The sequence below is a fragment of the Pelophylax lessonae genome (genome assembly GCF_965119305.1).
Source record: "Pelophylax lessonae genome assembly, chromosome: 10".
NCBI classification, from domain to species: Eukaryota; Metazoa; Chordata; class Amphibia; order Anura; family Ranidae; genus Pelophylax; species Pelophylax lessonae.
The window spans coordinates 213,627,576-213,753,695 of NC_138777.1; the positions used below are offsets into that span (position 1 = coordinate 213,627,576).

At 44.2% G+C, this 126,120-nt stretch overlaps 1 protein-coding gene across 1 annotated transcript; it reads left to right on the top strand.

The window, feature by feature from the left end:
• Window positions 1-23,158: 23,158 nt before the first annotated feature.
• GARRE1 (granule associated Rac and RHOG effector 1) lies at window positions 23,159-109,538 on the top strand. The gene is made up of 13 exons (XM_082270905.1): window positions 23,159-23,736; window positions 53,337-53,537; window positions 76,589-76,729; window positions 78,898-78,993; window positions 81,125-81,286; window positions 82,940-83,098; window positions 86,314-86,411; window positions 86,881-87,006; window positions 87,358-88,418; window positions 91,769-91,934; window positions 104,118-104,255; window positions 104,563-104,641; window positions 108,513-109,538. The coding sequence occupies exons 1-13, from the start codon at window positions 23,251-23,253 to the stop codon at window positions 108,810-108,812; spliced, it is 3,213 nt and encodes a 1,070-aa protein (XP_082127031.1). The 5' UTR covers window positions 23,159-23,250; the 3' UTR covers window positions 108,813-109,538.
• Window positions 109,539-126,120: the final 16,582 nt, after the last annotated feature.

Genomic DNA, 126,120 nt, shown 5'->3' on the forward strand with positions numbered 1-126,120 from the left:
TCAGGACAGGTGGGTTCACGAACTGATTCGTTCAGGGTACAAGATCGAATTCCGATCTCGCCCCGCAGACAGGTTCTTTCTGTCCAATCTCCAGCTGTCTCTCCGATCGTCTGAGATCTCATGGGGGCAGTGCTCGATCTGCTTGCCCAAGGAGTCATTGTGCCTGTTTTACTCCAACCTGTTCACAGTGCCCAGAAAAGAGGGCAAGGTACGTCCGATTCTGGACTTGAAATCTCAGAACCGCTGTGTGCGGGTTCAGAAGTTCAGGATGGAATCCATCCGGTTGGTGGTAGCATCGTTGAGACCCGGGGACTTCCTGGCTTCAATAGACTTGAAGAATGCGTATCTACACATCCCTATTTTCGAGGGTCATCAGAGATATCTCCACTTTGCGGTGGCTGGGGAGCACTATCAGTTCGTGGCCTTGCCTTTCGGCATCGCTTCGGCTCCCAGGGTCATCACCAAGTTGTTGGCTCCGGTTCTAGCTTTACTGCGTTTGCGGGGCATTGCGGTCCTCGGTTACCTAGACGACCTATTGTTAAGGTCGAACTCATGTGTTGGACCTTAACAAGGTCGGCGACTGTCAGAGGACGTAAGAGAAAATAGAATTTTTGTAAGAACTTACCGTAAAATTATTTTCTCTGAGTCCTCTGACAGTCGCCGCCCCCACCCCTCTGGTTTTTTGATCTGGGGGTTGTTGCCTTTCCGCTACTGCTTGCTACAAACTGAAGTAATATCAGATTGGGTTCTGGTAATGGCTGAGGGATGGCCTCCTAGTGGCGTGCTGAGGTACAAAAGTTTTTTTGTATTAACCTGATGATCAATTATCTGCCTAGCCTGCTCCTGCAGAGTGAACCATTACCCATTAGTGAAGGCTAATACCATCGGGCTGCGACTGTCGGACTCAGAGAAAATAATTTTACGGTAAGTTCTTACAAAAATTATATTTTTTTTTTCCCCCACACACAGCTTTCTTTTGGTGGTATTTGATCACTGTAAGGTTTTTTTCTTTTTTGCTAAACAAATAAAAAAAAAAAAACGAAAAAAAAAAAAAAGTTTTGTATGTTTTTTTTCCTGCACTGATGGGGAGGCACTGACAGATGGCAGTGATGGGCAGCACTGATGAGGAGGGCACTGACCGGCTCCCTGAGCCCTGATTGGCATCCCTGGTGGCCATGGGTGGGCGTCCCTGGTGGCCGTGGGTGGGCGTCTCTAGTGGCATCCCCCAAGGGTCTGCACTGGTAATCAATGCTCTTATTGCCAGCACAGACCCCCCCCCCAGTCAGGAGAGCCGCCAATCTGCTCTCCTCTACTTGCGCCTGTTAGGCGCGAACAGAGGAAAGCTTATCAAAGGCACCTCCTATTTACTATGTGACCAGCTGTGATTGGACACAGCTGGTCACATGGTCAAGAGCCTACGTCATAGGCTCTTTACTGGGATTGGGGGGGGGTGGGGCTTGTATTTCTTTCACATGAATGACGCGGCCGTATGGGCAGAGCCCCCCACAGTCGTGTGGATTAAAAAAAAACTGACCGCTAGTACAGGGAACTTCTCTCTGTACTGCTGTCACAGGGAGTGCGGGGATCGGGCAGCGGCTGCAGCATTGGGAACATGTTGCGTGTTCCACCCTAAAAACGGGTTAGACATTAACCTGTTAAATGTGAACTTATACTTTATTGTCAGCAAACAGTGCGCTTCCATGGTTCATAACTGGGGTTTGTAAAAATAAGCAAACTGCTTTACCTCTCTGGTCGCTTAATAGCCATTTCTGTTAACATTTTGCGCATTTATTGTGCACCTCCAGATCTACAAAAATATTTAAATCTGTCTACAGAAGATCATGGCTGCAAACAGCAATTTTTTTGAAGGCTATGGTATGCCAAGGGGATTAGTAAAAAGCTGTTTTTGTTCTTTTTTTTTTTACAGTTTTTTTTGTTCCATTGTTTTGTTTTTTTTTTTTTGGGCATCCATTCAGGTTTGTCCAGTGCTCAGACATTTCCTGTTGGCTCTGATACGTCGCAGCCATGAAAAGTATCTGCTGGACGTCAAAAAAATGTATTCTTAAAAAAAAAAAACCTTTTGTATCCTTTTCTTACTTTTTTTATGTTCAGATGTAGAGACGAGGGGAAAGAAAACTCCAACCAGTGCAGATTGTCATGGCGGTGGTACGCACACAGTTGCCTGTTAACAGATGTCACGCTATCTTTCTCCTTCCTTGCTACAGTTGTGCGCTCTAAAAATAATAGGCAGACTGATGGTTCAGCTATGTGACCCTTAACACGCAGCACCTTTATAGTCCCCCTGACAGTTGTGAAATGCAGTTTTTGAGCGTGTACAAGGACCTGTGTCTGCACAGAGCAGCTCTTGTGTTTTGACAAGCACACTTTCCAAATACTTTTCAGGGGATCTGTAGTTTTATCAGCAGACAGATGAGAGTCCGGCATAAAACCGCTTTGCTTGCCAAAGGGCCTCCGAGTATGGGAGAGAAATGAGTCTTCTGCAAAAAATAGCATTTTATTAGCTGGCTGTCTTTGTCCCGTTACTGAATGAGGATAAAAATAAGTAATCTGTGTGTCATAGCTATATAGATTGGCTGTATGGATAGAGACATTAGAATGTGTTTTGTTTTTAAAAAGCAAGCTTTGCTTTAAGGGCCGGTTCACACTCTTGCGAGTGCGGCGATCGCATGTAATATCGGAGCGCACTGCTCCTTCATTACATGCGATCGGATGTGCGGTGCGAATTCAGCCATACACTTTGTATGGCTGAAATTCGCACTGCACCCGCACAAAAGACGTACAGGACCCTTTTTTCCAGCCGCATCAGGATCGGATCGCACAGTGGTTCACACTTGTGCGATCCGATCTTGTGCGAACTGTAAAGATCGCACTGCGATATGCGATCAAACTGGGGGTGTCGTTAACATTTCATTGACACCCCCTGCGTATCGCATATGGCAGTGTGAACTGCCAGATGTGCGGGTGCAATGCGGGAGCAGGCTGCGAATTCGCAGCCTTCCCGCATCGCACAAGTATGAACTGGGACTAAAAACGCACCTTTTTTTTATTATTATTATTATACAGAATTTATATAGCGCCAACAGTTTGCACAGTGATTTACAATCAGGAGGAAGACAATACAGTTACAGTACAATTCAATACAGGAGGAATCAGAGGGCCCCATTCGTTAGAGCTTACAGTCTAGAATCCCTCCAAATCAATGCTAGTCCTGGCCCAGCCCCCATAGGCACTGGAATACTCAGTGAATGCAGATATTCCCACATTCCCTCACTTCTACAACCACCAGAACATGCATCCTCCCAATACCACCACCACCATATTCCCAAGGCTCCGCTGTCCCGAAGTGTTACAGTGGGTGCTGCAGTAAAGCAGAGGGAGCTCCGGAAATATGGTGGAGGTGGAAGGTTCCATTGGTTTTAGAGCTGAGGGAATGTGGGGCTGTCTGTATTCATTTGCTGATCCTCCAATGCATGAACCTGAAAGTTACGTGTATTATATCACTCCCAGGGCCTGTCATTTTTCCCTGCTGCTATGGCTGGACAATTTGCTAATAGAGCATGACTTGTGCTCTATTAGCCTTAATGGAGGGTTGGGGAGACAATAGGGGATCACTGATGTCTAATTTTAATTACAGTGTGCGATCATCTGTGTGATGGCAATAAAGTTGAATAAAAGGAAAAGTTAAGGCCCCTTTCACACTTATGCAACGCGATTTTGCCGCAATTTTGAAAGCTATGGCTCAAAACGCAATCAAATCGTGGCAAAGTAGTGCAGGAACTACTTTGAAGTCGGTGCGACTTCAAAACGCACTGATATGAATGGGGCTCATTGAAAATATTTTAAAACGACTTGTCATGCAATTTTGCGGTCCAAAATTGTGGGACAAGTCACACTAGTGTGAAAGGGGCCTTAAAAATATTTAAGTAACAAAGAAAAAAATATTTTATTTTACTTGATGCAATCTCCTTTTTTATGCTTTAGAATAAAATTTGGTAATGTATTTTGTGTGCAGTAAACGTGGCCTACTTTATTGTACCTTACACTAGGATCTCCCTCTAAAGGCCTGTACACACAATCAAAAAATCGTATGAAAAATGACGCTTTCGAAGCGATCGTACGATAATCTGATGGTTAGTACGCAGCTTTCCAGACCCAATCATGACAGTTCATCCGATTATTATCCGAAGGAACAAACGTTAATTTTTCTCATATACCTCATTGCATGATTTTGTTTAATTCGTATAGTTGTCCAAAAATACAATACAGATACACAACAAGACATTACATCCCTTCTGAATTTTTACTCTGTTGTACAAGAATTTTCGTACCTCTTCTTTTTATATAAGACTAGCTTGCAAAAGAAAATAACCAACAATGATTCGCCTGATCTCATCGTGTATACTAGGAATTAGGCTAGGAAAGGGTTATTAGATTTCTTCCTGTTGGCTGCTACAGAGGTTATTCCAAGGTACTGAAGGACGAACGTCGTCCCCGCAGCACGAGAATGGACTACTTAGCCTAACCAACTGATGCATATGGAGAAGCTTAGAGCGCAATTGTGTGATATCCCAATTCACTGATACGTAAAATGCTTAGTCCCCCCCGTTTTTTTCTTTTTATCCTCTGAAAAAATTCAGGACCCCCTTTCATGTTATCACGTTAAATTCTTTGTATAGATTTGTGGATACCTGACCATCACATCTCCATGAGCCAGTTGGACATCCCATTCCAAAACCATGGCCATGAATTTGGCTGGAGGAAGAGTCTGCATTAGCCTGTGCTTTGCACCCGCTAGCTACTGAGGGCAGTTACAAGGCTTCGCAGGTTCATATGCAAAAAAATATTTTTTTTTTCCTGCAAATTTAGATGCATTTTATTTTTTTTTTCGAAAAAGGTGAACTATTATTTTAACCACTTAAAGACCGCCCCATAGATGTTTTACTGCTACAGGGCAGCTTTTCTGTGCAGAATCGCACATATTTACCCTATTCTGGACTTCCGCCCAGGCGGCGCGCGCGCAGACGGCTGCCTGCTTCTGCTATGATTACTCGCTGAGCTGCATGTTCTGGGTGCTGGATGTCCACCAGCGCCTGATGAACTTATTAAAATTCACAGAACTGAGCTCTGCCTATGTAAATTAAAGCAGATGTCTGTTCTGCTTCCCTGGGAAGGGATGGATTTTGTGTTCCTGCAAAGCAGGGAATAAAATCACTTTCTTCCCTTAGTAAAAGCAGCACACATAATACACACAAACAAATGGCTAAGCACACATTTATTAACCCTTTGATCTCCCTAGATGTTTAACCCCTTCCCAGCCAGTGTCATTAGTACAGTGACCGTGCATATTTTCAGCACTGATCACTGTATTAGTGTCAAATTGTCCGCTGCACTATTGCAGACCCGCTAGAAGTTGCTGATCGCTGCCATTACTAGTATAAAAAAAAAAAATTCCAGTATATATCCCATAGTTTGTAGATGCTATAACGTTTGCGTAAACAAGTCAATATACATTTATTGGGACTTTTTTTTTTATAACCAAAAACATGTAGCAGAATAAAGATTGGCCTAATTTGATTTTCTATTTTTCTTTTAGATAATAGATTTTCTATTTTTTTTTTATTTTTATTGGATATATTTTTTATAGCAGAAAGTAAAAAAGATTACTTTATTTTTTTTCCAAAATTGATGTGTTTTTTTTTTTTTGTTTAAAGCGTAAAAAGAAAAAAAAAACGCAGGGGTGATTAAATACCACTGAAAGACGACTTTATTTGTGGGGAAAATATATATTTGGGTACAGTGTTGCATGACCACACAGTTGCCATGATAGCAAAAACTGGCTGGTCCTGAAAGGGGTAAAGGGATGTAAAAGAGGACTCTTCTTGCTTACTGCAGTTGCAGAACTTTGATGGGTTCAAACCTCAGTCTTGCATAGAACAAATATTATAAATGTTGAGCTGCTTGCCCTTTTTCTTCTTGTGCTGTTTAAGGCCCCTTTCACACAGAATGGAGTCCGTTCTGCTCAGCTGGGGGGGATCGTTTCGCCGATCCCCGCTGAGCATGCGAATGACAGCTTTGTCTCTGCTCCGTGTGCAGAGACATAGCTGTCAGATCCCCGCTCTCCTCTATGGGGGAATCGGATGAGAACAGACCGCCTGTCCGTTCTCATCCGATCCTCCAGACGGATGGAAAATAGGGTTTCCATCCGTCCGGATTTCACGGACAGGATCGGAATCTGATAGCAGCGGGTGTGAGTGGAGATGTCTTCGCTGACATCCGCTGCCCCATAGGGATGCATAGAGCATCCAATCAGGTCCACCTGAAAAACTGACAGGCAGATCAGGATCGTCCGTGTGAAAGGGGCCTAAGACTTTTTCTGTCAGGTTTTATATAAAACAAGCAAATTGTAACCAGTTATGGAAATCCTGATCAATGAAGGTTCAGGATTGCTGTTTTTGGTCAGGCGTTCCTCCTGTCTACATAACCCCGACAGCTGCTCTTTGTACCTCCTGAGCCTGTGTGTGAAGCCGAGGTCAGATAATCTCAGGGCTGCCATGTTGTCACCTGTTTCAGACAGCTGAGACCGGCTGCCTCGTCTTAATTGTGTCTTGCCAAATCGTGCAGCTCTGGTGCATTGTCTGTCATGGTAATAGATGATTGAGATACACAATTTAACATTTGTTTTCATTCTTGTGGGTACTTTGGAGAAATGTATTTTTGTGTGTGTGTTTTTCCCCCCCCCATGAAGTTCATTCTTTTTTTCTATGGCAGATGCATTTATTTTATGATCCCTGGCATTAAGTGCCGGTGTTCCGTGAGAATTACCTACCCGTGGGAAAAACCTACCCTCGTCACTTCCGGTTCACGGCAGTGTGTGTAACGCGAGCAGTTACATTAAAACAGCTGTGCTGCACTATGAATCATCTCCGCTCCTGTCCCTGTCACTTCCCTGATCTCGGCTAGTAAATATAAAAGCGGCGGCGGGTGTATGAAAATATAAATCACGGAGCCCAGAGCCGCTTTTATATTTACTAGGCAAGATCAGGGTAGTGACAGGGACAGGAGCGGAGATGACTCATAGTGCAGCACAGCTGTTTTAATGTAACCCCCGCGTGGGTAGGTTTTTTTTCACGGACACCGTGATCATTTCCTACTAGTGCGCATGCGCACTAGTCTGATCCTCAGCTCTTCCATTAGGTATCCGGGGCTGTGAGCATGCGCACTGCTGCGCTGCTCAGCTGTTCCTGGCCGGAAGTGACGAGGGTAGGTTTTTCTCACGGGTTAGGTAATTCTCACGTTACACCGGTTCACACCTATGCAATGCGGGGACCCTGCGGATTCCCATATCGCATTCAACTCGAAGACAGTTCACACTGCCATATGCAAATCTCTAGGGGTGTCAATACAAAGTTAACGACACCCCAAGATCAGTTTGCATATGGCAGTGTGAACTGTCCGTTCGGACATGAATCGGATCACATAGGTGTGAACACCCATGCGATCCGATTCTGGTGCGGACCCAAAAAAGGGTCCTGTGTGTCTGAATGCGATGCGATTTCAGCCGTACAATCTGTGTGGCTGAGTTCGCATTGAACAGATATCACATGGGATTTGCAGAGCAGTGCGCTGTGAAATCACATGCGATGTCTGTCATCGCATATATGTGAACCACCTCTTAAGGTAAATTGAGCAATATATCACAAATTAATGTCCTTCTTCTCTTTTTAAATGTACAGTCTGATCACTGGGGAAGGGGAGACTGAGAAAATGCTTCCTTCTGCCAGCAACAGGCTGATGACATCATCTCAGCCTAGACAAAGTCACTTGACTGGAGCTTGAAGAGGCTACAGTGCTATGTAGCTGTGGTCTGCATCCTCCGGGAACATGTGATGAGTCCTAGGATTCTGCAGAACAGTAGGGGGGCAGGAGAAGGGACGTCATCCCTGCCAAGATTGATAAAAATTGATACTCATTCTGCTTTAAGGACGGATTTTTAGCAATAAAAGGTGGAGCTTTTCTGAAAAGTGAAAGTGTTGCTATGTATTGTGAAGTCGGGGTTTTTTCACAAAGACTTGTAACTTTACCTGCTGACCGTGGGGTGTGGTGTGGGGTTTGGCAGGGGTGCTTCTAGGCAATTTATTTTTGCAGTATGGACAATTGAAGTATTTTTAGTTACTATTTTTCCTGAAATGCTACTTTTTATTTAAATTTTTTTCAGACTACATTGTTACTGAAGAAATGAAACTGAATTGTATTTCAATGCTATTCTAAGCTGGATGTTTACTCTGAGCACTTTGGTCATTATTTCTTTGTAGTGCTTTGTTTTATATTATTGGCTTCACTGTTTTTTTATTTTCCTTTTTGGCATATTAGCAGCTCTTCCAACATAAGAAATTGATTTGTCGAGATATACACTACATTGTCAAAAGCATTGGGACGCCTGTCTTTTTATATACAAGTTGTGAACCCAATATCCAGATTTTCAATATTTACATTACTGCTATAGCATTGAATGATAGGAATTAAAAATATCTATCTATCTATCTATCTATCTATCTATCTATCTATCTATCTATCTATCTATCTATCTATCTATCTATCTATCTATCTATCTATCTATCTATCTATCTATCTATCTATCTATCTATCGCGCTCGCAGTCTCCGCTCTAATTCATCCCGAAAGGTGTTCTATCGGGTTGAGGTCAGGACTCTGTGCAGGCCAGTTAAAGTGGAGTTCCACCCTAATTTAATACTTACCTCCATCTTCTCGCTCCGGGTCACCTGAAAAAGAAATGGATAATCGCATATTTTTTTTTTTTTTTACTTACCTCGTAGCGAAGAAAAAAATACTTACCTTACTTCCTTCTTCCTCCGACCTTGGCCGCGGCCCGTCATCACTTCCTGGCTCTGCAATGATTCCTGGGAGCTGAACGTCATAGCTCCCAGGAATCATTGCGCCTGCACCGGCCCCGACGTCAGTTCCGGGTCGCGCCCGTCATCCCCTTCTAAACAGCTGCTGGGTATGCCGCGCGTGACCCGGAAGTGACGTCGGGGCCGGCACAGAGCATCGTGGGACCGAAGAAGGCGGAAGAAGATACCGAAGGGGATCTCGCTGGCTTCAAGCTGCCCACATCTGAGATGGCAGCGCTGGACAAGACGTTTTCAAGGTAAGTATTTGTCCTAACAGGTAAGTGCAACCCGGGACAGATCAGAGGCTAGCCATTGTGGAATGTACTAGCCCTGACTGTACATTCCACAATGGCTAGCCTCTTTTTAAAAAAAAAAAAAAAAAAAAAAAAATCCAGGGTGGAACTCCGCTTTAGGTTCATCCACCCTAAACTCGCCCATCCATGTCTTTATGGACTTTGCTTTGTGTACTGTTCCAAATCATTTGGTGGAGGGGGGATTATGGTGTGGGGTTATTTTTCAGGGGTTGGGCTTGGCCCCTTAGTTCCATTGAAGGGAACTCTTAAAACATCAGCATACCAAGACATTTTGGGCAATTTCATGCTCCCAACTTTGTGGGAACAGTTTGGGGATGGCCCCTTCCTGTTCCAACATGACTGCGCACCAGTGCACAAAGCAAGGTCCATAAAGACATGGCTGAGCGAGTTTGGGGTGGAGAAATTTGATTGGCCTGCACAGAGTCCTGACCTCAACCCGATGGAACACCTTTGGGATAATTTAGAGCGGAGCCCATGATCCGGTAAATGAAAATTTAAATTGTTAGTCAATATTTTATACAACTGTGCCATCATTGTTTTGGAATTTTCCCTGCGTAAACAACAACTTTTTTTTTTTTCTTCATCTGCGGAAGTGATGCAATGTATTTCGACCTCTTTGCCTCACACACTTCCAGCCTCCTCTATCTGGATTCCATGGTGTGTTTACAAGGCTGCAATACTCAATGTTGAATTTGCTTGTCCTCTACAATCGGCTCTGGCTGCTGGAGATTTTTTTTTTATTTCCTATAATAGAAGAAACACACACTATACTGTGGTCATCAAAATAAGATATGACAGAACATTTATGACCGAGAAGGGTTTTTTCTTTTTCATTTTCTTCTTTGAACACTAACCCTATACAGGATTAGGAAATCGTTTGTTCTGATTAAAAAAAATGTCAAAGTTTTTGATGGCTGCATGAAAATCATCTGTTGCTATGGGCACATTAATTATTCAATAATTTAATATATCGTTCTCTTGACCTGAAATTTTCGTTCTCTACTATAAATATCTCCTTAACTTGCACCGTTTAGGAGATATTTACTTTTAACGCAGCCAATGACGTCATTGACGCATGCGCTCTGAAGGAACGGCCACCCGTGCTGTTCCTTCAGAGCCCTTTGCCGTGAACGGTGGCTCTGGTGTGGGAGTGATGTCATTGCACCTTCGGCCAATCGGATGGGCAGAGGACGCGAACCAGGAAGCAGGACAGCCAAACGCGTCGGCCGTGTCCCTGCTGAGTGGGTGGCACTGCGGCGGTTCGTTCTAAGGAAAGTATTTCATAATGAGCTAGTATGCAATGCATACTAGCTCATTATGCCCTTGTCTTACAGGGTTTTTATTTTTTGGGTTTACAGCCTCCTTTAATCCCCCTCTCTAGGCTGTATATATTTGCCTTTTCACTCCTTGCAGCCCAGTTCAGCTAGTTGGAACAGCAGCAGGCTACCCTGTGTAAGCTCTAACTTGCTAATTAAAAAAAAAAAAAAAAAAAAAACTTGCACAGGGTTATAGACTCTTCCCCATGCATCAGAATTGATGTCCGGTGATTGGCCCAGCGCTATCACATGTTCCTCCTTACCATGAAGTTAAAAGAATTTGCTTGCTCACAGCCATAGTTTGCCTTAACCCCTTACCGCCAGCTCCTGCAAGCCCCCTGCAGGGGTTCTTAAAGTGGGAGTAAACTTTTTGTTTATACCCATAGGTAAGCCCAGGGATTTTTTTTCTCAGAAAATAGGTGCAGGAACTTAACCACGACCCCCCCCCCCCCCCCACACACACACACACACACCGCATTGAATAGTGGATGTGGTTAGATTTCACTAACAGTTACAGGATCTTAAAGGGGCACTAAATACCTGGATTGTATTGGGTACCAAGCTCAGAGTTTGGGTTGCCTTACACGCAGAGTTCAAGGGTGCGCTATGTGCAGAGTTCAGGCTTCTTCTGCATCCCCATCCACATCTCATATTCACCCTTCTTCATCTCACTTTCTCCCCTCCTTTAAAGCTCCACCATCTTCCACATTTCTTACTTTTGTTCCTTTTATTAAGCTGGATGATCTCCGCCTCTCTCACTTGCAAGGAGATCATCCAGTAGGATGTACGCATCCGCGATGTGTCCCGGGTACCTGAATCTCCCTTGTACCCATCCTACACTCACTAGGAGCTGTTTTTGAGATCAGATCTGTGGGAGCTCTTGGGAGACGAGCTATCACTTGTGAACACAGAAGCCAGACTTTTGTGCTTACAAGTGATAGTGGTGAGCAGAGGGCCTGAGGTAGAGGTGGTGGAACTGAGTTCCTCCAGGTTCCAGCTGAAAAATGCCCTGGCTAAGCCTATAATGAGGCCTACCTAATAGGTACTGCAAATATCTCCTAAACATGCGCTGTTTAGGACATATTTACTTTAGCTGCAGCTAGTTATGTCAGTTTTTTTAGTAATAAAAATATCAAACCTGGTATACTTCCCAGCCCTATCCACCTCGGGTCCCTCACTGGCTCTCCTGACTCCTCCCTTCTGACGTCTGCCCCCACATCAAGCAGCTTGCTATGGGGCACCCAAGCTGAGCTGCTGCTCTGGGTCTATTCAGACAGCAAGTCGTGGCTTGGCCCCGCCCCCCCGCGCTCTCCCCTCATTGGCTCACTAACTTTGACAGCAGTGGGAGCAAATGGCGCCCTGCTGCTGTCTCAGCCAGTGAGGAGGGAGAGTCCAAGACAGCTGGGTCTCTCCTGCAACATCACTGGATTAAGATGGGCTTGGGTATTAGGGGGGATGCTGCACACAGAAGGTTTTTTATCTTAATGCATTAAAAAACCTTCTGACTTTACAATCACTTTACGAAGTAAAGGCATCACAAATGCATCCCATGTTTTGCTGCAATTCTGGAATGCCCAGGTGTGAATGGAGCCTTAGTGTTTGTACAATGCAGCTGTGTTTTTCATATTTAAAGTCACAGCAGCCGGCCTAAATATCTTTAGAATGCGACTCCCCATGCAAGCTTCCAGGGATGTATAGGACAACCTCCATGTAGCTGGTGGAGCCATCTTTCGCTGGTTATCTGTGTCATTGTCCCTGCTGTCTTTTTTATTATATAAAGGTTACAATAAGACAAGCTAGAGGCAAGTAAGAATCTAATTTTAATCTTCAGGAGCTATATTTAACCGAGCCGCCTCCAACAAAGGAAATGCCAGCAAGATTGTGCGGCTTGTGTTTATTCTCCAAGTTATGAATCGGATCGGTCTGTCAAACATTACTAAGTTTGGCTTCTGCTCTTTGAGGAGTCTATAAACGCAAGCAAAGACCTTTTGGTTGGGGAAAGGTCCAGTGTCCTTGAACTTGGGCTGACCAAGGACATCAGAGAAGGGTGGTCCTGACCATATGAAGATGTTTTTAGGTCCATCATCAGGCATTCATGTAAATGCTCGGTTGCCTTTGCTTGTTTATGCCATGGAGTGGGGGAGAAGGCGATGCATGCAGACACGTTTAGGTTACATGCTTATAGGCGCATTTGCCCATGCAACATAGACTGCAAATTTTTAGTGCCAGGTGCCACATACAGCCGCCTCCTCCCATTCATGTCTATGGGCAGCTATAAGCGGCCCTAAAAATACGCAGCCCATTTACACTGCACAGGCAAATGTGCCTATGAGCATGTAGCTTGAGCACAGTTATTCATTATCATTACTATAAAGTAGTGCATTTCACAATTGGTGTTCCACGGAATCCTAGGGTTCCACGAGAATAAAATTGGGGTTCCGCTCAGGGATGCCAACCGCCCGTTAATTTACGGGCAGCTCTTAAATTTTAGCTCATTTTCGGGCTGCCCGTAAACGTCCGTTACAGGCAGCGGTGCCCGTAAAGAAGATGAATGCAGGGCCGACATCGTAACGATGCATGCGCCATTCTGATGCCTGCCAGGCTCGGAAAAGCTTGTACAGGCTCGACCGCGCGCATGCGCAGTTACGTAATGGCGCCCCCCTTGCGCCATTTTTAAATCAAAGGCACTGGTTCTCAGTGGCGCCTCGCCGCCACAGCAGAGAAGGACTCATTCCTCGGAGTGAGGAGGACAGACCTGAAGGTATGATGTGGCAAGTATGATTTGATGTTATGATGGAGCAAGGGGCAGAGAAATGAAGCCAGGGACGGATGGTTATGGAAAGATGAAAATGGAGGGTGAAGTGGTTGGAGGGACCTACAACAGAGGGATGGTTGAATGGACAGTTTAATGGAGGGATGAAGGGTTGGAGACGGGGTGAAGGAGGAAAATCGACTTGACGCAACTGCAGACATGCGAATACAATTATCAACAATTAAATCGGGTATAACAAATTTGCCAGCAGAAGAGAAAGGTTGAAAGGTTTGCACTGCGCCGTGCCATGCTACTCTTCCGCACACATTTTTTGGTTGGGGTTCCAAATTTTTGCTATACCATGTCAAAGGGTTCCATGGGAACAATTGGGAAACCCTGAAGTAGCGTAATGTCCTCAATGTAGGATATTGCATCTGTGCAAGTGCACTAGTTTACACCACCAGGGGCGCATAGCTGTGTACAGCTGCCTTCACCCATTCCATTCATGTCTATAGGTAGCAGTTGTACATGGCTCCAGGACATTTATGCTGCATGTGCAAATGCACCTATATGCATTAATCCTTTAGAAAATGGCTCCTTGTGGAGGTCGTACCTCAGAGATCACAGTAATCTCCCCCCCCCCCCCCCATCCAAATGCACGTATATGCATTAGTTCTTTAGAAAATGGCTCCTTTTGGAGGCTGTAAAGATCACAGCAGCTACAAATGCTGTAGCTGCTGCCTTTTAAATAGTAGAACTTACCTGTCCAGGGTTCCTGCGATGTAGGCACCTGAAGCCAATTTTCATATCGGCTCTCAGGTGCTACCGCCGCCGTTCAGGGTAAGCCATTCGGTTTCACAGCTGGTTCCCTACTGCACATGCACAAAGCGCGCTGTGCTTTCTAATTGGCCCGGCAGTGGAGTAAAAAGGAGGGGGGGGGGGCTTCCGAGGGACAGCGCCATGGCGCTGTCTCCTAGAAGCGGGGAAGGGTTACCCCCCCCCCCCCCCCCCCGAAAGGTGCCAAATGGGGCACCAGTAGGGGAGAAAGCGTATAAGCAGAAGTTCCACTTTTGGGTGGAACTCCGCTTTAAGCCTGTGCAAACTAATAGAATTGAAAACATAAAGTTACAAGTCCACTTTAAAGGGCTACTAAACCACAACCTTAAAATCCGTCTCTACATGCAGTAAAGCATGTTTTATACTCACTGTGGAATCTAAGGGGTTAATCCTCTACATTGTGTAAAGTCTGTTTGATCCTGTCTTCTCTGATCATCCCTTTCTTCCACTGTCCCCAATCCATCTCCTGATAAGACTTCAAAGTCACTCTGCACACGCTCAGTTTGGTGTGTATTGCTAGAGTTTGTTTTTTTTTTTTTTTTTCTTGGGAGGGTGCATGTGATCAGCACTATCCACAAAATGGGGTCAGGGTTCTGCAGCCTCATAGAACAGGCATAGGAGAATGAAAACTCCTCCTACAAGCTTTACCCAGACACTGATAGAAATCACAAGACTGCTATACTGCTGATGAGAGAAAAGGAATTTAGTAGTTTTATATTCAAATAGTTGCATGTTCTGTATACTGTGGGAGATCAGATATAGTGTGTGCAGGCTCCTGGGTTTAGTAACACTTTAAGCCTTATTTTAGGTAATGGCATGCTCTTCCTCCTGGATTTGCACAATCTATTGAACCAGAAGACCACACACAATGGGATAAATGTGTACACCTCCGAAGCTGGCCCATAGATTGTCTTGTAGTCTGAACCTGCTCTCTGGGAATAAGGACCCTTTTTTTGCGTTTTAGGTTAATTGCCTTTTAAAGGCAAGCCGGCGAAGCCATGTATTTTGAAGCGGCTCGGATACTGACTCTTCATAGGACTACCTCGGATGTTTGCCTATGTTGTCATTCCCAAAATATGCGTGTCCCGTGCCAGGAATCTCTTTAATACGATTAGCCACAGTCCTTTTTACATTGTTCCAGGGTTTTATGTGCTCAGCAGACTTACCCATCTTCATAATAGTGACTTATCCAGTTGTGTAATGTCATTATGTGGGATCCATATTGTTTACTATAAAAATCCTTTTGGATGAAACGCAGCCACACTTTGTCATGAGCAAATACGGGCTAATAATTATTTAATGCAGAACTCTGAGAAAAATGCTATTGTATCTATATAGACACAACCTATATGTGAGCAGTTATTACCCACCAAGAGATTTAGAATTCACAAGGTCCTTGTTACACTGTATAGGGCAGAGGGTGCCCCCGCTATTCAAAAACTGCAGCTTCCTGAGTTGCTTTTTACACTTTATTACAGCATCATTGAGCTTCACTTACCTAATATTCTATTCCTTTATTTCTTTTCTTTTCTATGATACTGGTCCAGCTTTTTTCTGCCTAGTGTCCTACTCCTGAAGGGGACGGTATAACCCAACGGTCAAGAAGATAAGTAGCTGTGTCCGCCAATGAATGAAAAGTTTTTTTTTTTAATTAAAATATTTACAGTGCAATCAATATACATAAGTAGAAGGAACAATGCAAATTAAAGAGGTTGTACACCGAGAATTTTTTTTTCTCTTCTTTACATCCTGAAAGAGAAACCCATAATGAGCTAGTATGCATCGCATACTAGGTCATTATGAAATACTTACCTTAGAACGAGCCCCCGCCGTGCCGTCCGCTTACCTGTATGACGGGCGACATGTATAGTCGCCCGTCTTCCGGGATCGCGGCATCCGGACATCTGATTGGCCGGAGCCGACGGTCACGGCACAGGGCTCTGAAGGAACGGCACGATCTGCCGTTCCTTCAGAGCGCATGCGCCAGTGACGTCACTGGCTGCATTAAAGGTAAATATCTCCTAAACGGTGCATGTTTAGGAGATATTTACAGTACCTATAGGTAAGCCTTAATATAGGCTTACCTATAGGTACAACTTCCTGAGGAGGGTTTACTTCCTCTTTAAGCAGTGTGTGATTAGTATCACTTTTAAGGTAAAAAACCTTCAGTCTTTACAACCACTTCAAATCTTTATTTGTTTAATTGTAGAATAGGGTTTTGACCCACACCCCAATTAAGGCCTCATCCACATGGGGTCTAGGATGTAAAATCTGGGCATATTTCCCTATTCGGGATTCACAAGTGCTTCATAAACCTGTCCAGAAAAGCAGTCTGCGTCCAGGAGCATATGTAACTACCAGTCTGTACCGCATACAGTCACGGATTTATAAAGGTGGCGGTACGCTGCATACCCACCAGGTGCCCATGTGCATGAGGCTTTTAACTGTTCTATGTCAATATGGTAGTGCCACTATTGTCAATGGATATCTGCTTAGCAAAGCACAAGCTTGCAACTAGCTTGCTGAGGAGGGAGGAGGACCAGTGGGGGGGCAGCCCGAAGAGGAGCTAAGGGATCGTTCTGTGCAATATTGTTGCACAGAGCAGTTAAGTATGTGTGTGTGTGTGTATGTATGTATGTATGTATATATATATATATATATATATATATATATATATATAGCATTGCATAACACCAGTGCGATTCTAGTGCGGGGCCCCAGAATGTCATCTCCCCTGCAGGCAGTTCACACTGCCCTCTGCGAACCGTTGCAGGTGTCATAACCAAGTTAATGATACCCCACAGATCGGATTGCAGTGCGAGCTGTGAATTGGGACAGGAATCGGATCGCATGGGTGTGAACATCCATGCAATCCAATTTCAGTGCGGGGGGGGGGGGGTTTTTCCTGTACCTTTCCCCCCCCCCCCCCCCCCACCCCGTGTGAATCCAATGATGTAAAATCATCCTTGCAACTGTGGCTGAATTTGCATTTGCACAGACATCGCATGTGATCTGCACAGCAATGCGGAGCGAATCGCATGCGATGTCTGACATTGCATATATGTGAACCTAGGCTTATTGCCCTTTAAATTTTGCTTCACAAGCAACGTGTTAGGATCCCTCCCGTCTCCAGTATGTAATGTTTGTTTACCTGAACAAATACAAAACTGCTTCTGTAAACAACACGGATGGAATATTCTGCGTTTACTTTGTGAGAAGGTTTCCTCTTCTTCACAATGGTGGTGATGGGAGGTTTATGTTAAAGCGTATCTATGGTCAGAATGTGAAAACGTATTATTATTATTTATATTTCCACATTGTATTCCAATTCTTTCTAGTTTTCTCCTATTGATTTGAACCAACTTAAAGATTGTAAACTTACTCCTGTGAAGGCCCCCACACATTTACTTCCTTGAATTCTGTGACACGTAGTCACTATGCTCTGTGGGTAGGCATTGCTGTGCCACACATTGCACAGAGCCCGCCTTCTGAACTACGGAGGTGCTTAGAGGAGGAGTTTCAGAAGGCAGAGTCAGTACAGAATATCAGATTCCAGGTAGCTAGGTATCATAGGTTAAGTAGTCCCTAGAAATGGAGGTGAAGCTGGGAGTGGGGGTGTAATTACAAATCTATAGCTGGTTGCAAATTGGCAGTAAAGGAAAAAAGCCTGACCCTGTGATGGAAAACCTGATGTAACTGGGGCTGTGATGGGGACCCCTGATATAAGGCAGCCCTGATGGAGGACCCTGTTGTAAACCATGCTCTGATGGAGGACCCTGTTGTAAACCATTCTCTGATGGGGGGGGGGGGGGGGGGACCCTGTTGTAAACCATGCTCTGATGGAGGACCCTGTTGTAAACCATTCTCTGATGGGGGGGGGGGGGGACCCTGTTGTAAACCATTCTCTGATGGGGGGGGGGGGGACCCTGTTGTAAACCATTCTCTGATGGGGGGGGGGGACCCTGTTGTAAACCATTCTCTGATGGGGGGGGGACCCTGTTGTAAACCATTCTCTGATGGGGGGGGACCCTGTTGTAAACCATTCTCTGATGGGGGGGGGGAACCCTGTTGTAAACCATTCTCTGACGGGGGACCCTGTTGTAAACCATTCTCTGACGGGGGACCCTGTTGTAAACCATTCTCTGACGGGGGACCCTGTTGTAAACCATTCTCTGACGGGGGACCCTGTTGTAAACCATTCTCTGACGGGGGACCCTGTTGTAAACCATTCTCTGACGGGGGACCCTGTTGTAAACCATTCTCTGACGGGGGAACCTGTTGTAAACCATTCTCTGACGGGGGACCCTGTTGTAAACCATTCTCTGACGGGGGACTCTGTTGTAAGGCGTGCTTTGATGAGGGGGGACCCTGGTGTAAGGCGTGCTCTGACGAGGGGGGAGACCCTGGTGTAAGGCGTGCTCTGACGAGGGGGGAGACCCTGGTGTAAGGCGTGCTCTGACGAGGGGGGAGACCCTGGTGTAAGGCGTGCTCTGACGAGGGGGGAGACCCTGGTGTAAGGCGTGCTCTGACGAGGGGGGAGACCCTGGTGTAAGGCGTGCTCTGACGAGGGGGGAGACCCTGGTGTAAGGCGTGCTCTGACGAGGGGGGAGACCCTGGTGTAAGGCGTGCTCTGACGAGGGGGGTGACCCTGGTGTAAGGCGTGCTCTGACGGGGAGGGGGCCTGATGTAAGGCGTGCTCTGATGGGGGGGGGGGACCCTGATGTAAGGCGTGCTCTGATGAGGGGGACCCTGATGTTATAATAATGTATGTCTGCACCATGCAGTAGCTCAACTTTCCTGCCCAGCAATCTCCTCAAGCACTGTGGTGTCGGTGCTTTCGGCTGTCATGGGTGCTTTCATCTTCTCCCAGTCTTTATTCCGATTTGGACTTTTTGGCCATTTTTTTCAGCCAAATAGTGATGAGGTCACATCTCTGTTCACAGGGGTGCTGTAACCGTACAGTGAGCAGCTCATCGTACATTAACACTGACAGACAGATACAGGCAGTTATAGAGACCAGCAGGGTCTCTTCTTTCATTAAAAAAAATGTTAAATTCCACTTTAAGAGAAATCTGTTGTTGGGGTTTTAAATGAACTTTGAGAATGGTGTTAATCAAAAGTGAATTCCATTTCCTTGTGATGCATATAAGCTTTTAAAGCTGACCTCAGGGGTAAGCCAATCTTGACTAAATACAATTGTCGTGTGTTTTCATCTTGCATCTTTGTGTGCTTTGCGTATTTCTTCTAGATCTGTGCAATAATCCAGTGTAAAACGTAGTCTCGGTGCAGAATTGGTCTGTAATAATAAAGACCAGATCGCTGATCACTCTGCATGTGCAGGGTGACTGGTCTTGTCTCTGCCCCCTTTAGTTTTCTGCAGGCAGCCTGTAGTGGGTGGAGCCTGCTAGGCTCCTCCCACATCTCTCCTTTTTGCACAGGCAATGTACGCTGCAGAGATGATGTCACTGCTACTTTTTTACAAGTTATTATCAGCATTTGCAATGTAGTTTTATATTCTCTGCAGGTGTTGAGTAATATATTTAAATATAAACAAATTTTGTCCATGGTTTAGCAAGTGAGCAAGTTACATTTCCTAATCATTTTCTCTATGGCATACATATCTGTTAACAGCTGTTATAATCTTTGAGGTTACGTTGGATTATCTTCAAACTTGTCCATTAATCCCTGTTTAATGCCATCTAATAAATCAGTGAGATTTTTCCAGTCACCACTGTGAGAAAGGGATTGTTTGCAGGATGGATTTTTATTTTATTTAATCGGTGATCCATTTTGTTCCTACAGATTTGTAGGAGAAGCAGTTGTTTTAATTATTTTATTTAATCCACATCATATGGTTTTGGTACTGCATGAGGACAGCGCTGTTTAAGAAACATGCATTCACAATGTTTGCAAGAGCTTGAGAGTTGCAGTACTTTTTGGAGCCTTGTATGGCAGTTCTTGTAAAAGCATTTCTTGGCTTTTTGCATGCGTTTCTATACATGTTCATGGGAGGAAAGCCGCATGCAGGAACTTTTTTTTGGGCACTCCTCATTAAAATGCCTTGATGATGTGAATAAGCATTGTTGAAAATGATGCATTCTTCTCCTGCTCAGGTGTTGAGGCACATTGCAAAATCCTCAGAATTACTTGTAGAATAGACCTAAAGTATAACTAAAGGAAAAACATTTTTTTAGTATTGGATAAAGTGGAGATGGATTGGAACACCTATTTAGGTTTTTATTGTGGTTTGTGTCCCTTTTTTAGGGAGATTCACCTTTACCATTATCATTAAAAGTTAAAGTAAATAATACAGTTTGGGGGAAATATTCAATTGGGGACACAAATTCTGGCAACCTGGGGGGGGGGGGCCCAAGGAACTCGCTTAATTTGCAGGGATTTTCTTTTATTTCTTGTTTTGGCTATGGGACAGGAAGCAAAGGTAAATCTCCCCAATGGGACACAGATGGGCAGAAAAATAAAAGATCTGATAGGTGTTATACTCTATACGTAATAGGACAATGTTTTGAGTATGGTTCTACTTGAGTTCACCTAAATGATATATACTGTGTGTTTGTGTGTGTAATAAATAAATATATATATATATATTCCTATCATTCAGCCCCCGTTCACACTAAGGCCTGGTCGCCTCACAGGTCGCCGTAGGTCGCCTTCCATAGGGAAGCTGCGGACCTGTTCTAATAGGAGCGACACAAGTCGCTCCGACTTAGAAAAAGGGTCCGGAGCTTCTTTGGGGCGACCAGGAGGCGACCGCCATAGACTTCAATGTTATGAAGTCCGTGGCGGCCGCTCCGAGGTCGCGGCGCGCTGCTCGCACCGCGACCTCGGAGGTCGCCCCTCTAAGTCGGATCGCCCCTATGTGAACGGGCCTCAATGCTATGTAGCAGTAGTGTAGATATTGATATTGGGTTTACAACTTGTGCATCCAAGAATTCCCACAGTCACTTTGGGTTGTGAATAGCAATCAGTGAATCTAGCATTGAAGCACCACACAGGTATTTAAGTCCAGATGCATGTTTTTTCCAGCAACACCTTTTGGGGACTTTGAGGCCCCGTTCACACTGGGGCGACGCTACTTTGCCGGGCGACCTCATAGGTCGCGGCGCGCTGCTCGCCCTGCGACCTCGGAGCGGCCGGCACGGACTTCATAACATTGAAGTCTATGCAGGTCGCTCCGGGTCGCCCCAAAGAAGCTCCGGACCCTTTTTCTAAGTCGGAGCGACTTGTATCGCTCCTATTAGAACGGGTCCATAGCTTCTCTATGGAAGGCGACCTGTCAGGCGACCAGGTCGCCTGACGGGTCGCCCCAGTGTGAACGGGGGCTTACTCTATCCCTTTCATCGGGGCTTGATTTTGCATACATTGTTGCATTTTATTTAAAGTGTTAAGCAATGCTAAGTTTTTTGGGTTTTAAATAAAAAAAAAAAAAAATTTAAAAGTTATACCTACCTGCTCTGTGCAACAATATTTCACAGAACGGTCCCTTAGCACCTCTTCTGGCAGCCCTCCACTGGTTATCCCCCGCTGAGCAGAACGGAGTCCGTCGGTGGAACGGACAGGTGTCGTCTGACAAGTCGTGCTCCATTCTGTGCAATTGGAACCGTTCTAATAGGAGCGACTCAAGTCGCTCCGACTTAGAAAAAAGGTTCCTGCACTACTTTTGGGCGGAGTCGGAGCGACTTGCATTGACCTCCATTATGTGAAGTCGGTGCAAGCCGTGCAGAAGTCGCGGTGCACGGCGGCTTCATTAAGTCGCCCCAAAGTAGTGTCGCCATAGTGTGAACCGACACTGAAAGGACCCTAACATGTTTTTTTTTTTTTTTTGTTTTTTTTGTTTTTTTATTAAAAAAGCAAACAAAAAAATTACAATCACTTTATATTTTTACTTTTTTAAATCATTTTTTATTATTTTTATAGTCACTTAAGGGGGAGCTTCACGGCACGTCAGAACCTGCACACACTATGATTCCCCATTTTCCTTTCCCAGAAGGAGGTAATCTGTACAGCCAATGTTATTTTCTTATCTGATGTAAGTAAATAATGTCATAATGTTGCTTGTCAGCTGCAGCGATCTTGTTGGTATATAATAACAGCCCACACAACTCTCCAGGACAATGACCACTTTTTACTCAGTACATCCCCCAAACGTTCCACGCTCCTCCCACAAATCTTTCAGGGCTGAGAACTTTTGACAATAATAAAAACAACTGTACTGAAACCCTCTCTCTCCTTTTTCTTTCCTTTCACAGGAAATGACCTAGAGGCCTTACGAATACATTGTGCGCATTCTTTCTCCACAACGCCATCCAGAGCAAACTCAATCTGGGAGCTGCACTTGTTTCCGCTGTTACCAACTACCTCAACGTACCCAGAGGAGGAAGAGGAGGGGAGGGAAGCTTTCCCAGTAGCAAATCTGTGATTTCACACTATCGAGAACATAGTATTAGAAGCACTTAAACTCGGAGCAGACTGGATCTGCTGGACTGTAGCATTTACACATCTGTCATTACCGTATACGTTTTTTTTTCCTTTTTTTTTTTTTTGCTCTCATTGAGAGGCTGTGGATTGCTTGAAACTCACTGTTGACCAGTGTTTATGGTTGTTCATTTTTTTTTCTTTTGATTTTGTTTGCAACTTTTTTTTTTTTGGTTGGTATTTTGTGCTTTTTCTTCGCATTTAAAGGGTTATACTTTTTTTTTTTTTTTCACGTCCTCCCTGGATGTCTATATAGGATTTTGCAGCAGTGGGATTCCTGACTGGTGACGAGAAGCAAAAAAAAAAAAAGAGGGGAGCTGTTTTAGGACAAAGGGACACACGGAGACTTCAGCTGGTTTGGAAATTACAAGTTGTGAGCTGCAGCTGGGCTGCATGGTGTCCTGAAAATCTCCAAGTCAGCATAATTGCTGCCTTCCTCTGCTGATACAGATTACCCACGCTTGCCTTTTGGAGATGCCTTTTCCGAAACCTATGTTTGCAGCCCTCCTGTACAATCTGACCTAGCCCATCGTTTAAAAAAAAAAAAAAAAGGCTGATTCTGGAGGACGCCTGCCTAGGTTTGGGACGCCTTTGGCTACTAGGTCACCTATGTATTGCTGTAGCGCACAAGAAAGTAAGATGGACTATAAGAGGCGGTTCTTGCTTGGCGGGTCCAAGCAGAAGGTGCAGCAACACCAGCAGTACCAAATGCCCGAGCTCAGCCGGACTCTGAGCGCACCCCTGGCCTCGACCACCCCTTTAGTGTCCTCAGCTAACGCGGGCAGCTGCCCCCATCCCGGTGCCCACACTACCCCCATCGCGGACATCCAGCAGGGTATCTCAAAGTATTTGGACGCGCTCAATGTCTTCTGCCGCGCCAGCACTTTCCTCACCGACCTTTTCAGCAGTGTTTTCCAAAACTCGCACTACTCGAAGGCAGCTATGCAACTCAAAGACGTGCAGGAACATGTCATGGAGGCTGCAAGTCGACTCACTGCAGCAATAAAACCAGAGATCGCAAAAATGCTAATGGAGCTGAGTGCTGGGGCCGCCAACTTTAAAGATCAGAATGAATTCAGCCTGCAGGACATAGAGGTCAGTTTTCATTTTTTTTTTATACCTTGATTGATGTTTTCTTATGACAGGTCACTTACATTATGTGTTTGCCCAATCACAGCTGATTATCTGCTTTGGTTTCCAAAATTGCTTCTTTAAAGTATTCGTGCATCTACTGCCTAATGCACAGAAGAAATATGTAAAGTAGTAGTTCTGCATGATAAAGGTTTTGTATTGCTCTCCATCCTGCCACACAGTCAGGCAAATAACACCACTTACAGATTAGGAATTGCAGAGGTGCTCTTTCTACACCCCCAACCTGTTGACTGGGCTGTGAAAAATCAGCAGGAGGCTGATGTGGTTCACTATCTGCTCACTCTGCTGTCTCTTATCAGCACATTTCTTGTCGGCACCTTTTGCATGCAGCTAACTTGATTGGCTCCTAGTTCTCCCTCTCTCTGTCTGCTGTTTTTGATTTTTTTTTATTTTTTTATTCTAGAATGAAATGCATATACATTGTTAAATTGTTACATAGTTACATAGTAGTTGAGGTTGAATAAAGACAATAGTCCATCCAGTTCAACCTGTGTAGGTGTGTGTGGCTGTAATCATCTCACATAGCCCTGAATGTCCTGATCCTTGAGATGTACGTCTAAGTCTTTTGAAAGCCACCATACTTCCCGCAGAAACCACCTCTTGTGGTAGAGAATTCCACAATCCTGTAGCCCTAACAGTAAAGAACCCCGCATGTTGCCTGAGGTTAAAACGCTTCTCCTCTAATCGCATTGTATGCCCTCGAGTCCTCATGCAATCCCTTCGACTGAACAGCTTTTTTTCTAAGCGGAGATCCCCATTGAGATGTTTAAAAATTGCTATCCTGTCCCCCCTCAGGCGTCTCTTCTCCAGGGAGAATAAATTGAGCGATTGCAGACGCTCTTCATAATTAAGGTCCTCCAATCCCCTAATCAGTTTAGTTGCCCTTCTCTGGACTCTCTCCAGCTCCAACACATCCCTCCTGAGGACTGGCGACCAGAACTGGACAGAATACTCCAGATGCAGTCGGACCAGAGTTTTATAAAGTGGAAGGATTATAGACTTATCTCTGGAATACATTGGGCTGTGAAAAATCAGCATGAGACTGATGGGGTTCACGGTCTGCTCACTCTGCTGTCTATTCTTATCAGCACATTTCTTGTCAGCATCTTTTGCATGCAGCTAACCAGCTTGGCTCCTAGTTCTCCCTCTCTGTCTGAGTGCTGCTGTGTTTGTTTTTTGTTTTTTTTCTAGAATGAAATGCATATACATTGTCTTAAGCCCCCGTTCACATTAGGTCGCTCCGACTTAGGGGGCGACCTGTAAAGTCGCGTGCAGCGCGACTTCGGCGCGACTTGCACAGACTTTATAACATGAATGTCTATGCAAGTCGCCTCCAGGTCGCCCGAAGTAGTATAGGACCCTTTTTCTAAGTCTGAGCCACTTGTCGCTCCTATTAGAACGGCTCCTGTACTACACAGTGGGAGCGTGAGGACCGCGACTTGTCAGGCTGACAAGTCGCCTGACAAGTCGGATCAATGTGAATGGACACTAACTGTTTTCTTTAGAGTTTGACATTCCTGCAAGAAAGTTTATGCCCTGGCTATTGCAGATTTTCCTTTTTGTCTTATCTGGTGACCTGGACACTTGGACTGGTTTATTCACACCACAATGCCATGCACTGCATCACACGCATTGTCACATGTTGCAGTTTAAAGAGTCCTTCATTTCTGTTTGCTCTGCCCCCTCCAGCGCCACCATTTTGGCATGTGCACATAAAAATGCCTGAAGGCTCTGCCCAGCTGTTGGGTTGTGTGAGAGCCCTTCAGCATATCTACATGTCCACAGGAGATTTCCCGTGCATGCGCAAAGACCGTAACCTTTTTAGGCTTTGTAATGTGCAGATGTACAGGGAAAATTCCGCATGTGCAGAAAACCCTGTGGCACATCTGCATATGCAGAGAATTCGGAAGGGGATGGGGAACTGAAGACATCATTCTCACCTAGGCGATTAATGCGCAAGTCCTGCAGCACAATAAATCTTTTAAACAATAAATATAGAAATCCATATCCAATTTGTATGCTGAAATCCAACATGAATGGGCTGAAATGTACAACAACGCATGTAAAAATAGGGCAGACTGTATTTCATAGCAATGCACGGGACACTTTGCATTTGTGATACATTGCAGTGCACTTGCATTTCAAAGGTGCGTTTGCAGTGCCCTTTACAATGAATGTCACTGTAGCGCACCAATGCATGTGACTATACTAGCACACTTCAGAAGTCATTTAATTCAGTGTACCCCCAGCAGTCCTGTCCATAAGTTTGTAGGTCTTGGAGATGTGAAGTTTGAGATAGAGAGAGATATAGATAGATAGATATATATATATATATATATATATATATATATATATATATATATATATATATATATATATATATATATATATATATATATATATATATATATATATATATATATATATATATATATTGCTCAAAAAAATTGCACATCACTAGTAACACTTTGAAAACACATCAGATCTCAATGGGGAAAAATCTCATGCTGAATATCTATATTGATACGTACTGGGTAATGTGTTGTGTTATAAACAAAAGGATGCCACATCGTTTTATGGAAATGAAAATTATCAACCTACAGAGGGATGAATTCAAAGACACCCCGAAAATCAAAGTGAAAAAATGATGCAGCAGGCTAGTCCATTTTACTGAAATTTCATTGCAGCAACTCAAAATGGCCCCCCACGTGCTTGTATGCATGCCGGACAACATTGGGGCATGCTTCTAATGAGACTGATGGTGTTCTAGGGTATTTCCTCCCAGATCTGGACCAGGGCATCACTGAGCTCCTGAACAGACTGAGGTGCAATCTGGCAGCATCGAATAGACCGAAACCTTAATGTCCCTGAGGTATTCTATTGGATTTAGGTCAGGCAAGCGTGGGGGCCATTTTAATGGTATCAATTCATCCTCCATGAACTGTCTGCATACTCTCGCCAAGCCAGGCCTTGTCATGCACCAGGAGGAACCCAGGACCCACTGCACCAGCGTAGGGTCGGACAATGGGTCCAAGGATTTCATCCCGATACCTAATGGCAGTCAGGTTTCCATTGTCTAGCCTGTAGAGGTCTCTGCATCCCTCCATGGATATGCCTCCCCTGACCCATCACCAAACTGGTCGTGCTGGACGATGTTTTAGGCAGCACAATGTTCTCCATGGCTTCTCCAGATCCTTTCATGTCTATCGAATGTGCTCAGGGGGAACCTACTCTCATCTTAAAAGCATAGGGTGCCAGTAGGCGGACCTGCCAATTATGGTGTTCAATGGCAAGTGCCAGTTGAGCTCCACGGTGCCGGGCAGTGAGCACAGGGCCCACTAGAGGATGTCGGGCACTTAGGCCACCCTCATGAAGTCTGTTTCTGATTGTTCGGTCAGAGACATTCACACCAGTGGCCTGCTGGAGGTCATTTTGTAGGGCTCTGGCAGTGCTCATCCTGTTCCTTCTTGCACAAAGGAGCAGATACCGGTCCTGCTGATGGGTTAAGGACTTTCTATATGGCCCCCATTGTCACCAAACTTGGAAGTTTTTGTACCATTCTTTGTTCATGGTTGTGTTCCTTGAAAGAACTTCTTTCAGCCCACTCCCTTGGCTGAGAAGCAACTCCACTAATGAATGGTCTCCGGATGCTTTACTCCTCCAAAAGTCTTCTCCTCACTTGCACTCACACCTGCCTGCTGCCATTCCTGAGCAAGCTCTGCACTGATAGTGCCCCGATCGTGCAGCTGAGTTAAAGCGGAGTTCCATGCTGAAAAACAACTTTGGCCCATCCGCTTGCTGTGAATGCCCTAAAAATCAAATGGATATTCCCGAATTTTTTTTTCTTGCCTTACTTTTTTGAAAGTATACTTACCTTCCTTCTACTTCCTCCCTCTTCAGCCGCTGCCCGCGCCGTCTCTTCCTGCTTGCGATGACTCTTGGGAGCTTAACGTCCTCTCTCTCAGCAGTCAATGTGCCTGCATCGGCCCCGGTCGTCAGTTCTGGTGCAGGCGCGTCATTCCCTGCTAAACAGCTTCTGGGCATGCCCAGAAGCTGTGCAGGGTTGACGCGCCGGCCCCGGAATTAACGAGCGGGGCCGGTGCAGGGCATTCTGGGACGAAGAGGACACGGAAGAGGATGCAGAAGAGGACGCGCTGGCTTCAGCTGCCCACACCTGGGATGGCCGCACTGGAGAAGAAATTTTAAAGGTAAGTATTTCTTCTAAAAGATAAGTGTGACCTGGGACAGCCCAGAGGCTATCTATTATGGAATGTACTAGCCCTGACTGTCCCGGGGGTATTTATTTTTTTTTTTTAATTTAATCTACGAGGCCGCAACTCTGCTTTTACTGTAGGAGACGGTCCTTAGCGCTTGCTGGACTGACTTGGGCACCCTGATGCCTTGTTCATAAATGCAGTGGAAATGTTTTTTTATGGGATTAAGTTAATTTTCATGGCAAAGAGGGATTTTGCAATTACTGTATTTATGGGCATATAACACTTTTTCCCCCTGAAAATAGGGAGCAAATTGTGTGTGCGTGTTATACACCAATATTGTACCTGGCTGCCTCTGGGGGAAGGGGGTGGGGCGTGCGCCGCCCCATTACACAAAGCTAGGATCTCCTGTGTACTTGGTGCTCGCAGTCGCACACAGTCCTGCCTCCTGGACCGGTTCATGTCGCATGTCCCAGCATTGGACCAACGTTCTGTCTATGATAAGAGCCGGCTAAGGGGGCGGGACTGTGTGTGACTGTGAGCGCTGAGTACACAGGACATCCCTCTGTGTAAGCCGGCACAGATCAGGGTGCAATGATGGTCAATGGCGAGGCTGCATAGATGGGCACTGATAAGGCTGCATTGATGGGCACTGACCCTTATTTTGCTTCAAAGTTCTTTATTTAAAATGTACGTTTTGTTTTTTTCCCCCATTATAACTTCTCTGGAGTATATAGTGTGTGTGTGTGTGTGTGTGTATGTATGTATGTATATGTGTGTATGTGTATGTATGTATGTATGTGTGTATATATATATATATATATATATATATATATATATATATATAAAATATGTGTACACACACATATCCCCCCCCCCCCCCCCCCCCCGGTCAGATTTTCTAACAGTTGCAAACATTCACTCGTGTTTTCTTTTTTTTTGGTTCATTTTTAGTTATGACATGTGACCGAGAATAGAAATAAAGAGCGCTATTGTTTTGTCACAACTATAAATATTGCATAGCAAGTGCCATGGCTTATTTTTGTTCTGTTTCTTGGTAACAAAAATAAAGCAAGCTTTTAATAGTGGAGATTTGATAAAGAGATGACCTTTTTTTACCAAGGTAAATTAAATTTTTATGTAATGACCACTAAGACTGGCTGTCACGGAGAATAGTTATGCTAATTGGTTAAAAACTTTTGCATGTATAATCTTCTTCGCCTACTGACCTCAGGTTTTGCAGGTCTTTGGGTTCACCTGCACTTTTGAACTTTAGAAGAACAGAATTTTTTTTTTTAAGTCATTTAAAAAGTGTTTATTTAAACCTCTAAAGAGGTAAAGTCTCATAGTTTTTCACCTTAATATATTGTATTGGGGGAACCCAGTCCACTTCTGCAATGTAGTCCAGGCTCCAGGACACGATTTAATGGCGACTGGGTTTTTATGTCGAGCCCTGACATAAAGTAAGACTTTACATAGTTAGTATTTTCAGCACCTGAAGTTTAAAGCTCAACTCCAACCTTCCCTTCAGTCTTACACAGTTGTGCAGGTTCCTCTCCTGGACTGAAATGGCTTACTCTGATTTCACTGCACACTGTGAGCCTCTCACAATGTGCATTAAGTCCATCTCGTTTCCTGGCTGGAAGACATCCAGCATTTTCCTGACATTGCTCTGCATCCTGACTTTCCTTGGCCCACCCCTTGGATTGCATACCATTTTAGTTTTTCACTCTAGTTTGTCTGTAATTTTTAAGTATCCTTGTTTCATGGGAATCAACGGATGAGGGGGGAAATTATTTAACCCTTCCGATGTTTGACCTTGGTAATAGATGGGTGCTCCTATCAATTGTAGCAGATGAAGTTCTGTAAATCACAGTAAAACAATGAGATCATCAGCACTCCATTGAAAACACATAGACGCTTATTAGAGCAATGTCACATTACTCCAAATAAGCCTACGTTTTGGGGCCACACAGGGTCCCTTCCTCAAGGTGACATAATGACCTATGGCTCCTTAAGGAGGGGACTCTGTGCATCCCTGATACTTTGGCTTATTTGACTAATGCATCCCTGATACTTTGGCTTATTTGACTAATGCATCCCTGATACTTTGGCTTATTTGACTAATTCGACAACACATTAAAATGAGTGTATATACACTACTATGCAAAAGTTTTAGGCAAGTGTGAAAATTGCTGTAAATGAGGAATGCTTCCAGAAATAGGACTGTTTAATAGTTTATTTCCATTTTGTTAAATAACAAGAAAATGAACAGAATAAATCCAAATCAATATTGATGTGATCACCATTTGCCTTCAAAACAGCATCAGTTCCTCTTGGTACACTTGCACGGAGTTTGGAGAACTAACCACAAATTCTCTGTCGATGTCGGCTGCCTCAATCCTTCTGTCTCTTCGTGTAAGCCTAGACAGACTCTGTGACGTTGAGATCAGGGCTCTGTGGGGGCCAAACCATCACTTACAGCAGTGGTCCTCAACCCTGGCCTACAGGGCCCACTAACAGGCCAGGTTTTCAAGATAACTGAAATACATCCCAGGTGATATCATTTGCTGCTCAATGATTGCAGTACTCTAGTCTGCATCTCCCCAAGGTAATACTTAAAATCTGGCCTGTTAGTGGGCCCTGAGGACCGGAGTTGAGGACCACTGACTTACAGGACTCAGTTCTTCTTTATACTGAAAATAACGGCTTTGGCTGTATGTTTGGCATCGTCCGGCAGCAGAATATATTTTGGGGCCAATTAAACACCCTGGAGTAGGACACTAGGCAGAAAAAGGCTGGCTATGCCTATGGGCAGTCCCAGGGGGTATACTCCCTCTCTCTGCTATTGGTACTCTTTTTTTTTTTTTTTTTTCTGCCTAGTCAGGAGTAAGGACCTAGTTCCTTGCTGAGATCTCTGGCCCTGGCAATTTTTTCTTTTTAGATTTTTTTTTTTTCTCTTGGATTTTTTCCTGTGCGATCTACAATCAACTGCTGGACTGGGCAACGGGCTAGATAATCCAAATCTTGGTCACCCCAGTCTGGCCAGTGAGTGCGCGCAGACCTCAGCTCTGCGCTAGGTCGGCGGCAAGATAGCCCCACCGGACGGGGGCTGGCCTGCGAGTTAAACGCCTCACGAGGTAGCCTACGACTGGGTCTCGCCCTGAGTTGCAGCGTTCCTCCAGGCCGACAGCCCCCCTTTTAGATGGAGAGGAGGTTCTGTCTTGTGCAAAGCCCACCTCGTTCCTGGTATAGTAGCTATCCCCCCCTTTGTTAAGGTTCTTCCAACGTGCGACTGTCCCGGTCTCATTACAGGCTCCTTTTGGGGTGGTGCAAGACTTTTTTACTTTACAGGGTGATGGTCCCGGTTCCAACTTGAGAACGTTTTCAGGGGTTTTACTCAAACTGGTTTACAGTCCCCAGGAAGGAAGGCAAGGTGCATCCAATTCTGGACCTCAAGGCGCTGAACTGCTTTGTGCAAGTGCACAATTTCAGAATGGAATCCGTTTGCACGGTTGTGGCTTCCCTGCATCAGGGGGATTTTTCTTGCCTCCATCGACATCAAGGACGCTTACCTTCACATTCCAATATGTGTCAGTTTCCAGCACTTCCTCCGCTTTGCCGTGGGAGAGGAGCATTATCAGTTTGTAACGTCACCCTTTGGTCTCTCTTCTGCTCCTCGGGTCTTCACAAAAGAGTTGGCCCTGGTGCTAGCATTGTTACAACCAATGGGGTCTCTCGGTACTGGGCTATTGCTGCTGTTGTGGAAAACCTGTACATCGCCATAGGAGCTTGAGGTTGTTTGGCTGGATTCAGAATTTTCAGAAGTCTGCTCTGGTTCCATCCACAAAGCTGGACTATCTGGGTCTGACTCTGGCCTTGGCCTTAGCCAGTAGGGCTGGGGAATATAATCGAAAGATCAATGCATCGCGATTCGACCCTTCGCGATTCTGCATCAATGCGGGCTGCCGGCATAATCGATTATACGAAATGACGTCATCAGCCGCGGCCACGCCCTATCGCGCAAGGGAAAAAAAAAAAATCACAAGATCGCAGGATCGGCAGCTGATGGGTTAGTGGCGGGAGTTTAATAAAAAGGCTCCGCCCCTCCCCTTCCGCCTCTTTGACCCGGGCCGAGGCGCAGCAAGACATCCCCCGCGTGTATCGGCGTCCCACCTGCGGCCTAGAAGCCAGCCAGCCATCCAAGCCAGAAGCCGCCAGTCCAGTGAGTCCACACACAGGAGCGAGGAGCCCCAAGTGCGTCCCCATCGCAGCCAGCCAGCGCCGCCAGCCTCACCTCACCGTAGCCGGCAGGCCCTGGAGGCCCAGCCGCCACGCCACTGCCAGTGACGCCAGCCGCCCGCCACAGAGCCCAGAGAGCAGCACAGCACCTGTCCTCCTCTGCAATGCAGTGCACAACAACCCACACAGTCACACAGCAGGTATGTCCGAACAAATAATTGTGTAATCATTCATGGGGGTCTCTCGTCTGTATCTCTGGGGGATGTCTGTGATGGGGGGGGGGGGCCTGGGACGGGACGGTCGGTCGGGGCCCGGGGGTACTTTTCTGCTGTGGCAGTCTGGCAGCCAGGGGGGTCAGTCAGTGTCAGTGGGGGCCTGGGGGTCTCTGTCAGTGTCAGTCAGCTATGGGGGTCTGGGCAAGGGGGGGACTCACTCAGTGTTTGTCAGTGCTGTGGGGGATTGGGGAAGGTGTGGGACATCCACCCAGGTCTCTGTCAGTGTGTCAGGCTGCAGTCAGCTCAGCTGTGGGGGGAGGGGGGTCTCTGTCAGTGTCACTGTCACTGTCACAGGCAGCTGGTGGGGTAAGGGGGGGCCCTGGGGGTTTTGGCTCAGTGCATGCAAGGAAGGGAGTCTGACTGACAGACAGACAGTCATATTTTATGAAAAATGTTGCTTGGTTGATTTGGGATTCTTTTATTTGTGACTGCTTGATTGTTTGTTTTTTTTGATAAAGTTTTGAAAACCATTGGGCAATGGGCTGGGCATGGGCATTGGGCAGTAATCGTGATGCATCGTGATGCATCGCGGAATCGAATCGTATAGAATCGCGACCCTAATAATCGTAATCGCATCGAATCGTGAGGTAAGTGAAGATGCACAGCCCTATTAGCCAGAGTGCTCCTTCCTCTGGACAAACTCCAGAAACTGCAGGCTGTAATTTGTTTCCTGCTGACCAGCAGATGGTAATCCCTACAGTCTTGCATGCGGGTGTTGGGCCTGATGGTTTCAACCTTCGAGGCAGCTCTCTGGGCAATCAGATCCGGCTGAGCTGGGGAATGAGAGTCCCTGATATGGTGGCTTTGTGCTTCGGCTGGGCAAATCTTCTTCCCCTTGTATTGGACAGTGGTCACCACGGATGCCAGCCTGTCTGGCTGGGGAGGTGTCCTCGGCAAAATTTCTGCTCAGGGGGTCTGGACACTGGAAGAGATCAATGTCTTGGTACTCCGAGTGATCAGACTGTGCCTGGAACATTGGACATATAGTCTTCAGGGATGTCTAGTGTGCATTTAATCGGACAATGCCACAGCTGTGGCTTATGTCAATCACCAGGGCAGTACAAGAAGTGTCCTGGCGGCTCGGGAGGTAGCCGGCATTCGAAGGTGGGCAGAAAGGTTCATTTCAGCCCCCTCCACCGTACACATTCCCCCGGCTGGAAAACTGGCAGGCTAGATTAGTTCAATCGGCAGGCGTTGGACCAAGGGCAGTGGTCCCTTCATCTGGAGGTGTTTCATCAGTTGTGTGTCCGGTGGGGCATCCCTGAGGTGATTCTATTGGCGTCCCGGCTCAACAGAAAGGTGCAGAGGTTTGTGGCTTGGTCATGGGATCCTCTGGCGGACATGACGGATGTGCTGGTGGCCCCGTGGGGTCAGTTTTTTGTCTGATTTTACACCTTTCCCTCTCTTCTTCCTTCTGCGCAGGATCGAGGCACAAGGGATTCCATTCATCTTAGTGGCCCCAGACTGGCCTCGCCAGGCTTGGAACGCCGATCTGGTGCGGCTGGTCGTCGACGTTCCTTGAAAGCTTCCTATTGGAGAGGATTTGCTGTCCCAAGGACCATTCTTCCATCCTGCTTTACAGTCGATGGCTTGGCTGTTGGAACGCTAGGTGCTGATGATAGAGGTTTGTCTGAGTCTGATTCCAACGCTGTTAAAAGCTAGCAAATCTACTTCTAGGAAGATCTACTATCGTACGTGGAAGACGTACATTGCGTGTTGAGTCTCTTAGGGTTCATCCTTGCTCCTTTTTTCGAAGGCTTGGATCGTGACCTTCCTTCAATGGGGGGTTCAACAGAAACTGGCCTTGAGTACTGTCAAGGGTCAGGTGTCAGCCTTAGCGGTCTTCTTTCAACAGACCTTGGCCACATACACCTTGGTGGGAGTTAGGCACTTGACCCCTCCAGTGCGGTCCCTGTTGCTGCCTTGGGACCTCAATTTGTTGCTCTCAGTCCTCCAGAAGCCTCCTTTTGAGAATCTTTGGAAGATTCCCCTGCTTACGCTGTCCCATAAGGCGGCCTTTTTGGTGGCTTTTACCCCTAAGCGCAGGGTGTCGGAATTGGCGGTGTTACCCTGTCGTTCACCTTATTTGATGGTTTACAGTGATAAGGTGGTTCTTCGTCCCTGTCTGTCTTTTCTTCCTCAGGTTGTCTCTGATTTTCATTTGAATGAAGACATTGTGTTGCCTTCCCTGTGTTCCAGGCCAAAACATCTTTAGGAAATTGCTTTGCATGCCTTGGATGTGGTCCGGGCGATTAGGGTATACCTGGCAGCTATGGAGTCTTTCAGGAAATATGACTTTGTGCTCACGGATGGCCTCTTGAAGGGTTGTTGGCTTCCTCTGCGACCATTTTTACACGGCTCAGAGATATGGTGGTTCAGGCCTATTCCATCAGGGGTCAGGTTTCTCCTTTCCCTGTCAAGGCACACTCTACTAGGGCGCTTTGTGTCTCCTGGGCCTTCCATCATCAGGCGTCAGTGATGCAGATTTGTAAGGCGACCACCTGGTTGTCGGTGCATGTTTTTACAAAGTTCTATAAAGAGGATGTGTTGGTATTTGCGGATGCTTCCCTTGGCCGCAAGGTTTTGCAGGCAACTGTTAGAGTACCTGATCCTCCTTGAGGGTGTATTGTTTTTTTTTTTGTTTTTTTTCAGGTGGGCTCCAGTTGTTTTGTTGAGCTCCTTTGTTTTGTTGAGCTCCTGTTTACCTGATTGGCTATAGTTAGCCTTGGGAGTTTATTTTTCGCTGTTCCCACCCCTCGTGTTTAACACTGCTTTGGGACGTCCCAATAGTTAAGAAGATCAGGAGCTGTGTCCATCAATGAACATCCGAGAAATGGATTTTACGGTAAGTCAAAAATCCAATTTTCTCAGCATTGATCCTGACCAAATCTCCAAATCCATTTGCAGAAATGCAGCCCCAAACTTGCATGGATTACATCACTCCCATGAATGCGCGCGGGAGCCGCAGTTCACGGCACTGGGATCTGAAGGAAGTGCACGGGTGGCCGTTCCTTCAGAGCGCATGCGCCGATGACGTCGTCGGCTGCATGCACTGTAAATATCTCCTAAACGGTGCAAGTTTAGGAGATATTTATAGCACCTATAGGTAAGCGATATATCAGCGAAAATGTGAACATAAGGGGTTTACAACCTCTTTAATGTATTTACTGTAACCACAGGGTCACTTTAATGGTAGCTATCATTTCTCAATCGCTGTTGAAATAAAATTGCAACAGTGCAAGGAGGAGGATCGGTTCCCGTAATCTCTATTTCTGCTCCTTCAGAAAGATTTAAAGTGGAACTACACTGCATCTGAGCACCACAAACCAAAATTACTATTAAATCCCCTTTTTGCTTTTTAACCCAAATAAACCCATCCATGTCTCCATGCTTTATTTTGCTGACAAATCTCTTTAAAAAAAACACCCCCCTGCATTTCTGGCCGAGAGTGAAGTTCCACTTGTTGTTTGTTTTGCATTATGTTGCTTCTTCCTCCCACTAAGGGGTTAATGCAGCAGGCATCACCTGGGCTTCAGGAAAACATCACTTCCTGTTTCCATGTTTGGAGTCCAGGATGTAACACACAGCTGTTTCCATGGAAAAGTGTTAATGAAAATGAGCTTTTCCTGCAGGAAACACCAGGGATCACTTTGGGGTTCTTTTATTAGCTGATGAACTCCTGAAAATAGCCGTCATTCCTGGAGGCAGAGGGGCTGACAATACACAGGGAGCAGAGAAAGCAGATAGTTTTGCCCATTGCAGCTAACGAGAGTTTGGGTGCATTTTTAGGGAGAAATTATAATTGCAAGGACTTTGTACACTAAACAATTTTTTTTAAAACTGTTGCTTCCTGCATAGCATTTGTGATGACAAAAGGGTGGGCTCTGAACGGCCATACACTGCACATATGCATCACTGGACAACCAATGTCTCTGGTCTGTGTTCGGAGGACGCAGTGAGCACAAACTGTCAAAAACAGCCCCCACCACTGATAGGTAGCTGCCGAGACCGACTCCCAATTGTGACCACTATGACAGCCAGTCACAAGACTGCCAATCCTTCCTGCCCCTGGGCTGTACAGATCCTATGAAAGGGACGCCAGGGCTGCACGCGAAGGGGTTAACACAAAGGTGTTAACAAAGACTAAAGGGACTTTTTGTTTTCCTTAAAGTTATTTCCTGTTGCATATAAATGTTGTGGCTTTCCCATTAGCCGACAGAGTCCTAAAAATGCTGACTATTGTGAATAACTGATGCATTTTAATTATCGGAATTAGGATACCATCACCGCCAGCAGACATCACTAGAACTGTAGGGGCTTTCCACTTCTTCCACTGGAAATTAAAAATGTCTCCTCCAAGATATCTTGATAAAACAAATGCTGCCAAAACTTCAATTTGTTTGATAGAATTAAAATTTCAGTCAGTCTGGGTTTTTTTTTTTTTTTTCTTCTAGCCCTGACTCCATTCACTTCCTGCCTCTGACTACAAGAAATGAGGGGAATGGTTGTCACCTGAGCAGGATAGCATGGATAGTATACAGTAAATATTATTTTAGAAGTGCTAACTCTTCCCTATACGGGGGGGGGGGGGGGGTTCTAAAACGTGCTGCTCTCCAATTCCAAAAAAAAGTTAGGGCACTGTGTAAAACCTACACAGGTTCGCTAGTGTCATAAACCCATATTTCATTTAAGCTACATCTCCACTATTGCGGCTACAAAGTCACGCTACTTCAAGCGCGACTTTGTAGTGCGACTTGTTTGCGGCTACTCCTGGGGATTTCAGTGCGACTTCCTTCTATGAGGGACAAGTCGCACTGAAGTCGCCCAAAAGTAGTGCAAAAACCTTTTTTCAAGTCGCTGCGACTCAAGTCGCAGCAGTTAGAACGAACCTAATTGTAAATAATGGGTTTTGACTTGTCATGCGACTTGACATGTGTCAAGTCACACAACAAGTTGCAATAGTGGAAACAGGTCCTTACAATAGAAAACATATTAAATGTTTACCCTGAGAATATGTACCGTTTTAAGAAAAAAAATAAGGTGATTTTAAAAATGATGGCAGTAACACATTTCAAAGAAGTTGGGACAGGGCAACAAAAAGCTGGCAAAGTGGTACTAACAAGGAAGCTGAAAGAACATTTTGCAACTAGATTAATTGGCAACAGGTCAGTAACATGACTGGGTATAAAAAGAGCATCTTAGAGAGTCCGAGTGTCTCAGAAGTAAGGATGGACAGAGGTTCACCAATCTGTGAAAACCTACATATAAAAATTGTCCCAACAATATCCAATGATTGGTATCCTTAGATCCCAGGGCCCTAAAGGATTAATCTCTAAAATATATGCACATTTAACCAGGGTTAATTAAGGAATGAATCCCTTGGCAATAAGAACAAAATGGCAGGAAATAATTCCCAATTTAACTGACGAAGATTGGAAAGAAGCCTGTTCATCCCATTTATATGTATCACCAGCAGCAAACAATAGGTTAATACAATTATATGTGCTACATCAATCATATCTCTCTCTCCAAGTAGACTTTATGCAATGCAAAGCATTGCATCTCCTAAATGTTTGAGATGCAGTGCTAAGCGGGCAGACTTTATACATATTATGTGGTTTTGTCCAGTGATATCAAGATTCTGGCAGGAAATAATTCAAATTATCCTCTGTCCTGAATATGCCTGTACCTTTGACCCCAGAAACCTGTTTGCTGGGTATATTAGATGAAATAACATGGTCTAGATATCACAAGATAATGCTTAGAGAAACGCTGTTTATGGCAAGGAAAACAATCAGTTAAGTGGATTCAAGTGAAGCCCCCTGCTGTTAAGAACTGGATAAGAGCGGTAAATCAGATTTTACCATTTGAAGTATTGTATATGCATAGAGGATGCTCAACGAAATATAGTAAAATTTGGGATAATTGGTGTCAATCAACATTAACCAATGGTTGAATATAAGGAGATAACCAAGAGGCTATAGAGGGATGCACATAGTATGATGAGGAAAGAAATCTATGATTGCGATGGAGCAAGGGGTTGGGGCACACCAGGACAACGGCGATCAATTAAGCTAAATGGATATACCTTGGCATAAATAGATTATGAATACTAAGTAAACAGATAATTATTTGGATATTGTATAATTTTTTTATTTTATATTGTTTTGTCCCTTTTGTTGAAAGGACGTTTGGAATGTTCATTTTATGCACATATTGAAATAAAAATAATTTAAAAAAAAATTGTCCCAACAATTTCAGTTTAATGTTCCTCAACATAAAATCACAAATACTTTAAATATATCATCATCTATAGTACATGTTATTAGAATTCCTAGAATCTGTAGAATCTGGAGAAATCCCTGTGCACAAGGGATGCCGAAAAACATTATTGGATGCCCGTGGTCCTTAGATGGAACTACATTAAAAACCTGCATGATTCTGTGATGGACCTCACTGCATGGGCTCAGGAATACTTCCAAAAATCACTGAACACAGTTTGCATTGGCACCCAAATGCAAGGTAAAGCACTGTCATGCAAAGAAGCCATATTTAAACATGATCAAGAAACGCTGCTGTCTTCTGTGAGCCACAGCTTATTTAACCCCTTCCGTACCGCGTCATGTAAAATGACGTCGGCACAAATCCTTTCTCGATCCGGGCCGACGTCATATGACGGCGCCCGGATCTCCCCGCTACTGCGCGCCCCCGGGGGCGCGCAGCGCGGCGATCGGGGGTGAGGCTCGTCCCTCGGACTGAGCCCAACCCCGATCAAGGTAAACAGCCAATGAAATTGGCTGTTTACCACGTGATCAGCTGTGTCAATCACAGCCGATCACATGAGCGGCTCCAGCGCGAGCCGCTCGTTCCTTCCTTAATGCGCGCCCCCGGGGGCGCGCAGCGCGGCGATCGGGGACGAGGCTCGTCCCTCGGACAGAGCCCATCCCCGATCTAGGTAAAGAGCCAATGAAATTGGCTCTTTACCACGTGACCGGCTGTGTCCAATCACAGCCGGTCACAAATGTCATCAGAGAACATGGTAACTAGCTGTCACCGTGTTCTCCTCCTCACACACTGATCCTGTGTGAGGAGGAGATTGTGGTAACAGCTAGTTACCAATCATAGTGCACCCCAACCACACTGATTGCCCCCCCCCCAATAAAGAGCACCTGTCACTAGCCCATCAAAGTACCCGAGTACCTGTCACCAGCCCATCAGGTACTCAGATGACAGGTACTCGGGTACTCTGATGGGCTGGTGACAGGTACTCGGGTACTCTGATGACAGGTACTCGGGTACTCTGATGACGGGTACTCGGGTACTCTGATGACAGGTACTCGGGTACTCTGGTGACAGGTACTCTGATGGGCTGGTGACAGGTACTCGGGTACTCTGATGACAAGTACTCGGGTACTCTGATGACAGGTACTCGGGTACTCTGATGACGGGTACTCGGGTACTCTGATGACGGGTACTCGGGTACTCTGATGACGGGTACTCGGGTACTCTGATGACGGGTACTCGGGTACTCTGATGACGGGTACTCGGGTACTCTGATGACAGGTACTCGGGTACTCTGATGACAGGTACTCGGGTACTCTGATGACAGGTACTCGGGTACTCTGATGACAGGTACTCTGGTACTCTGATGACAGGTACTCTGGTACTTTGAGTACCCGTCATCGGAGTACCCGAGTACCTGTCACCTACCCAACAGAGTACCCGAGTACCTTCCACCTGCTCATCAGAGTACCTGACACCTGAAGTACCCGAGTACTTGCCACCTGCTCATCATTACCCATCACTACTCATCAGTACTCATCAGTACCCATCAGTACCTATCACCTATTAGTATCAGTACTGATCATCCGTACCCATCAGTACAGTATCAGTATCACCTATCAGTATCAGTACTACTCATCAGTACCTATCACCTGCCTGTCACCTGCCCATAAGAGTACCCAAGTACCTGTCACCTGCCTATCGGAGTACTCGAGTACCTGCCACTTGCTCATCAGTACCAGAGTACCTGTCACCTGCCCAGCAAAGTACCCGAGTACCTGTCACCCTTCATACAGCCACCATGTCTAAGTCCAAAAAGGTTAACATACGTCGTCCGTTTAAACCTAAATACCGGTGTTATGGCAGCAGATAGCTGCCATAACCCTGGTATTTTTTTAAACGGTGGACGGTTGGCTTTCCGATAAGGGTGGTCCCAGCGGCAGATTCGCCGCGGGATCACCCTTCCGGGGTGGCGGAAGAGGTGCCCCCCCCCCTCCCGCTGCATTCTGGTCCTTTTCCCCGCTTACCGGACCCGCCGGCAGCGGGGAAAACGATCCGGTCCCAGATCCTCACAGACAGGATGTCGAGTGAGGGCAAGCTTGCCCTCACTCGACTCTATGGTCTTGGAGGACCGGAGCTACGGCAAACGTCGTTGCCTAGCAACCAGTTTAAAGGTCCCTTTTTTTTTTTTCATTTTATTTAATTTTTTTTTAATTTTTTTTTTTTATTTTTTCTATCTTTTAGTGTACTTGTGAGATCTGAGGACTTTTTGACCCCAGATCTCACAAAAAAGAGGTCCTGTCGTGCCTTTTTCTATTACAAGTAATGTTTACATTTCTTGCAATAGAAATAAAAATGATCAATTTTTTTTTTTAAAAAAAAACAGTGTAAAAATAAAAAATAATAAATAAAATAAATAGTAAAAAAAAAAAATTAAAGCGCCGTGTCCCCGCGAGCTCGCGCGCAGAAGCGAACGCATACGGAAACCCCGCCCACATATGTAAACAGTGTTCAAACTACACATGTGAGGTATCGTCGCGATCGTTAGAGCAAGAGCAATAATTTGAGCCATAGACCTCCTCTGTAACTCTAAGATAGCAACCTGTAGAAATTTTTAAAATGTCGCCTATGGGGATTTTTAAGTACCAAAATTTGTCACCATTCTGTGAGCGTGCGCAATTTTGAAGCATGACATGTTGGGTATCTATTTACTCGGCGTAACATTATCTTTCACATTATGGAAAACAATTGGGCTAACTTTACTGTTTTCTTATTTTTTAATTAAAAAAAGTGATTTTTTTTCCCAAAAAATTGCGTTTGGAAGACCGCTGCGCAAATACGGTGTGATAAAAAATATTGCAATAATCTCCATTTTATTCTCTAGGGTCTCTGCTAAAAAAAAATATATAATGTTTTGGGGTTCTAAGTAGTTTTCTAGCAAAAACAACTGATTTTAGCTTGTAAACACCAAATGTCAAAAATAGGCCTAGGCAAGTGGCTAGGATGCATGATGATGCTCCTTGGATGTTTAGGCCCCTCTATATGGCTAAGCTGTGAAAAAGTCTCACACATGTGGTATTGCCATACTCAGGAGGAGTGGCAGAATGTATTTTGGGGTGTCATTTTTGCGATGTACATGCTATGTGTTAGGAATATCCTATAAATTGACAACTTTGTGTAAAAAAAAAAGTTTTTATTTTTTTCCCACATTTTCCAAAAACTTGTGGAAAAAAATGACATGTTCAAAGGACCCATAATGCCTCTTAGAATATACGTTGGAGTGTTTGCTTTCCAAAATGGGGTAATTTTGTGGACTTTTCCATTGTATTGTTGCTCTAGGGCCTTGAAAAGTGTGATAGGTAGTAAGAAAGTTTTATGTGTATTTATGCTCCTAAAACGCCTTATGGTGCTACTTGGACGTGGAGTCTCTTTTTGTGGCCAGGCTGTGTAAAAGTCTCACACATGTGGTATCACCATACTCAGAAGGAGTAGCAGAATGAATTTTGGGGTGTCATTTTTGCTGTGTACATGCTATGTGTTAGAAATAGCTTATAAATTGACAACGTTTTGGGAAAAAAAAAGAAAAAAAAATGTTTTCTTCATTTTCCCAAGAATTGTGGGAAAAAATTATAACTTCAAAAAACTCACCATGCCTCTTACTAAATACCTTGGACTGTCTACTTTACAAAAAGGGGTCATTTGGGGGGTATTTGTACTGTCCTGACATTTCAGGGCCTCAAGAAAGGAGATAGGCCATCAGTACATCTGGTGTGATCAATTTTCAGTAATTGGTACCATAGCTTCTAGACTCAATAACTTTCACACAGACTAAATAATATACACTAATTTGGGTTAATTTTACCAGAGATATGTAGCAGTATAAATTTTGGCCCAAATGTATGAAGAAAAATTAATTTTTTGCAAAATTTTATAATAGAAACTAAAAAAAAGTGTTTTTTTTGCAAAATTTTTGCTCTTTTTTTGCTTATATCACGAAAAAAAAAAACCCCAGTTGTGATCAAATACCACCAAAAGAAAGCTCTATTTGTGTGAAAAAAATGATAAAAATTTTGTTTGGTTACAGTGTAGCATGACTGAGCAATTGTCATTCAAAGTGTGAGAGTGCTGAAAGCTGAAAATTGGTCTGGGCAGGAAGGGGGTCTAACTGCTCTGTATGGAAGCGGTTAAAATGATTTGTTGCAAAGTGAAAGACTGTTCTGTGGTCAGATGAATCAAAATTCTCATTTTTTGGCAACCATGGGTGCCGCGTCCTCCAGCTGAAGTGGTGAGTGACCTTCCAGCTTATCAGCACTCAGTTCAAAAGCCTGCATTGCTGATGGTATTAGGGTGCATAGGTGCATATGGAATGGGCAGATTGACCGTCTGGAAAGGCGACATCAGTGCTGAAAGATATATCCAGGTTTTAGAGCAGCATATGCTCCAATCTAGACTAGGGAAGGCCTTGCCTATTTCAGCAGGACAATGCTAAATCTCAAATTGCATCTATGACAGCAGCATGGCATTTTTAGTAGAAGAGTCTGGGTACTTAACTGGCCTGCCTGCAGTCCAGACCTTTCACGAATTGAAAATATTTGGTGCTTCTTGAAATAAAAATACGACAAAGATGATCCAGGACTGTTGAGCAGTTAAAATCCTATATCAGGCAAGAATGGGACAACATTCTTCTCTCAAAACCCCAGCAACTGGTCTCCTCAGTTCCCAGACATATACAGAGCATTGTTAAAAGAAAAAGGGTTGCTACATCATGATAAACATGGCCTGTGCCTATTTTTTTGAGATGTGTTGCTGCCATCAACTTCAAAATTTACCTTTTTTTTTTTTTTCTTCTTAAAATGCTACATTTTCTCAGTTTAAATATTTTGATATGTTAGTTTTCCTATTGTGAATAAAATGTGTTTTATACGATTTGCAAATCATTGAATTTGGTTTTCATGTAGATTTTGCAAAGCGTCCCAACTTTTTTTTTTTTTTTTTAATTGGATTGTATTCAGGATTGCCTTGGCACCCTCGCATACCAGGAAATGCCCTGCTGTTTTTCAGAAGGAATTCTAGCCAAAATGTATTGTGCTTGGGCACAATTCCCTATTACAGTGATGGCGAACCTTGGCGCCCCAGATGTTTTGGAACTACATTTCCCATGATGCTCAACTACACTGCAAAGTGCATGAGCATCATGGGAAATGTAGTTCCAAAATATTTGTGGTGCCAAGGTTTGCCATCACTGCCCTATAACATGGAAAATGTGCACTTTGTAAGTTCAGGTCTACTTTAAAGCCCATCTCCATGATAAAACTATACCCCTTTTTATCCCCCCTTCCTCTTAACCAACTCTATCTGAAGTCAATATAAATACCCCCATCTAAATGTCCCCTAGTCTTTCCACTTCCTTTGTTTGCCTCAGGTGGGGCCCTTCTTTGGGTGTCAATGTCACTGCCTACATGACCTGGACCCTTCTTTTTTGGTATGCAATGGTGGAGTCCTCTTAGAAGCCAGAAGAAGTGTTGCGTGACACGTCATTGCAAGGGGATGATGGATACCAGCCATGGTCCGGACCATCTGCATCTCTCGGTTCGTGTTCCCTTGCACCTGGAAGTGATGCTGGCAAGGGACCTGGATAGGAGGTTTTGTTGAGTATATCGTGCTTCACAAGGAGAGCAAAAATCAAAACCTTGTAGAATAGTTTGAGGGGAGGAGGAGTCACAGGGATTAGAGGGGGCAGCAGTATTTGCCCCGAGTGGGGCTTTAACACCTGAGAACGTGTTGCCTTACCACCAAGAGGGTTAAAAAGCCTGTAGTAGGTTCCTTTTTAACATATATGCCATATTCCAGAAACTTCTCTGTCCTTGTGTGACTCTTCAGGCTGCACTGATTCTCGGATGTACACAGCTCGGCACAGGAGGGTCAGTTGGAAGCAGCTTACCTATTTTCTGAGAGGAAGAGGGGTTCTTGATATGCTGCTTTTATGTTCATCTTGATAGAACTAGAACACTATAGTTGACTCGTTTATTGAAAAGCTTTGGTTCAGCTCTTGGTTTTTAGTGAAGTTTTAATGTTTGGCAGTAAAAGAGCCTTCACCCTCCATGCCTGTACATGATAGTCCTTGCCTTTTGTTTCCAGCGCTTTGGGATAAAGGCATGTCCCAGGATTTCCTCTTAATGATCCCACTGTCCCAGCAGCCCCTACACTCCTAGCTCCTCTCAGTCTGCTCCATTTCCTCTTTGCTTTATCTTGGCTAATCCAGACTTATTGTTCCTTCCCTGCAGACACATACGATCTCCGGACTTGGGAAAAAAATTGTCCACAATTTTACGAGCAGTACTTTTGAAGAACCTATAAACAAAGAGTAGATTCAGCCTACTATAAGAACTGCTAAACTCTATTTACAAATGTGTAAACGGAGGACAAATGAAAGATTCCTATCTTAACCACTTGACCTCCGGAAGTTTTTACCCCTTCATGACCAGGCCATTTTTTGCTATTTAGCACTGTGCTACTTTACTGGCAATTGCGCGGTCATGCAACGCTGTCCTCCAATTAAATTTACATAATTTTTTTTTTTCATACGAATTGAACATTCTGTTGCTGGTATTTCATCTTTTTTAGTATTGTGCTGAATATATATTAGTTTACAGGTATATTCCCTCCTTTGCTAAATCATCCGTTGCTTACTGACCTACCTTAAGATTGTATTTGTATAGTTCCAGATTCAACAACACTTGGCAGAGGCATGACTAAGCGGGGGGATTCTTCCCACTAACCGCCAGAGTAAGGGGGGATTCTTCCCACTGACGCCAGAGTAAGGGGGGATTCTTCCCACTGACGCCAGAGTAAGGGGGGATTCTTCCCACTGACGCCAGAGTAAGGGGGGATTCTTCCCACTGACGCCAGAGCAGACTTGTATAAAGTACTCTAAATTTCTACTTGAGTAAAAGTACAAGTGCTCGATCAAAAAGTGACTTGAGTAGAAGTGGAAGTGCTCGCAGAAAAAGTTACTTAAGTAGAAGTACTAAAGTATTCAACATTTTTTTTACTTAAGTATTGCAAGTAGTTTTTTCAAAAAATTTGCTACTTAAGTACTAAAAGTAAAAAGTACCAGTAGTTTTGGAAAAAAAAAATTCTACTTAAGTACTGAAAGTAGAAGTACAAGTACTGTGTTATGTAGTTATTAAAGAAAGAAGTCAAAAGTTTGAACATCATATTGTTTTTTATTATTTCACATGATTTATTCAAATGATTAACCTGTGTTTGTTAGTAGTTTCTTGATGCACTTTAAGCGCTGTAGCACCATTTATTTGTTTGTTTCATATTTTCTTTTTATTGGAAAGATTTGGTTTAGCAGCTTTTATTATACACAGCCTTTATTTTCGTATGCGCTGATTTACAAATGACATTATACACATTTTTTTGAGCTTTATGCAACCTGCCATCTACTGTTTTGGCAGTGGTAATTTTTTTAAAAGTAACGAGTAACTATGCAGCACAAAAAAAAAAATATCGGAGTTGAAGTATCGAAATCATCGAAAAAATGTAGTGAAGTAAAAGTAGAAGTAGGAGAAAAAAATTCTACTCTAGGAAAGTACAGATACTGCATTTCGGTACTTAAGTACAGTACTTAAGTAGTTCTACTTCGTTACTATACATCTCTGCGCCAGAGTAAGGGGGGATTCTTCCCACTGACGCCAGAGTAAGGGGGGATTCTTCCCACTGACGCCAACGTAAGGGGGGGAACTCTTCCCACTGACCGCCAGCGTAATGGTGAAGGGGAACTCTTCCCACTGACCGCCAGCGTAATGGTGGAGGGGAACTCTTCCCACTGACCGCCAGCGTAATGGTGGAGGGGAACTCTTCCCACTGACCGCCAGCGTAATGGTGGAGGGGAACTCTTCCCACTGACCGCCAGCGTAATGGTGGAGGGGAACTCTTCCCACTGACCGCCAGCATAATGGGGGGAGGTGAACTCTTCCCACTGACCGCCAGCGTAAGGGGGGAGGTGAACTCTTCTCACTGACCGCCAGCGTAAGGGGGGAGGTGAACTCTTCCCACTGACCGCCAGCGTAAGGGGGGGGGGGCCTCTTCCCACTGACCGCCAGCGTAAGGGGGGGGGGGCCTCTTCCCACTGACCGCCAGCGTAAGGGGGGGACCTCTTCCCACTGACCGCCAGTGTAAGGGGGGGGACTCTTCCCACTGACCGCCAGCTATCTGCACGCGTGCGGGAGCCGACAGTCACGGCACGGGGCTCTGAAGGAATGGCAATAGTGGCCGTTCAGAGCGCATGCGCCAGTGACGTCACTGGCTGCATGTAAGGTAAATATCTCTTAAACGGTACATGTTTAGGAGATATTTACAGTACCTATAGGTAAGCCTTATCATAGGCTTACCTATAGGTAAAAGTGTCAGAGGAGGGTTTACTTCCTCTTTAAGCAATTAACCCTTTCTCTGCCACCACCTCTACGTTATAATGAGCCCAGAGGACACTCGTTATTTTAGAAATACCAATTATCACTTTAGAATAATCATCTGTAACACGCGCTGTCACAGCAGACAGGAATGTCCAGAGGATTTATTCTACACAGTAGCGCTCTTTCAAGAGGCAGGTTCTTTGGTTAGCTTGCGTTAAGAGCTTAGAGACAAAATTAACACTTTTCAAAATAAGTTTTAATTATAAAAATGGTTAAAATTGGTGCAAATAAAAATATTTACAGAAAAATGGGTTACAAAGAAATAGAGACACAATACAGCAATTTAGAAGAATCGATAAAGAATTAGAAATGAAAATACTTGCATTCAAAAGTCCTGGGTGTTTCAGAGTTTCAGAGGCTGAACATGTGTGATCGGTTCTTCCCTTCAGCGATGTTACTGCTTGATGTTAAAATTGAGAACTGAGAGCTCCCTCAGCTTCCCTCTTTTTCTCTGTGTCATTAGAAGTACTTGACCAATAAACACTGGGGCCATGGGCGGCCCCGGAGGCTCATAAAACGCTAAGGGACCTCCCGTTTAGACAGATTTTGTAACAGAATTCAGATCTTGAAATATGTAGTGGTTACATTCTTTAAACTGATATTTTATTGTACGGCATAGAATTTCATATCCATGGACACCAAACACAGGTTATCTCGTAATAATCTCTGATCTGTAAGGCATCTGACCACTAGCTTGTCTTCCCTAGGAGTAAACGTGATCATGTTTGTTCTTAATTCGATCTGTATTTTATTTGGCATTCAAATATATACTTTTTAATGTTATGTTCCTATCTGCATTTATAAATTGGGTATAAATTGTTGGATGTAGGTGTTACATTTTAATTAACAACTGGGCTTGTGGAATTCACAACCCAGCCTGCTAAGACAAAGTTTGCTTCCTTTATGACTCTGCATCTGCCAGGGTCTGTTAAGATAAGGCTTCTTTGAAGCTTGCATACTGATTAGGATAAGGTGGGGGGCTAATTTAGTTCGAGGGAGAGAGAGGGGGGAAGGAAAATCTCTCCGAGTACACATCTGCTGGCTTCAGCTTTAAATGAAATGGTCGGCTGTGTCACTGGACAACATGGATACTCCCTCATCACCTCCTCCCATACTCTCCTTCTCCCATACTCTCCTCCAGGACTTTTCCAGAGCCTCTCCAATCCTATGGAACTCCTTACCCCAATCTGTCTGATTTATCTCCTACTCTATTAGCTTTTAACGATCCCTGAAAACCCTCCTCTTCAGAGAAGCCTAGCCTACCCTTCAGAGAAGCCTATCCTACCCACACCTAACAACTTTACTTCCATTTTCTGCATCAGCCCATCCCCCACAGTTATTGCCTTTTGTTTCACTTGACCCTCCCTTCTAGATTGTAAGCTCTAACGAGCAGGGCCCTCTAATTCCTCCTTTATTGAATTGTGTTGTAACTTTACTGTCTTCCCTCACATTGTAAAGCGCTGTGTAAACTGTTGGCGCTATATAAATCCTGTATAATAGGACCAATTTAGGCAGGAGCCAATTAACCTACCAGCATGTCTTTGGAGTGTGGGAGGAAACCAAAGTACCTGGAGGAAAGCCACGCAAGCACAGGAAGAACATGCAAGTAGTGCAGTGGTTGAGATGCGAACCAATGCTCCTAGTGCTGCTAGGCAGGAGTGCTAACTGCTTAGCCACTGTGCTACCCATTGGTATTGTATGCCAGTTGGTGAATGAGAACCCTCCTTCTTGCAGAGGGTATAAAACTAAAAGCACCGGCAGGCATCTGAGTGTCATAGCATGCTGGCTATTGTGGGTCCCCAGGGTTTGGAGGTCTGATGTTTTTGTAGCTGTAATGTAATTGATAAACCCTACATCCCAGACATCTCATTCTTCTCTAATATCAGTTAAAACAAAAGAGTTATGGAGAAAATATTTTAAGATACTCTCAGGAAATGGCTAATGGTTAACACTATGGCTGCCATGGAATATCTGTCCTTATCTGTTTTAAATATATAGTATCTAGGAGGGTCAGTGTACAAGCACCACATCGTGAATAGAGATTTAAAAGAAACGAGGCACTGTGGATTTTAAGCCCTCTTTCACATTGAATGTGGCTTTGAAATTGTGCGACTTCATCTGAAATCGCACAATTTCAAAGCCGCATGTTGGCTCACACCCGAAATCGCCAAAAAAGTGCAGGCACTACTTTTTTAAATTGATGCGGCACCAGAATGTCTGTGTCACATTTGTTTGGACATGGCCATTGCCGACGATAGGATGCTACTCATCATGCGATATGACTTGTGAAGTCGCATGACAGGTCGCTACAATGTGAATGTGGGCTAAAAGTGTCCAGAGATGTTGGTGGTTAGACTCTGCCAATGCCACATCCCTTTTATACTATAAAAGAAAGGAAATTCCCCTTGGTGTTGGGACTTTTATGGCATTGTAAAAGCTAAAGGTGCTGCAAAGATAAACAGGCTAAATATACTTGTTTTTACAAACTTTATTTACATATAGTTATCCATTGAATAAAGTATACATCCTTAAAGAGGAAGTAGTCTTCCAGTTTTTTTTTTTTTTTCTTCCCTGCAAAGTAAATGCATAATGTGCTAGTATGCATATCATACTAGCAAATTGTGACACTTGCCTGCAAATGAAGCCCGCATTGTCCCCGCTGGTGGCCGCATCCATCTTTGCCCATCTTCCTTCCGGGTCCGCGGACTACGGCTGTATTACTGGTCGGAGCCGTGTGACGTCACTCCTGCGCAAGCGTGCGGGAGCCGCCGATCACAGCACAGGGCTTTGAGTAAACGGCACGAGCGGCCGTTTCTTCAGAGCACATGCGCCGATGATGTCATAGGCTGCATACAATGTATACGGTGCAAGTTTAGGAGATATTTACAGTACCTATAGGTAAGCCTTAATAAAGGCTTACCTATAGGTAAAAGTTATAAAGGTGGGTTTACAACCAATTTAAAGTATATGCAAACCTTTCTAAGTAAAACAAGCCATACAGTTGAAAGTAGAAATGAAAGGCAAAACATTTGTGTATACAAAAACAGATTCCAAACCATCGAACGGATCTTGGCCCGAGTTTCAGTGTTCCTCCTGGCTGACAGTCCCCTCCCCCCCCCCCATTTCGATGGTGAGGAGGTTTTGTCTGGAGTGGTGCCTGCCTAGTTCCTGGTATGGTGAGTGACTCCTCTCCCCCTGGATGTGGTTTGAGGTGGACGCAGGCCCCTTCCTGGGATGGTCGGACCTGCGGATTCCCCCTTCTCTGTGGTAGTGCAGTGGGTTGGCAAATGGTGGGGGATGGTGTGCTGCACTGGTGGGGGGTGAGGGAGCACACCTCCGGTAGATGGGTTTCACGGCTGGGAGGTGACAACAGTTGCTGTTAGGGCTTCAGGGATCCCTCCTGGGTTCCTGGGAGCCTCGTGGATGCTGCGGGTGGTGGCCATTTGCAGTCTGGGGAGAAAAGATTCCCATTCCCTGCAGCATGTTCATTCTGGGTTTATCTACTCTGGTCTTTGCACTTACAGAAGACCATGGCTAAGCAAAACTTTCGCTCAATGTGGTGACATAATTTAACCTTCGTAAACTTTCAGGAAAGCTATGGTGGTCTCACTGGAAAAGTAAGGGATGGAACAACCTTTCCAAGAGGTAATGGCAAAAAAAAAAAAAAAAAAAAGTTCTACCTTTTACCGACATTTAGAGCCTTTGGTCGATATCTTCTGCATGCTCCACTGCTCCATCAGACCCTCTGCTAAATGGCTCGCACTTCTGGGTATAGGGGAGTGTATTCGAACAGTACAAACAAATGGCTACTGCCCCTACCTATAACTGGCCTTTGCATCAAGGAGCACATGGAAGGGCAACACATGTCAAATAGGGGAGCGTATGAATTCCTTTTAGGATGCAGTACTTGGCCTGCACTGGCCAAATGCAAGGTCCAAACAAGGTCACTTGACCTGGAGGAGGAAAAGTGAACTCTGTAATGGCGCTTTTCCACTGCATGGAACCGAACGGGTCGGCTCGCTTTTGTGCTTTTCCACTGCTGGTACCGCATGGTATAGTGTAGGAACGGTTCGGTACGGTACGGCGGCGCTTTTCCACTGCATGGAACCGAACGGTACGGCTCTCAAAAACAGTACCTACTCGATTGTGGTTCCAACAGGTACCATACCCGGTACCATATCCCACAATCCTTTGCATGCAGTCACTACTAGCCACTGATTTGTCAGAGAATCCCACCCACCCCGTTGTTATCCCACCCACTTAACTTTAGTACTACTTTAGTGGAAAAGCAAACCGTACCGTACCGAACCATTCCAACACCATACCATGCGGTACCAGCAGTGGAAAAGCAAACCGGGCCGAGTAGAGCCGAGCCGGTACTTGCAGTGGAAAAGTGCCATAAGCTTACACAGGGTTAGGACTCCTGGTGAAAAAGGTTGATAGGGCAGGTACCGAGGGGTTTGGTTTTTAATACAAGAGAACCGGTCGCCTTGGTGTGGCTGTTCTTTTAGGAACACGCCCATTCTGGTCAGGGATCCTATACACACTCCCTATTAACTTCTGCCATTGTACTCCTTATTTTGCGATTAATACCAAGAATATAGTTTAAGCCTGTCATGGCCCCTATGTGGTGGAGATTTTGTGTGGAGACACAGCCGCAGCAGTCTCCGGGGAAAGCCTTGGTCTCTGTTATATTCAATCCAGATAGTGTAAGAGGGAGCTTAAATTCCATTAGCGGCTGGGACACATTGTAGACACGCAAAAATGTTTCCTCTCTGACATACAGTGTGTGTTTGTGGGCCTGCGGAAAGTCGGTTACAGTAGCTGGTGTGTTTTCTGTTTGGTGGCTGTGATCCTCCATTCATGTATTCGACTGCCTGGAGAACGAGCAGGACGATTTCTTGTTTGACAGGCAATGCTTCGCGTTTGTGCCGACGTCAAGGGACTAAAATAGAACTCCTGTTTCCTCCCCATGTGAAGCCAGCTGTGTTGTGAGGGACGCTGGCGCTCTGAAGCCTCTTTGTTTGTACTTGTCAATAGGGAAAAATAGACCGTGTTAGGTCTCAGCTCTTCCTTATACCAAACTATTTCTGCGCACTCCATTCTGGGAACTCTCCATGATGCTTTGTGTGTAGTAAAGAGATTTGTTGAGATTTCACCTTTTTTTTTTTTTTTTTTTTTCTCTCTCTCCAGTCATTTATTTTTTCTTAACAGAACCGCAAATAAAACTATGACCAAAGTCTTGTAAGATGCTATTAAAATATTTCAGCATTTTTTTAAATTAGCTTTTTTAAGCATTTTGAGGTGATTTTCTCCCGATAGAAAGAAGTGAACACAAGGCTCAGTGCACTTTAGAAGCAACTCAAAGCTACTCTGATGTGTTCTCTCTGACACACATGAAATCATACAGAATTTGGCCCAGTTCAGAGTCTGATAATGCCCCCTCTCCTTGTCTCCCTTCCCCATTCCAGTCTCCTCCTCCCTTCTCCCGCTTTTCTCTCTCTTTCTCTCTTTCTCTTTCTCTCTTTCTCTCACCTCGCCTCCTCTTCCCCTCTCTTTCGCTCACCTCGCCTCCTCTTCCCCTCTCTTTCGCTCACCTCGCCTCCTCTTCCCCTCTCTTTCTCTCACCTCGCCTCCTCTTCCCCTCTTTCTCTCGCCTCGCCTCTTCTTCCCCTCTCTTGCCCCCTCTCCTTCCTTTCTCTTGCCACCTCTCCTCATTGCTCTTTTCCAGCCTCCTCTTCTCAGGCTTCCTCTCTCCGTTGTCATCCTCCCTCCCTTCTCTGGTCTCCTATCCTCACCCCACCTCTGTTGCCTTCTCTCCTACCCCCTCATCCCCTTCTGTTTGTCCTCCACACCCAGCCCTATTACATAAATAGTATGTGAAAACCGCAATTATTAAAGCTTTTATGGGAAAAGAAAAAAAAAAACTTGTGAATGATTTTCATCTTTTTGGTATCTTTCATGCCCTAATGACATACTGATTTATTGTGAATATGTTTCCATATGTTCTTTAACTACATCGCTAACTAATGCCCTCTTTTTCTCTACAGGTGCTTGGCCGCTGTTTCTTGACTGTGATGCAGGTTCATTTTCAGTTCTTGTCCCAGGCTTTACAGAAGGTGCAGCCTGTGGCACATGCGTGTTTTGCAGAAGCGATCGCACAGGAGCGCAAGAACTCTCCCGGGTCCAGTGACATGAGCCCTACCAGGGAGTTGGAGGACGCCGTGAGGAGTTGGAGAGGAGCTACTGAGGTGAGGGCCCACTAGCTAGTTTTTCGTTATTCCATATTGCTTGCCGATTGTGTTTTAGTAGTTCAAAGTGATCTTTGTGAATCATGCTACACAATGTCCTTGCGATGCGCTTTCTGTGTGCCAGATGGCCTTCCTCCATATACTGCCCATCGGCGGAGATTTCCAACCCTAAAATGGCAACCAGCGTCTAGGAAGAAGTCTCTTGACTTGGGATTACACTGTGTGTGCTTGTAGTATGGAAAAATCAGGGCCAGGAACAAGCAAAGAGCCTTCTGATCTAATTATTAGTGGCAATTATAAACATAAGTAAAGCTGGCCATAGACGGTTCAAATCTTAATTTGTACCATGTATGGGCAGGCTGAATGTACCCAAGTTGGACTGATCAAATTGGGTACAACCAGGCTGCCGCATTTTACATGCAATTATTTCTAGCGGCTGTTATTCCTGCTAGCAATAATCACTATGTTCTCCTGGTGGGGACAGCTTCCCCTGCTTGGGAGAACACAATGACTCCACGGGAGGTATTCCCCTGTCAACACGGTCTGTGTTGATGGGGGAATCGAGCAAATTTAAAAATTTGCTTTGTCTTTGGCCAGTCTCACCTTCTATGTTGGCACCTTGCTGGTTTGGCTAACCAGGGGGAGCTGCTGTAGGCAAGGAAGATTGGGTCAAACTAGTAAAGGTAAAGCGGTATTAAACCCAAGACCAAAAATTTTACTTATTACAGCTTACCAATCATTCAATGTGGTGGCTGCATTAGTTTACTTTTCTTTGACTTTGCTCCCCCCCCCTCTGTTTTCAGCTGGTGATCTAGCCTGTAAAACACCTCTCATTAGCCACTTGCCGACCGCCGCAAGTACATATACTGCGGCGGTCAGCCCCGGCCAGGCAAAGTGACATGTATATATACGTCACTAGCCTGTGACCGGCTTGTGAGTCAATAGCGGGTGAAAGCGCACCCGCTGAGGTGCCCGCCCGCCGCGGCTCGTTCACTAAGGAGTCAGTGCGTGTCACCTGGCGGACCCGATGTCCACTGATCACTCGGCGATCGTCGGTAGAGAGGGAGAAAGGCAGGCGGCTAATGTAAACAAGCCGCCTGTCATTCTCCCCTGTGTAAAAATGGAGATCAGACGGTTCTACTATGTAGAACCGTTGATCTGTTTTTACAATAGTAGACCTGTCCCATCACAGTTAGAAACATGCCCCTAGGACACACTTAACCCCTCCCTCTCCAATAAAGTTAACCCCTTCCCTGCCAGTGTCATTTTTACAGTAACAGTGCATATGTATAGCACTGATTACTGCAGTAATGTCACTGGTACCCCCAAAAGTGTCAAAAATGTCAGTCAAGGGTCCGATCTGTCCGCCGCAATATCGCAGTTCCGCAAAAAAAATCGCAGATCGCCGCCATTACTCGTTAAAAAAAAAAAAAACACCAAAAATGACAAATCTTTCCCTTTTTTAGTAAACGCGATAACTTTTGCGCAAACCAATCAAAATACGCTTTTTGTGTTTTTTTTTTTTTTTTTTACCAGCCATATGTAGCATAAAACAAATTGGCCCAAAATGTTAAATTTTAATTTTTACATTTTTTTGGGGGGAATTTCATATAAAAAAATGTGAAAAATATTGTTATTTTTGCAAAATTTACATTCTTTTTTGTTTATAGCGCATGATCAAAAAATCACACAGTTGATCAAATACCACCAAAAGAAAGCTCTGTTTGTGGGAAAAAAAACAAGTCAAATTCGTTTAGGTACAGCGTCGCACGACTGTGCAATTGTCCATTAAAATCACGCAGTGCCGAATCGCAAAAAACTCCCTGGACAGGAAGGGGGTAAAATCTTCCGGGGCTTAAGTGGTTAGTGAGAGACAACTCTGGATGAATGGGAACAGGAGGCACAGCAGACAGCAGCATTGTCAGTGTGGGCATAGGGTGGTGTTAAATGTATTAGTAGATTTAGACATTCTAACAAATTAAAGCCAAACTCCAGCTCACACTTTATAATTCGTAACGGCAAACAGTTTTTTTTTTTTTTTTTACCTTTTTTGGAATAAAGGTTTTACGTGAATACATTAAAGTGGATCGTTTTAATCACCCCTGCCAGTGTTAAGTGGTTTGTCTAATCCATGTAAACTAATACATTCTGCTGTGAAAAACAGAGTTGCTGGTTTGATCACCAGGTGAAAATAGAAGAAAGACTACAACTCCCAGCATATATTGCAGTTATGGGCTGTTTCTGTGAATGTCTCTGGGTGATCTGCCTTGCAGTGGGGTTAGTTGAGGCTGTGCGCCTCCCCAGCACAATAAGCCCACATGATTACATATGTCGCTGTGTCCCACTGTAGTCTCTGAATGCTTGCTCTGTGACAAGGGGGGTGTTCATGGGGGATGTGGAATAATTTTCATTGCAAGATAGGGCCAGGGACTATTCATAGGATTCAGATATATTGGGCAGACTGGATGGGCCAAATGGTTCTTATCTACCGACACATTCTATGTTTCTATTGCACTAAAGGAAGAGGGGGAAAAACAAAAGTATGGCTTTAGTGGAATTTTTGAAGCTATAAAGCCACTTTACTGTTCTTGTCATCCGAATAAAAACTGCTGTAGGCGTTACTTTTTTTTTTTTTTTTTATTGCTGCATAACAGTTTTTTGATTTTTAGCCTATAGTTCTACTTTAAAGTGTGTTTGGGGAATAAAAGGACTTGACCTCAGAGGCTCGGGTGACGTTTCTGGGTCGTCGTGCGTTGTGTATTAGGACATGGGAAGCGTCCTTTTGGCAGTGGCCCAGAAAATGTTCTTGTTTGTCTTTCTCCTATTTAGAGATGAATGAAACAAACAAAGCTGACTTCCTGTAGTGGTTTCTCCTTATCGGTCTGTCATCGGCCGCTTGTACCAGTTGCTGGACTCGGCAGCATTTATAAACACATCCATTGTCTATACAAGCAGAAGGCAGCTGGTATCGCAGTTCTGTAGCATTTACCTTTTGACCAGGATGCGATCTCCAGTTAAAGGAAAACTCCACTGACTTTACTGCACACACTGTACAGGACAAAGGCTGAGCATTAAAAAACCCCGGGGTTAAAGGCTTGTATCTTCAGGTAATAGGACATTGGCAAAGCTTTGAAAGACATGCCTCCTCTATAACCCTACCCCACTCTGCGTATCCTCTGTTTTTTGCTAGTGTCCTAAGGTGATGGACCTCTTCTTCCTTGCAGAGAAACCAATTCTTCGCTGGCTAGTAACACACTAGAAGCAATACATCCGAATCAGTGCAACCTCGCTAAAACCTTGGGAGCCGTACCCGGGCTCTAGCACTGGATCTTGCATGGGTTTCCACTTCAACACTTAGTGAAACATGTGTATTTAACCGCAGGGTGCTATGCATGTCCAGGGCCATGGTCCTTCCCTATGGAACCCAAGCCCTGAAAACCCTTTCGGAGTATGCTTTCCATTGACTGGTGAAGCCTGGACCCTGTATAGGGAGCTTTTGTTAACAATGTAACATCCATAATTATTGCAAGATCTATCTTGTAAGTTTCATATTATTGCTTTTATCTTCCGTTCATTGACTGACATGGCTCCATATTCTTCACCATTCTTCACCCTCTACAGGAGTAGGACTAGGCAGACAACACAAAAGCTTGGCTACGCCCTGTGCTCAGCTGGCATAACCCCCCCCCCCCCCCCCTCTTTGCTTAGATACCGTTTTTGTTTGCCTAGTTCAGGAGTAGGACCTAGTCTCCCTGCTGGGCCCTAGGCCCTGGCTATTTTGTCAATTTTTTTGCTGTTTGTTTTTGGACTTCTTCCTGGTTTTTTCCTATGCAGATCTTCTAGCGCATGGGTGTCCAACCATTTGGCTTCTCTGGGCCACATTGAGTGTAGAGAAATTTTCTCGGGCCGCATATAAAATATATACTATAGTTAAGGTATATAAGTAATAAAATGCCGCCGCGCCCTTCCCGCACTGCTGCATCCCCCCCATAGCACTAATTTAACACAACTAGAGGATGATCCCTTCCTAGGCAGCCTCTGCCTACAGTTAGTTGGAAGCCACTGTGGCCGTGCCCCCGACTCAACTTCCTTCCTCCCCAGCAAACAAAAAAAATTGTCAGGGTGCAGTGGGCCGCATTGCCTACGGTCTTGGGCCACATGCGGCCCCTGGGCCGCAGGTTGGACATGCCTGTTCTAGCGACTGCCGGGCTGAGCGACGGGCTGGACTATTGCAGTTCTAGTGGAAGTAAAAGTGGCAGACACCACGGATGCTCAGGTACCATCTGATTTACTAAAATCCAGAACAAGTGCTGCGCTATAAACGAGAAAAGTGTCAGAATGCTCTAACATGTAAAGTGCTACATATAACAATATCAAATAGTATAAGTCTGTGCAAAAAGAAAACCAAGTGCAAAGTAAACATAATAAATTGCTCATTAGCATCACAAAATATTAATATTACACTGCAAAGTCCTTGAAATAGAGAAAAACAGTGTGTAAATCAAAGATAAAGTCCATATCCAAAAAAACAGGGGACAGTCCGTGTTTAGAGGTAGAAAGATGTCACCACAGGTGCGACCATCACCATGAAGGGGAAGTCCGAAGCACTTACCAGAAATCGTGGACTCTACTGCGTATAGGAAAGAGTCATTCAAGCGGAGGGCTTTAAGTCTTAATAGTGCAACATCATCAGACAGACAGTGACCCAGGCTTATTTGCTTCTGGGTCGGTTTCCCCCCTTTCCTTGTGATGACACATTCTACTCGGGCACTTAGTGCTTCTTGGGTCTTCTGTCATCGGGCGTCCAGTGGCACAGGTGTGCATGGCGGCCACTTGGTTGTCGGTGCGTACATTTTCGAAGTTTTGGCATCTGCGGTTGCCTCCTTAGGCCGTAAAGTTTTTTTGTGGGCTAAAAATTAGAGGATCTGTTTTTCCCTCTTGAGGGTGTATTTCAGGTTGGGCTCCTGTTCTAGTTGAGGTACTTTTACCTGGATTGGCTGCTTTTAGCCTTGGGTTTATTTCCACCCTCCTGTTTGGCACTGCTTTGGGACATCCCTATGGTGAAGAATATGGAGCGGTGTCTGTCAATGTACTCAGAGAAAAGGATTTTACGATGAGTACAAAAATACTATTTTTCCAATTTGGTCTACTGACAGCCATTACCAGTTTTCTGGAACAGATAGGCAAATTCACATTTTGCAACCATGGCAACAGTACTGCTGCTGCTTCTGGAAATCTGCATAGAGCTTGTGATACATTTCAGGCATCTCATAGCTGTCCACGGGTTTACTGCTGTAAAGCTGGTCTTACATGTGAAGATTTTCCTCATTCAGCCAGCCCATGGATGAACAAATCTCACACTGCAGGCTATTAGTTTGCCTGCTGACACCAGTGGCTGCCTGAATACCTTAACAAATGCTTCAGATGATTGGCTTAAGCTGCTGTTTGGCCAACTTCTTTCCACCCAGCTTTTTGATTTTTCTCAATCAAAGTTTTCTGAGCCTGCAGATGTTGGTAGGGTTGATTTCAGCTGATCTACAGGAACAGAAAAATTGAGCTGGGAATGTTTCCAGGCATGGCTTCTTTGCACATGTTGACCGGACTATTAAAGCCTAATGGTAATGCTGAGTTTTAAGTGTTTCAAAAATTGTTCCCCTCCCTCTTCTCCTACCTATCCTGCCTTACCGGTCACAAGTTTCTGCAAAGAAAGTAAGGGAGCACCCAACAACAGGTGCAAATTCCAGGAGTCGTACATCACCCATAGGCTCCCATTGCTCAGCCCTTGTCAGTGATCCCTCCTCTTCCCTGCAGCAGCCACTCACTGACACAGGGGACTTGGAGCTGCAGGATTACATGACTGGACCAGAGTGGATAAAAATAAGTCATTTATACAAATTTTTTTCATATAGGGGGTAGGTAAGATAGATATGAGGGGAAGGGAACATTTTCAAGAATAGATATAGTTAGGCTTATCTGCCACTTAAAAATTCCTGTTCTGACACCTGGACAGGAAGTGAGAGGACATTTCCCAAGTTAGGAGACGCCAATAAAATGCCAAGAGAGGAGGTTTTAAGTTTTCGTCCTCATTTGGGAGAAATCCTCAATTTCCCATTCTGACCGACACCCGTCATAGACAGGAAGTGGGAATAAATCTCACAAACTGGAATAAAGGTGGCAATCAAAAGTTTCCAGAGGTTCGCACCCTTCCTTGCTCTATCCAGACCAAGAAAAAAACATTTTGGCTGGAGTTGGGCATTGACCCTTGCTGACCTTATTTTTTCTGTTTGCTGGAGGCTGTTGTTTCTCTACTCCTTCCAAGTTGACACTGAACTCTGGGCACAACAATAATAAAATATTTTCCTTGATGGCCACAAAGGATATCAATCCTTTTTATGTCAACCAAATGCCTTTGGAAAACAAGATCTCACTTTGTAAAAGTAGCAGTGACATCACATCCTCGACCCTTTGTAAGCTCTGACACTATCTGTGGCCTTGCTTACTATGGAAAATTACTTCTGGTTCCAAGTTTGGGGAAGTTGTATAAGAGGAAGAATTTGCCTATCATTTTGTCCTGAATGGGCAAAGGGAGTCTTATCTAAGCATTTCCGTTCATCATACATTTTAAAGTGCACATTTCTGAAACCAGGGAACCACCAACAAAAAGTCTTTGTTCCAACTTCAGTGTCCTGGGTCTGATGCACCAACTGGAATCCCCTCTCCAGCCTGATGCAATAAATAAACAAATGTAAAGGGACAAGGGACATATTCTTGAAAATAGCTCGCCTTTCTCCATGCTGGCACTGGAACAGTCACCCACATGGGGGGCAGGGACACCAATTAAATGAAAGGTCAGTATGTGGATGAATGTGTGTTCTACTGTAACCATTGAACAATGCACAAAGCTCCATCAGCAACCCGAAGATCAGGCTCCTGGCACCGGCACTGCCATAGGCCGAATATTGCTGAAGGCAACTATAGGATTGTCGCATGCAGCCCGGGCAAGAGTGGAGATGCATACGACCAAACTACAGTATAATGTAAACCGTACAAGACTGAGCTGTTTGTACCATCAGGACAAACAACACATCTGCCCTCTGTGGGCCTCTGTGTTATTTTTACAGCAAGGAACAAGAATTATCTACATAATTATACAGTTCAAGTAATGATATAATGGTAGGCTGAAGTCAGAGGCTCATGAGTGTTAAAGCTAAGCTCCGCGGTAAGCAAATATTGTCTTGGCGTGCTTTGTTTTATTTCTTCCAGATCTGTGCAGTAATCCAGTTCAAAACTTTGACTCTGAGCAAGAGTTTACTATAATAAAGACTGGTCACTGCTGCTCTCTCCCCTTGTGCAGGGTGGTTTTTTTTTTGTCTCCGCCCCTTCCTATAATAAAGGCTGGTCTCTGCTTATGCAGAATGTCTGGTCTTGTCTCCGCCCCCTCCTGTAATAAAGACCGGTTAATGCTGCTTTCTCTCCTTGCGCAGGATGATTAATTTGGTCTCCGCCCCTTGCTATAATAAAGGCTGGTCACTGCTGCTTTCTCTGCTTATGCAGGATGACTGGTCTTGTCTCTGCCCTTTCCTATAATAAAGGCCTGTTACTGCTGCTCTCTCTGCTTATGCAGGATGTCTGCTCTGGTCTCCGCCCCTTGCTATAATAAAGGCTGGTCACTGCTGCTCTCTGCTTATGCAGGATGTCTGGTCTTGTCTCTGCCCCTCCTGTATTAAAGACCAGTTACTGCTACTTTCTCCACTTGTGCAAGGTAAGTGGTCTTCTTTCCGCCCCCTCCTGTAATAAAGAACAGTTACTGCTGCTTTCCTCCCTTGTGCAGGGTTAGTGGTCTGGTCTCTGCCCCCCTCTTATAATAACCAATAGACCAATCACTGCTGCTTTCTCTGCTTATGCAGGATGTCTGGTCTTGTCTCTGCCCTTTCCTATAATAAAGGCTGGTCACTGCTGCTCTCTGCTTATGAAGGATGTCTGTTCTTGTCTCTGCCCCCTCTGGTAATAAAGACTGGTTACTGCTGCTTTCTTCCCTAGTGCAGGGTGAGTGGTCTGGTCTCTGCCCCCCTCCTGTAATAACCAATAGACCAATCACTGCTGTGCTCTCTGCTTGTGCAGGATGGCTGGTCTTGTCTCTGTCCCTTTCTGTAATAAAGACCAGTCACTTCTGCTCTTTCTCTTTGTGCAGAGTGACTGGTCCTGTCTCTACCCATCCTTTTTTCTTCCACTAACTGGTATCGCAGAAGGCAGTGATGTAGCCCTGGCCACACAGATGTCCCCTGGTAAGGCAATATCACATATGCCTTCTGGGAAATCCCATACCTAAACTGTGGGATCTTGCAGCATGGTCTTACTGCGCATGCGCGACATGAAGCCCATGATGTCATGCTTCATATTGCAGATGCACTGTACCACCTGACAAGCATCTGTTAGGGAGGGAAAAAAATCCTTCCCCCAAAATATCGAACAGGTTTTTTTTCCCCAACAAATTACCTGTAGTGTTGGACGGCACATGCGCTAGGTAAAGTTATAACGCATGCGCAGTGTATTTAAACAATATGCGTGGAAATAGCAGGTACCCAGGCAGTGTTGAGGCAGGACAAAAATAGGCAAGTGTGAAGAAAAAGTCACAAGGATAGAGGTAATGCATGCCATAAATTATGCGATTTTTCCTTCCTGCAACAACTGGAACAGTTCCTGGAGTGAGAACACCGTAATTGCTGTTAGCAGCTATAGCTGCTGGCAATGATGGCATGCTAAAAATCCAACACGCTGGTTGTTCCCAAGTTGTTCGATGAATCGACATAGGTACCATCAACCTGCCTATAGATGGATCGAATCTCAGCCGGTCCATGCTGAATCGCCAAGATTCAAACCATCTATGGCTAGCTTAAGTATGATTGTTTATCCCCCCCCCCCTCCCTAAACCTGAATTGGGGGATAGAATAAACCATCGGTGCCAAAAAGCACAGTGATTGTCCGAAAAAACAATCGCTGCCAAACCTCCCTTTTAAAACACAAGTAGTGTGGAAGGGTTAGAGCCTCTGTCATGTTTTATTGCTTTCTGTGTTTATATTGTGGAAATGTCTTTTATACAGTTTGTATCATGAGGGGAAGTCTCTCCGATAGGGACACAAAAACACTTTTAGTAGATTTAGGAAGAGTTTTTGTTGCTTTCTCTACCTTCCTGTCTGGCTGACAGTCGCTCCCTCCATTTCTTATTGTCGCCGAAGCAGGAAGTGAGAGATCTCCCCAATGGCATCACACACAAATAAAAACTTGACAGATTTTATCTGTTCCCTAGAGGGGAGAATCTAAAGATCCTCATATTAAATATGACATAAAAATATGAAGTGCCAAGAATGTAAACATGTTAACTATCCTCTTTAGATAAGCGTTACAGTCATGGCGTGACAAGTGTATGCGCTGAGAACGACGATCATTTCCCTTTAATCTGCAGTTTCTGTAGTATGCGCTGGGACTGTTGTGTCCCTGTGGGAGATTGCATAGTGAGTAAAAATGGTTTGCTTCACTGAGCTTGACGGAGAGGCTTGTAATCCTTGCCATTTCCAGCAGTGAATTCATCAGTTTGATCGATGGCCTTTAATACATTTTAAATATACTTGTGTACAGGGAGCTATTTTATACATCAAGCTATTGGTGGTCAGGTCAGAAAACTTCTGTTCCAGTGTTTGGATGCTTAAGAGCTCAACCGTCCTGATTGCATATTCTATCTCACTCTGCACTGAGTCTGTACATCTGCTGTGTCCATTATGAGGGGTTCCCACCATCCCTGTGTGGAATTCCTGGGCCTGTACACCTGCTGTAACATGTAGGTGGCACGTGGGAACATGATAAAAATGATCCAGGGAGGATGCAAATAAGATGACCGATGAATAAAAGCTTGGTTTATTTTTATTTTTTTAAAAAGGGGACCACAATATACATACCACCCTGTGTCCAGAGTCAGGCAGGGGCACTGTCAGAGATGGAAGCCGGAATGCCGGTTGCCAAACGCCGCTGTGTACTAGGATGGAGAGAAGCCTCGCCGGAGCCAGCCAGCGCGAGGATAAGCTGTCACTACGACGCTCCGAGCCCTAGTCCGGTGTCCGGAAGAGAACCACTCGTCTTGCAGGAACCAGGGTGGAATGCAAGCGTACTCCATTGCCATGACTACGTGTTTCGCACACATGCTCTTTATCAAGTCACGGGGCTCTTTGTCGCCCAACGGTCTGAACAAAGATCTTTTTATTTTGGTCTGCCAATACAATCTCCACAGGGTGGGACTATAGCGACCTACAAGTGGAAGTCAAAATATTATGGAGGGGTATTAAAAATGTATTTTTATTAAATAGATGGTTAAAATATCAAAAGCGTAGAGATATAACAAAATAACCCACCTCCATAGGTGATTAGCTGTCACTGCCCATGCAGCTGGTACAGCACTCCCCTGGGCTGCAGACAGGAAGTCAAGGGCTTATGGGAGTGCTGTACCAGCTGCATGGGCAGTGACAGCTAATCACCCATGGAGGTGGGTTATTTTGTTATCGTATCTCTACGCTTTTGATATGTTAACAATCTATTTAATAAAAATACATTTTTAATACCCCTCCATAATATTTTTTGACTTCCACTTGTAGGTCGCTATAGTCCCACCCTGTGGGGGGAACTTTTCTCTTTTTTTTTTTTTTTTCTAGCATAGGGAAAAGTCTTTTTAGTGAAAGGGAATTGAAAGATAAGTGGCCATTTACTAAAATTGGAAGAGAAGCGGTTTAATCCTAAACTACGTAGAGGGTTCTTTACTGACAGGGCAGTAAGGTTGTGGAATTCTCTTCCACAAGCAGTATTATCAGCAGGGAGCCTCGATAGTTTAAAAAAAAAAACTATTAGATGGACACATTAACGATCACAACATACAGTGATACATGATATTGACATAAACACAAGCGCACTCTCACACCACAGGTTGAACTATATTAAAGCGGAGTTCCACCCTAAAATTAAGCTAACCTCCATCTTCTCGCTCCGGGTCACCTGAAAAAGAAATGGATAATCGCAATTTTTTTTTTTTTTTTACTTACCTGGTTTGGAAGAAAATATACTTACCTTACTTCCTCTTCCTCCCCTCGGCGGCCATGGCGATTCGTCACTTCCTGGCTTTGCAATGATTCCTGGGAGCTGAACGTCATCGCTCCCAGGAATCAATGCGCCTGCATCGGCCCCGACGTCGGTTCCGGTGCAGGCGCCGTCATACCTTGCTAAACAGCTTCTGGGCATGCCCAGAAGCTGTGCAGGGATGACGCTGCGGCACCGGAAGTGACGGCGGGGCCGGTGCAGTGCATCGTGGGACCGAAGAAGACGGAAGAGGACACAGAAGAGGATCGCGCTGGCTTCAAGCTGCCCACACCTGAGATGGCAGCGCTGGAGAATGCATTTTCAAGGTAAGTATTTCTTCTTGCAGGTAAGTGCGACCGGGGACAGATCAGAGGCTAGCCATTGTGGAATGCACTAGCCCTGACTGTCCCATGGGTATTTTTATAAAAAAAAAATGTCCCAGGGTGGAACTCCGCTTAACTGGTGTTTTTTTTTTTTTTTTTTTTTTTTTTTTCTTCAACCTTACCGACTTTGTAACAACGGCCGCAGAGATTGGGTGATGATTTCACCCATAAACTTGCTCTTGCATCCGTAATCTGCTGCCTCTCTACGCAGAAGCCGTCACTAGAACCTGAACTTGTGACCGGACCGGAACACCCTCAGCATAAGGTAAGTATACAGATCTTTCCTTTACAAGGTGGATAGAATAGGCTCAGAATGGGGGTGGGAGTAGATTTCAATGTAGTTAGTGTTTGACTGAACTTCCACTTTAAATGGAGAATGCATGGATGGGAGGCTCACTCCCCTCTCCCTTTGCATGCCTCTTGCTGCTGCTTGTATTGGGAAAGTGCTCGGAACCAAAACAAGCAATTCGGTCATTTCCTTCCTAGCAATGTTACTGAACAGAGAATAGGAGGGGCGCCGAGTCCAAGCTCATAGCTAGGGGTTAGGAAGCACCTAGCAACATGGAACAAAGTACTACATAGGGGGGGATAGGGGGAAAAAAATGAATAGTAGTTCTTTATGCAGCTGTGCCTATTTGCACACCACTCTGCAAAAGAAGCATCAACTGATATCAATAATGTACTTGTACTTCTACCAGCAGTCTGTTCAAAGCAATGGTGTCCACTCTTTCTGATGCATGCTCAGCACTATAATGAAAATTAGGGATCAGTGCAATCAATAGTGTTTGCACAGACTCTGGTACAGAACCACAGAATGCATCTGACTTTTGCACACCACTGTTCAGGGTGGCTGCAGCAGATTGAAGTCTTGTTGGCCACTGTTCAGAAGAGGAGGGCCCCAACTCCACAACACCCGTTAACAGCTACGTCATTTGTTTACTTCTACATAGCTTCAATGGCTTGTGATCCTGCAAGTTTCCAGAGTTGGCTGACAAATGTGGTTCTCATGCCCAGGGCCGATCCTCCCCCTCCAGCTTCAGAACCGCACCTGATCTGTGTGATACTTTCTCCCACCTCCGCAACAATTAACCTGCAGTAACACTTCTGGCTGCAGCCTGTCATAGCTGTGAACTGAGGTTACGCAGATCCGTGGAAGTGTCTCCGATACAGCTTTCATCAGGTTAATCCTCAAATCTAGGTCAGCTTGAGAACGTGTGCGACTTCTATGCACATTTCTGGCAGCCAGAAAGCAGATGTGTCTGCGTGCCCTGCTTTTGCGCTTTGAACCCTCCTGTTGGTAGCCGTGCTGATGATCCTTGGATGCTTGTTGATGTTGTGACGCAGACCATGATTGTGGCAAAATGTATAGCTTGTCTGTTGCAGAGATCTCACGTGTCTTAACCACTTAAGCCCCGGAAGATTTTACCCCCTTCCTGACCAGGGGGTATTTTGCGATTCGGCACTGCGTGACTTTAACGGACAATTGCGCGGTCGTGCGACCCTGTACCTAAACAAATTTCACGTCCTTTTTTTTCCCACAGAGCTTTCTTTTGGTGGTATTTGATCACCTGTGCGTTTTTTTTTTTTTTTTTTTTTTTTTTTTTTTTCTCGATCATGCGCTATAAACAAAAAAAGAACACCAATTTTGCAAAAATAACAATATTTTTCAAATATTTTTTATATGAAATTCCCCCCAAAAAAATGTAAAAATCAAAATTTTTTAACCTTTTCTGCCAATTTCTGTTATGCTACATATGTTTGGTAAAAAAAAGCGTATTTTGATTGGTTTGCGCAAAAATTATCGCGTTTACTAACAAAGGGAAAGAGTTTTGTCATTCTTGTTGTTGTTGTTTTTTTTTTTTTTTTTTTTTTTAACGAGTAATGGCGGCGATCTGCTTTTTTTTTTTTTTTTTTGTGGGACTGCGACATTGCGGCGGACAGATCGGACCCTTGACTGACATTTTTGACACTTTTGGGGTTACCAGTGACATTACTGCAGTAATCAGTGCTATACATATGCACTGTTACTGTAAAAATGACACTGGCAGGGAAGGAGTTAACTGTATTGGAGAGGGAGGGGTTAAGTGTGTCCTAGGGGCGTGTTTCTAACTGTGATTGGACATGGCTACTGGTGTAAGAACCGAGATCAATGGTCCTACATAGTAGAACCGTCTGATCTCCATTTTTACACAGGGGAGAATGACAGGCGGCTTTGTTTACATTAGCCGCCTGCCATTCTCCCTTCCCAGCGAACGATCGCGAGTGACTGGCGAACATCGGGTCCGCAGGTCACACGCACTGACTTGTTAGGGAACGAGCCGGGGTGGGCACGCGCTCGCCCGCTATTGGCTCACAAGCGAGTGACAGGCTAGTGACGTACCGGTACGTCACTTTGCCTGGCCGGGGCTGGCCGCCGCAGTATATGTACTTGCGGCGGTCGGCAAGTGGTTAAAGTGGACCTTCGGTGGCTGCTGTTTGTGAAATATGAGCCATCATTGAAGGGTTACACATGCACTAAGACTGTATATTCTTTACATTTAAACTCCATGCAAACCGCTAATTAGGCTAATGAAATACATTTGTGGGAGATGTTGCTGCCAAAGGTTTTGTATTTCTGTCTAGTCCTGAGATTTAAACAGCACAGCCCTTGCTGATTGGGCAGAGACCTGGTATTTTTTCTGCTGCAGTTCACGAAGGTCCCTTTCACACGGGCTTTCCGATCCGGTCCGCCTGTCAGTTTTTCAGGCGGACCTAATCGTGTGCTCCATGCAGCCCTATGGCGCAGCAGATGTCAGCATGAACATGTCCGCTGAGACCCGCTGCTATCCAATCCGATCCTGTCCGGGATATTCGGACAGATGAAAACCCTATTTTTCCATCCGTCTGGAAGATCGGATGAAAACAGACAGGCGGTCCATTGTAAGTACCCCTTTCAGTGGCAAATGGATTGCCTCAACCTTCTATCTGCCATTTTTGCTGGGCAGTTTCTTCTAATAAAAAAAAAAGCTGAAAAATAAGACTTTCTAATTTTTTTTATCAGTTTAGGCCAATTTGTATTCTGCTACATATTTTTGGTAAAAACAAAATCCCCAAAAGCATATAATTTGGTTTAATAATTGGTTTGCGCAAAGGTTATAGTGTTTACAAACTACAGACTTTTTGGACTTTTTTTTTTTATTAGTCATGGCGGCGATCATCGATTTTTATCAGGACTGCGACATTACGGCGGACAAATCTGACATGAAGTGACACTAATAGTGATCAGTGCTAAATGATATGCACTGTTACTGTATAAATGACACTGGCGGGGAAGGGATTAACACTGGGGGTGATCAAGGGGTTAAATGTGTTCCCTATATGCGCTTTTCTAACTGTGGGGGGGGGGGGGGATTGAACCAGGTCAGAGAGAGATTTGTGATTCAGTTTAGCTGAATCACATGATCTTTCCCTGCCTCTCTGACAGGAGAGCCGTCTTGCATTGTTTACATTCCATATGGCTCTCCTGTCAGTTTTGCTGAAGATCGTGGGAGGCCGCCGGCGATCGAGTCCGCTCCTCCCGCGGTCTGTAGACACAGTGGGAGCGTGGCGCACGTGCCGCAGAAACCGTGTGCACATAGTCGCGTAGATCTACTTGATTATGCGCAGCCGAGCCGCCCTGCCACACTAAATCTGCACGGGCGGTTGGCAAGTGGTTAACCCACTTTTTATTGCTGTTTTTATAAAACAGTACAAAAACAAAAGACCATTCAGACAGTCAAAACAGCCTGAACATCAGGCGACTATTAACAACCACAAACGAAGCTTCAGCACAAGGCACACAGCATAGCTTCGAGGTTAATGTGTGTGTATAGGAACATTACAATCTTCCCATCTTTTCAGGCTAGCGTGACATAAGAGAATTCTGTAATTCTGTCTCCCATCACCAGTTTTCTTCTAACAAGCCACCATACCAAAGAGTCAGCACTAGGGTTGGAATTTTTTCATGTGTATAGAGCCAGTTCAAAGTATATATCCTGGACATAGCCCCAGACATATCGTTGACCAGCCAAAACAATATACTACATGAAGGGTATCCAAGTGCCTTTTAGATACTCCTAGTTTAGTCAGACACTGTAGATATACTCTTTGTACAACCACCCCATACCTTCTCCAATTTATTGGGTATTCCCCTACTGGCATAAGTGGCTTTATAAAAGGGGAGTGCTTTATTTACAAGCGCCTTCCATGCCTGAATGGCGGGGGAAGTAGGTTTTTTCCAGGAGAGTAATATCATTTTCCTAGCATAGTAAAATTACAAAGTCAACAGTGTACGTATTACTCTCTTTGGAGCTAGAGCATCCCCCAATCCCAAAAGACACACTTCAATACTAGGCCTAACGTAGAGAGTAGTAATCTCCTCTATGCATTCAGCAACTTCACATTCACAACCACACATTCCCAGAATATATGCATTTAAATTTGCTCCGGGTGAGGTGCACCACTAAAAACCGAATGACTGGGAGGGAAAAATTCTAGCCAATCTGGCCGGGGTAAGATATATACGATGTAGAAATTAATATTGAATGAGATTATCTCTGCTTGAGACCAACCGAGATAAATTTATAATCCCATACATTATCACAGTCATCTCCATCTATCTGGGGAAACACCCTTTCCCATGCTGTTCTGCAGGGCTCAAGGACTCTGTAGGTATCTACAAATAGTTTCCTGTAAATATTAGACAATGCTTTATCTAAAGAGTTATTTCTGAGAATAATTTCTGTATCCCTCTTTTGCAATGTGATTGGTGAGGTACCAAATTGAGAGTTGTATGCATGCCACAATTGCAAGTAACAAAATAGATGGTAGTTGGTTAGAATAAATTTGGATTTCATGTCCTCAAACTGTAGAAATGTGCCATTCTTGACCATATCCGCCACCCTCTTAATACCATATTTAGTCCATGTAATAGGGTCTGGGAATTTAAATAATTTTGGAAACTGAGGATTATTCCACAGTGGGAGAGTGGTGATATTACCTGGGTGCTTCCAGATTCTGCCCTGCCAGCTGCCACCCAAGTTCTAATTGTTATTCTCATAGAGGTAGTGATGGGGTATGGGGCTTTACTACTTCTGAGCAGGAGATGAGACCGGGCCTCGTAGGAGCCTACTATCGCAGCCCCCAGAGCAACCGCCGCATCGTCCTCTGGGAGGGTCAACCACCTATTAGCAAAAACCAGTTGTCCCGCCAGATAGTCCCAGTTACATAGTTTGTGAGGTTGAAAAAAGACATCAGTCCATCCAGTTCAACCTATGATGTGTGTGTGTGTGTGTGTGTGTGTGTTAGTACATTGTATACCCCTGTATGTTATGGTCTTTAAGGTGCCCATCTAATAGTTTTTTGAAACTATCAATGCTCCCTGCTGATACCACTGCTTGTGGAAGCGAATTCCACATCCTTACTGCTCTGACAGTGAAGAACCCCCTGCGTATTTTAAGGTTAAACCGTTTTTGCTCTAGTTTGTGAGTGGCCACGTGTCTTATTGTATTCCCTTTCTCTAAAAAGTTTGTTGCTTATGCTAGGGTCCTCACCAGTACATAATTATCATATCCCCCCTCAAGCGTCTCTTCTCCAGAGAAAATAAGTTCAGTGCTTGTAGTCTTTCCTCATAGCTGATGTCCTCCATTCCCCTAATTATTTTTGTTTAGTTTTGTTTCCCTTCTCTGGACTCTCTCCGGTTCCAGCACATCCTTCCTGAGGACCGGTGCCCAGAACTGGACAGCATACTCCAGATGTGGCTGGACCAGAGTCTTGTAGAGTGGGAGAATAATCTCTTTATTTCTGGAGTGAATCTCCCCCCCCCCCCCCCCCTCTTTTTTTTTTTTTTTTTTTTTTTTTTTTTTTTACAAGTCCCAGCTTGTGGCTTCACAGCCAGGTGTACACTGTGCATGCTTGAGTCGTGCTGCGCCACCTCAATGGTCAGGCAATCTTCTGGGACCTATGATGTGTCCCAGAAGATTGCAGAGAGCTGGCGGGGGGGGGGGAGGAGAACTTTGACTCAAGTCACCTAGGTGGCCTGAGCGGAAGTGGGAGCGGATACCTGTCAAAACTAGGTAACCACCCCCCCTACAAAAAAAATTACATGCCAAATGTGGCATGTAAGGGGGTGAGGAGTCCTTAAAGTGGAACTTCCACTTTTAGGTGGAACTCCTCTTTTTTGATCTTCTCCTTTTTAAAGCTGAAACCCTCCAAGGCCCCAGCCTGGACCTGGGCCAAGACATGGCTTGCAGTGATGCTAACTAGAATCCGCATCATGACTCTGAAACAAGTAGTCTGCAAACGGCATTTGCAATTTTAGAAGTCCCATTCCAGCTGTAGATTTTACAATACTGCGTTCCTGTCAAATTTTGGAAAAGCTTCACACTCTGGGGGGAAAAAAGAAAACACGAAAGCCGACTCGTCTGCAGCTAGGTGAAATGTGATCCGCCTCAACAGCCCAAACAAGCTTGTGGAATCTGCTGTAGCCGGCCGTGTGCAGGTTAAGCGCAAGGATCGTGCTGGTATGGGCGTCCAATCTGTCAGTCTGGCATTCTTCGACGGGACTTGCACTCGCATGCCTTGGACAAAGCATGTCTTTGTAGTATAGCTTATTCACTCATCACATGACCTTCCCCGTAATGAATGGCAAATAAGGATGCAAAGTTGCCATAATAGGATGACTGATGTTTCTAGATGTATGCCATTCTTATTTCATACCGTATGGGTTTTTTTTGCTTTTTCTTTTCTTTTTGGATCTCTTAAATGGACACATCTGAAAATGACTTATTGATGGTTAAGCTGAGTTTTATAGCCTTGAACTTTGGTGAATTTGTTTAAGATGACAATCTGCTTTATTCATCATTGTTGTTTCCAAATACATTCCTAGCAGATTTAGAGCCAGTTCACATACAGGCGACCCAAATTGCCGGGGCGACCTGTGAAGTCGCGGTGCACAGCGTGCACCGTGACCTCGGAGCGACATGCACGGACTTCATATCATTGAAGTCAATGCAGGTCGCCCCAAAGTAGTACAGGACCCTTTTTCTAAGTTGGAGCGACTTGTGTAGCTCCTATTAGAACGGGTCCTGTGCTAATCTATGGCAGGCGACCCACAGCGACCAATTCGCCTGACAAGTCGCCCCAGTGTGAACCGGCTCTTAAAGACGTCTCACTTCAGTTCCTTTAAATGGGCTCTGTTCCTCAGGGGATAAAATACATGGTGTACTTTTGTCCCATCTTCCTTAGCCCTGTCTAAGGCTGTGGCCATACATTATACAAATGTCTTGTACTATTTTCCCTTAGATTTACCAAAATCATATAATAGGAGGTCAAGCCTAAACACTTTCAGTTTGTATGCAATCAGGCAGGCCCTTGCACTACATAGTAGAAGGTAAATCTAAAGAAAATTGTATAATTTATGGCCAGCTTAAAGCGGAGTTCTGGGCAAAACATTTTTTTTTTTAAGCTAAAAATACCCCTGGGACAGTCAGGGCTGGTGCATTAAAGCAACGTTCCCCTGTTTCACTTACCTGTAAGAAAAGAAGAAATACTTACCTTGAAAATCAAAACCTTGTAGTACAGGCACGGCCCCACTGCTATGGGTAATTTTCAAGATTCCTGAAGTTGGGCTTTAAAGGTTGAGGGGTCCATATGATAGATATGTGGGTTCCATTTCAGGTTCTATGGCTGCTTTATTCCTATAGGGACCAGTAGTGGTCATGTGACATCTAGATTTTAAAGGTATAAAGCACCTAGACCATGAACATCTTTGGTGTTAAAATGGTGTTCAGTCCCCCCCCCCCCCCCAAAAAAAAAAATGAAGTCATCGGCTACTAATACTGTAGCTGCTGACTTTATATAAAAGGACACTTCAGGGATCCAGCACTGTTCTCACCCCGCCCGGTTCTTCATCAGTGTTCGGGTCCCCGGCGCTGCCATGCTAAGTGTGGGAAGCAAGCTGTTACTCCTTGCAGCTTCACAGATGGCTTCCTTCCCACTGCACATGCATGTGTCCCCAACCCCCCCCCCCCCCCCCGGGGGAAAAAAAATAAGTTTGAGGAGAGGAAGCTGAAAAAGCGGAACTTCCCATTTAGGGTTAAGTTGCACCCTAAAATAGTATTTGCCTTGACAAGTAGGGTACACGGGAAGAACACTTGTCGAGCCGGACAACATTAATGCTGATCCAACCTCAAAGGAGCCCTGAAGAAGGGAATTCTTTAAAACCTGAAACAGGTTGGCTTTACTTTTTTTTTTTTTTTTTTTTTTCCTTTCTTCTTTCTCCCAAACATTTAGATAGAAGTGGGGTATGTTTGCTACTACAATTCAAGACCTGCCATAAATTTTCCACCAATTGAGAATGGCCTGAGATAGAAGTTGTCACAGGGTATTGGTTTCATGAATATGATATAGGTGAGACGGTGCATATGACTCATGATCATCAGTACTGTGAGCAGAATAAATAGATAAAATCTCTCTGCGCTCAGTTATGAGTCCCAAATATGTAATAAAAAAAAAAGCAGTATTGATTGGAGATGGAAGAGCAAATCACATGAGAAAGAAAAAAATGAAACCAATATGGAAAGTAATTAATCCAAGGAGTGGTGCTCCAAAGTGGGTGGTATGGCGTAATGATTGCACAGGGCAATGAGTACATGTAGTCAGCAGCCTGTGGAGAGTCGGGGATAAATCGCATGATGGATGGATCAAAGAGTTGCGCAGCAAAGGCACATCAGATCAGGGTACGATCTTCCGTACAATGTAAAAAAAAAAAACACACGGTGGCAAAAGTGCAGGTATTAAAACCATAATAACATTTATTAAAAAACACATTCACAATTACATTGGGGCAAGAGAAGTGCTGCTTGAACGTAGAGGGAAAGCGATGTGTGTTGTAGGTGGAATCCAGTGTCTGCAGAGCGGCAGCAGCTGTCACACAGCTATAGAGCCACCAAAAGGATGGAACAATGGCGGTGTCTACGACCATCCTCAATGAGCAAGGCAAGAACATGTAGCATTTTTTTCCAGGCTTTGTGCCTGATGTGGGTCTACCACTGTTACCGGAGACACCGCCTACACTTTTTGTGAACCCAGGTGTGAGAACTGAGACGATGACCATTCCGGCATCTTTGGTTTGTTTTATTTTATTGTATTTAGGGGATGGGAGAAGGGAATGAGTGGGATACTTCTCTGGCTCAACTAGGTACTCTTTGGGACACTTGAAGAAAAATGCCAGTTGGCACTGTCTTGGCGCCAGCTGAATGCTGACCAGCGCTTCCTGACGCCTATAGATACTGTAGTACTGAAACTGTGCTGGAACCTCGACTTTAACTCAGAAGATCCAGGACTGTAGAACACTTGACTCCTGACACTGCTTTAGCTCAAAAGTTACTGAACAGCTACCTCCAGCCCTTCACTGACTGAGGTAGCTCTGTGTAGATACTTGTGCTGCTGCAACTCTTAACCTTGTACACTTCCCACTGTACACTGACTCTTCAGGGCCCAAACTACAGGCACCCCCTTTCACACTTCAGGGTCCTCTACCTAGGTAGCCCCTCTAATACTTAAGGGTCCTCTGACTATTCACCCGCTTTAACTGCTAGCGGACTCCTGGATCCCTAGAACCTTCTCCGGAGTGGTCCCCTCTGACGCTAGGCAGAGCCCCAGGGGCATTCCACATTACTCACTGCCTTTGTAGGCTTTCCTGGAACTGGACCCCTCTCTCTCTCTCTCTCTCTCTCTCTCTCTCTCCGCTGGTTCTCGGCACACCGGATCCCCTCTGCAGCTCAGCTTCACACTGTTTGGATTCCCAGGCTGCCCCCCGGGACACCCGCTTCCTCTGACAGGAGGAGAGACAGCCGTACTCTCCCTCCTGGGGCTCTGCTTCCCGCCAAATACGCTGCATCATGCATTCCCTTCAAACTTATACCCACTCCCAGAATCCTCTGCGGCAGAATCTGTCTTCTGGGGTAGATACAAGCCTGACTAAGCCATTGATTGGGTTTCCTCCACTGCCCTACGAGACTCCTCTCACAAAGCCAGTGTGGAGACTCCCCTCTCAGTAACCTCACCTGGGAGACATGACAGTCCAGCTGAAATCATGGCCCTGCTGTTAAGCAGCCAAGGCCCACTATACTTTACCTAGCACCTACCTGTAGGGTGCTACACACAGAAACATGGAAAGTGTATAATGCTTTTTGGGGGCCCCACCTCCTTTTTAAAGTATAGCCAATGGTGGAAGGGGAAGCTTTTTAAACCGGAGGATGGAGCCGGTAAGAGTTGGACAGGAGCCGGGCGGGAAACTGCTAGTGTGGTGACAGCTTTGGAATTGGCAGAACCTGTTAGACTGAATGAGCTGGCAGCTGTGTGTGTATTATCAGGAGGTCAAGGGCTAAATTATTAAAATCTTATTTAAAGTATGCGTATATTTTTAATGCAAAAGTTGGAAGTAGTTGGGGAGTAGTGGTCTGGGTGAATCAAGCTGAAGCTGCTTTTACTTGCTTACTACTTGGGCTGGGTGAGGTCAGGTGAGCGGCGGTAGGGTTACCTTTTTTCAGTTTTGCGTTATTCTTTGGGTCTGGACGAACCAGCCTGCAGGCTCACTGGTCAGCAGCATCCAACTAACCGGACTTTGACAGCCTGAGCGGGAACCCTCCAGCATTTTATTATTGGTCACCATGAGCCATGATTGCCACATAAAGAAAAATGTATTATGGCCATTGGTAATACTATAGTTAATTTGATAAGCGTGCTTTGTATCCAACTTTTAAGTTGAAGGAAGTTCAAACAGGAAGATTTCAAAGCCTGGGAAATCGTATGCTTTGTAGCTAGACTGAATTTACCTGTTTGTCAAGAATTTAGATTTTAACACCAAAGTTTTTAATGCTGTCTGTATTCCTATAAGCCCTGGTTCACAAAAGTGCGACTTGTCAAAGTCTCATGTCAAGTTGCACCCCATTTGGTGCAATGGAACCGTCCAAATTGGTGTGACTCAGAAGAAGGTTCCTGCATGTTTCTGTGCAACTTCATTGTGACTTGCATTGACACCTGTTAAATGAAGTCACACAGAGTGTCAGCAAGCCCCAGTGAATAGTCAGATTTGAAATCGTGCTGAAGTAGCGCGACTTCAAAGTCACACTTGTGTGAACCAGGCCTTAGGGAGATTTCTCCCAACTTCTGGTGACCATATCCAGAAGATCAGAAATAAGGGGAAATCCTTCAAATAAAGACACTCTAGTGCAGTGATGGCGAACCTTGGCACCCCAGCTGTTTTGGAACTACGTTTCCCATGATACTCATGCACTCAGCACCTGGGGTGCCAAGGTTCGCCATCACTGCTCTAGTGAAACGCTGGATTGTAGGTTCTAACATATTTTTTTTTTTTTTTTTTACTCTGTTCATAGGAGCTTGAGTTAAATTTTTGCATTGATTGCTGACTTTTATGTACTGTGAAGATATATAAATACCTGGGTCACTGAACCGCATCTAAATGTATACTTTGCCATAAAATATCCGCCTTTGCAATTTCCTTTATAGGCCACAAGCCGCCTGCGGGAGAGAGGATGCGATGGCTGCCTGGCGGGGTTAGAGGTCCAGCAGCTCTTCTGTTCTCAGAGCCTGGCCATTCCAGAGCATCACCTTAAGGAGCTGAACATGAAGATTGACAGTACCTTACAGGTAAGACCTCATAAGCACTAACATGGTGTTATGTGAAAGCCTGAATGACTGGTGCATGTGCCAAAGTGAGATAGCTTGCAATACTATTACCAACCCAGATTCACCCCTTTCCTTCCACTATCTGCTGTTATCTAATAGGAGACCTGGTTGTGATTTGCTTCAAAAATCACATGACTGCTCCTGCCTCCTCCTTCCCTTTTCCTAGGAGATGATGGGCAGGGAGAAACATGGCCACGATTAGTGCACATTATAAGGGGTTACATGTCCCATAAAACATTGCTTCCTTAGCAGTGAAATGTGTGCCCACAGACCATTTTTCCTCATTGTTTATTGAAGGACACAGCCCGGCAAAGAATCTTTACCGCAGGGTATAGCGCCACCTCCAGGAGTAGGACGCAAAGCAGAAAAAAAAAAACCCAAAAGCACTGCTTACGAACAGTCCCTACTATAGGAAGCTCCGTTTATTGCCCAGTGTCAGGAAATGGGGCAGCCAGCGAGCGCATTCAGACCCCTATTTACGTTCATAGTCGGCTGCAACAGCCCTGTCTGGAAATGGGATGGCCAGTGTGATGTCTTACGGGGGACACCTATGATCAAACTTTATTTATCACACTGCCCCTCTAGCCAACTGCCCCCACTTCAGTGGGAGGCAAGACTGTCTTGTTAGAGGTACCTGCTCTCTAACTACTAGGAATAGTGGGTGTGCAGTGGGCTTCGGGAACACCCTCCATGTCACCCTGTATGTTTTTTTTTTTTGGGGGGGTCGGTCAGTCCTGCCTGGGACACTGCATGTCGAGGTCCCTTTACCATGCCCCAAAATTAATTGTCTGGTCTCTATGGGATCACTGGGCACTGCACAGGGATAAATGGGGGGGGGGGGGTGGGGGGGTGGGGTTAAATCACTGGGTGCTAGGACTGGAAATGGCTTTGCAACACACCTGGAGGTTGAATGAGTGCCAAAGACCAGATGGGATTTTTAAAATGAAATTATATCTATTTGGAAAATTTGGAAAAAGTGCAGGGGTAAAGGGCAGCATATTGAAGAACTTCTGCTTTAATTGCAGTGTCCACAGTAGGTCTGCATTACAACACACCCTTGCCTTTGACATGGTTTATATGCAAGTCTGTTAAATTATACATATAATCATGGCATTCCTGTTTGGGTTTATATTTTCACACTTTTTACCATGATCATCAGCACAAAGATAAAATTATCAGCTTGAAACCTCCAGTGCCGATTTCCACAACCACTTGTATATAACCAAATCCATGTCACACATTCAAGGAATTTTTTTTTGTAAAGCGGATTTCACCAAGCATTGCCACACAGTAAAACTGAAGTAGCTTTATAACCTAAACCTAATTCGTCTTAAAAATGACCCCTCCAGTCTGGTTACGTGATCCCCTGTGTCGGCCCGCAGCGGCTGCAAGGGAGAGGAGGAAGCACTTGACAAGATTCTGGGAGTGGGGATTGGTCCATAGGCTTCCATGCACCAGCCGTTGTCAGTGCTCCCGCCATTATTCTGCAGCTGTTATTGGCTAACACAGGGGAGCCAGATCACATGACCAGGGCAAATTGAAAATAGAGAAGTAATATAATTTTATTTTTACACTCGTTAGCCAGCATAGGTGTTGGGGGTTCATTTTTAAGACTAGTTAGGTTTAAGGCTGGAGTTTTACTTTACGTTTTAGATGTGGTGGCTTCGGTTTGATGTCTGCTTTGGTTTCCTGCTTTCAGGCTTTTGATCCTGCCAATAATGCAATACCTGTCCTAGGATCACAGCGCTCACTTAGTGTGCGGTAGAAGCAGTGTTCACCTCAGCTGCACCCTTGATTTGGGCTACAGAACTTCCCCCCCCCCCCTCCTCATTTCCATTACATTACATAAAAGGAAGATAGCTGGGAACATTGTTTGAAATTTTGCACAGGACGTGACAAGGACAATGATTTTTTTGCAGGATCAGTGGGGGTTTTCTGTAATTGCTAAAAATGTACTTAGCCTGAAAAAAAAAAAAAAAAAAGGAAAACTAATGCAGCTATCACATTTAAGGACTGGTAAGCTGAAATATGTTTTTGTACTTGGGTTTAGATGCACTTTAACCAGCAAACCTTATTTACCAAGTTTAGCATATTGCTATTTAAATTCTCGCTTAATTCTTCTGTTCTAGGCATACAAAATAGCTCTGGAAAGTTTGGGTCACTGTGAATATGCAATGAAGGCCGGGTTCCACCTCAATCCCAAGGCTATTGAGGACTGTCTGAAGGTAAAGCTGCAAATTTTTATATAATGATGTTTTAAGCTGAACTTTAGGCAGATGTAAAAGTCAGTCGCCAGTTAATACAGCTCTGTAATCGTTAAAGGCGAAGTTTACTCTTGTAATATATTGCCTTCCCCGGTTCCTCCTTTCCCTCTCATCAACATTCTAATGACATTTTTGAATAAAACTTTCATTTTCATTACCTTATATTAGACCCGGTGATGCCATTGTTGGGTTTCTGTCTAAATAAAAAGGTTCAAAACCTCCTGCGCATAAGTGTGGTGGCCTAGAGGAAACCTTCACATTTATTTGCTTTTAGGATAACATGCAGGCATAAGTCCAGCCTTGCTGCCCATCTAATGACAAGGGTAGTTCGAACAGTAACTGCAAAAAACAAAACCAAAGGCGCACCAGCTTAGTGTATTATCCCAATAGTGATCTAGTAGAAGCAAGTAAAAACATACTCCCAAACAGTGATGGTAAACAGCATGTCAAGCCACTGCCTTGTGGTAGAGTGGTGAGACCCAAAGTGACCCAACGCCAAGGAGACGCCAACCTACAAGGTAGCTTACGCATTTCGAAACCAACCCCTGACGGTGCCTCCTTGGCGTTAGGTCACTTTGGAGCCTCACTTACCACTGTACCACAAGACAGTGGCTTGACATACTGATTACCTTCACGGTTTGTTAGTGTGTTTTTATTTGCCTCTATTCAATCACCATTGGGATAATACACTAGGCTGTTTGTTTTTTGCAGTTTTCTCTATTCAATGCCGACAGATCATGGCTGGTGGGTGGGGCTGGCAGGGTGCTGTACTTCAGCTATCCTAAAAAAACATTACAGTAGTACTTCCTGATGCCAGCAGTGAGCTTCTCTTTGGAGGAGTTCTGCAAATTTCAAAATGCCTTGATGTGTGGATGTCAGTCTTGAGATGTGGGCGTTCCAAGGCTGACTGTATTTGCCTGCACTCTAGGTGATGTCCACATGTGGTGCGGAGCCTCTATAAATGAAATAACTGAAATCCAACTAATGAAAGGGGCAGGCCAAGACAGTTAAGCTGGGGAGGAAAGGGCTAGAAAATGCTGGATATCCACCAGCCAGGAATGTTGTGGGCTGTATCTGACTTGCAGCTTCTAATGCACAATGTGAGAAGCTGGCAGTGCAGGGAAATCATAGTAGTAAGCGAATTCAGTACATTAGAGAAACCTGTACAAAACAGAAGAGAAGGCCAAAGTTCTGCAAGGTGTTGCTGAAGGTATGTTTTAATGTAGAGTTAGTACCTGAATGTAACCTGTTATTGGCTCTCTGCAGTCCTTGTACAGCAGGGCTTGGAGTGTGAGAGGAAGAAGCACAAGGAGGCAGTTGGTTCATGAGCTAACAAGAAGCATGCTGATGGGATGAGAGAGTAGAGTGATTGGGAAATGAGCTAATCACTGAGCTGCTTCCTCTTTCACTGTTCAGTCAGTCTAGGGCAAGGGTCTTCAAACCAGTTGTTCGGGAACTACAATTCCCATCATGCCTAGTCATGTCTGTGAATGTCGGAGTTTTACAATGCCTCATGGGATGTGTAGTTCTACAACAGCTGGAGGGCCGTAGTTTGAGGATCCCTGGTCTAGGGGGAGGTTCCACGGTGATCTGGACTCATAGGGTGTGGGTTGAATGATGCTGGTAATTAGACTGAGGACATATAGCTGTAGGAAATCGGGTATTTGGCCTTTGTGGGCAAAGCACCAGTTAACTTCAAATTTACACCATGTAGGTCAGTCTACAAACGTCTACATTTGCTTGAAATATTTGGTCAATTTTAATTGGCCAGAGTAAAAACTTTACTGCTTAGTGGGCTTTCAGCTTAATGTGTAAGTACAGCAGTGCCAGGAGTCTTTTGATTCTTTCCTAGTGAACCTACTTAGAGGAGCCCTGTCAATTTTTTTTTTTTTTTTTTACTGGTCCTATAGAACCCCCTCCCCACCCCACTAATCTCTTTCAGATGCTCGAGGTGAAAACGAGGTCAATGTATGGTACAGTCAGTCAGGGATCTTCATAATCCGCTCATGGCTACAGGCTTTAAGGATATGACCTCAAGGTGATAATGTTGTCCCTATAGAATGTTTAATTGGCTTTTTTTTTTTCTTATCAGGGCTGCTGTAGCGATGCAGAGGCACAACAAGCAGGAAGGAGGCAGACTCCACCGCAACCAATCCAGTGCGAGCTCCCGACTGTTCCAGTACAGATTGGCTCCCACTTCCTGAAAGGAACCTCATTCAATGAGTCCGCCGGTGATAACCTGAAGCTGAAAATGGTATTTTCCCCACTTTATTTTTCTAATGGGGGGTTCACGAAGATAGTCATACAAATATCCTATAGTACAAATGATCATTAGTACCATGAAAAACATACATGGTCTGCAATACAAAATGAGTTGCTTTGAAAGCAAGCATAGCATTTGGTAATTAGTCTGGGAGTACCTCTGTTGGATGGTAAAGGAATCATTTTGGCAATACTGACCTAGAGCTACAAACTGGGCCTATCTCTGAATTCTCTAGACCTGACCCCCTCTCTCCGTCTAGGGGTTGATATCTAGGGGTGAGAGGGTGAAGATGAATGGTTGAGAGGGGAGGACAACAGGGAAGGTGGGAACATTAGGAGAAGTAGAAAGGAAGTGGATAAGGGGAGGTTAGTTGAGAGGGTGGGGGGGAGGGGATAGAGTTTACCTGCATCAGAACTTTTGGGGGGTGGGGGGGTGGGGGTGTTGCAGCTGATAGGTGAAGGGGAATAATGACAGGGGAGGTAGGAACATTGGGGGGAGGAGGGTGGCATTCGAGCTTACCTGACAGAGGTTGGGGTGCAAAATAGGAGTGGAGGATGGCGGGAATGATTTGGAATTTGCTTTTCTGGTAGATAAGAGGGAGCTGTATTCTGGGTGTGCTTTATCCAGTAGTGCCATCTACATTGTGTAGGGAGGCTGTGGGGTCCTTCATTAGCCAGGGTTTCATTGATTCATAAGCGCCTCATGTGGGGTGGTGAGAAAAAAAAAACAGACTTATTTAAAAACGTTTTTTATTGGAGGCATGTTGAGGCATCTATATTGCCAGTCCTTACACTCGTGAATTAGTAGGTAGTGCAGGTTCCTGTCATTGACTGAAATGTCTGTAAATTGTTGGTGGTAAAGTGGCTGAGCTTTGTTATGCTACAAGTTTGGCATATATACTTAATTACAGGACTCAGGGAGTCTTCATATCAATGACTGCTTGGGTTATGCTGCCACCTTCAGGTGATTGGACACTGGCCAAAAATGGAGGCAGGTTTTGCCACCCACACATAACCCCTCTAGCGAACCAAGCCTCAGTTATGTGCTATAGTGGCCTTAGGTGATGGATGAGTCGGTCCCTGAAGATCCCTTTCTTCAGACATCACAGGACAAAGGTGAGCTGAGAGAGTTATGCTTGGGTGGGAAAAATTCCCTTTTTGGACAGTGTCTATTCACCTGAAGATAGTAGCATAATCCAAGTAGTCATGAATTTGCTTGAATAAACACCAAGTGGTCTTTTATTAAGGTTTGTAAGAGATCACAGCTTTCTCCAATTTTTCTGATTGGATTCAGTTGGAAAAAAATATGAGAATTCTTGGAAAGAGTTGTATGAAAACTTGAAGTTCAGCACCTTATGGTGCCTGAAAATGCCTGTGCATCAAAGCTTCAATGGGCAAAAGTGCCGCCTTGATGGATTTAAAGCTTCCATCTCTACCAAAAGACCTGGTGACATCACTTGTACTTCTGGAAGAGTTGGGGGCTGAGGTTGTTTTTTTTTGTTTTTTTTGGGATTAATGGTTTGTTTGCAAATTACTTTTTAAAGTCATTTGTTTTAGAGCGGTCCTTCCCTTTGCCATGCAAGGTGTGCTTTAAAGCTGATTTTTTTTGATCGCAGACCTCTCTAATATCCTTATTTAATTTCAGCATGCAATGCTACAGCTGATAAAGGAAGCCGATGGACATAACGGGATGACTGACAGAGATGAAACAGCGGTGACAGAAATTCTCAATCAAGTGTGTCCTTCCACATGGCGGGGGGCATGTAAAACTGCAGTGCAGTTGCTGTTCGGCCAGGCTGGTCTGGTAAGTCAGAGAGCAGCAAAAAGTTGCCTGTGCTGGAATGTTGATTGACATTGGGCTAAAAAGAAAACTCTAGAAAGGTAAAAAGGAACAGGCAGGTAAGAGTAGGTGGGACAAGGAAGAGCATTGACTGTGTAAACATAAAATCCTTTTCTCTGATGTTCATTGACGGACACAGCACCCACCCCTCTGGGAAGTTTGGGTTATGTATTCTTCTGACACTGCTTGTTACAAAACTGAAGTCCTATAGAAGGGAGTGGGAGTATACCCCTTAGGACTGCCCTATAGGCATAGTCAATTTTTTTCCACGTAGTGTCATACTCCTGTAAGGGGCAGCATAACCCAACGGTCAAAGAAGATCTGGAGCTGTGTCTGTCAATGAACATCAGAGAAAAGGATTTTATGGTAAGGTAAAAAGCCTTTTTTTTTTCTTTAGGGTTACAACCACTTTAAGCCTGATGCTTCTCTTCTAACAAGGGGAGAATGCAATAAGGCCTCATGCACACTGGTTTATTGTAAACGCTGTTCCTCCTGATGGGGGAAAATCAGTGTTAAAAACTCCACTAAGCTGCCTCTCTTCAAAACAGTTTAGGCGAGTTTAGCAGAATTTGGATTTTAGTCATTTTTTTCACTTTCCAAAATTTTAATTTATTCAGCCAATTGAAATGAATAACCTCCGACGTGCCAAGTGTGGCGCGTTTTGGCGTTTTTTTTTTTTTTAATGCCCAAACATGCCTCTCCCGGACGCGCTTCTTCTGCGTTCAGGAGATGGGGCTTTGATTTCCTCTAAACTCTGCTTCTTCTAAACTTTTCTAAAAGCCTATGTGTGTATGAATAGGTTCAGGGGCTTAGTCAAAAAATGCCAAAAAACGTCAGTTTGAGGCCTTAAAAAAAAAAAAAAAAATGTTTGTGTATATATTATATTGTAGGGATCGACTGATTATCGGCAAGGCCGATATATCGAGGGCCGATTGACTTTTGCCGATATATCTGTATCGGCCCCTGAACTGGCCGATATTGCCGATTTATTCCAAATATTTCTCATGTAAGGGTAAAATGATGTCACATAGCATAATTCCGTTCACAAATGTTATTGAATATGCCACTCACATATGTACAAATTAAAGATATAAGCAATGAAGTGATGTCATGACATCACTTCCGGGTACTGGTGTGCCAGATTCAAAAAAATGACAGCATTCAAAACAGCCAAACTTAGCGTTTGGAATTCTTTTAAGTGCAGAGGAGGGGTTTGGGGTCTTTTAGACTCCGAGATCCCTCCACAAGAGTACCTGTCACGTGATAAAAATTAAAAAAAAAAAAAATGTTTTTTTAAATGTACGAAAATATCGGCTGATACCGATATGCGTTGGCCAAAATGTGTGTATATGTGTATATGTATATAATGTGTGTGTATGTATATGGAGAGTCCTACAACAGATTACCATTGGTGACTGGATCTCTTTAAAAATGTAACCCACTATTATAACATTTTAAGATAATGGAGGGGACATAGATTATCACAGCTGTGAGAACCTGCTTTGTGCAATGGTTTCTCTCTATCGGTGCTAGGTGACACAATCACTGTCTGTCACAGCCCATAATATGTTTGTCACACCCGGAGCAGCGAGTTGTCACTTGCTTGCTTCATCCCACACATCCCTATTGAGTCAGGACCTTGTTTACTTCTGGTGAAAGGATGAGACAGCAGTCTCCCTTGTTGACTTGCCTTGTTATCAAGGTATAAAGCGGGGGCATGCTGGCAGTGTAGGGTTATGATCTCATAGGACTTTGTGTACTGGCGATAGAGCATTCTCTTGTGATAAGATGAAAGGAAACACCTGTCACACAGAGGACGGAAGCTTTTCCCTCATCTCCTGGCAGGGCGGCTGTGAGAAAGAAATGTTTTTTCAACAGGCTGTGCAGTTGTCTCTTAGTTCAGAGGTTTGAATGACTTTTAAAGCCCATTTGTCATATTTAGACTTTTATTGGCTTAGGCAAAGTCAGGAAGCATAATTTGGTAATTCTTTTATAGTTTTGCTTTTATTTATTTTAGTAGCACTCCTGTTCTACCCCAAACTGCTCTATCCTGGCAACTTGCTGGGAATTAACAATTTTTACTTTGTGTAAAGCCAGCCATAGACGGTTTGAATCTTGGCCGGTTGAGCAGTAACCGGCCAAGATTCAAACCATGTATGGGCAAGATAAATGTACCCAAATTGATCGATCGATTAACTTAAGTACAAACCACCCTTTTGGATTTTTTTTATGGGAATATTGCCAGCAACTATAGCCGCTAGCAAAATTCTCTGTGTGTTCTTCTGGCTGGGACGGCTTCCCTCGCCAGGAGAATGCAATAGCTTTGTGAGGTTTTCCCTCATCAATACTGACTGTGTTGATGGGGGAAATCAAGTGATTTTCTTTCCTGCAACCCATGGTTGCAGGAAAGAAAGTCGCACCGTCTATAGCTGGCTTACGAGCAGTGGTCTGACGCCCTCCTGCACAATCGCCAAAACCCTCATGCTGTCTGCTCACTATATAAGGGGTGTTTTTGGTTGCATTAGATAGGCTGCTACTTTACATAGATTACAGAGGTCCTTGTCTGTGAGCTGCCAGGGAAGGCTTGCAGATCCTGCAGCCTGTAAATACTGTAATTGTCTTATACAAATATAGCTTTAAAAAAAAAAATAAAACGTTAAAGGGCAACTTAAATGTATCAGTGGGAGAGTCCTGGATGTGCTACCGCAACAAGCAGTCCCATTTTGAATAGCTCTATACAATATCCAATGTAAGTGTGATAGAGTGATATAAATAGGAATACTTATTAATCAAAGTGCTTATTTGACTTCCACCAACCTTGAGAAATTATAGTCCAGATATCAGCAGAATTCCTTTTTGCAAAGGCATACAGCAACACTGCCATAACCTGGAAAAATCTTAATAGAAGTTTCCTGCAAGTGTTATACTCTCCAAAGTCCATGTCTCCTATTTTTGCTCCATTCAAGTACTGCAGCCTCCCTTGGACAAAAGTGTCAGATGCTTGTGTACAGGCAGTGCTTGAGCAAAGTTAAGGAAGGAGACATGGGCTGCTTAAGAGGTGTTTCAGGGACCTTCTGATAAGATATTTCTGGGCAGCAACAATGTTGATTTGACTGTCAGACGTATTGATTGACACTCTGTTTCTGATCATCTTTTTTTCTTTTTTTTCTATCACCTAGGTGGTCGTTGATACAGCACAGATTGAGAATAAGGAAGCATATGCTCCACAGATCAGTCTGGAAGGGTCAAGGGTTATTGTGCAAGTTCCATCTACCTGGTAAGTCACACAGATCTTCAATTAGTAATCTCTCACTGTTTGATGTAGTGGTGGCACCTGCAGTAGTTAAGCTGTCAGTAGGGCTACTGCTTGCGGGAAGGTCTTTGGCAGTGACCCAAACAGGAGAGGGATTTCCCTGCCTTTTTAAGGTTCTGTTGGGTAGTGGGCCAAGGACTGGCAGTTGCAGAGCCTGTAATAAATGCATCTGAGACTGTTCATGGACTGTAGCATTATGGAGTACAGCAGCCTCTTTGTGCAGTGTACATGTCCCTCTGTTCTTTTTACTAGAAGATAACCTATAGGCTGCTTGTCAGCATTTTTGTGAAAGCCTGTTCGGTGCTCTCCATGAATGGTGCTGCCCACAGCACACTATGCAGATTGTGTACCCTGGCAGAGCCGATATATATGGTTTGGTGTATGATCCACATGCTGTATGGCAAATATTACATAATTTCTTTTGCGTATGCAGGTGTCTGAAGGAGGACCCAGCGACCATGTCTCTCTTACAGAGAAGCCTGGACCCAGAGAAGACCCTTGGACTGGTGGATGTCCTGTACACCGCAGTCTTCGATATCAATCGCTGGAAGGAAGGACGGTACGTATACCTGTATGTGTGTCTTTACTGACATGAGGCCCATAGATGAAAATAGTCTAATAGTCCATATAAATCCTTTTTGACAACGCTGCTTTTCTCTAGATGCAACATCATGGGAAGGCATTGAAGCAGGATAAGGTCTGCTTTAACATTCCTTTACGACAGCTGCACCAGAATAGGCTGTAGCAGTACTAATGGGGGAGGGGGGGGGGGTGTTCCGTGCGCTTTACCAACATCCAGATGCTCCACTCATTGTGCACACAATGAGTAATACCACAGTTGTTTGTTTTCTAAGGCTTTGCTTTTTTGCTGGTCTATTGATACTAATGATGGTTTTTTTTTTGGTTGCAGTGAGCAAGCTTTGCCAATCATCCAGATTCAGCTACAGCGGGACACCACCGACTTCATAAACCAGATCGACCTCCCACATGGGAATGGCAGCAAGTCGTCTGGAGGCCTGCAAAAGACTTTTTCGAAACTGACTTCAAGGTTCACTAAGAAGGTCTCCTGCGGTGGTTCTGGCCACAGCGGGAGCTACTCTGTCCCCCAGACCCCCTCCAAACACGTCTTAACCACTAGTAACTCCGAAGAGAAGGTGAAGCTCCCCAATCACACGGATTCCAAGTTACAGAGCATGCTGTCCATCGGCAGCTTCTCCAGGTCTATGGACACTCCCCACTCCACTCAGAACGCAAACAGCCAGCTGGTCAATGGTTTCCTCGTGGAGCGTAGAGAAGACTTGTTCAAAGGAGAAGAACAAAAAGATGAGAAAGGAATGAACTTGCCCTCTGACCAGGAAATGCAGGATGTCATCGATTTCCTCTCTGGTTTTAACATGGGCAAGTCACAGCAGACTTCTCCTGTGGTCAAGAGGAGAAACTCCACCACCGCATCTGTTGTGTCTGAGCAAAAACAAGGAACTGTAAAACCTCTAACACAACCAGCTATCCACCCTCCTGTTCACCCTCCTCAGCAACAGCAGCAGCAGCAAACCCAACCTCAGCAGCAGCAGCAGGGACTGCTACAACAGCCACCGCCACTGCAGCTGTCACAGAAGCAACAATTGCAGTATTATCCGCACTTGTTCCAACCTATCGGGCCACAGCAGCAGCAGCAACAGTCGCAGCATCCACCAGGAAAATGGCTGAACAGCTCCAGCCAACCATCCTCGCAAGCGGTGGGGAGTGGCCTGTCTCCTATTGGTCAGATGAACCAATGGAGCAGCCAAGGGGTCTCCGATCTCAGTTCGGACTTGTACAGCATGGGACTGGTCAGCAGTTTCATGGACAACATGATGTCTGAGATGCTAGGACAGAAATCGCAAGGACCTCGAAATAACACCTGGCCAAACCGGGACCAGAGTGAAGGGGTGTTCGGGATATTGGGAGATATGCTGCCTTTTGATCCAGCAGGTAATGAGTCATTTTCATTCCGCTTTCCTGTTACAATGCAGGCACTTTTTTTTTTTAATGTTTTTAAATGGATAAGGTTTCTTTTAACGGATGTTATATGCAGATTTTGCTCCGGTTCACCCTGAACATGGCTTTAAAATCGCACAACTTAAGCGCCATTTCAGAGCCGCCGGTCAGTGTGGTTTCATATGCGGCTTGCCAACATCTTGTGACTTAATGCACAGATGTAAAAGCACCTGAAATTGTCAAAAATAGTGCAGGAACCTTTTTAAAGTTGGCGCACAGATATGAATGTTCCATAGTCAAAAATAAGGTGCGACTTGTCATGCGAATTTGATCTGTCAAAGCGAATGACAAATTGCACGGATGTGAATGGAGGCTAAGGCTTTATTCACAGTTGTACAACTCCAAAGTGATCCCACTTTGGAGTGCAACTTTGGATGGATCCGACTTGGATGTGACTTGTTGTGCCTCTGCAAAGTAGGAGCCACAGTTGCACCACTTTTCCATGTAAAACATTCAGGTATGACGGTCATACAATTTTTGAGGGTTGTCTATGGCCCTCAAGTTGCATGAAAGAAGGACCAAAGTAGTGCATGAGCTACTTTGAAGTCGCTCCGACCTTTAAGTTGCAAATATATGGTTATCATTGGAAAACATTGGGTACAATTTGTCATGTGATTTTGATGTCCAAAGTCGCATTACAAATCACACACGTGTGAATGGGGTTTACAGCTGGGGTACACACGGGCCGAAAATGGTCGGTTTGGCTGGAATCTGCTTACTTTTGGCTAAATTTGTACAGCTTTCTGTTCTACAGAAGCCTGTCTTACGTCCAGTGGGCATGCTGGAAAACCAGCATCCAACCCGCATCTGATCAATGCTGGCAGCCAATGGCTGCGAGCGCAGTCCCCCTGTCAGAACACACAGGCACAGCAGGGGAGATCGACAGACGAACATCACTTATGTTGGCAATCTTTTTTATTTTTTATTTTTTCAGCCCCGCGGGGTTGAATGAAAAAAAAAAAAAACTTTGTGTGTATCCAGCCTTGAGGTCACTCCGTTGCTCTACATATGAAAGCAATACATTGTGGGGGAGATTTACTAAAACTGGTGCAGCTGTAAACAGAAACCAATCAGCTTCCAGCTTTTAGCCCTCGTTCACATTGAATGCAGGTTTGGAATTGAAATTTCCAACCGGCATTTCAGTGCGAGTTCAGGGGGCGATTTGAAAGTCAGCTGTGCGGTTTCATGCACAGATGTCTATTGAAATCTCCCCCAAAGTCGCCAAAAGTAGTGCAGGAACTGCTTTTGGAAATCAATATGGCGCCACAAAGTCTGCTTCGCACCATTTGGAACAGTGCCCTTGCCGGCAATGGGCTACGATTTGACATGTCAAATCGCGCCTATGTGAATGGGGGCTTTTTGTCAAAACTTAATTGAACAAGCTGACGATTGAAGCTGATTGGTTAGTATGCATATCTGCATCGGATACTCAGTGACACTCGTTGAGACTATCTGCAAGTTTTACCCATAGCTACATTATGATAGCAGCTCCTAATTGTTAATGCAAAGCAATTACCCGCTGTCATTTTGAGGGGAGAGGAGCTCACCATAAGAATGGATCCTAAAATCTTTAACGTTTTTTCAGAATGTAACATTTGTTTTTTCGTTTTTTTGGAGTATTTCTTTGCTGATATTTTGGTTTTTTTTACTGTTGTGCTAATATTGTGTGACATAAATAATTGGAACTGCCACTGGTAGTGCTACCACCTCTGAAGCAGTTGGGTTTTACACTTAGCAAAGCCATGCAGCCAAATAAACATTTGACAATGTCTCTCTGCTGGACTTTTAAAATTTTATCTTCCTAAAAAAAAATCTCCTACTCTTTACAATCGCACCTTATTCATGTTGTCATTTTTTTGGCAGCCCCTATATTTGTAAGCAACTATTTTCAAGGATGAAGCACACAAAGGGAAACATTTGAACCGAAATATCTGATAAGCACTCTGAGAATTCATTTAGAATTGCTACTCCATCCATCCAACCAGATATTGGTGATTTAAGTTTTTCAAAAATCGCATTAAATATCGCAACTGTTTTTATGTTGACCTCTTTTTTTACTTTTTTTAAAATCAAAAATATTTGAAGAAAAAAAAGTTTTTACTCAGATGGGCACATTATCTATATCAGTGATCCTTAAAGTAGAAGTTCACCCCCCATGTTACCCTACCCCCCACACAGTGCTGCCGGCCTTCCTACCCTCCCTTCTGCTGCTGCGGGGGATGCTTCAGGATAGAGAGTAGGGGAAGGGGCTAATCAATATGTAATTTACCCGCTCCTTCCAATTCAAAATAATATGAACACACACACTGTGGTCAGCCATAACTAAAGCATAGTAAATTGTGCTTACTATTCTTCTGTTTTGTGAGTTAACAAGAAGCAGCTCAACTCAGAGCAAGCACTTCCTATTCATTCACTTCCCATATGCAGCTGAGGCTGCAGAGAAAGGGATGTGTGTTTGAGCTTTTGGGTGAACACCCTAATGCAATAGGCTACACACATCTATGAGCTCTTATTGCTGGTGTATTTCATGTGCAGCGCAAGACCATTCCTCCTCTTCTAGTGTGGCCCAGGAAGGTCAAAACGTTGGACACCCCTGCTTCAGAGTCTCTGCTTTCAGAAAATATATAATGCTTGGGATTTTTAATCTTCAGGTCTAAATTATTATTATACAGGATTTATATAGCGCCGACAGTTTGCGCAGCGCTTTACAATGTGAAATGATTGTTTAAACGTGTGCAAATAAAACCTGCAAAAAGTGCTCTGGCAACGAAAGAGTGAAGTTTGTTGTGTAAATTGCAGAATATATATATATATATATATATATATATATATATATATATATATATATATATATATATATATATATATATATATACACACACACCCACACCTTGCTGTCTTTGTCTTTTATGGCACCTTAAATAATAATAACCATGTGTTTCATTGACGTGTTATGTTGTCAAACTGTCCACTTCCAACTAATTAAAGTGAATACAGATACAGACGGGCACAGATGAGGGCCTGCTGGCAATCGCAATAAATGCGTGACTGTTTTAGCCACGTCTGCCCATTTGAGCCCAATTAACAGAATGTGCTATTTTCAGTCAATACCCTGGAGTTTATCCGATAAACAAAAGTATCATGGGTTGCTGACCAGCAGTGAATCCCTTATTGTGTTCTATTCAGGAGTAGAAGACAGTCTGGCTTAAAAGATTAGTGTCTGGGATAACAGGGTACAAACAGGCTGACGCTGTTCTGTGATTTCCCCCCCTCTTCTCTTGTAGTTGGCTCAGACCCGGAATTTGCCCGGTATGTGGCCGGGGTCAACCAAGCTATGCAACAAAAACGGCAAGCACAGCATGTCCGTCGTCCAAGCACCACACGTAGCAACTGGCCCCATCCTGAGGATTCGCATAGAACGTGGCCCTTCCCGGAATATTTCACTGAAGGGTAAGAGAGCATTCTGGGGAACCACGGCTTGTCCTTTGTATTGCAACAATACGGTCAGTATGTAGATGGATTTCTGGGTGTGTGAAGTAGTGTGTCCTGTCTGAGCATCCTCTTTTACTACTGTTGTATAATTGTTTTTTTTATATAGGCTAGAGTTAAAAAAAAAAAAAAAAGTTTGGGGTTTACAGAAAAAAAAAAAAAAACCCCTTATACAGGTCCATCTCAAAAAATTAGCGTATTGTGATAAAGTTCATTATTTTCTGTAATGTACTGATAAACATTCGACTTTCATATATTTTAGATTCATTACACACAACTGAAGTAGTGCAAGCCTTTTATTGTTTTAATATTGATGATTTTGGCATACAGCTCATGAAAAACCAAAATTCCTATCTCAAAAAATTAGCATATCATGAAAAGGTTCTCTAAACGAGCTATTAACCTAATCAACTATTTAACTCTAAACACCTGCAAAAGATTCCTGAGGCTTTTAAAAACTCCCAGCCTGGTTCATTACTCAAAACCGCAATCATGGGTTAGACTGCCGACCTGACTGCTGTTCAGAAAGCCATCATTGACACCCTCAAGCAAGAGGGTAAGACACAGAAAGACATTTCTGAACTAATAGGCTGTTCCCAGAGTGCTGTATCAAGGCACCTCAGTGGGAAGTCTGTGGGAAGGAAAAAGTGTGGCAGAAAACGCTGCACAGCGAGAAGAGGTGACCGGACCCTGAGGAAGATTGTGGAGAAGGACCGATTCCAGACCTTGGGGGACCTGCGGAAGCAGTGGACTGAGTCTGGAGTAGAAACATCTAGAGCCACCATGTACAGGCGTGTGCAGGAAATGGGCTACAGGTGCCGCATTCCCCAGGTCAAGCCACTTTTGAACCAGAAACAGCGGCAGAAGCACCTGACCTGGGCTACAGAGAAGCAGCACTGGACTGTTGCTCAGTGGTCCAAAGTACTTTTTTCGGATGAAAGCAAATTTTGCATGTCATTCGGAAATCAAGGTGCCAGAGTCTGGAGGAAGACTGGGGAGAGGGAAATGCCAAAATGCCTGAAGTCCAGTGTCAAGTACCCACAGTCAGTGATGGTCTGGGGTGCCATGTCAGCTGCTGGTGTTGGTCCACTGTGTTTTATCAAGGGCAGGGTCAATGCAGCTAGCTATCAGATTTTGGAGCACTTCATGCTTCCATCTGCTGAAAAGCTTTATGGAGATGAAGATTTCATTTTTCAGCACGACCTGGCACCTGCTCACAGTGCCAAAACCACTGGTAAATGGTTTACTGACCATGGTATTACTGTGCTCAATTGGCCTGCCAACTCTCCTGACCTGAACTCCATAGAGAATCTGTGGGATGTTGTGAAGAGAAAGTTGAGAGACGCAAGACCCAACACTTTGGATGAGCTCAAGGCCGCTATCGAAGCATCCTGGGCCTCCATAACACCTCAGCAGTGCCACAGGCTGATTGCCTCCATGCCACGCCGCATTGAAGCAGTCATTTCTGCAAAAGGATTACCGACCAAGTATTGAGTGCATAACTGAACATAATTTTTTGAAGGTTGACTTTTTTTGTATAAAAAACACTTTTCTTTTATTGGTCGAATGAAATATGCTAATTTTTTGAGATAGGAATTTTGGGTTTTCATGAGCTGTATGCCAAAATCATCAATATTAAAACAATAAAAGGCTTGCACTACTTCAGTTGTGTGTAATGAATCTAAAATATATGAAAGTCTTATGTTTATCAGTACATTACAGAAAATAATGAACTTTATCACAATATGCTAATTTTTTGAGAAGGACCTATACTTACCTAGGTGGATGCAGCAACGATCCGATGTCTGCCTCTGCACTGAAAACTGAGCAGTCAAACACCACTAATCACTCCGTTCTCCCCTCTGCTCTGAGCAGAGAGCAGTGTTGGTCATCGGCTCTCTGCTCTGCCCCTCCAGTGCTTGCTGGAGCGTCAGGCTTGTGGGTGGGAGAAGAAAGCAAGGGGCTCAGTCTCCGAGCGGCTCACTGAGAGGCTGAGCCATTTCCGGTCCAGGCATCTGGGTGGATCCCAACTTTAAAGTCCAGGCCAGACCTTTTTTTTTTTTTTTTCTTCTATTTCGATAGTCACCAAGGGATTGATTTACTAAAATGGAGAGTGCAAAATCTGGTGCAGCTCTAAAGAAACCAATCAGCTTCCAGATTTTTTTATTTTTTTTTTGTCAAAGCTTAAATGAACAAGCTGAAGTTTTGAAGCTGATTTGATACATTGCACAGCTGCACCAGATTTTTCACTCTCCAGTTTTAGTACATCAACCCCAAAGTGGCTTTTCTTGTTGTATATATGCATTGAGGTGTGCAGCACAGTATCTTGCATTGCAGTAACTTCACTAATTGCAAAGCTTAAGCTGGATACACACTATCCAACTTTTGTGGTTAGATTTCATTCAGATTTACCTTTTCTATGTAGTGCAAGGGCCTGCCAGATTGCATACAAATTGAAAGTGTTTAGGTTTGACCTCATATTATATGGTTTTGGTAAATCTAAAGGAAAAAGTCTTCAGAAAATCTTATAGTGTGTATGGCCCATTAGATGTATATCCAGCCAAAAGGATAGATCAGTTTGGTTTTATGGTCTGCACCGAAGTGCGTGCCGGCTTTGGCTGTTGCAGTTGGGAGACCAGCACTGTGCCATTTAAGTTCATTGCTGGCATAGATGTGTAAACTGCTTGAGCTGTAATAGCAACAGCACCATCTAGAGGCAAGAACGTGGTATAACTAAACCTTAATTAGCACCAACCACTGAAGGAGTTTAAAGTGAACCTTTTATTATAAAGTCATAGTTGGGTTGTAAAAAGACACAAGTCCATCTGGCTCAATCAATAAAAAAACAAGAAACAGTAAAGAAAACCCAACCATACAATCGCATATACACAATCCTATACCCGCTGTTGATCCAGGGGAAGGCGAAAAACCCCAGCAAAGCATGATCCAATTTGCGACAGCAGGGGAAAAAAAATCCTTCCTGATCCTCCCTGAGAGGCAATCGGATATTCCCTGGATCAACTTTACCTATAAAAGTACCCAGTTGTATTATGTACACCTAGGAAAGAATCCAGACCTTTTTTAAAGCAGTCTAGTGAGCTGGCCAGAACCACCTCTGGAGGGAGTCTATTCTGCATTTTCACAGCTCTTAGTGTGAAGAAACCTTTCCATATTTGGAGACTAAATCTCTTTTCCAGATGTAAAGAGTGCCCCCTTGTCCTCTGGGATGACCCTAAAGTGAATAACTCAACACCAAGTTCCTTATATTGACCCCTTATGTATTTATACATGTTGATCATATTTCCCCCTTAATCTCCTCTTCTCAAGAGAGAATATATTTAGTTCCTCGAATCTTTCCTCATAGCTGAGCTCCTCCATGCCTCTTATCAGTTTGGTTGCCCTTCTCTGCACTTTCTCCAGTTCCCCAATATCCTTTTTGAGAACTGGTGCTCAAAACTAAATTGCATGAGGTCTTACTAACGCAAAGAGGCTCTCAGGGCTTAAATGCTAGTCATCCAGGATAGTGCCTACCTTGCTGTCCTCCCAAGACTGGGCATGTCCGGATATGCTGGGAACAAGAAAAGACAGAGGGTGCATCGGCCTAGTGTATTACCTCAGATAAAATGGCTTTATTACAGTAGGTTAAGATGTATACTCCCAAATGAAGATGACAAAAGGCATATCAACAATATTGTTGCAGCATCTGGGTTGTCGCGTCACAGTAATGAAGTCCTTTGGCAGTCGCTGAAAAGGACTTAATTTTCTTGTTCCTCGCTGGTCTATTGTAGGCCTTTTACTAAAAATGAAATGGGATATTAAACCAATACAAATATATATATATATATATATATATAAAATATATGCAAAAAAAAAAAAATGTATGTATATGTGTGTGTGTGTGTATATGTATATATATATATATATATATATATATATATATATATACATACATACATACATACATACATACATACATACATACATACATACATACATACACATTGTGACAATGATGACTGTGATGGTATACACACCATCAATTAAAACTGTGATATGAACAGTGCCAAATAGAATAGTGAGCAAAAAGTCTTTTGGTACATAAACAATATGGCTGTGCCCACAACAAATTCTCTGATGTAAGTGAAATACAATAAATGGTGATATCTTCTAATCTTGCAATCCTGTAACTGCAAACTAACACCACGTGATCCAAAATGATGGGGGAATAGATTAACCCCTTACCAGATACACTTTGGATAATAGAGTGTAGTGATCAATATTTCTACTCTGTGATAACAGTGTCTGGTGAGGAGGCGTCCTCGACAGAGTGTGCTCAGGAGGGTCTGGACTCTGGAAGAGTCCAGGCTACCGATCAATGTACTGGAGCTCCGAGCGATCAGACTTTGTCTGGATCATTAGACAGGTCGTCTCCAGGGGTGTCCGGGACGGATTCAATCAGACACTGCTACGGACGTGGCCTATGTCAATCGCCAAGGGGGCACAAGAAGTGTCCTGGCGGCTCAGGAAGTAGCCAGCATTCAAAGGTGGGCAGAACAAATCGCTCCAGCCCCTCTCTGCTGTGCACATTCCATTGACGGGTGGATTACCTAAGTCAACAGGCGTTGGACCAGGGGGAATGGTCACTTCATCTGGAGGTGTTTCATCAGTTGTGTCTCCGGTGGGGTACTTCCGAGGTGGATCTGTTGGCCTCTCGCCTCAACAGGAAAGTACAGAAGTTTGTGGCACGGTCTTGGAATCTTCTAGCCGACGCCACAGACGCATTAGTTGCTCCTTGGAGTCAGTATCGTCTGATTTACGCCTTTCCTCCTCTCAAGCTTCTGCTGAGACTCCTGCGCATGATCGAGGCAGAAGAGATTCCGGTCATCCTAATGGCTCCAGACTGGCCTGGCCGGTCTTGGTACGCCTGGTCTCAGGGAAGATCTGCTTTGCCAAGGGCCAATCTTCCATCCTGCTGTTTAAAGCCAAGTGCTGAAGGACAGAGGGTTGTCCGAAACGGTGATTCCTACGTTGTTAAAAGCTAGAAAATCTACTTCTAAGAAGATTTACCATCGTACTTGGGAAGTTGTACATTGCATGGGGTGAATCCCTCTGGGTTCACCCTCGCTCCTTTTCGATGACTCGGATCTTGGCTTTCCTCCAACGAGGAGCAGTGCATGGCCTTGAGTACTATCAAGGGCCAGGTTTCAGCCTTGGCGGCTTTCTTTAAATGTCCGTTGGCCACACACTCCTTGGTGTACCTTTTTATCCAGGAAGTGAGACACTTTGTTCTTCCAGTGTGGTCTCCATTGCCGCTGTGGGACCTCAATTTGGTGTTGTCGGTTCTCCAGAAGCCTCCCTTTGAAAATATTCGGGAGGTGCCCCTGCTTACATTATCCCAGAAGGTGGCCTTTTTGGTGGCTATCACTTCTGTGCACAGAGTGTCGGAGCTGGCGGCGCGGTCTTGTCGTTCACCTTACCTGGTAGTTCACAAGGATAAGGTGGTTCTTCGTCCATGTCGTTCCTTCCAAAGGTCATCTCTGATTTTCATCTGAATGAAGACATCATGTTGCCTTCCCTGTGTCCCAGGCCTAAGCATCCTAAGGAAATAGCTTTGCATTCGCTGGATGTGGTTCAGGCAAAAAAGGGTGTACCTGGCAGCTATGGAATCTTTTAGAAAGTCGACTCGCTATTTGTCATCACCGATGGACCTCGCAAAGGGCTGACTGCTTCTGCTGTGACCATTTCCAGATGGATCAGACAGACTGTGGTTCAGGCCTATGCTTTTAAGGGTCAGGTTCCTCCTTTCCCTGTTAAGGCGCACTCCACTAGGGCACTTAGTGCCTCTCCTGGGCCTTCCGTCATCAGGCATCAGTGATGCAGGTTTGCAAGGCGGCTAGCTGGTCGTCTGTGCACACGTTCACAAAGTTTTAAAATGTGGAAATGTTGGCATCTGCGGATGCTTCCTTCGGCCGCAAAGTTTTGCAGGCTGCGGTTTAGAGGACTTTGTCCTCTTTGAGGGGGTTTTATATTTTTTAAAGGGGAGCTCCAGTTGGTGATAGTTGAGCTCCATGTTACCTGGTTGGCTAGGTTTAGGCTTGGGGAAGGTTTTTTTTCCTATTATTCCCACCCTTTATTTTTTACACTGCTTTGGGACGTCCCATATAGTCATGCAGATGAGCTGTGTTTGTCCATGAATGAAAAAGAAAAAATTAAATTAACACTGAAAAAATAATGGAAATTATTTTTTTAAGCTGCTGCTAAATTAAAAGGTATAATACATCATGTGTTTATGGCAAAAATTAAACTAGCGCTGCTTCCACATATAAATCAAATATAGTAAAACATGAATAGTGCTACATAAAAAGTTCCAGTGCATTAAATAAAGTCCATTAGTGCAAACAAAGTGTCAGTGCTGATGAATTCTTCTGGTGAATTCCAAGGTGCCACTCTATGCTCCCCTCCTGAAATCCCCACTCACCAACAGTAATATTCAAGCAGGCATGGAGTACATCCTTAGGCATCCTTAGGCAAAGTATGTAGATATGACTCCCCTCCTCTCCTTCAATAGGGCTCTCAGCATGGTTGTGTTATAGAAATTAATGAGAGAGATATTTCCATAGTGTGATACTGTTTCATTTATTATAAGTTTAAAAAGCAAGTACACTTACAGAGTTTAAAATTCCAAACACCTCAGCGTGCGTTCCAGCCACCAGATCTGAAGTCACTCTCTCGTCGCCGCTTGACGCGTTTCGCCCCTTCCACTGGGCGTTTTTCAGAAGCTGGGGGTGCTTGGGACTGGCTCCTTCTTATTCACTTATGTCGTCCTACTACACCCAAAACCTCCTCCTCCTCCCTACTAGGCCACTTCCTGTTTATGGTCTGACCTCATTCTCTACTCCTGACCGGAAGTAGCGGGGGCCGCCATCTAAGTACACCCTGTTACTCAATATTACAGCTTTGGTTGTGCTTTATACTCCATATTACACCACCCTGCTCGTTTATGTACCTTAATTAATCTTATGCCACAAGATTCATCTGTTTCTGTTATTTACATCATCCCAGTGTTTAATCTATTAATATATATTGTCACTTTACTAAAATCTGAAAAATTTCCTACCAAAATAACATTATTTTCTCTGTAATCAAAGCTTCTCTGATGGGGTCTATTACATAGCTTTCTTACAATTCTATATGCCAAAAAAACAATTCCCATATCAAATGTTACTAAAAAAATATATAAAATACACATAAAAATTTAACAGTAAAATATATATGTACTTGATACAATTTATAAATTACAATGTAATAAAAAAATGTACATCCAGTTCTACGTTTAACCCTGGGGGTGTCATACTTTGCAGCTGATACATCCATTTTGTCTCATTTTGTGAAATGGCTTTTTTCATGTTAGTGACCTCCAGTGTGTGTCTATCCTGTAGAGAAAAAAAAAGCCTCCCACAAATGTTTAGCATCATTGGTAAGGCTGCTAGATAACTATAAACACAATGTTTTACAAAGTATCATTTCATTCTTTTAGATCAAAGGAATGAACTTCTGTCTGTAAGTGAGGGCAGTTTAACCTCTTAAAGACTAAGGGCTCTTTCACACGGTCCGCATTCCGTTGTGGACCGTGCTCTGCTCAGCGGGGATTGATCCGCCGATCCCCGCTGAGCCGGCGGATGACAGCTCCGTCTCCGCACTGTGTGCGGAGAGGGAGGTGTCAGAGCCCCGCTGCTCTCTATGGGGAATCAGATGAGAGCGGACCGCCTGTCCGCTCTCATCCGATCCCCAGGACGGATGGAAAATAGGGTTTCCATCCGTCTGGATTTCACGGACAGGATCGGATGCAGATGGCAGCGGGTGTCAGCGGACATGTCACTGCTGACATCCGCTGCTCCATAGGGCTGAATGGGGCATCCGATCAGATCCGCCTAAAAAACTGACAGGCGGATCTGATCGGAATGCCTGTGTGAAAGAGCCCTAAGCCTTTTTCTAACACTGGTTGCTTACAAGTTAAAATCAGTATTTTTTCTTAGAAAATTTCTTAGAACCCCCAAACATTTTTATAGATATATATATATATATATATATATATATATATATATATATATATATATATATATATATATATATATATATATATATATATATATATATATATATATATATACTTTAGCAGAGAACCTAGAGAATAGCATTGCAAGCTTATGTGACACTGTATTTGCACAGAAGTCTTTAAATGCAGTTTTTTGGGGGAAAATACATGTTGGTTTTTTTTTTTTAATTAAACAGTAAAGTTAGCCCAAAAGTTAGTAAAGTTTTTGTATATTGTAAAAGATGATGTTACCCTAAGAATCGTGATCTTTATGCTAAGCAAAAAAAATTGTGATGCTCATTTTATCCAGAATTGTGCAGCTCCATTTCTTACCTTTTGGAGTGTGAGTGTTGGCTACAATACGTGTGTAGAACCACCAGAGAACTGAGAGTGAGACTCATGGAACATATAAACAATATTAAAAATGGGCTTCTGTCATCATAGTCGATCAAATCATTTTAGAAGGTACCACAATAGAGACCTCCCTAAATTGTCCATTTGTGGAATAGCCAGGATAGAGAGACCCTGGAGGGGCATTAACATGGAAAAAAGCCATTTCACAAAATGAGACAAAATGGATGTATCAGCTACAAAGTATGACACCCGCAGGTTTAAACTTAGAAGTGCACGTAAATTGTTTTATCAGTAATTTTTAATTGTATTGTAATTTAAAACTCGTATCAACTACATATATATTTTACTGTTAAATTTGTATGTGTATTTTATATATATATTTTTTTTTTTTAAGCAACAATTGATATGGGAATTTTCTTTTGGTATACTTATGATTGTAAGAAAGCTATGTAATAGACACCATCAGAGAAGCTTTGATTACGAGATAATGTTCTCTTGGTAAGAAATTTTCATATTTTAGTAAAGTGACAATTGGGATGATGTAAAAAAAACAGAAAAAGATGAATATTGTGGCATAAGATGGTAATTAAGGTACATAAACAAGCAGGGTGGACTAATATGGAGTATAAAGTACAACCGAAGCCGTAATATTGAATAATAGGGTGTAATAGGATGGCGGCCCCTCTAATTTCGGTCAGAAGTAGGAAATGAGATTAGACCATAAACAGGAAGTGGCCTAGTAGGGAGGAGTTAAAAGGTTTTGGGTGTAGTAGGAGATAAGTGAATAAGGAGCCAGTCACAAGCAACCCCAGCTTCTGAAGATGCCCAGTGGAAGGGGCGAAACGCGTCAAGCGGGGACAATAGAGGGACATCAGATCCGGTGGTTGGAACGCATGCTGAGGTGGCGAACATAACCTTTACAAATGCTTGGAATTATTTTTAACTCTGTAAAGTGTACTTTTTAAACTTCTAATAAATGAAACCGTATCACGCTATGGAAATCTCTATAACACAACCGTGCTGAGAGTTTTATTATTGAAGGAGAGGAGAGGAGTCATATCTACATACTTTGCCTAAGGATGTATTCCGTACCTGCTTATGAATATTACTGTTGGTGAGTGGGGATTTTAGGAGGGGAGCATGGAGTGGCACCTCGGATTTCACCAGAAGAATTCATCAGCATTGACACTTTGCTTGCACATTTGTTCCATGAACAGGATGTCTCGCTGTCCCATTGCCAGAACACAGTGGTTGATGCTACATACATTTTATACAGCTTTGATAGCGGCTGTGTTTCCTGTGGAAATAATTTGGTTGGGCCAGCTTGGACCGAACAAACTAAAGTAACACAAAACCTGGAGTTCAGCTGGATACACACTATACAACTTTTGTTGTTCAATTTCCTTTAGAGTTGCCTTCAACTATGTAGTGCAAGGGCCTGCCTGAATGCATTCAAATATAATGTGTATAGGTTTGACCTCATATATTGTATGGTTTTGGTAAATCTAAAGGAAAAAATCTAAAGATAATTGTATAGTGTGTATCCAGCTTTAGGCTTTAATAAAAATAGAGTCAGGGGGAGGAGCAAGCATTCGACTTCTACAAAGAGTACTTGCAGGCGAGTGGAGATGTGTCAGCTTTTCAATACACAAGCTGCTAAAAAGTATAATCCATCTTCTTGTATTGGAGAACTGTTGGGTAAAAGTGACCCTATGGTGACAGGGTCACCTTAAAGCGAAGTTCTAGCCAAAATTTTTTTTTTTTTGTTCTTGCTTACAGAAAGCTTAGGAATAACTCCAGATTTCTATTTTTGGATGTGTGCCTGTTAGCCCCCATTCACACTAGCGCGACTTGTCAGGCGACTTGGTCGCCTGACAAGTCGCGGTGGGTCGCTCGCCATTGATTAGCACAGGACCCGTTCTAATAGGAGCGACACAAGTCGCTCCGACTTAGAAAAAGGGTCCTGTACTACTTTGGGGTGACCTGGAGGCGACTTGCATTGACTTCAATGATATGAAGTCCGCGCAAGTCGCGCAGAGGTCGCGGTGCACAGGTTGCCCCACCAAGTCGTGTCGCCCCTGTCTAAACGGGGTCTTAGGCACTTCCATGAACTACACAGGAAGTGAGTGGAATTTCCACAGCTGGTACACAGGTAGCAATAAAAGAGACAGAAATAAAAAATACAAATTTAGTCCGAGCTCCACTTTCAGATGTCATATAGGCAGTTTATTGCTCATTATGTCAATACTAGGTTAAAACTTTTCAGTAGAACATACAGATTTTAAAAAATAGCTGAAAGAGACTGCAGGAGATCAGTAGAACCGAGATGGGGAAAAAGGAGGAATAAAAAGGTGAAAACAGGATTATATGCTATTTTAGGGTCTACATCTACTTTATGGTTCATAAACATCATCCCTAAACAGGACAACAAATATTAGAATCAAAACTCCTTTTTCTCATTTCCGTAAAGTAAAATTCCTGACTACACCGAACTAGTCTTAAAATGTTTCCTTTCTGACACCTATGCTGACTAACCTGTGTCAAAAAAAAAAAAAAAAAAAGTATTTACTTATTTCAGCCCGCTCTGGTCTGGACACATGATCCCCGGTGAAAGATGATCTGCGCTTAGGATAAGGGAAGAATATCAAAGTGATGGCTGCAGCCTACCTCCTAACTATAATCCAGCAGATGTATAGTAAAATATGAGATGCTGGGGGGAGAGGTAAATGGAGCAGCCTATTATAGATGTAAATAACAGATATAGTGTAGGTGTGGGATTCAGCCCAGCAATAAGTTTAATCACAGTATTAAAAATCCGGCACTATATAATAAACTCACAGTGGGAAATTACTTGGTAATCAATACTAGATATCAAAAACCTATACACATCATAAAAATATAAATAAATATATATGATATTTAATAAGTGTAAAATAAAATCTGTATAAATCTGACTGTGTGCCAAGTGCTGGTGAGGTGGTGGTGAAGATCTCCACAAAAAAGAAAAGACAATCTCAAGCTCACTAAGGTGCTTCAGTGACCGTGCAAAAGAAATATCAAAATAGGCAAAAAAGCCCCCCAAGGTGTGTGTATATATATATATATATGTGTGTGTGTATGTATGTATGTATATATATATATATATATATATTTATGATGTGTATATGTTTTTGATATCTAGTATTGATTACCAAGTCATTTCCCACTGTGGGTTTATTATATAGTGCCGGATTTTTAATACTGTGATTATACTTATTGCTGGGCTGAATCCCACACCTACATTATATCTGTTATTTACATCTATAATAGGCAGCGCCATTTACCTCTCCCCCCTATCATCTCTCATGATCCCCTGTGTAAGTCAGCAGCAGCTGGAGGGGAGAGGAGAGCGCCCTTGACAACAGCTGGCAATGCCTGAGCGGGGTCACCCATAAGCGCCTATGACCCATCCGTTGTCTGCACTCCCTCCTCTCTCCTGCAGCTGCCGCAGGCCGACACAGGGGAGCCAAAAACACGTGATCGAAGTGGCCTGAAAATGGGTAAGGATATACAGTATATCTTTCTTGAACAGGATAGTCCGCTTAGATGGGGGGGGGGGGGGGGGGGGTTGGTCATTTTTAAGATTAGGTAAGTTTTAGTTGGAATTCTACTTTAAGAATTAAAAAGAAGAACTCCTGTTTCCTCTTGTTTTGCAGTGATGGAATGAACAGCAACTGGACAGGTGCTCAGGGCGATTCGGCCAGTTCCAGTGACGAGACCTCATCTGCCAATGGAGACAGTCTATTTTCTATGTTCTCAGGTCCTGACCTTGTTGCTGCAGTGAAACAAAGGAGGTGAGTCACATGACTGCAATCACTTCCTGTACAAGTCCTTTATTGATCAGTTTTTACTTGGAGGAACCACGTAGGCTCACTTTGAAAATAGATCTCTATTGTGAGGCGAGAAGGCAAAAAAGGGCAAGAGTTCTGTAATACCAGGCAGATTAGCCTCTGATCACCTGTTTGTCATAATGTAGTCCTAAACCGTGTCTAATGAGAAATATCAATCCTCAGTTATTTTGTAATACAAATTAAAAAATAAAAAAACTGACTATTAATACTCTATTGATGCTTTTTTTTTTTTTTTTCTCCTTTCCTACAGAAAACACAGCAGTGGTGAACAAGAAGCAAACACGTTACCGTCGCCACCCCTCCTTTCCACGGTAGACGATCTCAACCAGGTTAGAATACAGGAGCGCCCAGTGTCCGGGTACCTTCCGCCTTTTCTAATGAGTAGATCGCGGTACCCTTTAGCAACCAAAGGGAGTCCACTTAACTGAATGTAGACCTGTACAAGATGCATTATGGATGGTTGCTTTGGGTTGCCATATTAGGGACCCTTGCTTTTTTTTTTTTTTTTTTTTTTTTTTAATAAGCCTGCAAGTGTCTATAGTGACATTTGTAATTAAGCCATTCTCAACTAGTTCTGTGAAACCCTACGATTTCCCTAGAGGTTGCTAAGAGTTCCTTGACCTGGAGCTGATGAAATTGGTTGTAAAGGCAGAAGGTTTGTTATGTAAGGTACTGGCCACCGATGTAGGGAGCATTCTCCCCAATGAATTATTTTCTCTTTCGTTCATTGACAGGCAAAGCTCCTGATGATCTTAACCATTGGGTTATACTGCCCCTTACAGGAGTAGGGCACTAGGCAAAAAAGTATGGCTATGCCTATGGGCATTCCCAAGGAGGGTATATATATATATATATATATATATATATATATATATATAGGTACTCCAGTTTTTTTATGCCTAGTCTGAACTCAAGAGTAAGGGCATAGTTCCTTGCTTTGATCTCTGGTCCTGGCAAAATTTTTTCTTTTAGATACATTTTTTTTTTCCTGTGAGATCTACAATCAACTGCCAAACTCGGTGAGGGGCTGGATAATCTAGATCCAGTGGTCACCCCAGTCATGCCAACGAGCGTGCGCAGATCTCAGCTCAGCGATGTGTGGGCCGCGACATAGTCCCCCCGGATAAGGGCTGCGAGTTAAATGCCTTGTGAGGTCGCATATGACCAGGTCTCGGCTGGAGTCGCAGCGTTCCTCCTGGCCGACAGCACCGCCATTTCGATGGTGAGGGGTTCTGGCTAGAGTGGTGCCCACCTGGTTCCTTGTATGGTGAGTAGCTGTCCCCCCCTATCCACCTGGATGATTTTGGGGTGGATGTGGGCCCCCACATGGGACAGACGGGCCCCCGGGTTTCCCTTCTTCCCGTTAGGCACCGCCCTCACCTGTCCCCCATCCTACCCCCTCCTCCATTAATGCTGGGGCTGTGTGGGTGGTCTGGTCCATCTCCTGGGGCGGGGGGGCAGGACACTATGATGGGGGGGGGGGGTGGCGAGTTTTTGGTGCGGTCCTCTCCCTCGCTGCTGAGGATTGATTGGGGCTCTGTGGCTGGCAATCGGGTGTGCTGCCAGAGCGTTGGGGTTGTCTTTTTAGTAGTGTTTTACGCTTTTTTTGTGGGGTCCCCCTGGTGACTCATGGAGTCTTTTAGAGCACATCTCCCCACCTGAATCCTCTCTGAGGCCGTGGGGCCCTCCAGGTCCCATCCATACATCAACGCACTGACGGCGGTCCTGGAATCATTTGTGTCCCGGGTGGAGTAGACTTTTGGGTGACGGGCTGGCAAAAAAGCCTTTTCCCTGCCTCATCTGTCCCCTTAGACCCTGAATCTGATTTGGCTGCTGCAGACATGGGTCACCCTGCATGGGTCTGCAACCACGCGCACGAAAAGGCGCTGGGGGACTCACTTATTGAATCTGTGCATAAGACCTTAAAGATGGAGGACACAGCTGCGACGGAGGCGCAGTTCCCCATTGGCATTCACAAGCCATCCAGAGCAGCAAAGGTGTAACCTTTCCCCTTCTATTTCTATTTTGACAGAATTGTCACTAGAGAGTGGGGACTACCAAACCGTCCCCTGGGGTCCCTAAGCGCTTTGCTAGGCGATACCCCTATAAGGAGTCTCTTCTTTGGAAGTGAACAACCCTTGGCCACACACTCCCTGGTTCGTACCTTTATCAGGGTGTTCGCCATTTGGTTCCTCCAGTGCGGTCTTCGTTGCCACCTTGGGACCTCAATTTGGTGCTTTCAGTCCTCCAGAAGTGTACCGTTTGAGATTCTTTGGGAGATTCCCTTTTTTACGCGGTCTCCGAAGGTTTGAATGAAGACATGTTGACTGGCGGCATTATCCTGTCGACCTTATTTGGTGGTTCACAGAGTTGAGGGTGTTCTTCGCCCCTGTCTGCATTCCATCCAAAGGTTGTCTGATTTCCATTTGAATGAAGACATTGTGTTGCCTTCCCTGTGTCCCAGGCCAAAACATCTTAAGGAAATTACCTTGCATGCCTTGGATGTGGTTCGGGCGATTAGGGTGTACCTGGCAGCTATGGAGTCTTTTAGAAAGTCAGACTCACTATTTGTATTTACGGATGCGTCTCGGACAGGGTTGTCTGCTTCCTCTGTGACCATTCCCAGATGGATCAGACAGACGGTGATTCAGGCCTATTACATCAAGGGTCAGGTTCCTCCTTTCCCTATCAAGGCACACTCAACTCGGGCACACAGTGCCTCCTGGGCCTTCTATCTTCAGACGTCAGTGACACAACTTTCACAAAGTTCTATGAAGTGGATTTTTTGGCATCTGAAGATGCCTCTTTTGATCGCAATGTTTTTCAGGCTGCTGTTTAGAGGACTTGATCCTCTTTGAGGGTGTATTGTTTTTTTCAGGTGTGTTTTGGTTGAGCCCCTATTGCCTGGTCGGCTGTTTTTAGCCTTGGGAATTTTTTGCTGTTCCCACCCCTCATATTTAACACTGATTTGGGACGTCCCAATGATTAAGAACATCAGGAGCTGTGTCCATCAATGAACGAAAAAGAAAATGGTATTTCTGACTTACTGATAAATCTATTTCTCTGATGTTCATTGACGGACACAGCACCCACCCCTCTGTGGAGTTGTATTTTCTCTGACAAAACTGAGTACCTATAGCAGAGAGAGAGTGAGTATACCCCCTGGGACTGGCCATAGTCGTAGCCGGACTTTTTTTTCTGCCTAGTGTCCTACTCCTGTAGGGGGCAGTATACACTATGGTTAAGAATATCAGGAGCTGTGTCCGTCAATAAACATCAGAGAAATGGATTTTGCGGTAAGTCAAAAATCCCATTTTTAGCAGGGGTTCCCCGAGACCTGAAAAAGTTTAGGGTTCCTCTGGGGTAACAGGGTTAACAGAGGCTGCTGTCAAGTAAAATACTTGTAGACTTCGAGCAGTCCTGATTCATTAAGTGGAATTCCTGTAAAATGTCCAAAATCTCCCCTTCATTTATTTGGAAAATAACATTACCTTTTGCACTATGCACTTTTGGGATTGCTAAATGTCTGATTAGAAACAACCATCCAATGCAGTCATTTAGCAGCCCTCCTCTCTGTGACCGACCAACGCTTGCCTTGTATAGGCGAATGTTCCTGGTCAATCATTTCCTAGTAGAGTTGTCCGTGTCTGTCCTCCCCTGTCAGCCAGCCCTGCCCTTACCCACCCCTCCGCTTCCAGCCTCCCCCGCCATGTCCTTGACATATCACCAAGTGGCCCAGCAGGCTCGCGTTGCTTCCTGAAGTGACTTAACTGGCCCTCCATTTATACTCCGACTGTAACCTGCAAAGTGCTGTCTGTAGCAGTTTGTTCTTTGTGCTGAGGGTGCACAGTGAGTGCGCTCACAGGACATAAACAATGGCCACCCAGCAACGCATATGTGTGGAGCGTAGGCGGTAAAGCCCACTCTTTTGCTGCTGCATGCAGGTGTCAGACGGTCATGAAGGGGTTAACATCTAGACATTGCTATCCAAATGTATTTACCCCTAATGAAAGTAAGGAATATTTTATTTTTTAGATTGGGATTAGTGGCAAGTTGTACTGCTGTTTAAAAACCAGTATGTAATCCATATTAATGATGTTGTATAGGTTTAGTTTGGTCCTCTCTTGGTTAATTATAGACATCAGGTTACCCTGATCATGTTTTTTTCGCATCTCAATACTGATTTCTCTTTCTTTTCAGGAAAACAAAACCAAAACGTGGCCGCCTAAAGCTCCTTGGCAGCACTCCTCCCCTCTCTCCAATACACTGCCCAACCAGAGCTCCTCTTTGTACCACATGACAAATCCTGTGAGCCAATGGAACGACACAATGCAGATACTCCAGTCACCTGTCTGGTCCACCGCCAACGACTGCGCGCCTCCTGCCGGCATCTCCTCGACCTTTGCGTACTCACAGCAGCCGTCTCAGCAGACGAACAAGGGCTTTAAATCCTTCCAGATGAAGCACGAGCGCAGGCCCTCCTACCTGCACCAGTTCTGACGGGGGCTGTCACTTGCAGGGGACTGAGTCCGATGCTAAACTTTTTGGGGTTTGAGTTGCAAACAGTTTGGGGTGTTTCGGTTCTAATCCTGTGGTGAAAAAAAAAAAAAAAGATAGATTTTTAACTTTTTGACAGCAGTGACTATTCCTAAACATGCTTCTCCTCCATCTTCACTGGGTTACGTTACTGGAGTCTGTCTGTGCCGTATGCGTCCGTTGTGATAACTTTCACCACCCGCAACGAAGCCTCAGCCCAATCAGTGTCTACTAATTGGGGGTTCTGGGCAGAGACACCCCGTGGCTCCCATTCACTGCAGTCAGCTTGTAGATTTGCTGTTGACCCCCATGCTCGTGGTCCTTTGTGATTATGTTGGCCTTTGTCAGGGCAGGAAGGGATCTCAGGAGCCAGGTAATCAATATGCCTGAAAATTACAGCTGGTGCTTAAAGTTTACATCTTGTCGGGTTTCCCACGCAGTCACCAGATTTTTGGCTTTTTTAAGTGCCTGCCAGCTCCTAGATTGGGCTGACGGGTTCCTGAATTCCTCCTTTTTAACCCCTTTTCCATTGGCCTTTTAAAGAGAACCTAACACTGGAGATGTTTCATGGGCTTCCGATCATGTGATCGCTGTGATTGGCTGTCACGGTGATCGGGAGCTCATCCTACTGCTCCCAATCCTTTGGTTTGTGACCAGGAGCTGTCAGTGACAGCATGAGCACAGTGCTGGGGGTGCGGAAATGAGCACGGCCAGCACAAAACTAGGGATGCATATGTGTGACAGCACAAAATAAGGCCCAGCTCTTTGCTACCACATCAATGCATACAGCCAAGGGAAAGGGGGTTAAAGGATATCTGTGCTGAGGGGAATACAAAGGATGCCATTGCTGTCTGCATCCTGAAAATGTTTGTTGCTTGACTGTAATGACCGTCCCCTTGACTCAGAAGTTTGAGTCATTTATGACTGCAAGTATGCAGACCAAGAGTTTTGACCTCACTGTGACCTCTCTGCCTCTAAGACCTCTAAGCAGCCAGAGACAGCCAGCCAGTCTGCTAACATTTTCAGAAGTCGCACACTACTCTGTTCCTTGTGTCCTTTATAGCATTCAATTATAGAAAGCAGGGATAGATGGGGCTTTCTTGCTACTTTGGTTCTGCAGCTCTGGCCTGTTATTGTTTGCAAACTTATCATCCCTAATATTTGGAGGTTCATTATTAAAGGGTTCACTTACTTTGCTGCTGCAGTTACCCACAGACATGAGATAATTACCCCCCACCGCAGTTCCTATGCTTATAGCGTCCATAAGGCTGCTATAAACAAGCACTCAGACAGTCCAAGCTTGCATGTTTATGGAAAAGCTATGAGTTCTTTCTGATCTCTGAGGCCAGTGTCAGATGAAACACTGATCAGAGAAGTGATTATTTTTTTTTCTTTTTAGTTTTACTAGGTCGTGCCCAGTTCATAAATGTTTACAAAGCCTTCCACACCTGTGAATCACTGGGCTGCCATCCTTTCTGCCAGAGATGATACTTTGCAGCAGTGACAGGGGACCTGTAGACACATTGCAATGTGTGAAGAGAGATGAGACCAACCAAAAGAGCTGGAGGAGGTTTAGATGACATGCAAGCTGTTCATTCTGTGTTTGCACCTCCTAGGCCCCTTTCACTCATGGTGGACTCTGTCTGCTGATCCCCTGCTGATCGGTTTAGATCTTGAAGATGACAGGTCCATGTCTGCTCGATTTATGCAGAGCGGACACGGACAGAGCTCCCTCTGCTTCAAGGACTGTTGGGTGTACATGTACTCTGCTGTCCATTTACACCTATGTCCGATCCGCCTAGACGGAGGACAGATTCCTTTCCATTTGTTTTAGCGTATCGGATCAGATCCGTTTACACCCAACGATCCAAAGGAGGGAATGGAACCGTCTGATCAGGTCTGTCTGAAAAACTGACAAGCAGACCTGATTGGAACTGTCATGTGAAAGGGGCCTTAAGTTGACTTTGGCAAACTGCATCGTTTTCACAACCAGTATTTTACTGACCGAAAACAAAAAACAAAACAAGCATTTAGACTGGGGAATTCACTAAGCTTTCTTTGCCCTTAAACTGGTTCAGGAAAATGTCTGAAGTGCTGTGCATCACATTAACTAAGCTGATAAGATCAATCTGCGCCACCCAAGACCGTTTCTTTATCCGATTGAAATAGAAACTGGCGTGCATTCTGTGACTAATAAAGGGAATGCGGGAGTTTTCAGTATAGAAAACTGCCACAGATGCCCACCAGGTTGGACCTGGAGTATAGGTTGTGAGTTTTCGGTCTGACATCCCTCTGTTCCTGTGCACTGATTACACTGCATGAACATCGCCTGCACATCCTCCTCCCTTCTGATCTCAGGTGAGCTTGTGGATGTGGTGAGGCAGCTCCAGTTGTACAGTTCTGTGCTGTGTCTGTCACAGACACCGCATAGAACACGAAGTGCATGCTGCTCCTAATTAAGAAAATGGGTGTAAGGCCCTTTGTGATTTAGGACTGATTTTCCCCATTTTCTTCAGGTCCACGGTAAAGTGAGCAGTGTGATCTTGGCTTAGATCCTTCAACAGAGGAAAGCATTTTATGACAGAAGAGGAGCAGTGGGGTGCCATTGGAAAACTGCTGTCCTTGAATTGCTGTGTTATTCTCTGGAGTCCTGGTTGTATTTGTTGAAGAGCCCTCCTTCAATCAGGAAATTATTTTAACGGAATTGCTTATGTAGATGAATCCACGCCCATCAGCAGAACCCTTTGTTTGTGCAGAGGACAGCAAAGTCTCAATTTGACCCCTTTATTCGAATCCTCCTTTTGGACCTAATGGGGAAGATTTAGGAAAACGGGGGCACACAGAATCTGGTGCTGTGCATAGTAAACAATCCGCTTCTAACTTCAGTTTGTTCAGTTAAGCTTTGATAAAAAAAAAAGAGAACACACCAATCAATAAATTAATATTAATGCATAGTGCCAACACCAAATCTTAGAAATGAACGTGTTGCTCAATTACAGAAAACGGGCACATATAACCAAAAAGCGGACACTATATATAAAATAACAAATTTAAAAAGAATATGCTAGACGATAAATCAATCCAACATTAGCAGCGCTTTGAAAAAGTCATATAACAATATGCTATGCATAAATAATAGATAAAAAGACCAATAATCCTAGTCCTTTCATCCAAAATGTCAACCAGTGATTCATAGTGATTAAGGAGACAGGAGTGATCAGTATGGCCGGAGGAAAGAAACACTTGAGCTGAACCGTCACCACACCTCGTGGATAATCGCCCCCTAAGGTAGAAAACTCACCACAAGTAAATGATATTAGAGCAAATGAAACCGTATCTCTATATTCTTTTTAAGGTTTGATAATACTATGCACATCTGCACCATTTTCTGTGTGCCCCAGTTATAGTAAATCTCCCCCAAAGATGAACTCAGGAGTTGGTCAGCCAAATCTAAGAGGGGGGGGGGGGGGGAAACTATTTTGAAGAGTTAAACCTGGGGTAGGCAAACTGTGTTGGTTCAGCTGTTGGGGAAACTTCAAATCCCATCGTGCCTCTGAGAGTCATTACTGGGACTGTCAGCCTTGCAATACATCATGGAATTTGTATTTCCATAACAGCTGAAATTACCTAGGCCTAAGTACACTTACAAAGATATTACGATGGTGAATTACAGCTCATTAACTTCTACAGGAGAGCCAGTGGCTGTGTAAAGTATGCAACCCTTATCTGAAATCCGCACCAACTGGTTGTTGGGTTAAAGTAGAATTTCAAAAACAAAATGTTTTTGATGGTTCTACTCCCATAGGTTCCCAACACCCCTCTTTTGGGGTGAGTCGGTGAAGGACTACCCCCCACCAACCAGTTTTTTGACTGGGACCCTTTTTGCATAAAGTAGAATTTCAGCCTTAACAGAACACTTCTAAGAAATGTCCCAACACCCGCTCCCCCAGTTAGTCAGCATAGGTGGTGGTGGGGGGGTTTACGACTGGTTAGGTTGAGGCTGGAATTCTACTTTTACATCCTGCCATAGATACGCAGGTTCAGCTTATATATAAAGGAACCAATTTGGCTCAGCTTGGCTGATTTCAGAATGTTATAGGGAAGTAGGGTAATATCTATAATTATAAATACCTATAATATCTGAATATAGCCTTTACACTATATTTTTGGGGTAGGCTGCAGCCAATTTTTTTTCATTTTCATCCAGTTGTGTGGGATTTTTTACATATCTGATTTCAGAATGTAATGGAGAACCATCAGCTTTTTTTTTTTATACAAATTGAGAGGAGTTGTCAGCTCTTTCACTGAAGATACCGAGTGGAAAGCTATAAAATTCTCCCTTACGAGGCTTTACTGGAAACCCTCTTTCAAGATTCAGTGAATGCGTTGACATCTGTGAACAAAAAAAAATCAGTTGTGTAGCGCTTACCGAATGCTGTAGCTCATTGATTTTGTCCAAACCCAAAAGGGAGGCTGTCGACTCCACGGCCATGTTGGTTTCCCGAAAATCTTCCACCCTAGCCTAAACAAAGGAAGAGTACTGGACCCAGGGTCACCATCACCAATGTTCGTGAAACCATATTCGGTCACTTTGTAGTAGTTTCATTTCGTGAATGAAAATGTCCAGGGTCGAGAGGCTCCCCTTTTGAAAACTTTAATCCACCCCCACGTCTAAAATTCTGCCCCCGCTGGCAGTATTTGTGCCTCTATGACAGCCCTACAGGACATTCCATCTAAACATGCAGAATCAGTTTTGTGAAATAAGGTGTTTGTTTCATATTCAACCCCCCCAGTGTAGTTCTTCAGGTGGATGCAAGTTGTGTCGCAGTCTCATTTTCATATCGCCGCCAATTTTTTTTTTTTTTTTTCCTTTTTCTTTTTTTTTGTCTTTTTTAGAATTGAGTATATAAAGCGTTTCCTGTTCCTTATGGCCAAAGGCATTATGCACATACAACTCCAGAATATAACTTCTGAGATAGTAAAAGTCTTTCAATATTCTTTAAAAATTATATAAAAAAAAAAAAAAAAAACAAAAAAAAGAATCTTATGTGAGCTGGCTCCGAAAAATAACTTAATTAGCAGGTAGATAAAATCATAATAAAAAATATATATATTTTTAAAGAATGCAGCATAATGTCATTTAACAAAGAAAAAAAATAATAAAATGTGCCATGACATACAATGCTTGTATTAGGAGTCACATTTCTTCCAACCAAAGTGACTACAAGAGAAGAAAATGGTGCTTATGATATAAATTAAATAGTTTGTGTACAGATATCCCATTTTATCTTAATCGATGTTACAAAATATTCTTATATATATATATATATATATATATATATATATATATATATATATATATATATATATATATATATATATATATATATATATATATATAGTTTATATGTATTTAAAATGAAAAGAGTCATTTCGTCTTTTGAAAAGAGTCCTGTTTAATCCTCCCCAACGTTTTCTAGTTTCGAAAAGAGAAAAAATAAATAAAAATATTGACAGTATTAATCTTATTTTTCTATTTTCGTATATTGTTATATATCACTAATATACTTTAACTCATAACTGTGAGTAAAGAGCTTGCTGACTTGCATAGCGGAAACGTGAAAAACAAAAGAATTGTGTTTCTTTGGATTTAAACACTGAAGCACTTTTATTTTATTTTTATTTTATTTTTTTTTTCAATTTAATTATACCAAAAATATGTATAAAACACTAAACTATATACAATTCATAACTTGGGGTATTTAAAGCCCGTACTTTTTTTTTTTTCTTCCTGCCCTCTTTGTACAGTGATGTATTTTATAGCCCGAATGTTACCGTTTTTTGCGTTGTGTGATAAATCTGACATTACTGTATTTATATATATATATATATATATATATATTTTTTTTTTTTGGTTTTACTTTTGACCCGTCGAGTCTACATACATCCTCTATGTTTACAGAGACTTGTGTGCTGTGCATAGCCCTCAATACTGACTTGCTCTGTTGCTTCTTTTTGTTGCCCCCCCCCCCACACACACACTCTTGCCTGTTTCTGTAAAGACTTCTGTACCTCTTGTTCGTTAAAAGTTTATGGTAAAATAGTTCATTGATTTTATCATATTATTCTCTTTCAGTCTCCCAAAAATAAATACCCTGCTCTCCTTTAGTCTGCAGACTTTTGCACTTAAGTAGGCGCTCCACCCAAAAAGGCAGTTTTTCAGTTATGGGTGGTGTCTGGCAGACTCTACACCACCCAGAGGCTTCTTGGGGGCACCAGTGCTGAGGTCTTCTCTGCCACAGCCGATCATCCTACTGACTCCTACCTACCCTGTTAAACACATAGTTTCTTCTGCAAAAATATAATTTGGGTAAATTTTAGAGATCAAAAAATTTGGACCACCTTCTGAAGATGGTGGAGGATGGGGTAATCAATTTGAATCCGCTCCTGCCTTCTTCCTGTTTCTAAAAAAAAAAAAAAAAAAAAAAAAAAAAGAAACCGGAAAAAGCCTGGGGGTGATTTATGTGCATTTTTTTTTTTTTTCATCTTCACCTCCTTCTAGGCAGCTATTGTGAAGGTGTCCATTATGGAGACAGTCGCTCCTATGAAAGATGGCCATTATGGAGGTGTCACACTCTTGACAACAAGTTTTTATGAAGGTGTCATTTTTTTTTGGACAAGTTGGCTTTTATGTTGGTGTCCCTCTGACAGCTGACCATTATGGAGATATCACTCTCTGACTACTGGCCATTAATGGAGGTGTCACTCAGGCTGTTATGGAGATATTGTATTGTTGCAGGCTGTTATGGAGTTGTGTCTCTGTGACAGCAGGCTGTTATGGAGGTGTCACTTTGTGACAGCAGGCTGTTATGGAGGTGTCTCTCTGTGTGACAGCAGGCTGTTATGGAGGTGTCTCTCTGTGACAGCAGGCATTTATGGAGGTGTCACTTTGTGACAGCAGGCTGTTATGGAGGTGTCTCTCTGTGTGACAGCAGGCTGTTATGGAGCTGTCTCTCTGTGTGACAGCAGGCTGTTATGGAGGTGTCTCTCTGTGCGACAGCAGGCTGTTATGAAGGTGTCTCTCTGTGTGACAGCAGGCTGTTATGGAGGTGTCGCTCTGTGTGACAGCAGGCTGTTATGGAGGTGTCACTTATGTTGATATGGAGGGATTTTATTGCTGCAGGCTGTTATAGGGGTGTCTATCTGACAGCAGGCTGTTATGGAGTTGTCTCTCTGTGACAGCAGGCTGGTATGGAGTTGGCACTCTGTGACAGCAGGCTGTTATGGAGTTGTCTCTCTGTGACAGCAGGCTGTTATGGAGGTGGCACTCTGTGACAGCAGGCAATGATGGGGGGTTTCCCTTTGACAGTTAGTCTTACCAATTCTATATGAAAGAGAATCCATCAGTGAGTAATGGCTCCATTGTTGGGCTTTATCACAGGGGTTGGGTATAGCAGCAACTTCTGGAAGAAAATGTCACCACTGGAGTCACCAAGACATATTGGAAGCCTTTGTGTAATCAAACTTCCCACCCATCAGGCAAAACTAAAAAATCCATTTTGGGTGGAGTCAGCCCTGTAATGGTCCCCTAGCCACACTTGGTAAAGGAATTGTGAACCAGACCTCAAACAACACAGCCTATTGAGTCAGGGTGATCCAATAACATCCCTAGGTCTTGGAGGACCAATAGGCTGATGATTGTTTAGACAAAATATCTTGCTCCACTCAGTGGGTGACAGGGACTCTCTAACCCCAACTGTTTTATCTGAATATTATTGGTCTTATTAATGGGTAGACATATATATTTGTATCAAAACAGATGTCGCAAAGTGCCAACTTAACTATTCCACATGCTATATATAAACATATATATTTTTTTTACTCGTATTTTGAAGTCTTCTAAACAAAAAAAAAAAAAAAATTCTATGTGATGAATGGAAACTGAAAACGGAAACCTTTTTTTTTTTTTTTTGTTTTGTTTCTATATGTTGACGCTTTGACCATGTAGGTGGTATGTTCCTGGCTTCAAGCTGTACTGAACACTGGCCATTAGATGCTCCTCGGGGGTGGGGAAGACCCACCTCCCCACGTTCTATGAGCGAGTTGCAGTGCTGTGCTTGGCAACGGCTCTTCGAAGTCCGATTCACTGCCAAGTGCAAGGGTTTACCGCTCGTGAGCGTGACCCTATCGCTTTTTTTTTTTTTTTCTTTTTTCCTTTCCTTTTTCCAGCCATTACTTGTAAACTGGAACTGTACATTTTGTATTTTACTTCTAAAGCTTCTGTAAGTAAAATAACTATTTGCTTTATTAAAGATACAATTAATAGTGTGACATTATTTGGTGTTTTTTTATTGTGTAATGTTTCTAGTTAAGATGTTTTTATCTGGAGGCTTTTTTTATTTTTATTTGGTTGTATTTTATATTGATGAGCTGTTTTTTTTTGTTTATAACTCGTTTTAAAAATTAATTCCGTCTTCCAATGCAGTCAAGAAATCACATTTTTTTCCCTGCATAATAAGGGATCATTCCTCTTTATTTTATTAAAACTGTGCAATTAATGGGTGGTTGGTGGGGGAGGAGACCTGGTTCCCAGTCTGACCCGCTCACTATTCATTCATTAGTACAGTTGGAGGAACCAGATCCTGGTCTGAAGCACGTGTAGTTCATTAGTGCAGTGGAAATACCCAGGTGCTAAGTCTGACCCACCCACAGTGTAGTGCGAGGACCCAGGAACCAGCCTGACCGGCCCACTGTCCTAATTCATTCATTAGTGTGGTGGTAGGACCTAGTTCCTAGTCTGAGCCACTCCAACAGTGGGAGGTCCCAGTATGACCCACCCATTAAAGGAAGTAAACCCTAAAAAAAAAACCCTGTAAAGACAAAGGCATAATGAGCTAGTATGCATCGTATACTAGCTCATTATGAAATACTTACCTTAAAACGAAGCCCTCGAAAGTGCTGCCCGACATGTCCGGCCGCCCTGCTTCCTTGTTCTCGCGTCCTCCGGCCATCTGATTGGTCGGCGGTGCGATTACATCACTCCCGCGCATTTGTGTGGGAGCCGCCGTTCACGGCACTGGGCTCTGAAGAAACGGCATGGGTGGCTGTTCCTTCAGAGAGCATGCGCCGATGACGTCATGTAAATAGCTCCTAAACGGTGCATGTTTAGGACATATTTATAGCACCTATAGGTAAGCCTTAATATAGGCTTACCTATAGGTAAATGTCACCAAAGTGGGTTTACAGCCACTTTAACTAGTTCAATCTATGGTGTAGTGGAAGGTCCTGATCTCTGTGTAGATCATTAGTGTGGTGGAAGGGCCTGGTTCCCGGTTTGACCTGCCCACTGTAAAGTTCATTCATTAGTGTAGTAGAATGACTCGGGTCCCAGTCTGACCCGTCTACTGTCTAATTCAGGGGTGGGGAACCTTTTTTCTACCAAGGGCCATTTGGATTTTTGTAACATCATTCGGGGGCCGCACAAAATGTAAGCATAAATGTAATAGGCATTGCTTTGCGGCAAAAAACGCTGTAAAAAATTGCGTGACTTTGAGGTCACAAAAGTGTGAAAGGGGCCTTCAGTAATCAAGGTATAGTGTGCCCCCTTTCAATGCAGACTGACCACAGCGTTCCCCCCTTTCAATGCGGAGTGACCACAGCGTGCCCCCTTTCAATGCAGAGTGACCACAGCGTGCCCCCTTTCAATGCAGAGTGACCACAGCGTGCCCCCTTTCAATGCAGACTGACCACAGCGTGCCCCCCTTTCAATGCAGACTGACCACAGCGTGCCCCCCTTTCAATGCAGACTGACCACAGCGTGCCCCCCTTTCAATGCAGACTGACCACAGCGTGCCCCCCTTTCAATGCGGAGTGACCACAGCGTGCCCCCCTTTCAATGCGGAGTGACCACAGCGTGCCGCCTTTCAATGCAGAGTGCCACTTTCAATGCGGAGTGCCCAATGCGTGCCCCCTTTCAATGCGGAGTGCCCCCTTTCAATGCGAGTGCCCAGAGCGTGCTCCCTTTCAATGCGGAGTGACCACAACGTGCCCCCTTTCAATGACCACAATGCAGAGTGAACAGCGTGCCAACTTACCTGTTGTAGCGGCGGGCGGCTTCCTCTCTTCGAGTCGTCCCGCCTCCCTCCTCCTCCTCGGCCAATGACATTGGCCGAGGAGGAGGCGGATCTGTGAGACAGTAGCGAATTTTCATTCGCTATTGTCACACAAATGGGCGGGCTCGAGGTGCACTGCTCTGCTGCGCCTCGGGTCCACCCACAGTGTCAGAACGAAGCCATCGGCTCCTTCTGACACAGCAGCACGGGGGGGCGGATCGCAACGATTGTGCGGGCCGGACAGAAGAATCGTGCGGGCCGCATGTGGCCCGCGGGCCGGAGGTTCCCCACCCCTGGTCTAATTCATTAGTGTAGTGAAAGGACTAAGTTCGTGGTTTAATCCACCCACTGTCTAGTTCATTTACTAGTGTAGTGGAGGACCCATGTCCCAGTCTGACCTGTCCACTGTATAGTGCATTCAGTAGTGCAGAAGGAGGACCTAGCCATGAAACACGTGACTTGCTGTGACAATGTTGGTGATTGGTCACAGCCTGGGGTGTAAACCAGTCTTTCTTTGCTTCTACTGATGCATGAAGTCATGGTGGTGGGGGGGGGGGGGGGCAGGTCATTTTGAAAATGAAATTGTCCTGCACCCTGCATGTGGAAGAGACACCGGTTAGCTTTAAAGTGTAACTAAACCCGTTTTTAACGCATACTGTTAGGTTAATTCAGTTGGTAGGCAGGCTGGTTGGTGAGTTGAGCTGGGAGTTTTGTCTAGCTTTAAAGTGTATCTAGCTCCTCAGAAAATGTTGTCCCTATCATAACCTGTATGCTTAAATGCTCATTGGGGGTCCCAATATCTACTCCATGGTTTCTCTACACTGCATTGATGATGGCCAAAGCCCCTGAAACAGCTGTATGCTGTTTGGAATAAATGACTAATATATTCGGCTGCACCTGTACTATACAGTAGCCTACTCACCAGTGCATCTGCCTACTGGAACAATTTACATGGCTCCACCCATTGCCCTGAAATGAGGATTGATTCTCCTATTTTTACTTCATTGACACACAGCTCCTGATCTTCATAACCATTAGGTTATACTGCCCCCTACAGGACACTAGGCAGAAAAATAATCTGGCTACACCTATGGGCAGTCCCAGGGGGCAAACTTCCTCTCTCTGCTATAGGTACTGCCTAGTCAGGAATAAGGAAAAAAAAATAAACAATTCAGCACTGAACTTTACACTAAAACCTATCTAAATAAAGATTAGCAGCTGAACACTGAAGGGCAACCACATAAAACCTCCAATTGAACATAGTTAAAGTGCATCGCAATCATAAAATTACACATTAAAACAACAATATATAAGAGCTGGTGCATTCAAGTCCACTTATAAGGAGACAGAATCTCCAATAAATCACAAAACAGGTGAATGCAACATGACCTCCAATCTGTAAAGTGCAGGGATAGATGTAAGGGAAGTCCTTCCATAGGTTTAGGTAGCAGAGACTGAGGTGCTGATGACAAATTCAGGCAATGAATATTTTATGTGCTCATATCATTCCACCACCAAGGTGTTCTCTGCCTTTCACCTTCAAACACAGACCCCGTAGGGTCAGACAGCATTGAACCAGGTATTGTGATAGTAAGACTCCTCATCCACTAGAGATAACTATCCTGGACTTCTTCCTCAGTAGGTATATGCAGGGGAAAAGAGAAGATCTTTTACTCCCTCAGTCATCATACTTATGTACAAGGAGGCCACTTTTTATTCACCAGAGTGATCTTCCCCTCCAAAGCCTTTGATCCACTCCTAGGGGCTCCTCCCACCTCATGATCTCGAACAGTGAGGTAGATAAAATAGCCCTTTTAAACTGGATCTGTAAATGGCATCAACAGGCAGTAGCATGGACAGGAGTCAACCCAACGCATTTCATCTGCTTTGACATCAACTGGGGTATAAGGACCTAGTTCCTTGCTGGAATCTCTGGTCCTGGCAAATGCTGACCTCCTTGCAGCATTGGAACAGTCCGTGTCTTAGAGGAGATCTAGCCATACAATGCTTTGACATGCATATTGATTATATGCATTGGTGAATATGATGTATAACACCATTTGTTTTATCTTTCAAAAAAATGTTTTATGGAATTGCACTAGCTTGATGCACCCTTCTCTTGTTTTTGTTATTTTTCTAGTTATTTTTCTAGTTCTTGTGGACACCCATGGTCCTGAGAGGGCAGCAAGACTGTAGGCACTGTGAATGACTTATAAGATAAATTTCCTTCTCTTCAAAGCATAACACCTGAGCGCAGGAGAGTAACTTTTTGGATGCAATGATTGTATCTGTGCGTGAGACCTTTAAAGATGGAGGATGCAGCTGTGACTGAGGCGCTGGCTCCTTTTGGCACTCACAAGACATCCAGAGTGGCAATGGTGTTTCCTTTCCCCGCCTATTTTGAGATAATTGTTGCGAAAGAGTGGGGATGACCAAAGCGTCCCTTTGGGGTCCCTAAGCGATTCACTAGGTGTTACTCCTCTCAGGCGTCCCTTCTTAAGAAGTGGACTGTTCCGCTGGTCGTGGACCTTCAGGTTTCCAGATTGAACAAGGCAACCATGATTCCGTTTGAAGACTCCCCGGACTTTAGGGTTCTGGCTGACAGGAAGGTGGAGGCTGTGTCCTGCAATATGTACACTCTGGCTGGTTCGGCACTGAGGACAATATTCACCATTGCCCTGCTGTCGCAAACTGACTGGTGTCGCAAACTAAGCTTTTACGCCATGACCTAGAGGGCAAACAGCTCCCCCCTGCCTTTGCTAAGGTGGCAGACCAGCTAGTCCAGGGGTTGCAGTTTATCTGTGAAGCCTCCCCTAGTGGCTCTGCTCTCTGCGGATCAGACTTCTAAAAAGGCCTTGACTGATCTCCCCTTTCAAGGGGATTGTCTGATTGGGGCTGTACAAGACCTGTTGCTTTCAAGGCGACTTCGGAACGTTTTCAAGGTTTTTACTCAAACCTGTTTACAGTTCCCAGAAAGGAAGGCAAGGTGCATCCAATTCTGGATCTCAAGGCCCTGAACTGCTTTGCCGGGCGGGTGCAGAAGTTCAGGATTAAGTCAATTCGCACAGTGGTGACATTCCTTCACATTCCAACTTGCCTCTGCCGACAGTAAGGATGCTGACCTTCACATTCCAATATGCGCCGGTCACCAGCGCCTTCTCCGCTTTGCTGTGGGAAAGGAGCATTATCCGTTTGTGGCGTTACTCTTTGGTCTCACATCTGCTCCTCGGGTCTTCACAAAAGTGCTAGCCTTGTTATGCCAACTGGGGATTGCGGTACTGGGCTACTTGGATGACCTCCTTCTGCAAGCAGTCTCCTACTGCTCTAGTGGAAAACCTGGAAATCAACATACACAAACTCTGAGGGAGTTCGGCTGGATTCTGAATCTTCAGAAGTCTGCTCTGGTTCCGTTCACAAAGCTGGATTATCCGGGTCTGACTCTGGACTCGGCCTTAGCCAGAGGTGCTCCTATAGAAATTGCAGGTTGCAATTAATTTCTTACTGTCCAGCAGCTGGTCATCCCTCTGGACTTGCATACGGGTGTGCTGGGCATGATGGTGTCTACCGTTTGAGGCGGTTCAGTTTGCACAGTTCCATACTAGGTTCCTGCAAAGGGAGATTCTGGCTAAATGGGATAAGACTCCGCAGTCTCTGGACAATCGGATTTGACTGAGCCGGGGAACAAAGGAAGGAGTTCCTTATATGGTGGCTTCGTTCTCAGACGCTTCGGCTGCCCAAATTCTTCCTCCCCTTGTATTGGACAGTGGTCACCACGGATGCCAGCCTGTCTGGCTGGGGAGACATCCTCAGCAAAAATTCTGCTCAGGGGATCTGGACACTGGAAGAGTCCAGACAACCAATAAATGTCTTGGAACTCCGAGCGATCAGACTATGCCCGGACCATCTTCAAGGATGTCCAGTGCACATTTAGTCAGACAATGCCACCGCTGTGGCTTATGTCAGTCACTAAGGGGGCACAAAAAGTGTCCTGGCTGCTCAGGCAGTAGCTGGAATTCTAAGGTAGGAAGAGCAGGTTGTTCCAGCCCTCTCCGCCATATACATTCCTGGGGTGTAAAACTGGAAGTGGATTACCTCAGTTGGCAGGTGTTGGACCAAGGGGAATGGTCCTTTCATCAGGAGCTGTTTCATCAGTTGTGTCTCCGGTGGGGCAACCTCAAGGTGTATCTGTTGGTGTCTTGGCTCAACAGAAAGGTGCAGAGGTTTGTGGCTTGGTCACGGGATCCTCTGACAGACGTGCTTCTGGCTCTGTGGGGTCAGTATCATCTGATTTACTCCCTCCTCCTCTCAAGCTTCTGCCAAGACTTCTACGCATGATCGAGGCAGAAGGGATTCCAGTCATCTTAGTGGCTCTGGACTGGCCTCGCTGGGCTTGTTTTACTGCAGTGTTTCTCAACTCCAGTCCTCAGAGCACACTAACAGGCCAGATTTTAAGTATTACCTTGGGGAGATGCAGACTAGAATACTGCAATCACTGAGCAGCAAATGATATCACCTGTGATGTATTTCAGTTTTCTTGCAAACCTGGCCTGTCAGTGTGCCCTGAGGACCGGAGTTGAGAAACACTGTTTTACGACAGTCCTTCCACTCAGGGAGGATCTACTGTCCCAAAGACCAATCCTCCATCTTGCTTGACAGTCACTGACTTTGACGGCTTGGCTGTTGAACACTGGGTGCTGATGCATAGAGGTTTATCTGAGTCAGTGATTCCAGTGCTGTTAAAAGCTAGGAAATCTACTTCTAGGAAGATCTACCACCGATAGTGGATGTGTTGGTATCTTCCGATGCTTCTTTTGGCCGCAAGGTTGCAGGCTGCTGTTTAGAGGACTTGATCCTCTTTGAGGGTGTATTTTTTTTTTTTAATGGGCTCCAGTTGTTTTGGTCAAGCTGCTGTTGGCTACTGTTTAGCCTGGTGAATGTTTTTTTTTTGCTGTTCCCACCGCCAATGTTTAACCACTTAAGCCCCGGAAGATTTTACCCCCTTCCTGACCAGGGCCTATTTTGTGATTTGGCACTGCGTGACTTTAATGGACAATTGCGCGGTCGTGTGATGCTGTACCTAAACAAATTTGATGTCCTTTCCCCCCCCCCCAAACAGAGCTTTCTTTTGGTGGTATTTGATCACCTGTGCAATTTTTTTTTTTTTGATCATGCGCTATAAACAAAAAAAGAGCGTCAATTTTGCAAAAATAACAATATTTTTCACTTTTTTTTGTATGAAATTCCCCCAAAAAAATGTAAAAATCAAAATTTTTTAACATTTTCAGCCAATTTGTTTTATGCTACATATGTTTGGTAAAATATTTTTGTTTAAACGTGTAATGGTGGCGATGTGCGTTTTTTTTTTTTTTTTGCGGTACTGCGACATTGCGGTGGACAGATCGGACCCTTGACTGACATTTTTGGGGTTACCAGTGACATTACTACAGTAATCAGTGCTATAAATATGTACTTTTGCTGTAAAAATTACACTGGCAGTGAAGGGGTTAACTTTTTTTTGGAGAGGGAGGAGCAATCTTCCATGAATGAAAGAGAAAATTGTTTTTACGTAATGTAATAAAATCCATTTCTGTGATGTTTGATGGCCACAGCACCTACCCCTCTATGGAGTTGTAATTCTTCTGACACTGTGTATAACAAAACCTAATGCATATACTGTTCCTTGTTTGTTCACTCTCATGAATAAAAGTTTTATATTGAGAAAAAAACAAAACCAAGTAGCTATAGCAGAGAGAGGGAGTATACCCCCTGGGACTGCCCCCGAAGCAGAGCCAGATTATTTTTCTTCCTACGTGTGTGTGTGTGGGGTTTAACCACTTAAGCCCTGGAAGATTTTACCCCCTTCCTGACCAGGGGGTATTTTGTGATTTGGCACTGCGTGACTTTAACAGACAATTGCGTGGTCGTGCGATGCTGTACCTAAACGAATTTGGCGTCTTTTTTTTTTTTCCCACAAACAGAGCTTTCTTTTGGTGGTATTTGATCACCTGTGCGATTTTTTGATCATGCGCTATAAACAAAAAAAGTGTACATTTTGCAAAAATAGCAATATTTTTCACTTTTTTTTTAATATGAAATTCCCCCCAAAAAAAAATATGTAAAAATCAAAATTTAACCTTTTTGGCCAATTTGTTTTATGCTACCTATGTTTGGTAAAAAAAAAAAAAAATCACAAAAAGCGTATTTTGATTGGTTTGCGTAAAATTTATCGCGTTTACTAACAAAGGGAAAGATTGATTTTTTTTTTTTTAACGCGTAATGGCGGCAATCTGCGATTTTTTTTTTGCGGTACTGCGACATTGCGGCGGACAGATCGGACCCTTGACTGACATTTTTGGGGTTACCAGTGACATTACTGCAGTAATCAGTGCTATATATATGCACTGTTACTGTAAAATTACACTGGTAGTGAAGGGGTTAACTTTATTTGAGAGGGAGGGGCTGTGTGTGTCTCTAGGGGCGTGCTTTCTACTGTGATTGGCTGTGGCTTGAGCTGAAAGTACACTGATCAACGGAACTTGTGATCAGTGTTTTTACACCGAGGAGAATGACAGGTGGCTTGTTTACACAAGCCGCCTGACTTTCTCCCTCTCCCCCGCCGATCGCAGAGTGGCTGGCAGACATCGGGTCTGCCGGTCACACACGCGGGGGGGGGGGGGGGGGGGGGGATGGTTGGCGCGTCCGTGACTCCCTAGACCCTCACAAGCAAGCGACGTGGCCCTACGTCACTTTGCCTGACTCAATGAACATCAGAGACATATATTTTAAGGAAAGTCAAAAATCCTGTTTTTTGGGATATCTGATATAGTAAGAAAAGCAACAACTATCTTGAGTTCTAGGAAGACAACCCTGTAATACATCTAAAAATTACACCTACTATAAATGGCAATAATACCATAACCACACTACATTTTTTTTTTCCCACCCTTAAAATGGTGCTATTTATATAGTAAAACACAATCTGTAGGTTTTATTTTTTAATTACATAAATTCCTGAAATTCAAACAAGATATATACAAAATATTTACAGTCTAAACTAAATTTTTCTGATGCATAGAACTTCAGCCACCCTTGCAGGCCATGTTTTCCATTTAGTTAAAAAAAAAAAAAAAAACATTGCAATCAGCAAGGTGTCCTTAGCC

Bases quoted from the DNA above. Each gene is read 5' to 3' on its own strand.
- GARRE1 (XM_082270905.1), top strand. From the start codon at position 23,251: ATGTATTGCTGTAGCGCACAAGAAAGTAAGATGGACTATAAGAGGCGG. The intron at 53,538-76,588 runs GTGAGGGCCCAC...TTTCCTTTATAG, and splicing joins GTTGGAGAGGAGCTACTGAG to GCCACAAGCCGCCTGCGGGA. The intron at 86,412-86,880 runs GTAAGTCACACA...TTGCGTATGCAG, and splicing joins GTGCAAGTTCCATCTACCTG to GTGTCTGAAGGAGGACCCAG.